Source organism: Aythya marila (assembly GCF_965140915.1).
Source record: "Aythya marila genome assembly, chromosome: 3".
Classification (NCBI taxonomy): Eukaryota; Metazoa; Chordata; class Aves; order Anseriformes; family Anatidae; genus Aythya; species Aythya marila.
The window spans coordinates 86,144,339-86,267,716 of NC_139044.1; the positions used below are offsets into that span (position 1 = coordinate 86,144,339).

Consider the following 123,378-nt stretch of genomic DNA (forward strand, 5'->3'; position numbering starts at 1 on the left):
GTGGGTAACATCCACAAATTAAATTGTCCAAGGAATCCTACTTTAGTCCACTTGTGATGACAGAAATTTGTACATGCGAGTCATGTTCTCCTCCAGATACTGCTTCTCTCAGTGGATGCCAAGTCCAGTGTTTAGGGAACTGAAAATTTCACGCTGAAGGCAACTGTGAGCTGTGTGATTCTGTTGTTCCATGAGGAGGTATGATAAGGAAAAAATAAATAAAATCTAATTGAAATAACTAAATGTTCTCTTTCAGACATGAACGCGTGACCCATTGCTATAGGAAAATTATCTGATACTCAGCAAGTTACTTGAGAGCATTTTCCAGTGGTCATCAGCTATATTCTTATTGTCAGGTGCCCAAGTTGAGATGCTTATGGTCAGAGTTGCAAGAGTATCTGCAAAAATAATGCAAGCAATTGACAGCTCATTCAAAGCACCATAGAAAGAACTCACCTGTGTAAAGATCAGACCAAATATTGGAAAGCAGAGTTAAACACTCACTTCAGCGCTGACTGCTGATAATCTCAGGTCAAGAAAACTTAAATCTAGGCAAACAGTCTTCCTCGCCACGAAATTCTCTCTCTTCAAGCAGCTAAGTAAACAGTAAACATCGTTTTAAGCTTACTTTTCAACACCCATAAGTGAGAGTAGCTGGAGTGTGAATCTCAGCAGTTCAGTGCATGGAGCTCAGCTCGGTTAAACTAAAATGCTTTTCACCTCTTTCCCTGAACTTCAGCACTCAATTTGCAAAATGGAAATAATGACGTCTAGCGACTGTGGCCAAGATAAAGGTTCATCCTTTAACTTAAGTAACAAACGTTACTCATTTATTTTGTGTGATAAAATGAATGTCAAACTAGATGTAATTTTACATTCAAGGCTTTGGGGATTAATTTATTTTAATTTATATTAATCAGCTCCTAACTGGCCTGAAAAATTGTGTCTAAATAAAATCATTTGAATGAGACAATATCTTTATAAAAAATGGCACCTCCTTGAAATCAGAGAACTAACTTGCTTGCTTTAGAGAGACAATTCAGACACAGGGCTACAAGTTGGATATTGAAATCAGACTGACTAGATTGCATCCAAATTCCTTAACTGTGTAAGAAGTATTAGAATAATTGGCAGTAGCATGAAAAGCTCACAAAATGACTGTACAATAAGGTGTAGCAAAATCTTAAAAAAATATAAAGTATTAATACATTAATTCAGGGAACATTGCCTTTACAGAACAAAAGCATGACTAAAAAATAAAAATCATAATGTATCACTTTCTGATCAATCATCATCATCACAAACCATCTATACAAATACATGCAACGCGTTAATCCAGACATTTGTGAAATATGCATTCTTGATTCTGGAGCTTGGATATTTATCTGCAGTGGAAGAAGTCGATGCAAATTTTGTTTAAAGTCTAGAAATTTCAGTTGTCTTGTAGGATAGGACAGAGCTGTACGACTTCTCACGGCCTTTTATTGCCCTTGCGTAACACTGACAGATATTATTACAATACTGTTTACGAAGCAGTTTAACCAAGTAACATTTAAATGAGAAACATACTCCATTTGTTTGCATTCCAGCACGACTTATGTTAAAACACATTGTGTTTTCAGCAGTGTTTTTCTGGGGCTAGCCTATCTAAATTTCCTGTGTTGCAGAACCCACACACTATCTGGCTTATTATTGTTGTATAGCATGAACCAAATTTCCAGGACTGAAGTGATAAAATATGAAGTTCTCTAGAGATAAATTAAGTATTCTGCTCTTTTTCAGCCTGTTGCATAAATAGCAGACATCCTAGAGCTTAAATTCCCAATTATTTCCTGAAACAATACTCCTACAATGAGTATTGTGGTTTTGGTCCGAAACTTGCTGGTGTCTCTATCCAGGCTACCACTGCACTCACTGCTTTTTGCATACATGCAAAAAAAAATGAGGGATGCACAATGTTCTTTCTCCCAAAGCATTAGTTAGGAAGAACAAACCTGATGCTAAACAGGCACTGTCACAGAGCTTAAATTAAAGCAGTTTTAATTGGAGGACAATGGGGATAGAAGTTTGTGTAACAGTCTACTAGCTACTGTTGTGAGTTGTCATCAGTACTTTTAGTGGTATTTAGTTATATTTTGTGTATGTATTTAGTTGACATCAGTATATGTGCATAAGTAAACCAAGTTTCCAAAGGCAGAAATACAGTTAAAGAGAGGTGGTATTAGTAAAATTTATCTATTTTTTATACAAGTTAAACCACTGGGGAAATCGAATGTTTTTTAATCTCTGCATGAAAGTACAGATTCTAAATGTAGAATGACTCTGAAACAGACTCTCAACACAGTTAAGCTCGAATTGGCCTAAGCAGGATGGTTTTCCCTCAGGCAGCCTCCTCACAGATTGCATGAGAACAGATACTCAGCTGCAACAAACTGGTCTGGCTCCCCTTAACCTTCAAGATTTTCAGTCAGCTTACAATAAAAGAGCATCTGTCCACAAGTTGGAATTTGCAAATATCATCTACATCTGAGCGCATATAGTATGTGGATTTGATTATTCCATTAAAATAAACCATTTACCTGGAAAAGCTGTTTCCCCCCCCCCGATACACATAAATCTTGTTACAAAAAAAAAAAAAAAAAAAAAAAAAAAGTAATCATTCTCTCTCTTCCCACTGCTGAATCATTTAACATTATATACCTATTTTGGTTTATTCTAGTATTTTTGTATATACTGGTTGTGGGTAAAGTCACACCCCAAATAACTGAGAACAGAATTTAATCACAAACCCCAGCAAAATAAGGAGGGGTGAAGAAAATGTAAGATGCAAGCAATGCAAGTCTCTTTACTTACCATGTAAACATGGTAAATCCCATGTTTACCAGAATTTGGATACTAAATCCACATAGCTTTCTGCTCATATATATTCATACGAAAGCACAGTTCATATATATTTTAAGCATCATACATCACAAAGAGCACTGTTTACTTTCCTCTGGCAACATCAATTATGAGCCCAACACAAGAGGAAAAAAAGATAAGAACAAAAAGGCCTAGCAAAGAAACAGGTCAGCTCTTTGAATCTAGGTTAGGGCTTGCAATTACTCACATAAGCAAATAAAGCATCCTGCAGGCATGGTGTACATTACCAAGTTTCCCTTTGTAGCCACAGGTCTGCATGGGTCCACATGCAAATCTGCCAAAAGCAAGTAAAACCTAGCCTGTCAGAAAACTACAGCAAACCACAACATAATTGTTTTGCAGATTTTATCCTCACTAACCAGACTGGATCCCACAGAACACCTTTCACCACATCTTTCTCCCAACAGACTTAACTTGCGTTAAGCAGAAATGGTTTAGTTATAAAATACAAAACACAGTGGCAAAAGACAAGTAATATGGCTGTTACCTCATTGGTATTGTTTCAAAGTTGTACCTTGTAACATAAGTTCCCCTTTGATTTGTAGAAGTAGATGGCAAGAGTCAAAAGATTCAGGGAGATGGAGTACACCTTTGGGAATCCCGGTACAGACTACAGAGGTTCTTTAGGAGTACTGAGTAAGTACAATTCAAGGATGTCAGTGCAAGGTTTTAACCAGTGACTGAAAATGTTTTAATCAAAAAATCTGAGAAATAAAATATAGTGGATCTTAAACTAGGGAAGCTGGCGCAGTTCTTTCACATGCTTGCTACATGGTACATACATTCATAAATTAAAAATAAATATCAACTGCATGGTTTTCTAATCATGGTAAAGTTGTGTTTTTGTTTTTGTTTTTTTTTTTCAACTTTTTGCTGAATATTTTGGAAAATAGATTCCTCCAAGACAAGAGCGCAATGCAACCTCAAAAACCAACTGAACAGTTCCTCTGCTCGAGTCTGTTCATTAAAGGGTGTGCTTCAGCAAGAAAAAAAAAGGAATGTCACAAGGGACTACTTAGATGTCTCTTCTACTTTTGCAGCTATCCTGCAAATGTGCACCAGAAGTACATGCATTTTTTATACTATGTAATCTAAAACTTTTAAAAGGACTCTGAACTGTTATTCTAGCCAACCTGAAAAACAATACAAAGAGATCCATTTAATTAGGCAGCCATCTGATACCTTACGCTGCAGAACACAGTCATGCTACTCAAAGTATTTGCAATCTTAAATCTTATAAAGGAATAAGCAACTTACAGTTTCTTCAGAGAGCATGTATCTTCATATAATTATTAAATATAAATATCTAGCCTCCACCCCACTAACTTCCATTGATTTATTACATTTTATTCAGAAAAGCCACCAGTAAAATTCGTTGTTCAGTTGCAAAGCTGTACTGTAGCTGACCACTACGGTGAGAACGAATAATTAGTAAGTACATGTAGTAGTGAACTTTTATAACCAAAGTAGTAACATTTTAAAATAACTCATTCTTAATCCTGTGTTTTTCTATTAACATCAAATTTTATTAAAAAAATAAGTTTCCTATATTTAACATGTATATTAGCTTGCTGTATATGACTGAAGATCTCAAGACCTTTAACATTAAATGATAATAAATCAAACACTTTCTTCACAGCTTTGAAAAAGGGAAGGGAAGAAGAAGGGGAGGACAGGATAGAGGAAGGAAAAGGAGAAAGCACCAGGCCATTCCTAGCAAGAGAACCAAATAGTTCTACATCATCAAATTATGAACCTGCATCACAAGCGTTAGAAAAAGGAAAACAATTATATTGATCAAATTTGGATATACTCCATATAATTAGAACATATCATTGGGAAAAATAACTAACTGAGAAGAAACACATTCTATTTGCAATGGTTTCTGTATTTCCAAGAACTTATTTTCCTTTCCTCTCTACAAGCCATCACTGATTTACTTGCATTTGTAAAAACTACTATTCCAATATGTTAGTTGCACTGAAACCAGATACAAGACGCTGCAGGAAAACAATCTGAAGCTACTTTATCACTTATTTTCTGCAACAATGGCAAGAATACTGGACTAATGCCATGGAGGAAACAACTCCTAAGCGCGTGCCTTACATATTTAATTTGTAAACCAGAAGATTGCCCCCACATACTTCAACAAAAAACCTCTCTAGGCATCGGCCCATCTGCAAGAGACGTACGGTGCTTACATACTCTCCATGAGGCACAGGGTCTGCACAAGAAAGAGATGAGGGAATGAACAAATCCCCTAAATCCCGTGGGTTACCTGTGCAGGTTAGCAGCCCATGGCTGTGTTGCTCTTTGTGCAATCACTCTGTTTTGGTCAGTGACCCTACTTTTAAACAGAGTCTCACAGCAATAGCTTTTCTGGCAGCAACGCCCTTAACAGCCATGTTTTCAGGGTTTAGTGAGAATGCAAACTCACAGAGAGCCTGAAGTACTGGGTCTTCAAGTATGCTTGATCTTCTGTATAAAAACTGATCTTGGGGGACACAAAGTTCAGCTAAGGAAGTCTCTGCTGCTTCTTCTCGAGAAGGGAATGACAAATTACAGTCCCAGTAGAAAAAAACAGGCAAGAAAATACCGTCTGCAAGGAGGGACAGAAAATCCCCTTGGTCCCCTGAGAGACTTCCTCCCAGGGAGAGACAGCTTCTGGATCCCTTCAAAGATATCCATACTAGCAGTGGACTGGATATATATATCCTTGCAAAAAACATTTCTTATTTTCCTCATTTGAATACCAAAGCCTTTCTAACAAGGATGCTTGCACTGTAAGCAACAATGGCATTTTAAACTATTTTAAAAATCAAAATATATTGGAAATACCCAAACAAATCCCAGCATTAGTCTGATGCTACCTAAAGCCAAGAACAAACAAGCAAGCAATGAACACTGATATTTTGTTGGTTTTTTTCTTTTTTTTTTTGCATGGATATTACAAAAAATAGTAATCATACACTTTTTTTAAATGTTCATTACTTAGATAAAGCACATATGAATGTAACATTCAGAATTGTAACATAGAAAATGTAATGTGGGCAATCTGCTATTCCAAGTACACTTACCAAAATACAATTTTATAATGAAGAAAGTCTCAAAATACACCTGTACAACAATTGGGATCCACAAAATATGATTTAATAGTATCACTCAAGATCACTTCATTGAAACCACTTTTATAATACTGCTTGAATAGTAATCTCTGGTCAAAGAGCATTCTCCTCCTTTCTCTAGCCCGTCCCACTAAAGCAAGTGTGGAATTTTAATTGCAATGCATATCTTTTAAAACCCCAAATCTGAAGCAGTCCTATTAACTATTACACTGCCTACACTTAGATACTGTGAGGATGGGAATCACCCTCTCTGAGGCCATGGTACACTGAGACACTTACCCATATTATTGTTTGTAGCGCAAGCAGAATAATCTTGTAAAGGGCAACTAAATAGGGTCAAAATATGAATTAAGTATCTTACTACCAAATCATTCCCTATGTGTTACTTAAGCCTGTAACATTACAGCTTTACTGAAAAAGAAAAAGTTAACCATTTTATCCTATAAATATTTTCTTTATTTGCTTTATGTTTAGAAGTTGCTATTTAAGTTCTATTAACAGAAATACATAACAAAAGCTCCCTACCAAGTGGAAAAAAAGTAATTACAAATGCTGAAAAAGTTGGCCTCATTAACATATGTACAGACTTGCTTACTTAATACACATCTTTGTGGGAATTAAATCTTTTTATGACACACATTTATACAGGCATTGAACATTTCCAAGTAACTTTGAGCAGAGAATACGCCAAATCTTTAGTCTGGGCAGACAAAATGTATATTTCAGTTTTGATTGTGGAGCTAACATGCAACAGATACAACATTCAGTCTGAGCCACTGTTGATAAGTTGTTCTGTTTTTTCCTGCAAAGATCTTTCTGCTGAAGTTGCGTCTTTTTGTCCCTTCTTGTCTTTGCTCTGCTGTTCCTGCAGCTTCAGGATTATTTTTCGTATTTCTTCTCTTTTGGTTTTCATTCTTGGACGTGGAAACCAGTCTGTTAAGTTCATTGGTAGCTCAAAACTCAGAATGGGATTCTGAAAAGAAAGTTGATTTGGACAGTAGGGAGTTATAACGTAAAAGACTGGGGAGAATTGTAGTGGAAAACGTGCATTCTTCCCTGGCTCATCCCTCAGCGTGAAACAAAATTTCTACTGTTTATATCTTTTGTACATGTAGAATTAATGTCAAATTGATCAAGCTTTGCTATGAATATCACACATCCACACCACAGTTCTGGTGGAGCGTCCAAATAATCTACTCAGACTACTGTATTGTGTAGGCAAACTATTTGAATTAATTTGTGTGATAGACATCGTACTAATTAAGAGGTAAAAGATAAATAGATACAAGATACAGGGTTTTTTGTTTTCTTTTCTTTTGGAAAAAAAGGGTGGCTAGAATCAAGACCAGATTCCTAATGAGCTCTAGTCCGGTTCTTCTAAATACCTGTGGGACCACAACAAATCAGGAAATTGAGCTTTACATTCCACTCTTAAAAGCGGGGCCTGTGAAGAGCACCTGGCTGCCTGCCGGCCCTTTCTGTGTGCTTACCTCCCGTTTTCCTGCCAGAGGTCACTTACCCGGAGAACTAGCAGGAGAGCTGCGGTGAGGCACAACCACTGCGCCCCGACCCACCAGCACAGCTTGCGGCACGGCGCTTTCTCTCAGCGAGCCCCTCCTGCCTGCCCATCACCACAGGGACAGCCAGGGGCGGCCATGGCGGCAGCCCGGCCACGGCCCCAGGCGCCCTCCGGTGGCCGAGCCGATGGGGCCCAGCAGGCACCCGCCGTGCTGTTACGCCAGATACCTCGTCAAGCGAGCCTTGGTTTTAAAAAGACCTACACGTCATGGCTTTAATGCTTATTATTAAAAGAAGACGCTTGAAATAAACCCATAAAGCAGAAGATGTGACTGTATAGCCCCTACCCATCCAACTAACCAACTCTCCAGGTCAGCTGGTACAGCTGCCAGGACAACTGAGACTTGGTAGCATCTTTCAGACACATTAGCAGCTGCAATGGATTAGCTCAATAGCTGTGAGATATTTTAGTACTGTGCCGCTAGCCCAAGTTTTACTTTCCCACTAGCGTCACCTCTGAGAATACCCTGTGATTTTCTACCAGACACATCTACGTCCCACTCCTGCTCCCTGGCAGGCAAAGCTGTGGGGCTGGCCAAGACGAGGGGATCCAGCCTGCCATAATTCTGCAGGCACTTGGCAAGAACCAAGGGGTAAGGTCCTTAGAACGTGGCTGGTTCCACAGTCCCCCACGTACAGAACAAAAAGCTCTCTAGGATGGTTCTAAGCTCTGAAAAGCAAAAGCTAATTAATTAATAAAAAGTGTTTTAAGGCACGTTGAATGTTTGGCCTTCATTTTGCATGAATACACTCTTCTAAAGCCTTGCTGCTATCACATAAGGAATGAACGAGGTGAGGGTTGAGCAATGGAGAAGGAATCACCAGCTTTCTCGGGAGATGGGTAGTCACAGGACAGCTCATCAACAGTGCTCTAAAGCACTCTAGACTGTAAACAGAGTCTACACCCCATCTCAATTTACCATTTCTCCTCCCAACCCAGACCTGAGGGTGTTCCATCCTCCCCTTCTGAAAGGAGCTTTAACTTGAAGGCCAAGACAGTTAAAGGAAATAAAAATTCAACTATTTTCTTCAATGGAATTAAGATTTGGCTTCTAGCTATAATGATTTTACTTACATGTTATAATGAAAGCTTAAGAAGCCTAAATTAGCTGTGTTGTATTAATGAATTTATTCACAGTCACATTTCTTAGGGGAAAAAGAACAAGCTTTTATAGTACCACGTCTCTGGTTTAGATTTTGAACTCAAATTTGAACTCTTACTGGGTAATTTTAAAGGCCATGCACTGTAACAACACAAAGCTTTTCTCAGTAATTTCTCAGAAAATTCCATGGCTTCTGGTATCTGGTACACATGTGTACCAGATATTAAAATATTGGCCATTAGTTTATTTTCCAGGAAGTATTCATTATTATCTATGAGAACATATAAATTTGTTTCTAATGCATCATCTAATAAATAGCTGTAAAAGCTAAAAGAGCCTTTTATAATTGCAGCACATACTTGATCGCTGCAGGAGACAAAACAAATAGTTACACAAGTAGGTATACATACCTCAAAAAAGCTCTCCACATACTGTAGTATGTACACTCCACAATCACTGAAGTTGTTCTGTTGTGGCACTTTTGGGTTGGAACCTTTCATGACTTCTTTGGAAAAGCTTCTTTTATTGCCCTTCCTGACTTCCCATTCTACTTCTAAATATCTATGATAAAAGACCATGAAAATTAAAACTTTGTTTTTTACTTGCAGAATTTTGCAAAAATTACAGTTATGAAACTTACTCCCTTAGTGTTTTCACAACATTTGACCGTGAAGGGCCTCTCAGGGAGTCCATAAGCAAAATGCAGGGCCTGTAAGAGAACACACTTTTAAAGTACAGAGTCTTTTACAACAGCTTAGAAAATACATTACAAAGCTAGCGATTTGTGGGATGACCTTGAACAAAAGTAGATCAGTACTATAACATTTTTACCAGTGCTGCTATAATCCCCTAACTGGGATAGCTAAATACAAAGTTATCTTTAAATTTAACCACACACTCAGTACAGAGAACTCCAGTACTATAGTTTCTAAGTGCATTCTCTCAGACTGAAACCATTTGTTACAGGCAAAATCTAGTTACCCTAAAAGCCCCCCAGGTGTCTAGTGCTACTTTAGATGCACAAGGTATCTGGGACACCTGCAAGAGACTGGAAAGTAAGGCACAGAACCCACAAACGTCCTCCTGGAGAAACATCTGGAGGACAGATAGGGCAGTCCACAGCACCTAAAAATACACTAGATTTTGTATGTTCAAGAAGTGGTCCCAACTGCTGAATCTGAAATCTATCATTCAATCTAGAGGCTACAGTCTTAGCAGAAACTATAAATGTAACAATTATATATAATTATATCAGCTGCCTTATAGGCAACAGCTGGATTTATCCACTGGAGCCAACTCATTCCAGGGTTCAGAATCTCAGCATTGTTAAGATATAAGGTGTACCTTAAGGGACAAATAAGATACAGACTACTTATCACAAAGCTCTACCTTTTTTCCCCTAATAATAATACACACATGCATTCACACAAGATGTTCTTTGTAACTGGAAACTAGCAAATTCAGACTAATTATATGCATGAATTTATAAATAGGTTTGGTTTGTATGTGTAAATTAACGTACATGTATGCAACTTTTGAGGTACAAGCATATTATTACTTGAACAATGATTGCTTTAATTTATACTTGTTTTTATTTTTGATTGAAAGAGAGATATTATTTAAATAAGCAATATTCTCAAAACACACAATCCAGTACTTTTTTTTTTTATTATTTGTTTTGGAAGGGAGGAGTAGAATTGAATTTCCTTTCTCATACAGAAATAATTTTAATACTTCATTGTTATCATAGTTTCAAGTGCCCTTAATGATTTTTGATACCTGTGTCAAAGATTTTATGAAGTTTCATATTCAGATTAAAATAACGACTAGAGAGAAGTATTACAAACAGATAATCTATCATCAGCATGAGAAAAATTTAAGCTATAATTACAAGTCCATAGCACTACCAAATATTTCTAAATCTCACAGTACAGATGGATTTTTACACCTTCATGACAATGCATCAAGGATACTACCTACATATTTCATATAATGTATAAATACGTAATTTTATTATCCCGCACTGTAAGAAAAACCACTTATGAAAACCATTACCTTTCTAGTAAGCATTACATTCAGAAAAAATGTGAGAATGGATAAACAAAATGTGGTAAAATATAAAGAAAACTCTGAACACAACAATATTAATGACAATATTTCTGGACTTGGAATAACACTTCTGGTCACATCAAAATGCAGGCAACTGCTGTCAGTGTTCATTAATGAATCAATTGTGTTTCCAAAATCCAAAAACATCTTAAAGATATTTCAAATGAAAAACAGGTTATGAAAAAAGTAGATGAAAGACCCTGTAATTGAACTCAATGCTGTGAAGCATTCTCATTAGAGAAAAGAAGATTAACCAAGAAACAGGGAGAGACAATAAAAACAACAACTCAAATACATTTAAATCAGGCATGGAAGCAGTTAAAAACGATCCCATTTTCCTGTAATAATTTGACTGACCACAAAGGTTTCATTTAGTATTAACTTAACTACATATTTAATTTGAAGAAATTATTCTGCCTTTTAATATAAAAGGATACATTTAAACGTGCTTCTGCAACCTTCTTTCTGTAGGAATCTAAGCACAAGATATGAACATACAGCCTTATTTGAAGAAATAATCTTCTGTCACTTGAAGAAGTACATAGGCTTAACAGAAACCAACAAGGTATTATTTTACCAGTAGTTTCATTTGCTATATTTTCTGATTACTGAAGATGATGGTACTACAGAATATAGAAGGCTCCCTCAAACACAAATACACAGGCTAAACTGTTTGAAGAAAATGTATGAGCATTTCCCACAATTACTGTCTTAAAATTTCATACACTCCCATGAAATTTTCATTTCCCAAACTGTATTAATATCAATTTCAACTGTTTCACTACTTACTGTTTGCAGATAGTAGGCTTCAGGTGCCACTGTCCCATTTCTGAATTACAGTTATCATCTAAAAGGCCACCATCATCACTACTGTCTTCCTACAAAAGCAATATGTTTACAGGTGTTTAGAAGTTCACATTTTTAAACAGATGCAAGAGGAATTATTGCTATACTTTCTGTTTTTATTCAAGACCAACAACATCAAGTTTAATAAAGAAGTGTTAACTTTTTTTTCATTTACAACCATTCACTGCTTGTATTAACAACTTTTAGTCTCACACTGTTTCTCAAATCCACGCTGGAAAGACATGGAGTGAATGGTGCTGTTATATTTAATGACCACTGAAACTAGAAAAAAAAAAAAAAAAACAAACACACAAATGAAACAAAAAAACATGATTTTTTTTTTTTTTTTTTTTTTTTTTTTTTAAGTGTTTCTGGCCTAAAAGAGGTGCATCTCCCTGCAGGTTAAAATCCAAATTGTATTGTCTCTTCCTACTGATTACTAGAAACTTATTCAGCATAGGAAACGAGACAGTATCTGCAAAATCTGCAATAAACTCAGGAGGAAAGCTTGATCCTTAGTCCAGAATCCACCAACTTGGTTCTTTGAGCAAGGGAAATCTAAAGGCAAATTGACATGATTTTACATATTGCAAAAACTGATACACCACAAACCTGGGAATATTCTTTAACCTTTTGATTTCAGTAATGATTGCTATGAAGGATATGGAAGATTCATCAATGAGAACACTACGTTCTTGTACCTAAAAGGAAACCAGTGATCCATGATTTCTCACCCGGCTATGGAGTTAGCTATTACTACCCCAGACCACTGCATTACAGGGAAAGATATGCTTTCCAAAAAGAGGAACCAAGAAATCAGCATGATTTGAGCACTTGTGTACAAATCATACAGGATCCTGTACACAGGATCCTATGACTAAAATCCTCCTGTTACACCATTAAGATTTTATCATGTCTTCTACACGATACCTAATACACCTGCTTCTGCTGCAGCCTCAACATCATTTTTGGCAGACATGAAAGTACACTCAGCCTGTCATGGTCTACCATTTCTATACTTGCTTTGTGTGTTCTAGAAGATATCAGTAACAGCTTCCTCCTGAGCCAAGTTCTAAGCTACACTGCAAGCGAGGAACTTGGCATCTTTTCCTCCCCTCAAAGAACACAGGTGACCATGAGCTTTCTTCACTGCTTTCTGCTACCAAGTACAGAAAGGCACTTCATTAGGATAGAATCAAAGACTATTTATTTGGACAAGTGACATGACAGCAGGTGGATTGAGTCTGAAAGCACAGATAGGTTTCAACAAAAAGTGACTGTTTTTACGTTGTGCACATAGACACACACACACCCTATTTGGAAGACATCACAAATAGCTGCAGATTTTGCAAAATAACTGCTTTGTCTGGACTCAAAGGTGAAGAACAGATAAATTCTGGACTGTACATTTGAAAGCCTTTGATTCTTTGTTTCAGACAACTTAGACTTATATACCCAGAACAATGAACACAGGAAGACCAATTAAGAAGAGCAACTGTTTAACTTCTAACTTGCTCACACTGAACTTCCACTGCAGAAGCAACAGGGCTATGAGATCACGCTCTTATACTCAGAAGTGACTCAATGAAGGACAACGAATGATCACAGACTTCCCACATCTCTGCAATCTAAAACTCTTGAACTTGAAGAACACCACTTGATTATAAACCCACATTGTTTAAATGTGACTAGGAAAAACAATGACTAAATGCAACAGAAGAGTTAACACCTACTTATAAATCCATCTGTTTACACCAAAAAAATGTAGCTTAAATCAGAGTAACTTGCTCTCGGGTCTACTAGGTAAATATGGGGGTTGGGGAGATTAGAGAGCGTTGCTGACTTTCAGAGTTTACAATAAAATCATTGGATAATATTGTCATAATGCACAGGACTCACACAACATGAAATGCAGGATCAGAACAGCAGTTTCTTGTTGAACAGTTTAATGAACATATGTTCTATCCTCTCCTGTTTGCTAGTTTCTAAATTTTGTAAGGTAAACAGTGCTTTGGATTTGACATTTGTAAAATTAATTAGCTTTAGATAATGCACATTTACAATGTATATAAAAGCTTTTAAACTACCCATTGAAAATGAAACACAACAGTCTGCCTTTCCCAGATAAAATTGCTAAATACTTTACCTGGTTATCTTGGTCTTCCGAAAAATCTATTAATTCATCTTCATTCAGTTTACTGCCATCAGCTGAATCTTCACTGTAGTTTAGCCTGATTTTGTGCAATCCATCTGCATCAATCACAGACAGTAATATATTTAAACACCAAATGCTACGTATCATTGAAGACCAAACTAATTTTAAGTACCTGAGATTTTCTAAGAGTTCCTCACAGTAACTTCTCTACAGCTGACAAACAGCATTTTATTCATGTACATAATAAACCCAAAGGGAAAAGTTTATTCTAAATAATACAGCAAAGATTATTCCTTATTTTGTGAAATGCTTAAAAAGTTGTAATAACCTAGACTAAAATATACCATGAAATTACCACTGGAGTTCCATAAGGCCTTTACAACAATAAGTGGCCCTGCCACCAAAAGAAGTCTCATTCTGTCCCTAGGTAGTTCTTCTTGCCTTTGACACAAAATATATCCACACACAGTGGACCAGACTGAGAAAGTCAGCCAAAAGCTTAGTATTTTTAATTTGAATCAGTTCCTTGATCAGATTTGCTGTGCAGTTTTATGACGACTTCTGCTGGTAAAACAGAACATGCTGCTAGGGAGGGCAAAATGCAGGATCAGCTCTTCTGGGAGCAACAGATTAGAAATGTTTGTGAAACTTCACTGTTTGCTACATAAAAAGGATGTATCTGAAAATTCACTCCCCACATATTTACATATGCCTTTACATATTTACTCACGTGGGAAACTATCAGAAAATATAAAGAACAATTAATGTTATTGCTAAACCTGTGAAGGATGCAGACACAAACAGCTACAGGCTCATTAGTCCTCCTATACTACCATGCAAGCCTTCAGAACAGCTTTTGAAGAGAAAAGTAATTAACTATGTGAAAATAAATGATAAACATATAACTTGTGCTAGCAGAACTTGGTAACTTCCTAAGAAAACTTTCCTTAGGAAAAGGCTGTATAGTATATCTAAACAAACACAAAAATGGAAGTGTTGGTTCTGGTGCCAGCGAAGGACCTATTAGTTACCAAAGCAACCCAGGATTTTTCTGTAAGAACAGTAAATAGGGCAAAGAACTAGCTAACAAAGTCAAAGAAGATCTGCATTTGAAGTTGAACTAACAGTCTGGAATGAGGTTACCAGGGGATTTCCATAGGGACAAACTTGGGAATTAATCTTACTTGGTGTCTTTGAAAAGACCTCAGCAAAGAAAGTAGGCCACACTCGCGTGGCTTACTGCTGACAGTCCTAAAAAATAAGAATTGGTATCAAGAATAATCACAGATCATACAAGAAGAACTGTATGACCTATGAATAAAAGTGGGGGATTAGTTAAATAATAAAAAATATGTATTTTGGATGATCTCTTCAAAGTTATTTTGCATCAACTTCTACTAATATATGAGTCCAACACCACAAATTAGTTTGAGATCAAGACATCTGTGTTTAAGCTCCCATGTATAGTAGGCACCTAGGGTCTCACAACACACAGTGGAGACCTTAATTAGAGCAGAGAGCAACTCAACTGAACAACTCACTTACAGTTCACTGACTGTACTATGAAAGGGGCAGCTGCTGCCTTTTGAGGTATCTTCAGATAGCTAGCACATAGCTTTGGCAGTCAAGAGTTAAGATCCATACCCTTCTAGAGTAACAGCTGAAGACTGGGCAGAATACTGAAGGCCCGCATCCCCATCTTCCATCTGATATAAATGGCAGTTCAGGTTTGTAGTGCATCTAAATTTCATTGCTGTACTGTCAATTTTGAATTGAATCTCTCTCTTAAACCTGGACTGGGACCATTACAAACATCTGCACTGATCACAGGCTGCATCATCTGCCATAGCTGAGCAATGAAGTCTGAGCATTTCAGATTTTGACAGAAGGACCATCGGCCAGCCACCAATACAGTGCAGCCATTTAAAAGAAAGAAATGCTATCCTAGCAAAAATGTATTTCATAAAGAATGTCCTCACTAATTACAGACAAAAAACAATAGTGGCATCCAAGACAGGTGAGACCATATATAGCAGCAATATCAGACTGCGATAATCGTGTACAGAATGAAAAAAAAAAATCAATCCAAACAACAACTCCCCACCTATCTCCCTGTAAGAACAAAACAGAGCTGCTAGTAGTGACAATGTTACCACAAAAGAAGAATAAACTAGCCAGGAATAAATTTGGACTAGAAAGTGGGAAATGGTTTACACCCAAAGATACTGCATGTAATGGCCTGCAGTATACAGATTAGACCATTTGATTAATAGTCTTTTCAGACCTTGTACCATAAACGACACAATTATTTACTATGTGTAAATTAAGTCAGTAGGAATGTTATCAGTGCCTGACACAGAAGTTTTCTCACGACCAGCTGTTTTGTACTCGATGCCTCAAAGGAAAAACTGTGAGCAGAGAAAACAATCTTTTCCCAATTCCTTCATTTGTCTTCAAAATTATGTCAGCTCCTTTGTTCACTTTTGTACAAATGCTATTCCAGATGACTAAAACTACTGGTATCAGCCTCCACAAAAGTGATGCATGGAGGAAGCCTCTCTAAATGTAACATGGAAATCACATGACTGATTTTTTTTTTTGGTTGTTTTCTTCTCAGTCTTTTTACATGCCTTCCAACAGAACATTCAAGAACTTGTTGAAGTGAAACTTCAAACTCTAGAAGACAGTGGAATTAAACTTTCTCATGATCTTAATTCAGCTGCCCCATGCATATACATTTTGAGGGTTCACGGTCAAAGGATCAGCAACTACTATTCTTTCCCTAAAAATTCCAGTCTCATCTGATGCAAATTAAGTGACATTTAGAAAATGATTGTGTGTGAGAAAGCATAATGCGACTGACAAATTTGTCGGATTTGGGTAAACTGTTTTCTCTCCAGTCTCATGTGATGAGAGATGAACGCAAAAACTTCTTACACAATGGCTGTAAATTACTTACATTGCCAGCCTTCAAATGTGAGCCACAAACTACTCAACTTTCAACGTTTACACAACTGCAAATGTAGTAACAGATGTGAAGCTTCCAAATTTACATTAAAATGTGTGTTTTTACAATTACATACCCATAGATTGGCTAGCAGTTGTGAATTCACCCTGTATACCGTTTTCATCTGGAGTCCTATGGTCAAGTTTATGGCATGCTGATTCCACAGTGTTAGGTTCTTCCACATCACTGTCTATTTGACTTAATTTTTTGAAACCACTTTTTCCCCTACAAGGACTTCTTCTACAACACGAAGACTCACTGTCCTCTGTTTCAGTGTTTGGGTCAATTAAAGCTGTATTATACTTTTTGGTCAATGTCTTCTTTGCTGTGGACATGGAAGGCGAGTTTTGGGTATCGAACTCATTTGGCAAAGGAGATGGTGTGTTGCTTTCTCCATCTGAAGAGGAAGATTTTGTCTGTGTTGCAGCACTTTCATGATAGTGAGGATTTGGTTCATATTTGGGTTTTTCTAGACCAGGAAAACAGATGACAGCCAAAAACCAGTGGGCCCTGCAAAGGAAAAAATTTATTAATAACCAGCAATTACATTAATATTCAGTGTTAAACTTGAAGTTGGTAAAAGCAAGCAAAAACTCTGTGCACATACGTGCACACAAAACTGAAACCTGTTCCCCATAATCAACAGACTGCAATAGCTGTTCACTTTCCTGTGCAGGTCTTACTTGAACATTAAGTTTTCTTTAAAGGGAGGATCATTCTATGCCAGCAGTCACCAACAAATGTATTAATATGATGCAGTTAGTTGAGAATAGGTGCTGTCTAAATATTATTTCAATTTGTTCACAGTTTATACATCCTTTTCCTTCTTTGAATTAAAGCTTAATTCATTTTAAATGTTTTCTTTATCACAGCATTATTTAGAGATTGTAGAGTTCATGTTTTATGACTGTATAAAGTTTTCTAGAAATTCACCACTGACACTAAAAGTAGTTAGGTCAATGGTACAACTGAGTTGCCCAAATCCTTCCACCTGTAAGATCTTCTAGTTTTATATGACACTTCCCATTTTAAAAACAATCCTGCTACCAGTGAAGAAAAAGGGGGAGAAAAGAATGCGTGTAATGCTATCAACCACAACCCTGTTATCTTACTCATCCTTCACAGATCTGTAAGGAAGAAAACTGCCATTCTAACCCTTTCAGGATCAAAATCAGTCATATCCCCCAACCCAAATGAAGATAGGAAGTTTTGCCCCAGCTTCCTCCACATCTTCTTGCCAGTTCAGACTTGACTTGCCACTCAATCAGAAATTGAACAGCAGGTAATTCAGGTATTGTGGCATTGCAAGTAAATATATACTGACCCTATTTAGAAAATTTCTGAAGGTCCTCTAATTTCCTACAGCACATAACAAAACAGAACCAAGCTATGTATTAGATAAAGCCACATTTCAATATGCTTTAGAAAAATGAAAAAGCAGTAGCTAAAATGCACATCTGATCTATTAAAAAATTAGATGATTATGAGTCTAAATTCCATCAAAAGTCAATGGTAATTCAAGTAAACAGCTTTTGAAAGCAACACATGAAGTATTGAGGCATTTTGTCTTGAATGATTCACCACACCTAGTAAATGAATTTTTTAAGTATTGCCAAACCTTAGAATTTGGGCATATCCTATTATAAGATATGCTTTATGTACCAGATATGTAAATAGAGTAGCAAATTAACCTGGATTTGAAAAGAAAGTAACTTGCAACTTTTAAAGGAACAAGCTATTTCCACTAGAGACTTGAACAAAAATATACTCTCCAAAATACTGATGGTCAATTCAGCCATTCTGTTCTTAAATTAGTTCTCCCCTAGAGTCATCCTGGCCACCTCCACTTACTGCAGTTCTTTGAACTTCTCAGGTGAACCCACATTCCTTAAACTAATGGTTGTGGGAGAGTCTACAAGACTTTCTAGAAGTAGATTTCTAGAAAGTTCTAGTAGATTTCTACTTTCTAGAAGTAGATTCTAGAAGTTAAGCAACTCCAAAAAAAGCATTTCTAGCATGCTGCTTTAAAACAAATGCCAGAATAAACAGCTATGTCTGTCCTAAGAGAAAGAAAACATTGTTCTAAGCAGCACAAGAGAAATGCTATCGAGAGGAACCATTAGAAGCATTCCTATGATGTGAGAGAAGCTCTCAAGTTTTCTCAAATCCTAGAATAACTTGTCTCATGGACTACTTAATTCAAGACACAAAAGAAAAAGAATCTGAGATGGGTTCTCAACCACTGATTTACCAGAGACTCAGGTTTGAGACAGTTTATGAATGGTAATGGATGCAGACCTTTCACTGGAAGCAAAGAAACTCTTCCATACCTTTGATGAGATTTTTCACCCAGAAAAAGTTCTGTTTGCAAGGACTAGTTACCAGCATTAAAACAGGTGACAAAATCCTGAAAAAATACCTGCAGTCCTTCAATGTGTTGAGTCACAAACACTAGGAAACACTAGACAACTACCCTAGCCAAAGCATACTCACAATCAAGGCTGCATGTGAGTTACATAGTCACAATCTATCAAGATAAGGAATAAACTGATGGAAGAATTATTAAACCATATTAGGTTGTACATACAGATGGCCTGGCAAAGGCATGTTGAAAAAATTTTGAAAACGTGGTTGTCCAAAAATACACGGAATGGCACATGATTTGTGTCTGCACACCACTGGCTCTCCATCTTCATTTCTGATTCTCCATGCTCCTGGTGTATTTGTTAATGCCTAGAAGCTATGAGGCAATAACCGGATTACAAAAAAAAAAAAAAAAAAAATAGGCAGCTAACCACCCAGCAGCTGGAAGTTCTATTCTACTGAACATGCAGCATCTGAACGTGTCCATTTGTGTCAACACAAAGTGTGATAGTCCTGATTTTGCAAGCGAGGAAGAGAAGCATGGGGAAATTGTGTAACACAAAAGAAGTCACACAAGGAAGCTTCTGAAAAACCTGCAGCTTAGCGAAGACATCAGGTCCCAGCCCACAGCCTTCATCTTAAGACATGCAAATCTGAAAGACTGCAGACTAAGAATGCAACTAATATACAAATCAACAACACAAGTGTATTAAAAATGTTCTTTTGCAACATTTTTGTGGTTTTACACAAAAGCAAGGTTTCTCAGTCCTATTAACAGATAAAGTCCAGGAGCAATGTATTTTATTACACATTATATACACAGCAACAGAATGCTACATGAGACTGTAACTTACACAAACAGAGTCTGTAACATTTGCTAACCAGATCAGAAATCCTTCATATTTTGCCAATTAAACTACAGAAACCTAGAAGCAGCAAAAACCAACACTGCTATTTATTGCCTCTTTTGTTACCGGTATGTTTAGTTCTAAAAACAAAATGTTCTGTATCAGAGAAGCTATGATACACCTGAAGTGGCATTTAAGTAAATAAAGATAAAGCAGGATTTACAAGTCAATTCAACATAAATAGCTATGTATCAAAGTAAGTAAGATGTTTGCAATGAAGTAACCAGTTTTAATGAAATCTTGAAATATTTTTTGACCTGAAAACTAAGCTGACTCCAGCTCTCTACTCCTGAGCAGCACTGAAGCACAAGAAGATATGGAAAAGAGCAGTCAAATATACAGTAACCTAGTAAAATATTGCTGTTCTTCTGTGTCACGGTAATATATGAAAGGAGACAAAACTTATCAAGTGAAGAGCTCTGCTATTCGGATAGATGCTTAAAAGCCTTCATACTTGCTGCTTTTTTGTTTTCCGTCCCAAACAGCTCCCTGACTATTTCTCTGTCCTGCAATACCAATTAACAATCATTCATAAAGAAAGTATTTCACTGCTGAATCATTGTTTCTTTCCTAAATCAGCTCCCTCCCCAGGAAAAGTTTGGCATCTTTTTCCTCAAAACTGAGTGCAGGGTTTTGGGGGATGGGAAAGTGACATGTTTGAGAGGAGATAAAATAGCAATGTGCATCCAAGAAAATAGTAGCTGCTAATAAGAATAAATTAAAATTGAAAAGGTAATATGGAAGATTTAAGTTTTTGTTACCAGAAGGCAGGTCAAAAACAAAAACACAAGAAAAACACCACTTTCTCATATACTGGTTTGTTTTTTTTTATGCTCTGCAACGTTCTTACAGTACTTTTGTATTAGCACTTCAGTTTGGATCAGGAAACTGCTTTTGAAATGAATGTCCTTATTGTCACCACTTAACCAAGTTTCAGTTGACAGTGCAAGACAGTTCCAAAATGTGTGAACAGGATTATTTCCAGATGCAACTAACCTTTAAGATGTACTCCAAGAGTACACCTGTGATGCTGAAATCAAGAGTCCACAAGACCAACCTACTCCAAAGTAAAATCCTTAAAACACAAATCCTCAAAAACAGCGTGTACTTCATGCCTCCAGTACAAGCTGAAAGGTCACCTGTATGAGCTGCACTACTACTGAGGTAGACATAGCTTTAGTTCCTTAACAGTAAATGAACAAGACAGTGAAAACTCCTATGTGCTAAGTTACTATCAACATAACTGATTCTCATAAAACCACAGAACTATTACTTTTCATTATCAGATGACTCCTGCAAAATCCCACTCTGGAATTCTCAGCATGAGCTGTGTCATTTCTCCAACACATAGCCAATTATTAGGAAGCACGGCCCAATGTGGATCTGTGACTGACACAAGAGGAAGATGGGAAGGATAATATATAATAAGCTCTAAGGCAACTGAAATTTACATGACAGACCCTTCAAATTTCTGGTACTTAAAGCTTCAGAAGGAGAGATGGTGAGGATTAAATTTGCAGTAGATAGGAGGAATGTCACATCTCTAGTCATTTTCATCATGTAAGGATTGTCTCTCTTCCTATCGCTGTATAGAAGTCATAGCTTCTCAAAACCCAATCTTAGTGTTTGTGAACAGCTTTTTAAGAGATTTACTTGTGATTTTATAACAAAGAAAGATCCTTGGCGAGTTGCATCAAAAATGCCTCTTTACAGCTCACCTCAAAATTCAGAAATTTTTCCTCCGAATGCACAATAGCATGGTATCTAGGTAAGTTTCATTGAAAAGCTTTTAATTAAAAATATTTTTGAATTTGCATAAGATCAGTTTGTTTTGCCTATGGAAACATCAGTTCCAATTCTATGTGTCCTTTTTAAAATGGATTTTTATTAAATATCTTTAAAATGCAGGAATTCAACTTTCCTAAATATTTTGGCTTCAAGACTGCTTGGATTCATTTCATGAAATGAAGAGGTGTGTTTGTGACTACTTGCCCTGATGTCAAGGAAAGCAAGCATCATTAACAATCCTTAACAATTATTAGAATGCAAACAGTTTGCTTCCTTACTCAAGGAAAACATCAGAACAAAGGTATATAAAGGAAAAGAATAAAAAACCCTAATACAGGGCTCTAGAAATTTTAAATTATATTTCTGTCCAATAGGTTTATTTTACCTAGAGGATGATGTTAACAATACCAAAGAGATCTAATTAGAGGAAGTAAAGACTGAAAACGAATTCAAAAGTTATTGACAACAGCTTAGAAGAATGAATGCCAAAGAAATAGAGAAAAACCTGGAAACAGTATTCAGAGAAGTTAATTTTTGCTTAGTCTTTGTATTGCCAAATATTTCTTATATTACTGCAGTGTGTCACATTAAGATTTTGGTTTTATCACTGTAAAGAGATATTTATTCTCTCCATTATGAATTTCAAGTCACACTACAACATAACTTTCTATTTTAGAACTACAAAGCTTAAGCTTTTAGCACATACATCCAGTAATATGGTATGGTTACTTACGCTTCATTAAGAGGAACAAAAATGAAATCTTTCTCAAAAATGTCAACGTGACGTGTCCATGTTTTTACTCGCCCATGTCGTTTTTGTTGTATTCTGCAAGAAGAAAGCCAAATGTGATTTGTAGGGTGATTTATTTTCATTGAAAGACTGCCTTTCCATGTATTTTCACATTAACAGTTTCTTAGGATTTTTAAGACATATTCTATATTTGATATAGGTGTGGATGTTCCCTAGAGTTCTGCTGGCATCATACTGTCAGTAAGGATTTTATCTCTGTAACACATATGTTCTTGTAATCTTCCTTGTATTCAGCTCTTGATAATATGGACTTATCAACGGACTTACGAGAGGTTTGAAGTTTCATGAATATTTCTTCTTTCTCTTTGATTAAGGCGTTTATAGAAGAATGAACTGAACACATGTATTCTATCAGCATCTTCTTTTTTTAGTTTTTCAAGTACCAAATACCTAATTAGTTTAAAACAAAATGAAAAAGTCATAGAGGTGTTAATTCAAAAGTATTTACGAGTACAAAAGTTCTGCCAACACTAGTACCACCCCCACCAAATTATTGCAGCCTCTCATGAAACCGAAATAGCTGTAACACTATCAGGGCTAACTAATCACTGGAACTCATTAATCCAATATCTGTGTCAGTATTTAAAGGTATTAAGTGATACGCTCAAGCAACAAGCTGTTCTGCTGCTGCTCTGTTTATTTTTATATTATGTTAGGTAAACAACTTTTCAGTGAGTTTCGTATATAGGAAAGACACATTTTTTAATTGAGATACTAAATCTCCAAACACTCCCAAGACTTGTGTATTAGTTTTCTTTTCATCTCTTAAGTATTTCAATATACTGAAAATTACACACACACAGCCCTTATGCATAGCATAAACACAGCAAGCATATAACAATTTAATATGCTTCTAACATCTGTGGCATCAGTGACACCAGAAGACTAATTTATCTATTATGTTAATCAAATCAAATGAGGTTCTAAGGAACACAAATACTCCGGAAAAAAAAATAATTGAACTTAAAATGGTGTCTTTTCTTCTGTAGTTCAATTTCCTTTTCAGATACAAAGAGATTTTAAGGAACCTTTTTTCCAAGTGAGAACGTCACCTTCAAAACCAGGACAGAATATGAACCTGATTTTCTTGCAAAAACACAACATAATCCTTAAAGTTAGAGTTACAGGTAGCTGGAGACCAAGTGTTATCAAATGACCTATGAAATGTTAATGTCAGAATTTTTCAAGTTTCAAGGTAAAAGAACACTAGAAACCAGTTTGAAATAAAAACTTACTTTAAATAAAAATCAATAATAACATCATTTAAAAATTCTCCTTCATTTAGGCAATGGAGGTCTTCATTGGTCACAGAAATGCCACCTTTAGCTGGTGGAGGTGGATAAACTATCAACCTGAAACAAAAAATACGTTTAATAATAAATATGAAATGCAAAATAACAATCATCATCATAATCAGAAAATTGTTACAGGGCGAAGAAAAATATCTTACTTTTCTATGGGACCAATAAATACTGTATGTGGTTCTCCAATTTCTTCTTCATCGTCAAAGTATAACTGTTTATTTCGCTGCTGCACTTTGGACTCAGAAACAACCTTATAAGAATGAAGTGAATGTTAAATTGTATACTGTGCTCACTTTTATCAAAAAAGACAGTAAAGCTTTGAAAATCCACAGATATAAAATTCATTGCTTTTGATAAGGACTTCAATTTTCTTTTCCTTTCCTAGTTCATTTATTACAGTAATGTCTGTATTCATTTCTTGCAGAACCACAAACCTCTCAAATTCTTTAAGAGGTAGTTTTGTTTAAATAAAGCATTAATTAAATTTAACTACAGCACTATAACTTCTCATTTGAAACACCAAAATTTTACCAGTAGATGAACTTGGAAACAATTATGTTGTCTAAGTATACTACAAACTTCTCATCCCTTAATCATTTTAAATGACATTATTTGTGGACCAGTGTACAAACTTATAAAAAAGTAAACATGCTAAAAAGTATCATGAATGTAGTTTTCCAGAGCCTCATACCCCTTGATGGACTTGTCTGAGAATCCTTATTATAAAGCCAGCAGAAGTTGTTAGATTTTTTTTTGTTTGTTTAGTGACTAGCACACTATCTTTAGCGTATTTCTAATCCAAATAATATAATGACTTTGTTCTAAAACAGAAAAAATTAATTACAGTTTTAATTTTGTTTTCCCTGTGAGAAGGGCTTCCTTTAGAATTCTCTTCCAAGCACTTAGTAAATGCAACAAGTCTGCCATTAGCTTCTTCAAAGGAAATTCTCACGAAGAAGTCAGAAATATTATTTCTAATGCCAATGTCGGTAATTATTTTTTCAAATATTGAATTTGCATGAGGATCAAGGCCAGTTTCAAAAATCAGAATTATATACTGTTCTTCTTGACCTAAAACAAAGCAAAGAAAAAAATATTCATTTAGTAACACAATAAAATGCCACATTTATAAACAAATTTCGAAGAACCATGAGCCAACACATGTATGCTTTCACCTGACAATACACACTTATTCAGACAGATAGACAGAGTAACTACCAATCCCTTCTACCTACATTTGCAAGAAGTGTACACTCAACTTCTGCCTTTAGGAAAACGAAGTATTATACCTTGTACATAAAGCACATACTAAATGCAAAGCCAAAACATTTAAACTAAGAACTTCTCTGCTTACTGCCAATAAGATGCTTTTAACGATACTACTTTTTCTTATTACAGTTCCTATGCTGCTGTTTCAATACATTTGCAGAAATTACACATTCAGCATAATTCCCTGCCCATACAGGGAAACCGCATGCACTGACTTTTCCTAGATCAACACTGTAAGAAGTCCAGAGGAGGTCTCTCAAAAATCAACAGATACATTCATCTATGGAAATGTATTAGGAAAAGAAGTATTTTAAGAATGTAGATGGGCTTTTGTGGCCTCAATGATTATTATAAGAATGGTTTGCAAAAAGACAGAGACTGAGCACAAAATACATGTAACTGAATAGAAATGTAGTCATTTCAGGGATATTTTTAAATATTAAATATTTATCCATCGACTCAGTCCCCTATACAGTATTTTATTTTAGAAAATGTTCTGCCTGTTTTTCTCCTGCTTTCTGATAGATATAATGCAAAAGAGGAAGGTGTGTGTGTGGGAGTGAGGGAGAGAACGAAGACAACATATACTGAATTAAAGGAGAAACAGTGTATGAGACCCCATGATTCAGGGGGATAGATTCATGGTCCTACCTGATCCAGAAGGCCATGCTCTAACACGTTATTGCTTTTGAAAATTTTACACATGGAGGTTATTACAGTATGCAGGCCCAGACATCCTCAGCCTTTTAAATAGATCATAATCATATTTACAAGGGTACCCAGCACTGACATCTACGTCAGGTCTTTCAGACAACAGATTCTCAGAAATAGTGACAGGTTGAAAGAAAAAAAAAAAATCTACTTTAACTGCGGGTAGCACGCAAGTTGGGTACAGAACTTAAATCCATTGCTTAGAAAAATAAATTGAGAAGAAAACAAAACAAAAGCTGTATTTTTGAGAGGGTCTTTCAAGACTTAGATGGAAAAATAAACATGGTGCTTTTTTCAGTAGTGGATACAGAACGGTATGCTGCACACTACTAGCACAAAGTTCTAATAAAATTACACTTTCTTATTCTAGACACATATGATTTGAGTACATAAAACGTACAAAAGCCTGGGATGGCGATTTCACGAAAGAAACACTTATTTTTCTCTGATCAGATTTTGGTTACCATAGCAACAGAAATCTCTTAAGGTTCTTTGATTCACGGGCAACCAGTTTTCCTTTTTAAGAAGTATGAATCTTAACAAGGAAAGGAATTTAAGATGTCCCTCTGATCAAAATCTTCAACCCCTGCCACAGAAGGGATCTCACCACCTACAAGAGACTAACCCTGCTTTCAGGCCCTGTAACATATATGAAACAAAACCTCTCTACCCCAGGTGAATATTATAGGAACAAAACACTATCCCACTCTCTCTCATGCTCTTTTGGTACAGTGGCTTAGCTTCAACAGGTTAGCCTTGCCTACACCTTCACTAGGAGTTAGGGAACGTGAGTTGGATTAATCAGCTGTTGTATAAATACTACCTCCTCACACCATCCAAACAATAAAAAAGGCAGTAACGCCCTAAGAAGAATGACTTAGGCACCCAGGTATAGGACTAACATTCAGGCTGCAGATTCCAGTCTCATGTAGCAGGCTAACTCAGAGCTGCAGGGACCTGTTTGGTAAGAGACGAGTTTCAGACACACACACAACCCTTTCCTGTTCTTAACTAAGCATGCTACCTGGTGTGAAAATAGTCCTTTACCAGTCTACCTCCAAATTCACTGAATACAGAATTTAGATGTCTAACTGGGTTTGGGGAACTAGGCACCTACACAATGTTGCTTACACAACTATGAATTCAATCTTAAAGTAATTACATGGCTTGGAAAGCAAATAGCAACTGTGTTATCATAAGGCATTCATAAATATCAAGGACTATAAAGCAGTTGGGTGCAAAAACTAGCTCAGAGCCACAGTCTCACAGGAAAAAAGGTTTGTGGTGGTAGAGGGAGAAAGGCTGAGAGATGTGGAAAGGGAAGGATTTCTTTCCCAGGTCCCTCAGGAAGCTTTTCCTTTGTTCACTTGCGAACACCTGTGTTTGCCTGCTGTCAAAATCCCTGCTACCAGGATTGTTTCTGGCATCCCCTTACATATGTTCTCTTACTATTTTTGTAGCTGTAAGGAGTGTTACAATTCCTACTTTTATAAAGGTGGATGAGGCTATTCTAACTATATTCTGTCTTGGGAACACACAATAGTGAGATTGTTGAAGGCATTCTTCCTCCATTTGAATGTATCATGCATGTATTAAGCTGAGTGCGAGTATAACCACAAAAGTTAACCTAAAGAAAAGGCTATTTAAGGGGAAAAGGACTGTAAGCTAATTAAAAAAGAGTGTATATTAACATGCTAGACCTTTGAGGAAAATGATGTTGAAATTAAATTAATTTAAAGATACATGAAAACAATCCACTTCTTTTCCAAGCAGATGTTTGTCTATATGAGAATATCACTACAATCATATGGGGAAAAATAATACACAAACCCACAAAAGTTTCTACTCAAACTGAGACCTGTAAGCAGAACAGAACAGATAGCAGAGGTAAGTATACCAAAAGCAGTCATAAAAATATGAAGGCCCATATAAAAAAGTTACAGCATTACAAATACATGCCCATATACAAAAGAGAAATAGTTTATTATAATTGATTTACTTACTGTCTCCTTTGCACTCGTACCAGACATTATCTTTACTCATTTTCAGCTGGTCTCTGAGGCTACTACAGGTTGATGGTACTGTTTGTAGAAAAACGACTGGCAATTTTCTTACACTACACCATTCACATTTGGTAAGTTCTGAAGTTTTCAGGTTGATCTCTCGAGTATCACTGTCCGATTCTAGAAGAAAATAATGAAAAATTTATCAAAACCTAGTCAAAATATATAGATTTCTCTTATAATTCCCCCCTGGATTTTAACAAGAATTCAGAGCATGATCATTGACTTTCAAATGAAGTTTTAATTTCTTCTCACCCGCTTTAATTTAGTCCTTATTCCACAGAATCATTTAAATTTTCAAATATTGCTACGACACCTTTTATGACAGGTTTGTAACGTTGCTTCAAAGATTTATCGTTGTCCAATTTCCTTATGAAAAATAAAATGAAAATAATAAAATACAAGCAGAGAAATAATCTGATTGCCCATGGAAATAAAGTCCTGCTCTCAACTTATCACCTAAAAAAGAGAAATGCAGCTATGCAGTAAGTTTTTAACACATCTGATGCTGCAAATGCCAATGTTGAGTATTTTGTGGGTTTTATTGAATTATAAAAATGGAAGGAAAAATATAAGAAGTCAGAATTCCTTCAACTTTTTTTCTTCACCAAAATCAAAGCCAGTATTTTTTTTCTAGATCAGAAAAATGGTTAATGGGAGTCACTTAAAGCTTTAGTTAGTGGCAGCTTCTACTGTTCCATCACATGGTTAATGGCAACCTCTACCCGAGTAACTATATCCCCTTACAGAGAGAAAAAAACCTTGACAGGATGGAAGGAAAAACAGAACCAACATCAATTCCTTCTAATAAACACCAGTGCAACAAGGTCACTCTCCTCTTCCTTCCCTAATAAAAAAGGGAAGAGACACAGCAGGGAACTCCTGAATAAACTAAGACCTTTCTTAATTTCTTGTATTTTATGACCCAACAGATGGTGAGTAAAAATTAGTTAAATGGTTACAATCTAAAAGGCTTAATTTGCATCACACTGAATAAGGTGCATAAAACCAGGTTCCTCTTTTTTATTTTGTTAAAGACATACAATTTCTTTCTACCTTACCGTTATCAACAATTCTTACTAATTATTAGTGACAGGCATCTGAACTCTTTCCCTATCCTTATTTTGGTGTTTGAGCAGCCAATGTCCAGCAGCAGCCCCCTACAACCTGTCTTCGTGCTGGCAACTGAATCCATTCTCCCATACTGGGTAGAAAGGGAGCCTGCAGCTCAGACAAAGCAGTGACCCACACCAAAGTATTCGGTGCAGACTGCAAGTGGTGGCCCCTACAGCTACTGCTGAGCAAAAGCAGCTCCCCTTTCCTTCTAAACCTTCTCCTACCCCACTAGCTGGAGAAGCAGCAGCCCAGCTCTGGGTCAGACTGCAGCAACCACATTTCATTCAAGATGACTGGGTGAGATTTATCGCTCCTAACAGTACTTTTTCATCTCATCAGGTAAAGAGCAGCAGAAATGGGTCCTACATGGATCTAATTAGTCCATTTCCTTGTACTGACTCTCCTTTAACTCCCTGGAGACTAACATATGAGACAATCAAGCTAGCAGATAAATGAAGCCTTATCACAGAATCCCCAAATAGTCAAGGTTGGAAGGGACCTCTGGAGGTCGTCTGGTCCAACTCCACTTGATCAAGCAGGGCCACCTGAAGCTGCTTACCCAGGACCATGTCCCTCCACTACCTCTCTGGGCAACCTGTGCCAGGGCTCAGTCACTCTCACAGAACAGAAATGCTTCCTGAACCTCCTGTGTTTCAATGCATGTCCACTGCCTCTTGTCCTGGCACTGGGCACCACTGAAAAGAGCCCGGCTCCATCCTCTCAGCATCCTCCCTTCAGGTATTTATTAGACATTGATAAGATCCCCCTGCACTTTCTTTTCTCCAGGCTGAACAGTCCCAGCTCTCAGCCTTTTCTCAAGGCAGAGATGTTACAGTACCTTTATCATCTTGGTGGCCCTACATTGGACTCCCTTAAGTCTGTCCATGTCTCTTTCGTTCTGAGGAGCCCAGAACTAGACACACCACTCCAGGTGGGACCTTAACAGTGCGAAGTAGAGGGGAAGGATCACCTCTCTTAACTGGCTGGCAATACTTTGCCTAATGCAGCCCAGGATGCCATTAGCTTTCTTTCCTGCTTTCATTGCTTTCTCATGGTCAACTTGGTGTCCACCAGGACACCCAGGTCCGTTTCTGCCATGCTGTTTTCCAGCTTGGTGGCCTCCAGCATGAACTGGTGCCTGAGGCCGTTGCTCCCCATTGTGCCGGTCTTTACGTTTCTCCTTGTTGAACTTGGTGAGGTTCCTATCAGCCCATTTTTCCAGCTTGCTGAGCCCCCCTGGATAAATGACTGTAAGGAATTCTCTTCTCCTTTCTCTTTTTAGAAAAAACCAAAATAACCTTCTAAGATTGGGCCTCTTCCTGTAATACCTCTTCCTCTGTAGTAATAGTTAGTTTTTCTCTTTCCTCAACACACACACTTTCCTTAATGAAGTTAATTTCACTTCCAACTTTCATAGGTAGCCCACAGTAACGACAATTCTAACATAAAACTGGATTCACCTCATTTAACCAAGGCACACTTCTAACCACGTCCAAATAGGAGGCCCTTGCCAAAACATGACCTGCTCAGTCTTTGGAGAAATTTCTGTATCCTTGCAACTGTGTTTGCATTGCAGTTAAGAACACTGAACTGGAACTCTTTCATGTAAAAGGAAGACTAACCTACTATTCAGTTAAAAATTTAAATTATATCCCTTCTTTTACCTTGATATAGGCATCTTAACATGTTTCACCATGAACAACTCAACCTGTGTACCATATTTTCCTGTAACCCCAATATATGATAGACAGCAGTACTTATCACTAAAGGCAACACAAAAAGTTTTTTTTACTCTTTAGAAATAGAAAGCTGCTTCCTTGAAACGCCAATTGGGAATTGCAGAAAACTGACAAAGGATGTAGAGAGCATTTTGAGAATTTGACGTGTTTATACACACAAAAATCAAACTCAGGGCAGGACACTACTGCTGTTCGTACAGCTGTTCAAAACATTTGCCTCTCTCTGTAAAAGCATGACCAACATAATCAACCTCAAGAAAAACAAAATATTTGGTGTCAGTTTTATTTCAAGACCCTTACTTGTATCAGAACAAATCATGGTATGATTACGTTAACAGAAACGGTGCAAGGAATACACCCATCCTCCTACAGATGAAAAACTCAAAAAAAAAAAAACAAAAAACAAAAAACAACAAACATGGAAAAGTACTAAATGTTCCAATAAACCCATCGTTTAAGGAGTCTCAGTTTTTATGCTATTAAAGGATCAAGTCACACTGAAATAACTTCACATGCAGATGCCTGATAGACATGTTCTACCAATTTTGGTAAGTTTGAGTCATGCTAACACAGTTAATGCATGAAAAAACAGTAGTAACTATGTCTGTATCTTAGATGCAACAATCACCTGACTGAGAAAAGTCTACACTTATTTTTACAGGTTGTAAAAGGCAGCTTTTAGCATGTGATAGTAATTACAAAAACTAACGGCTATCTTTTACAAGTAACAAAAAGGCAAACTGAGCTAGGACCACATTTTTAAAAAAAAGAAACAGAGAAATAATCATAAGCTCACCATTTCTTAGACAATGCCACTATTTCTTTCAGTAGCACGAAATACACAAGCTATATGCCAGAGGAAAAAAAGTTTAAAGGCAGATATACATAGAAAGGTATAAGACACCTGTGTAGTTTTTACTCCCTATCTATGCATTTGAAATAGAAGAACTTAAAGTAATAAAAACATAGCATGCTTCACAGGACATTTTTCTTGCCTGTGGTTTTATTAAGCATTTTAATGAGTATCTCTGCCAATCACCACAGCTCTTCAACTAAGTTGAGGGGGAAGAACTAATAAGCCCATTTGCATGCTCACCACAAACTGCTAATTCCCATCTGTGGATTTTCTTTCTGATAGAAGAGATAATGCAAAATTGTTTTGGCTTTTATTCACCAGGTAGCTCAGCTCAGATTTACAATCTAGATTTATTTTTTTTCTGATGACTACCAACACCAAATATAATTTATTAAACACGAAGAGAAACCAGAATTGACATTTCATTATGATTCACCTGTTAATTCCTTTTGGTAAAGTCACTTCACTCAAAAAAGGAATTCAGCATTAACAAGTACTCACCTTCTTGACTTTCTAGGCGTATTTTGATATAATCCAGGCAAAACTGTGGAAGACAATACAAAAATAAGATTTCCATTCTTCTCTGTAACTAAACTGACTCAATGTCTTTTAACAACTTAATACTTGAGTAATTAAAATTTTAAAATAAAAAAGTAAAATGTAATTAAAAAAATAGCACAACTGAAGGAAGCAAGTATATTCTTTACTCTTCCACATCTTTCAGTCATTCTGACCGTTGACATTTAAGATGTCTCTGAAATACTGTTTCCAAAAAGGTTTAAAAATGCCATAAAATATTGGCAGAATAAAATCTTCAAAAGAGAATTTTAAAGAACAGAAAATATTGTTCAACAGAAGCAAAATTATACACATACAGAAAAAGACAATCTGATTCCTCCCCCATCTATAAAAATTCTTTTTTTTTTTTTTTTTTTTTGGTAAGTATTGCATTCAATTCAAACTAATCCATATTTCACCCCATCACCCCCACACTAAAATAAACAAATGAAAAGCGAAGTGTTTTGCAAACATGATGCTTCTATTTAACACCAGAACTAAACTGAATGCAACAGTATAGTTCTCATGTCTTTGTGATTCACAGCCTCTGAAATTAGGGACAGACTTGCCATTTCACAGATAAAGGCAAACTACTTCACTGTTCACGTACAAAAATAACAATGAAAAACAAAGCTGTGTTTTCAAGTAAGAAGATTACTTACAATCACAGGTTCCACTACCATTCTTCGTAAGGTTCCTATTCGTATACTTCGACAGTTCAGAATGACACTTTCACAGGGACTTTGGTAAGTTAGAGGTACAGTCTCAGTTACAATTTCTTGAGAAATAAGCTTACGACGTTTTATTGGAGTGTTAGACACAATGTTGCCAAACTGAAAAGTAATTTTTAAGGTTTCAGAATTTTTCGCTATGATTTATTGCTAAAACAGGCTGTTAAAAAGCACAGATTAATTTTTTTGGCTACATTTTTATTAATCAACAAGAGTAAGTATTGTAATATCCACCTCAACCCTATATAAAAGGTTGAAAACTCCTAAAAGGCTTTTGGCCTGATGTTATATTGTGAGATTTAAGAAAAAAACGTTAGTTTACACCTTTAGACATTTAGTTAACATTTCAAAGTCACAAATTGCCAAAAAACAATTTAGTTACTTGTATTGAAACAGTGTACAGCCCAGCAAAATAAGCTTTTTTTTTTTTTTAATGTACTTCTTTTATTTATATAAAAACGTTAATGCTGTACAAGCATCCCAAATTAGCACAGGCTTTTGGTGACTAAAAATACTGATTTATTACTGAAGTACAGTGGAATAAAACATTAGGAGTAGACTCTTCAAGAAATATAAATAAATAAGCACAATCAAAAAATCCATAAAGGAACTCTACAGAACTGTTAAGATCTTTTTAGGACAGAATCCAGGATCAGAAGACTAACACTGTCAGTTAGGCCATGTGGAGTTTGGCTCCAGCTCAAGAAAATCTCTGGACGCTGACTGAAGCTTTAATCTCAGTTAAGCCTCCTGTCTACCAACAGAACAACCTTAAGAAAAAAATATTTAAAAGAAAGGAAATTGGCTGAGAGCCACAAGAAGAATATGTATTTATCTACTGCACTACTTAAATTGGTCTATGTTTTTGAAGGATTTTCTGTTCTAGTTTTGTTCTTGGGTATTCATTTCCTCATTTCATAAAACTGCCCAATAATAAACATGCTTTTAAATTACAAAATACAATTCAGCTCCCACAGAAAAGGATTTTAAGGGACTCAGTATTTCTATTACGATTAAATCTGGGGAATTTTTTCAGCATCCCTAGTCATTAGCCCATAATTCATAATATTCTTTTGGATACTTCACTTAAATACAGGGGAGAAAACAAGAGGGAAGAGAGGATCTAGATCCCTGAAATTAAAATATTTTCCTAGGACTCTTACTGAATATAGCTGTCCCTTTGTCTGCTGGACTACCTAAACATTATTAAAAACAAATCACAGACAAGCAGTAACACAGAAAATCTTGAAGTGGCACTACATTCAAGTAACTTGAGTATGAAGAATTAATTAATATTTACAGAGGAAAAAAAAAAACAACTATCCTAATATCCTAAAGCTTTTTTTTTTATTATTAATCAGGCTGACAAACACACTGATACAATTTTTGGTAGTTTTCTTGAATCGAGGCAAAGTTTATGTTAAGCTTCACACAAAACCTTTGTATACCCATTTCCAAAATAAAGCTCTTTTCTACATTTTTCTCAAGTATGCAGTATATTTCCAATATAGCACTTGGTTGTTTAATGAGTGAAGAGGAACACAGCATATAAAAGAAGACACCCATGCTTTCACAACATAATACTTCCCCTTAATCCAGCAAATAATGCCAGAATAAGGGAAGTTCAAAACTATTTATTGGCCAAGCTTTTAGCCCCACAACTTTATAGTAGGCTGAGAGGCTCACAGTTATACTGATGACAATCCGTACACCACATTATACGCACACCATTTCATTAATTACAGTACAGAATGTTGGCTTTTTAATCTCAACCTAGCATGAAGGTTTTGACATCCGTTAGTGTTCTAACTCAGGAAAAAAAAGAATTTAAGTCGGTGGAAATCTAATCAAATAGTCTTGTTGGACCAAATTCTCAGGAGTGGAACTGGACAAGTGACCCAAGAATCATTTTAATCAGTAGTATTATTTCAACAATTGTCACAGGGCATCTGTTCTTCCTGTTGGCTCACTGTTGAGGTAGTTAAGTTTTTAACATACCGTGAAAACTGTCCCCTTTGACAGCACTTAAGGAATCTGCTCATGGTGCACTTTTTTTTTTGTCTTTGTTTATCCAATTCTTGCAGTGGTGCTCAACTAAAAAACAAAAGCCCCACCATGAAATCCTTCAAATAAGTGCTATTAACTGGGACAGTTGTCAAAGTATTTTAATTGTAAAGGGCCACTATTGTTCCCAATGTTTCTTTTTCACCTTTAACTTCCTGTGGCCGAAGTCTCACCAAGAAACAGCTAGTACTGATGTTTTTCTGCAAACTAAGATGGCCCTTCAGTTTCACAGAGGTACCCAATACAGACTCAAAGAGCATGCATTCAACACAGAAACATCTATGTTAAAAGCGTAATTCAAATATTATGAATTCTTGAAAAAATTAACAAATTTTCTAATGTTTCCAGTATTATATAAGCAGAGATACTATTTGAGCTGATAAATAAGCAATCAAATAGAGCCTATTTACAACAATGCAAGACAAACCTTTACATTTCCCATTTATGATTTGATTTTTGTTTTCTTTAAACAAAGTATGAAATAGTACCTGATCTTTCATTCTTGCTTTTCTTGGTAGTGTGACTGCAATTTCTGTTTCTGTTGTAATACTACCTATTCTCTGTTCTATTCCACAACTGTTTTCCTTTAATGCTGCTTCCACCTTTCCTGTAGAAGGAGCTGGGGAGGAGCGGGCTGAATCTGCAGGACGAGGTGAAATGCTTTCCATTCTCCTAGTGCTGCTACTATCCTCCTCCTCATCATCATCACTAGACAAAACAACTAAACAGAAAATATTAAATTCTCAACCACTACATTTTTCTTAACAGAAATTTCTTTGCAAGCAATAGCTTAAAAGTAATTTATATAGTTGTCCTGCAGTATCAAAAACAGTCCACATTTATCATTATATTATACTTTTATTAGTATTTATTTGGAATCTGTTCACAGGTGCTCTCTCCCTCATTTTTTATTTCCCATAACTAGCTGTACAAGAAACGTGTTTCATCAGTTTCCTTCTAGACACAGAAATGAAGTCATCCATGCCCTATTTCAACAAAAAACTGACAGCGAACAATACAGCTTAAGTCTAACTTAAGCCTCTCTTTACTAAAGAGCTTATTTTTTAAAAGGCTATGTAACACAGGTAATGTAAAGAAAAGTTATAACTTCTCTGGTCAGTTTAAGTTGTTCAAATCAGTAAAATACAACATCGTCTAAACAACTAAGCCCAGAACTAGAACTGTAATTTCCAAATTCCAGTTCCTGTCTGCGTATCAATTAGTGTGAGTTCACGCAGATAAAATAATAAATATTAACATTTTGTACAGAATGAAGTTTCAGTAAATGAGAAAGCCTGGACAGTGTTCAGATCTATAGCTCAGAAGAAAAGAGAAGGAATGAGTAAAAATAGAAAAAAATGTAAAAAATATGTTAGACTGTTTTCTTCATGGGAATGGATGACAACTCTGCTAAGAATGCTTTTTAAAAAAAGTGAAAATTTTAAGTCTTAAAAAAAAAACTACAATAATTTTTGTTTTCCCCAGTGTTCACCTTTCTCAAAGAGTACCTCAGTATATGACAAAAGACATTAAAAAAAGTATGATATGTCCCCACCCCAAAAACATATCCACAAAAAAATTCCAGGCAAAGTCAGTAACATAAGCTTGTACGGAAAGTTTCTTCATTACAGGATGTTCTCTGTTTTCATTTTATGGCTATATTCATGAAATGATACTTACTTGGATCATTTAGTTCAGATGGTCTTGTACTCCTCTGTCTTAAGCTTCCTGTAATTTTAGTATTTTTTGTCCCAGTTATAAGACCAACTTTTCCATTCTGTCGTAACATAGAATGTCCTACGACTTCATTACCCAGTAGAATATCCGCTGGACCTTTCCCGACAGCAGAACTATAAAACTTCTTTGTGTTGAACCCTGTACCTGAAGATTTTTGCCCCGTTGAATTCTGGTGTATTGAAGAACGTGATAAAGGTCCCATAGATTCAACTAATGTTCCAGTTTGTCTGGAGACTCTTTGCAAATCCTTAAGAGAAGCATTTTCACAATGTCGGCATTTGGTCTGGTTTTCATTTGCCCGCCCACAATTTGGGCAATCAGTAGAATAATCAATTGGTTCCAAAAGCTAGAAAGGAAAGAGGAAGGAAGAACAAACGAACCCTGATCAGTAACTAACAACAACAAAGATATCAGTTCCAAAGTTTGCATTTAATTTCTGTTTAGAATGAAAATTGACAATAGTGTGTTAGCAATTACAGTAGACACTGAAAGCAAATATTAACATTATGTTACATTTTTTCATTTAGAAATTTGGCAGTGTGGCAATTTTTAAGAAGTTAATGTTCAGCAGTTCTTTATCTTTTTTCTTTCTGTATTAAAAGCTTGCACACTGCTCATATGCATCAGCATCATAGTTCATATGTAACACCATCAGCAAGAAGGTCCAGTTACATCATTTCTGTAAAAATAGTTACATTGGACAAAAATAAAGTAACCTGAGGATCAACAGGGCAATGCTAAGAACTAGAAGCAGTCTCCTCAATCATTAAGTTCATTTGTCCTCCCAAGACATCTTCTAACAGCCTGGCAAACCATGTAGAAAATCACTCCTCTAAAAATCTTTAAGAAAATAAAATACATTGATCTACAGTCCAGTATCACAGAAGAGAAAACTGGACTTGAGGAAAAGGTGTTTCTCAGACTTTCTAGAGGAAACAGGGGCTACAAAAAAAAAAAAAAAAAAAGGAGATTGTATCATTACTGCAAAGAGATTGGTTCTGTTTCTCTCATATCTACTAGAGCCTACTTAATTAAAAGTAATACAGAATATTACCTATTAAGAGTGCAGAACTTCGACTTCTAAGTTTAAGTGTATTTGATAGTAACATGTAAGCTACTGAATATGAACTGAGCTGAATACGGGACACCTCTAGAACTGAAATTTAGCATATACTGTTGTCTCCTGCAGCACTGAGGTCAAATGACACTTTCAAAGGTTCACTTTACTGTGAACTACGGAAGACACTAACCTTCTAGAAGCCACAACAAATTTGTGAACCTGTTTTCAGAACATATCTACCACAATTTGCATACCCCATCCCCAGCCATGAACAACAATAAAGAGGATTTCCTCAGGTATACAGTCCTCATTTTTAAAAGTAAGACAAAAAAAAAGTTACAGAAAGAGAACATATTATTTTTTACAACTTTTCTGCAATTTAACAAAGCTACACATACCACAGCAAAACAGATTCAAGAAAAAATGTATAAAGAGCCTATCAGACCTTTAAATCTGAGTAGTAGGATAACATAGCAAGTGACAGGAGTACAGTATTGATGTACTGTGTCTCAATGCTGATTTACAGAGTGTACCTTTTACAGAGATACAGCTGATCACATGGAAGAATTTCAATCGGACATGAAAATATTCAATAGCCTATCATACCTGAAAGATCTTAAGTACAGAATAACTGCAGCCCTCCACCTCAAGCACAAACCAAAAATTGAAAACAAATTCCTTTCCATGGTTTGAGAGCAGGCAATCTGATGGTGGGGTTGCTGTGTTTAATTCCCAAAGACATACTCTTTTTTTTTTATTATTTTTTAAGCTGGACTCTGAGTAACTACTTAAGTAGGTGAGTTCTACCTAATGTATCTTATCTGCTTCGTGACTTGAATAATATATCATCTGCAAAATACAAATATTCTATGACTCTGCCCTATCTCTGTAAGTTTTAGCATCCAAAGCTTTTGTTTTTCACTGAGTACGTACAAAATGCAATCCTCCCTCCTACCAAACTTCCGTAAATTTTTAACAATTAATACAACCTGTTACAGTATAGGAAGATGAATACCATTTGCACTTTGCCTGACAAGCAGCTGGTTGTCTGCAATTCCTCTGGCATGAAACCACAACTACAACTAACACATTTGAATTGTTCAAAGGTTCCATAAACATCTATATGGATCATTTACATATTGTGGCAGTGCACGCTTCACTAAAAAGCATATGGTTCACAACTAATGCATAAAACATTGTTAAAGGATTAAATTGATTTAAGGCAGAAGATTAAACTCCTAACCTGTTTAAAAAGAAACAAACAATTTCTGCCAATAAAATCAGTTGCAGCTTGATTTCTACTGGCTTTTCTTATTTATCTATGAATTTGTAATTTATAGTAATATAATTATCCCCTTAACGTGTCCATAACCATACTTTCTCCCCTGATATCAGCTATTAAGCTGATGAAAAGTTATGTTTCTACTCAAAACACAAAGCTCAGATTAACACAATAGGTCCTATACTCAGAAAGTGTATCCACAAACTGTGCAATCTTACAGAATCGTAACTATCCTAGGGGACTGGAGTAAACATTCATCCAGCCCTGTGTTGTACTTTTAATGGTGGCCCGTTGGGAGCACAGGGAACAAAGTAAGGACACATCCCCCTAACTTTATGTAATCAGCAATATAGGCACTTCTCAGAGGCTGAACTTAAATCTCTGACAAAAACTTAACTTAAAACTCTGACAAAATTTGTGAGGATGTATCATCGTTGATCTCTTTTTGCAATCTCCTAATACACTCTGATTAGTAACATATGTTTTTGTCTCATTTTTAAGCTTACTGTTTGAAAATTTCACTGCAAGCACTCATGGGAGAAAGTACCAGATGTAATTATTAAATTTTGTTTACAAGTGAAACCTGTACTGCGGTTTTGGAAATAAAATCACGATCTTGAAACAATGTAATCAAATCTGATGCTTTTTCCATCAAGGAGATAGAGAGTTTCTTGTAGCGTTGTGGTCAGCTACACATGGTCTGGCTCATGGACACCAACCTTATTTCTATATAAATTCTGAAAATTATGTATGAATTTATATTAAATAAATTCCATCAAAGTGTGAAATGTTATTCCTCTATTTCATATATGTCAAACCAATGGTGTCACTTCCTGGATTATCCCAATAAGCACAGATCAGATTCCCCAATCAATTTAAACACAGGCTCTTTTGCTTTCCAGTGCACCATCTGTTTGTTCAATTCACAAAGTAAGTATTTCAACAGTTGGCATCAGTATTAACACTTAAATATCTGCACTGCCATAAGTTTTTTTTTGGTTTAAATGTTTACATCCTGCTCCCAACTATAAGGATTTTTAGAAAATCAACTTATTTTACAACCTGAATGCTTCTTTTTTGAAATATGCATTAACTTTTAAAGTTCAACTTTTTTTTTTTTTTTTTTTTTTTTTTTTACCTTTAACTGGGTTAAGCCTTTTTTTGTAGAAGAAGATAGGGACAAGTCAGACTGATATGAATTGCAGTGACGTTTCTGTTGCACCTTTCTTTTAATTTCAGATTCTGATTCCGATTCTGACTCTTCTGTGTTTTCCATTATACTGTCTAGGAGGAAAAAAAATGCAAACGTTAACAAGAAATGTCTGCTCAGATGCAATTATGGCCAACTTTCTTCTTCATGAACACTAATCTGAACTAAACATTAACTATTTTAAAAACATGCAACAAACTATACAGTCTCATTCATGTAAAGAAGTGTCTTATGACTTCTTGTATAAATAAAAAAAATCCCTAAAATAATATTTAAAATTTTGATTATTACTATTTTTGCATCTCTTGCTTACAATTTCTAGTTTCACATCTTCAGAGGAGACTCTGGCCTTGCACAGCCTCAAGGCCAAAGTCTCTCTTTGGCTGTAGGGGAGACTTTACTACAACTAGAAGGAAGCCTTTGCTACTGGAGGATCTGCTAGATGCTGCTGCTGGTAATTTTCACAAAAAGATTTTTGGTGAATGCATTTAGAACAATTGAAAATATTTTGCATAATTCAGGATTTATTCCTTCAGCACAAGACTCAGCAGTACACTGAGCTATACTGCTGTATCTTGTTTTATATTGGGGCGTTAATTTAGGTACTAGAAGAGTACAGGAACAAAGAAGCACACAAACTATTTAAACTAACAGTGTACAGAGTGAGATCTTCTTATAAAAGGGGCTTTTCAGTATGTTGTACAACAGTGCCTTATATTTCACTTTAATGTAAAAATGCCAGTTAGGCTCACGAGTTTAATTACAGTCTCCATCCTGGAACTTTTTTTTTTTACAGGCTACAGTTTTAATATATACGAACACTTCTTCAATATATACAGATAGTCTTGCTGGTTCACAGACTACCTGTATCTGTACTGACAAATCTGAAATGAACATCATTACTTCCAGACCAAACAATTTTATTACTCTAAATTTTCCCAGTTCCACTTGTATTTAAAATAACTGATGCCTAATTTAAAGTTTATTATAGCATTACTGAACAGGTTGCAAAAATCTGTCAAAAAAAAAAGTCTTCCTTCTTGCATAAACCTGTATAGAACTAGAATGATACAAGGATAAATATACTAAAGGTTACTCAAAGTTTGGCAACATATTTGCCCATGGCAGCAATTGAAACAAACAAATAAACAAACATCTCTGCTTAAAAGAAATGAGAATTCTAAAATTTTTAGATAACTTACCCACTCCTTGAGGTCGTGGTAACCTAATGTGATCTGCTTCTACTTTCTGAAGCTGAGGGGGATATTCTTTTCTGAAAAATAAATTAGATATAGCTGTTCTTTCAACTGAGACCATTATATTTTTGCCACAATTACACATGGAAAAAGAAATCTGAACTGCATCTTAAAGTTATGAATAAATATCTCCTCTAACATGCTATGTGTACACTTAAAAAAAAAAATATCACCAGAATGCTAGCAACTGCTACAGTAAAGGTCTTAGAAGTGTTTCTGATCTAAATCCTTTTTCACAGTAATCAATAGCTTTTAAGTCTTACTTTCAGACCAAAGTCTTCAAGGACTGATGCCTGTATCTCCTCCTCCATATTCATGAAGTATAACATAGATACTTTAAAAATCCAAAAATAGAAACAACTATTACTTCAGCAATATCAGATTCCACATCTTAAACTCCACAACATAAAAAAAAAAAAAGATAAGAAAATGCAAAAGAGAGGAAAGACATCTGATGTCAAAAATTGCGTGGCCAAAAAATACAAAGAACACAAGTGAAGAAACAACTTATATCTTTGCTTAAGAAAATAACATTATGCAGACAAATTAGTTGGTAAGAAAACTTCAATTGGCATAATTTGCATAATGTATCATATATCTGTTCATATATTAGGCATTATCATTTTGAGTCTCCTAAAAGATATTTTCAATTTACACAAAAGCATGTCAAATCAAATTACCATCAAATTAAGATTGCTGATACTGCATCTCAGTTACTGTTAATGGGAGTTCTCCTTCCCTGCTCTTACCCTGATCTGCAGCTGTAGGTTGTTGTTACTGTTAGAACATGACATGACATGCACCTGAAACACAGGAAGCCTTGTCTACAACTTCAGCAGAAACTGCTTTTATTGCCAAATCAAGTCAGTGCTCTCGGTTGCAAATGGGTCACATGCATCCCACAATGCCACCTCTGAATACAAGGACAAAAATCAGCACCAAAGGGAGCAAAGTAAACAGCTGTAGGCAATAACATCTCAGACAAACACAGCTAAATCTTTAGGGCCCACCTGACAATGATTCAGCTATGGCTGAAACAGATTTCAAAACGAGGAATAAATCTTTGTTTCAGCAAGTAATACATTACTGCAGCAGAGCATCAGGACCTTTGAATATCCTGCGTTTCCAGCTAGCACTTCTCAGGGTCTCCCAACACTTGATTATTAACATCTTTGGAACAAGATTATTCTACAATGCCTTTTATGTTTTTTCTTATCAAGTCTGGCCCTCTAAATTTATTAACCCTGTACTAAACACAAACAGGTTTTGCTGTGCTGAGGAGCTGCACCATGCCAAAAAACTTGGGGAGAAAAAAGGTTCAAAAACAAGTGTGGCTGGATTGCAGCACGAAACGTTGGGAAGTTAGAGCACTTCACCCCATTAGTGTCCACAAGCATATTACAGATTAGACTGATTCAGTTGTTACCGTGTCAAATGCATTTCTGAAACAATCCTGCTCCTACACAAGTTTTGTGGTTTGTTTTTTTTTTTTTTTTTTAAACCATCTCCACACATAAACTTCACCACAATCAGAAACTCAACATGAATATTTGTTCATGAATTATTTGATTTTATTTGATTTCATTAAAAGTTCAAATCGAGAAGGGACTACTTGACAGGCAAAATTGGGAGAAACGTGAGGCAGAGCACCAACTAAGCATTATGTAACAGGAAGCTGTTACTACCAAAACCAATGACAAAAATACCATACTAAAGGGTAGGAAAAAAAAACCACACATATTATTACAGGAGATATGAAAAATACACAAGGGCTAGCATAAATTGAGTATCTTGCTTCTCGAACAGTAAAAGACTTTTATTCATGCTCACAATGAACTTGTTACATCCAACTACACGTTAGGAAAAATTCTCTTAATCATCCAAAATTAGGCACCTGAGAGCACTCCCATAACCCTATGTAACCAAGCCAGAAGTTGACCAAGACTAATGGAAAGGCAAGAGACAATTTAGCAGTTAATACTGCAACAAATAATTAATCACTTCTTACACAACACCAGCAGCATTTAAACAAATGTTAAATGCAGTATGAATATGTTAATTACATTAATCACTGGAAATCTGCAAACATATATTAAGGCTTTTATTTTTACTCTATTTTTAAATAATGCTTGTTCAGAATTTTTACTCATAAATAAAACCCAGAAGACCAGACTGTGAGGGCCAGAAAAGCCCTCATCATACTGTCAGTCTCAAGCTTTCTCTGTAACAGAGTGCTCAGTCTCAAGCAAGGTCTTGTATTATTTTTTTCAGCTTCATAAATTCCTGTAACTCAGACATTTGCTAACAAGATGTACATCTCTCAGTTAATCTTCTTAGCAAGAATCAGCTGGAATGTTAAACTGGAGTTCTTACGTCTGATGATTTAATCATCATTAGAGTCATAGGCTTGGGTTGGAAGGGCCTTTAAAGACAATCTGTTCCAATCCCCCTGCCATGGGCAGGGACACCTCCCACCAAACCAGGTTGCCCAAAGCCCCATCCAGCCTGGCCTTGAACAGCTCCAGGGATGGGGCATCCACAGCTTCTCTGGGCAGCCTGTGCCAGGGCCTCACCATCCTTCTCCAGGTGGGGTCTCACGGGGGCAGAGTAGAGGGGGGCAATCACCTCCCTTGATCTGCTGGCCACGCTTCTTTCGTTGCAGCTCAGGAAACAGCTGGCTTTCCAGGCTGCAAGTGCACACTGCCAGCTCGCATCCAATGTTTCATCCACCAGCATACCTAAGTCCTTCTCTGCAGGGCCGCTCTCCATGCGTTCTTCACCCAGCCTGTAATCATATCGGGGACTGCACCAACCCAGGAGCAGGACCTTGCACTTGGCCTTGCTGAATTTCATGAAGCTCACACAGGCCCACCTCCCAAGCCTCCCTCAATGTCCCTCTGGATGGCAGCCTCAAGCCTATCAACTACACCCCCCTGCTTGGTGTTATCACTTGCTGAGGGTGCACTCAATCCCACTATGTCACTGAAGATACTGAATAGCGTCAGTCCCAGCATGAACCCTTGAGGGATGCCACCTGTCAGTGGTTTACACTTGGACACTGTGTTGTTAACTAACTCCCTGGACATGGCTAACCAGACAACTCTTTGTCCCTCTAACAGCCCACCCTCTGGACCAACATCCCTCTAATGCAGCGGCAAGAATGTTGTGAAACAGTATCAAAGGTCTCAGAGAACATCAGCAGTTTTTCCTTTGTCTATGGAACAGTTGCTCCATTACAGAAGGTCACTAGATGAGTCAGGCATGATTTGCACATGGTTGCACATGGAGACAAGCCCTGTTGGCTGTCTCTAATCAACTCCCTTGTCTTCCGTATGTTTCAACATGACTTCCTGAAGGTCTGTTCCATCATGATCTTACTGGGCACTGAGGTGAGCCTGACTAGTCAGTAGTTCCCAGGGTCCTCCTTATTACTCAGCTGTGCTAATCTCCTACCCTCATCAGATTTCTTACACACAAAAACAGAGAGCTCTTGTGCTCTAAGAAAAACATCCTTAAGTGTCGTGCCTGCTCTGTTCTGCTCCTTTATCCTAAGGGCAGTTTCCCAGGGAGTCCCACCCACTAATTCCTTGAACAACTGGAAGTTCACTCTCCTAAAACTCAGGGTCTTGACTTTACTCTTTACCATAGCCCTCAGGATCATGAATTCCACTACAGCCTGGGCTGCCACCAGTCTTCATCTCTCTAATTAGTTCACCTGGGTTGGTGAGCAACAGGTCCAGTAGCACTTCTCTCCTTGGGCTATCACCTGGATTAAGAAATTATCCCCAATGCACTCCAAGAGCCTCCTGGACTCCTTACAGCTTGCTGGGCTGCTTTTCCAGCTGATAGCAGAGCGACTGAAGTCCCCCCGCAAGATCAGAGCCTCCACAATGTTTCTTGCAGTTGAATTAAGAATGCTTTGTCAACAAGCTCCCCTTTGTCAGGTGGCTTGTAGTCAACACCAACCATGAGGTTTCCTTTGTTGGCTTGGTCCCTTATTAGTTTATTTTATTTACCCATAAGCTCCCATCCTGTTGTTACAGCTCTGTGCAGTCGTTCTATTTTTCCACAGAGAACAACTCCCCTGCTCTGCTTTCCTTGCCTGTCCCTTCTGAACAGTCTAAAGCCAACGTCTGCAGTGCTCCAGTTGTGATTCGTCCCACCATTGGGAAAACCAAGTTTCATTAGTAGCAACTAGACCACAGATTTCTAGGTGCGCACTGCCTTCCCACTACTCCTATTTGTTAGCTAAGCTATGTGCACTAGCACAAAGAGACTTCAGCTGGTCTGCTGCTGGATCACCTCTTTAGAGGAACACACGCTAATTCTTTTGAGGCATTTCACGGGTGTTTCCCTGTTGGCTCCCAACACATCAACAACCCCATGCTCTTCTGTAATTCAAAACTCCATCCCCTTCCCCATGAAGTCCAGCTTAAAGCTCTCACTGTAAGTTTGGCCAGCTTGTTGGCAAATACTCTCTTGCCTCACTTGGTCACATGAATCCCATCAGCTGCTCCCAACAGACCTGGCTTCTCAAAGGTAGCTCCATGACCACAGAAGGCAAAAAGGCCAGTGACAACACCAACCAAATACAACTGTCTTCCTATGTTAAAGACATCATGCAATCTATCACTTCAACATAAAGTAGTTCGCGTTCTTGAATCTCAAAAGCAACTTCAGTTCTGCAGCATCTAACTTCATAGTGAGAATTAATACTCCTACTTCTCCAATGTCTTCTAACTATTCATTAGCTTTTCCATTTTACTTACAGTGAAACAATATATATACAAATACCCATAAATAATATATATGTATAAATACCCATAAATAATAATTGCAAGATACATACTTACATATATGAATATGATATATATATATATATATATATGAAAGATTTTTATATATATCTTGCAATTATTATTTATGGGTAAAGATTTGGTAAGTGACCCACCATGTCTCTTCAATGCACCCTTACACAATCAGTGCATGACACTACCAGCTCAAGTGACTTATCACAGACTAATAAAGATGTTGAAGAATCACCTAGGTTGGAGAAGACCTTCAAGATCACCATGTCCAACCACCAGCCTGACCTATTAAGTCCCATTACTAAACCCTATGATGCCTTAGTGCCCTGTTCACACATCTGAGACCACCAGCTGAAGTTAACAGCTCCAAATCAGCTGAGGCTATCCAAAACAGTTTAACTTGTTCCACAATTCAATACCAGGTTTGAAGTCACTTGTTTCCAACACAAAGCAAAGACAACTATAAACATAATTCAACTGCAGATTTAATCTAAGAAGTATGTTTTCTTGGAGATGGTAACAGTCCTCTCATAAGAGCTTAACAACTTGATGTTCCTCCTACCAGTTTCCTTGCACCGAAAAAAAAAATATACAAAAAGGCAGAGACCACCATCACAAGACTTTACATGGCAAAACACAGACTCCCTCGTCGGCATGAAATTTCTAGATGTTTGAACAGTGTCAGATCCACTGATACCTTCTACAGCACAGTTCTTAGGATACTGAACAATTTACTTGTGTAAAAACTAAAAAAAGTAAAGCACCTCAAAACTAATACTTTTTTACTGTTAAATCCTATTAATAAAACTCAAACTCAATCTTGCACTTCAAAAAGAATAAAGGAGGGATCAAACAGCAAAAAAAAAAAAATCAAGATGCAAGACTATCTACGTATTGTACTTAATAAAGCAAAAAGAAAATACGATATTGATTGCTGTTCCTGCCATCTTGCTGAATAACATATTGCATTTTTTTTTTGCCTGTTAAGTTTCCTAAAAATAGCTCTTACAAGATTTAGATTTTGCTTGAAGAGCAAGACTCCATGCTCAGAGCTTAAATTGTTTTAGGCATCTCATTTATCTCATCCATTATAAACAGTTTTGATTTTAATACCTGTTAAGTACAAGAAAGATAGACCAGTATTTGCTAAAAGCAACATCAAAAGGTAAAGCATCAAACAGCAGAACATAAGTTACAAGACCATAAGAGACCAGGTACTTCCTGCAACAGACATGACAAAAATACTGAGGCAGTCCGGACTGTAGAGAACCCCAAACTTCTGACATGTCTTAACATTTAAATGGTGTAGCTTTCCCAAGTAACATGCTTTGCCCAGTCAAAACAGTATCACTGATTCTGTATTTTCAGCACACAAGATTTGGAAACCTGTCCAATTAAAGATTATTGTCATTTTCCTTTGCTGATGGAATTGGACCTTACTATCTTCACCTTGGTGAAGGTGGCAGACCAACCCCTGTGACAACTTCCTGCTAAAACAAAATTTGGGTATTCAAATTTCTTTTCTACAAAGAAAAAATAAAAAAAAGAGAACAGCTTCTGGCTATGCCAGAAAAGAATAACCCTGCAGAAAACATCCGAATCTGGGAATTTAAGATACAAACAGTGCTGTCTTAGATCAGACTACTGATGATCCAATAGGAGACCTAACAAAAATACCATGCATTATATGGCTGTACCGAATCCTATTGTGGGTGTACAGCTCACACAAGAGCTGTGTTTAATGCACAGAGTGGCTCTTTCAGGGTACGTCTTATTCAGCCCTTCCTTACTCTCCCCACTCTGCTAATACTTAGTATACTAATACTCCCCACACTGCTAATACTTGTGTACCACAGCACACACGTTGCTGGTTTCAAAATCGTTACACAAAAACAGAGCAAGGCATGATAAAACAGTTAGCACGAAGCTGCAGAGGTATGATTTACCTTTAGCATGTCTTACAAAAAAAGTGGGGTACCAAGGACCAGGTTGGATGAGACTTTGGGCAACCTGGTCTAGTGGGAGGTGTCACTGCTCATGGCCGGGGGGTTGGAATTAGAGGGTCTTTAAGGTCCCTTCCAACCCAAACTGTCCTGTGATGCTATGAAAGACAGAAGCAGCAGCATAGGAGTTGGATTTTTAGTATGCAGGTCAGTAGACCTATCTGGCCCAGAAAGTGGGGGGTTGCAGCTATCACGATGGTAATGATTAAATCTAAATTTAGCAACTCCTGTCTACATTACTTTCCCCTGATAAGACAGCAACGATGGAAAAACAATGTATCTAACTGTACTGGATTAGGAAGTATTCAGTGTCCCCAGGGGAAAATTAAGATCACCAGTACGCAACTCAGCCCCAGTTTTCCTATGACATGAAGTACCAAATTACAAGCATTAATAACTAAATAGTTAATTAGTAACATAAATGCAACACGAAGAACAACAGGAAAATATGCATAAACTCAAAGCCAGGGCAGCAAGAGGATAATTGAATCCCTTAATGGCTCAAGCCAGCATCAGGGAGGTTCACACTAGATGTTAGGAAAAACTTCTTTACTGAGAAAGTAGCTAGACCCTGGAACAGGCTTCCTAGAGAGGTGGTTGATTCCCCATGCCTGCCCACGTTTAAGAGGTGCTTGGTTACACTCTTTATGATATGCTTTAACTTTGGGCAGTCTGACAGTTGGATCTGATGATCTCTGGAGGTCTCTTCCAACTGGAACTATTCTGCTCTATTCCTTATTAGAGGACCAAAGCTAACTGGTCTCTTAAGAAATAACAAAGGCAGTTAAACAGAAAGGTTTGGGTTTACTGCTAAATTTGAAATAAATCTACACAACCCTGAATTCATAAAGAACAACTCTATATTAGATTTCTGTGTTACATTGTTATTGACTAAACATTATATACACATCTTAAACATTTCAACCCGGTATCAAGCGTAGCATACTGCCAAAACCACATGCATAAATAGGATATTTAAAAAAAAAAACCACTTTGTCATTATCAACCAAACGTTTACACTAACCCATAAATGTAAGCTATATAAAAAGAAAAACAAAGGTTTTTTCATACTGCTAGAAAAACACTAACGTCAGTAAAACATGCAAAATGAGTGACAAACAAGCCTTATAGCATGTCTGTTCTTGCTGCGTATTTTCTGTTAACTACTTTAACAGAACGTACACAGTAATACAATAAAAACCTTTAATGCTATTCAAACCCAGCTGAGATGATACAGTAAAAGCTGTTAAGACAACCAACTAAGATATGCTTCAGAACCATTCCATTACACAAATCTCTTGCTCTAGGAAGCGTTAGCAATAAATTCTTAAATTTCAGCCAAAGTTAAAATTTATCTATTTGCACACTGGAGATATCTGTAGCTAGCCAGCTAACTATATACAGACACATAAACTGAGTAATTTCCAGTGGAAATGTACCCAAAGTTCACATTAACGTGGCATTATTTAGAGATGGATGTAGAGGTTTATTTTATGGTCCATTTATTCTCTTTTACTAAAAACACAGAACAAAACAAACAACCCCCCTCGCACACGAGCAGATACGATTGACTGGATTGATTATTCTTTAACTAGCATTGATACAGCACTCATTCACTTCATTTTCTTAATGCTCATTGCCATGCTCATTTCATCAACAGTAAGCTTACCTTTCCTTTCGGTCCAGATTGCTTAAAATATGAAAAAAGAAAAAAAAACATAAGATGCAAAGCCCCACATGTGTTGCACACATCACTAAAATCAAAAGTTATTAGATAAAAGCTGTAACTGTTTCATTGTCTCTTGCACTCACTGCACTAGCTGTCAGAAGAGCATTATTATTCACAGCATTTTTGCAACAGTAATTATAAATACACAGATGTTACTTCACAGACAGCAAAGGTTAATGGGCTAAATAAATAGTACATTGCTTTGCCTCCTTCTCAGTGTGTAAAATCTGATTAATTGTCAACAAATTCTGCAAAAGAAACAACAAAAACACAAAGCATTCAAGTTTACACAATACTCAGGATTCTGGGAAGACAGTAAAAGGAATTCAAAACTGAATTTGAACACATCAATTTAGACTTAGGGTATGGGATATTCAGTCAATATTGCAGGGAAGTGGTAAAAATTGCTTACAGCTGGATCTGGCCTTTACAAACAATAAAGGTCACATTTGGGTGGGTCACATCTGAGATCATGAATGCAGTCAAATCCAAACCACTTCGACATGGAACAATAGCCAGCATCTGTATCCCTGGTAGAGTTAATCCACAGCTTGGATTAACTGTCTACAAATATGGCAGAGTCACACGTAAAAATGATAAATTTTAATGCTAAAGAAACTTAAAGATGGCAGAAATCCAGAATGCCCAGTTATCACCCTAGATGCCTCACCTGCTTGTTTTAAAATCCTGTATTAATATAATGCATTGAAAATAATTCTCACTTTTGCATGTCAGAAGGATTTTGAGACGAGAATCCTTGATAGAGCCAGGAATTATAACAAGCAATGTCCCTCCAAATTGCTTCATGCAGCTCATGCAGTAAGATTTGTTAGACATGCTGTACGTAACACGCTATTCCAATGCCAAGTCTTAGAGAAAAGTCAGTCAATAGCATAGGATAGGACTGCGTGCTCATTAAATGAAGCAACATTGAACCACAACATTAGGCTAAGCTGTATCTGAAAATCTCTTGCATCAGAAGTGAATAAATTTCAACTTAATCCCCAGATTCCACTGGAAAAACACGGGTAGTATTTATAAAAATATTGTTTTGAAATGACCAATTTTATTGTATTGTAATAATATATTTTAAATATCAGTGCAACAGATATTCAGCCAGAATTTAAATTAACATGCATGTGCAGCAAAGTCAAAAAAAAGAGATGAGGAACACAGCACACATCACAAGCTCCAAATTCAACTTGATGGATTTTCATAATTAGGTTGCCCCATGTGTCACCACCCCCTCTCAAAGAACCCTGTATAAATAAGTCTGTGTCTCTGGCACTGATGTTGCCATCTACTCAGAAGTAATTTGTGGTTTTAATTTTATTTATGCTTTCAATAATCCACTACAGATTTAAGAACATTATGTTAGGTTTGTTAAAATTATTTTCCCCATTGTAACTGATCAACATTTCATAAATATTCTACAAATGCAAACAAAGTAACAGAACACAACTATGCACTGCCTATAAATTCATACAGGAAAACAAACAAACAAAAGAACTCAGTTTCCACATAACCACCTCTCTTTTTCTGGATATTCCTCAAATTTTATTCTTCGTTTATCACATTTTCTGCACACACTCCTTTCTTTCTGAGGACTTTTTTTCCTTAACAATTAGAGTCTCCTGATTCATAAATCTACATTTTTCACATCAAACTGCAATGAGACCCCCCCACCTCCTTAGGGAAGAAAGAAAAAAAGACAAAGAAGCGTGCCATGAGGTCACGTTCTGTTAATTTTCAATCCATTAACTCATAAACAGATTTAGAACCTTTCAAAGAGTAGTCAGATGAGTCAACTGGCAAAAGATACTGGCATTAAATATCCTTTGCACAGTTCCTCTGTAAAGCTCACCCTTAAATTCTAAAGGCCAATCAGTCAAATCAGGCTGCTTCTTTTTATGACTATTTCTCAACTCTAAAACTTCAAAAATATTCTGACCCTAAGAAGTAACTGTGTTGTTAATGTAAATGAAATAAAACAACAACCTTAAAAGAAAAATTTTTAGAAACATTCAACAGGACTACTAACCAATTACTTCATGCAATATTCAGCTTGCTTACATTATGCATTAGTTTTCTTTCTGCAAGTCACACATGCGATGTCACTGCTTTTTTTTTTTTTTCTCCACATTACATTATAGGCTTATAAAGAAGCCAAGTCTCATAAGTGATAAACGGAAAACAGGCAAGTCCAATGTTCCCTGAAGATTAAAATCAAGGCCAGATTCAGTCCTCCTAAATTTAAGCAATGAATTGAGCTGCCCAAGCCAGTAAATGGCCATGCACCATCTTTCAACAGCAATGGGAAAAAAAAAAAAGGGCACTACTCGAGTGGACTTTGTTGCATGCTGAAGATGCCTAAGGGACGTAACTAGGTAAGACTGAAACCACTTACAGACGTGGATCCAAGAACTACCTCACAACTAAGTTTAACAGAGTACACTAACATTAAGGGCAACATTCAGAGATCCAAGAAAGAGCTGTCTCAGATGGTTTGCTGCTCACTTTGAATAACCTCAATTAGCTTTTATCCCTTAGAATTATTAAGGAAGAAAGGAAAAAAAAAAAAAAAAGAAGGGAAAGGGAGAAAAAAGACAGAAAAAGAAATGAAAGGTAATGGCATGCTTTCCCAACACTTTCCTCAAGGGAATATTAAACATAGCTTTTCTAAGAAACATAGATATAAATATAGAAATAAGAAATATAGATATAGAAATTCTTTTGTATATAAGAAAAAAGAGGCTGGTTCAACCCAAACCATACTGGCTAAATAAATGTTGCCTTTTAGTTTTTATTCCTGGGAAAAGCTCTGCCAATCCTCTTCAGTCACCCTTGCCTCACAGTGATGTTAAGGAATAAAGAAAAGCAAGATCCTTGTTACTGCATCCACTATTACTAAAGAGAAGGAAATGTCCATGCTATTTTCCATTTACAAATCACAGCGGACTTTGAAATGAATGGAGGCAACAATGGTGTAGGTCAGAGACAGAACTGTAAAATCCATTTTCAGTTTGCTTCCTCAATGCCAGATTACCATAATATGTATATGGATCACATCATTCATTCATGTTAGTACATAGGCTTGGTTATTCTGAAGACAGCCATGAAGGTGATGGAAATGGGACAAAAATTAGAGTAATGCCTACATATGATCCCACCACTGCCAGAAGTGGGGCAGAAAAAAGAGGTTACAAAATGCTGACAAGTCAGTGGAAAACCATATAATGCATACAGCTCTGAATGGACAAATTAAAAAAAAAAATACATCTTAAAGCAATGGTTAGTTCATATGTTTGTGATGTTTGAGTGTGAAAAGCCTGTTTGGGGGGGGGGGGGGGGGGAAGTGCCTAGTATTTACCAAAGCCTGATATGCTTTTAAGTTTTCAAAACAAAACAGCTTAAATCAGCATAGCTGAGTAAATTTCCACAGTTCCACAGTTTCCTGTCATCCATTCCAACAAGTACTTATTAAAATCCACAATCTCACTTCTGTGAGATGTCCCACTTTAATCATTTTATGCTGTATTTAAAGACTACTCATGATTGTCCTATCTGTTGCTTAACCTTTAGATTAATTTTATACAAGTTGGAGTTTCTGTGAATGAGCATTTGATATTTGTTGCCAGTTACATGAAGTTCTACTGCATACTATGACCATTTCACTGTATTTCCTAAATATACCTCCCTTAGAGCATTTCCACGCTTTGATTATGTCATAGTGTGCTTTAAAATGAGTGATTCATAAGATTATACAAATCATAAATAATAAAGTTTATGAAACTTCAGTAATTGAGATCAAAGCTCACGATCAACTACAAACCATGTAATTATGTTTTCCTAAAACACTTCATAGTATAAGGTGAACAATTATGTACAAAAATGATTATGTACAAAACCAGAAAGGATGTTTACAACAGGGACATCTGGATAAACAAATCCGCTTAGTCTTACCTTTGGGCTGCTGTTTTTACTACTGTTGTCTGTGCATGAGCATGGTGAAAGCGTCTACCATGTACCACAGTTACAGGACAAGACATATTCTGAGCATTTTCACTGCAGAAGTACAGAAAAAAATGATTTAAGAAAAGACTCTACTGTATTTTCCACAGTGTCTTAGTTAGAAATCATGGTGTCCTTTTTTGTTTTTTACAATAACAGCTGCATAAAAACAAAAATCAAAGTATTTCTGAATTGGTAATATAACTTGTTAGGTTGTATTGGACAGGCATAGAAGCATTCAGTCCTTGAATAAAACAGACAAATAAGAATACACACTTTCCTCTCCCCCAGAAAAAAAGAAAAAAAAAGTAAATATTTTTATTGAATTTTATCACCATCTAAAACACTGTGAACCAGCTCTTCTTTGCTCAACCTCCTCACTCCAAAAAGATACTGCCTTTTTAAAATGAATTACAATCATTTATAGTTAACTTTATGCTGCCATATACACATTTTATTAATGTCATCAAGAAGATTTAAAGTGCGTAACACATGAACAGACTGAACTGTGCACTCAGGAATTTCTCTAATATTATTACTCCTTAGGGAAAATAAATGAAGCAAAGATCTGGTGGTAAGATGACTGGTAGCTGAAACAATACACAGCTAAAGAGTAGAAGAGAAGGCTTCTCAGGTGCTCAACTATCTCAGTAGGGACAGCACATTCACCAATGTCCTTCAGCATTTCTTTTAAGGCTTTAACCTCATTACTATATAAAACAATTAATTCTGGAGGGCTGGTTTCCAGTTATCATCTCTTAAAAGCATGTGCAAAGATACAATTTTCTATCCCATAAACAAGCAATACATTAACTCCCTTGAAGACCATTAGACCCTAACACACTGTTACTACTACAGGATGCACAATACTGCATTTAAAATGTTCAAAAACTATAAAGCTTTCAACAGGTAGTCCGCTGATAATGTCAACCGCTTCAAATAATGGAAATGCAACATTTACATTTTGGTTGTAAAATTGCTTGGGAATCATAACTGCATTCAATTTAAGAACATGAAAAAGCATTCTGATTGATTCAAAATTTCATGGAAATACTATTCAGCAGAATTTCCATTCCCTCCATTTGTCCTGGGATGAACAACAAGAAAGATGTGAAGTCCCAGAATCCCCAACAAAGCTGCACATCAATTCCTAATCCTTCCTTTATACATCCCCAAAAGATGAAGGTGAGAAAATCGCTATTTTGATTGTGGTGTTTTGTTTTTATTTTTTATTTTATTTTATTTTTAGCTTACCCTTTTGTGAGACTTGTATCAAATATCACAAATCAAAATTAGAAACTTTCAGAGCATTTCTGACTGATTATAGCATAACCGTGAGCATAACAGAACAACACCCATCAAAGCCAACCAAATGGTAAAACACCTTCCTTTAGAACGTGAAGCTTAGAAACATCATTTATGCTCCGACTTAACAGTTCAATTTCCCATAAACAAAGCTACCAGCCTCACATTCCAACCACCAACATCACGAAAGTAAACACAAACACTCATCCCACATGCTTCCAAGTCAAGACTACACAAATCCAGCTGGTCAGTCATCATCTAGACTAATTTATAGTCAACCTTCTGTTTAATGTGTTCCCCTGAGAAATAAAAAGCTGACAGCTACTTGTTTTAAATACTTGAGTGTCTTGCAAATCCTCTCTGGCTTCCAGTTTCTCTCCAGGCTCTCTCTTTGAAAGAGATACCAGACAAGAAAACACAAGCAGAGCGCAGGAATTTCTTCTCAAATGCTAAAGACTTACAGAGTTTTAAAACAAGCAAACAAGTCTAGAAACACACCTATTTCATGTTTCATGATTTTATTTGTTGAATCTGAGCTTTGCCAAACTATCATGATTTGGAAACTTTAAGTTGTGTGCCTCCGCAGCACAAAAAAACTGTTAAGCTGTGCTTCTGCTTTGTGCCTCACACTCAAGTGAGAAGCTCCCATAGGTGCTGGAATAGAGTATCACAGCCTGCTGGGTGATTAGATTTGAGTCAAAGCAGACTGTTCTAGATGGCACACTTAAACGTTTCATATGGCATCAGATATCCTTCCAAGTAGGACAGCTGTAGAATACAATCTGCTCTATAATCCCAGTCTTCAAATAGAACATACCCAGTGCAGGCAGAATCCCCAGAAAATTTAATCATAAAGTTGCAATATGGGCACCTCCACACTAAAACTGGCTTTGCAAGTTTCACCTTGCAAAAGAAAATTAATATAAAGCACTAAAATTTGTCAAAATTCCTCCAAATAGCAAATGCTCTAGAACTCTCAAAGAATTTAAAATATGACAATATATATCTCCCTAGCATTATCTCAGAAACCACACAATTATAGTCTAGGCTCTGAAGAAAATATGGTTACACTTTCACATTAAATTTGTTGATCCCAATAACTTCTGAACACTGCAAATTAGAAAGGCCAGGCAAAGAAGAATCCTGCATTGGGCAAAAAGAACGGATCTAGAAGCAATGAAAGCATGACATTACAGAAACACAGTTTGCATTTATAGACTAGATTATTTCTGCTATTCATTGAGAAGCTTCTTTCTCTCATTTTCTGGATTTTAGGGAATACGGCAGGGTAGTAATACTAATCTGAGTCAAGCTCAGAAAGCTTAATGAAATCCACCAATATGAAAAGCTTTCAAACCCTATTCTGCAGATGAGGTTGAAAAACTTCAACTTTGTGATACAAATCACTATGTACCTAGAAGCTCAGGAATATAAACTCTGATCTTCTCTAACTTCATCTAGCAGCTTAATTGCGTGATCAATCTTCAAAAATTTCTTTAGTCCAGCAATTCAAATATTGAAAAGATATTAGCAAGTACCTGTCATACAACATCTCAGAGCTAACACACTACCACTTCTTACTACAGACAGTGGCTGGATCACAAACCTGTATTTATTTGGGGATTTTGTTGTGATATGTGTATTAGGAAAGAGGCGATACTATCACAGTTAAGGCACTAAATCAAGATAACCACTTATAGCATAATCATGTTTCCAAACAAATTTAGTGTACAAACTCCAAAAAGGACTAAGTAAATAATCATTAGTACCTTTTTTAATGAAAAGCCAACTGTTCACAGAGGTCACAGTGGCCTCCTCCCACCCACTCTTCCCCAATGAACTCCTTCATTAACAACTGTTTATTAAGAAGGTGAACACTTCTATTTCCCATTTAAATTCAGCATGCAGCACAGTACTAGAGAGAAGGTGGATGCTTGTTTTCGAAGGAGACGTGACCTTTCACTAAGGTAAAGCACATGCAACAGATTTAATTTCGTTTTAGTTTACTTATAAATCATACTATGTCTTAGGCGTATAAGGCAGCATTTGTCAATGGAAAGCAGTTCCAATCCAAGTAACAGAATGTCTGAACTAAATGCTTCGATTGTCTCAAAAAACCTCTGCAACGATTTACCTTAAAATAAAACCCACACACCTTTCTGCAACTGAAGAAAAATACACATACACACAGTTAAGTATGACTGCTTGAATAGAAAAGGTAGAAAAATTAAATAGTATGGTTGGATTTCATTACAAATCTCATGGCCAGATAGAAGAAAATTCTAGTTTCCGGACTACAGGAATCATATTCTAAGTGATTAGGTATACTCAAACAACAAAGTACAATGTGCATGTGAAAGCTTTTTTACTATTAAGACAGAGCAAATACCACTTCATGGGGTTGTCATGACCCACATGAAGGACTGAGCACTTAGCCTTGTTGGATGTCATGCGACTGGATGTGGCCCACTGATCTAGCCTGTGCAGATCCCTCTACAGAACCTACAGATTAGCAGTCCCACTTAACTTGGTATCACCTGTGAACTCACTGAGGGTGCACTTGATCCCCTCATTCACATCACTGATAAAAATGTTAAAACTGGTCCCAATACTGAGCCCTAGGGAACACCTCTGGTGACCAGCTGCCAACTGGACTGAATTCCATTCACTATGACAGTTTGAGCCCAGCCACCCAGCCAGTTCTTCACCCTCAGATCTGTACAGCTGCCAAAGCCACGAGCAGTTTCTCCAGGAGAACAAAACAGTCAAATCCATCCACAAGCTATAGAAGAACCAAATTAAAGAGATGCGTAGCACACACAATTAGTTAAGATACTGGGAAAAGTGCCATCTAGGTTTTCAAATTTAACAAGATATATTAACATACGTGATTAAAAGACTACAGTTACAGCACGGAGACAAGAAGAGTCCTTATTTTGACCTAATCTGTTCATTCCTCTGTATCAAGCTGAAGGATCAGTTCAGACTTGTAATTCTGGATTTGTTTCCTGTCTATTAGACTCAAGGATCAGAAGAGCAGGGGAGGACACGTATCACAAAGTGATTCTAGGATTTTTTCTGCAGCAACTCTGTGATAAGACAGTCCCACAAACCAACAACAATCTACTCATACAGCTCTGTATAGGTTAGGTATCTGATGAATAGGCGAACTATAGCAAACTACCTAGAGATCTTTTCATTCCTGCAGAAGTATCCAAACAGAGTAATACTTCAGCAGTATCAAATTCTCACAGAAAGTTACATGAATATATCACTTTTTCACATATACTAAATTAAGAGATCAGTCTGTTACAAGATAGGGACAGCAGTAACAAGGAAGTGCAGCAGTGAACGTTTAAACACTGTTCCTGTCAGCTTTAAATACAAGTAATAATCTCAAACCACCATCTAGGAGTATGTTTTTTTGATGAACTCTTTAAAGGAGTAGTCAGTGACTTCTAAATCAAATGAGATCTTGCAGTAAGGAAACGAGAAAATGGATCCTAAGATAGCTTTGACAATTCACAATCATGGAAAGGTAGAAATTTTTGATGGAGTCAATAGAAATACTCTTCTATCTATTAGCACGCCACAGAAGAAACAATAGGTCATGCAGACAACACTGACAAGTACAAAAGCAAAAGCTCTCAATTTATTGTAATATTTTATTTTAATCTTCTGGTATTTTACTGATGTGGCTTAATAAGATTTTGGAAGAATTAATACCTTAATCTAGTCTTCTGTCTTTGCTCCGAAGTGCAGCACAGTGTAGCTTCCTTAAACACATAGCAAGTAATGCAACCGTGCTATCAATTGTGCTCATTTACCACTGCTTTTTATCAATCATTAAATAGGTAAGTAAATGTAAAACCGAAGGCAGTACCTCAGTTTCTTGCTATTTCCCATCATGTTGAGGCCAATTGCATTCCCTTTAAGAAGTCTCAAGCTTGGAGCTTTGCCTCGCCTCGCGTATGTTTTTATGGAATCACCACTGGTGCCGACAGCTCCAGGCCGACAACGAAGTGACTGTAACAAGAGAATTCACATGCATTACAATACTTACATCCAAGTTAAAAGGAAAAAATGAATTACAGAATATCTATATAAATACTACTTTGGCTTCATTTTCACACTGCGCTTGTACAGAATTTTATGTGAAAATCTATCCAAAAGCCAATTTCAACAGAAGTCCTCCTAAAAGCTCCTAGAAACTTTTGTAATACTCAATGTACAAACAAGATTACAAGATCACATCTGATTAACAATAGTTTGAGAGTTCTCCTGTATAATGTGATTTTTTTTTCCAGGAGATCAGAACTCTGTAGTGTATCAGAAGCCCTCCAATTTCTTCTCTCCAAGCAGACTATTTTGTAAATGTTTTTACATGTGAAACAGTTTTATGCCTCTCAGAAGAGCAACAACATTAAAAAATATACATGGCAAAGCTAACCTGCTTCATAACTAGTACGCTGACATCAAAGTCTTATCTACCTTTTAGACACAGATATGTCACCTTTTAAATGCAGAATAACAGGAATGTCATCTTTTGGGCAAAATGAAAAGGAACAAACAGAAAATATGACTTTTTTGCCATTCCAATGTGTGGGTAACACCTCACAAACACAGAAGTGTCCCATACAATCATCCTCAAATTTGGATCTGCCATACAGAAACAAGAAATGTAAAATAAAATCTGATCTAATTTCTCAAATCGTTTCTTTTCTATTAATGCAGTAAAATACACTCTTATTCAGTAGGATTCCTTGATAAGCAAAATAGTCATACTTTCAAAGCATTATGAAGCATCTCTGTAGTAGTAAACTATTTTGGTATACTTCAAAAAATAAACGCGCTTTGCCTATATATACATACACATGCACACAAAATTGGGAATGTGATAGTAAGCATCATGGAATTTAATTATTAATATTTTCAAATTAAAATAATGTAAACCCATTAATGATAATTGTCTAAACTTAGTAGATATTCATGCTGGTATTTCCAGAATACTATACAAACCAACAAGATCTCTAGGAGTAAACAGACATTAAGGGTATCCAGATAAGCAAGTTCAGTGTTATATGTAGCTAAATCAGCACAAATTTTAATTTTCAGTACTGTGCAGATGACTGTGCAACATAATTTTAAAAGCTTTAAAAAGACCCATTTTCACCATGAGATGAGTACTTACCTTCCTATCTTCATTGGGACTGAAGGGCCCATCACTGTCATCTATGCTGAGCAGATTTGCCTCACTAGATGATAGGTGTGGAAGAGAAAGGCAGACACATAATGCAACAGAGCATAAACAAAACATTTGGAACATAAATGTGTTTTTTTTTCCCCTCCCCTTTTTACATATAAATGCATGTGCCCAAATCATCAGAAACATTAAAGTGGGCAATTGCCCACTATGAAACTATTTCAGGAGAAGCACACTTAAAAGTTCATTATTAACTCAAAACAGAATATTATTGAACGTTCAATACAGTTGTGGCAATGGTACTAACATCATAAATAATTCTATATAACCCTATGCATAAATTAAATGAAGTATTTAACTATAAAATATACTAGCACTTTGTTCATGAATTGAAGTATATGGTTTAAAACTGCAAAATTCACAATGCTTTGGGAGGAGAATTTGTGTAACAAAGTATTATCACATAGCCATTACTGCCAAAACATGTCTTCCTAAAAATAGCACATTTAGTTTGACTCAAGTGTTCACTAAAATGTGTTTCTTTAGTACTCCTGTATCTGTAATCTTCAACTGCTGTAACAGAGAACATAAAAACAAACAGAACTAACAACCCACAGTACCATGAAAATGTACTCTTTTCAATAAATCTTAAGGATTTAAATTAACAACACAAGCATACATTTCATTCTGATAGTAGCTAGAATAGGCTAACATTCTTGCTACAAGTTGAAGCAACCTGTTCAACAACATCCCTGGTAAGGTTACTTCTCTCTTGGCTGTGACAAAACAATACAAACTTTAGCCAACTTGCTATTTCATGGTCTGGGTGGTTCTTAGTTAAGATCATTCAGGCAGAAATTATGTATGAATAGCTTCAGTCATACCACAGGGTCCCAGGAACAGCTGTAGCTTGTCACAGCAGTGAGAAACAGTGATGGAGGGGAAGGGAGAAACATTTTTAGCTGCACGTACAATGTTCTGACTACAATGTACATAATGACTCTTTCTATAAAAGGTAACCACTCAGTGCTTTCCTACCCCCTTATTTCCTGAAAACTTCTTCCATAAGCAGGATTCCCTTCATGTTAAAATGTATTTCCTCCAACCTACGAAATACAGGTATCCTTATATCAAATAAAGAAAAAAAATCTTGACTCACAGGGTGCTAACTGAAGACCCTGAAACTTCAGGAGGATAGAATGTGCACACAGCTTGTTTTGATAAAGGAAGAATGATGTGAAAGCCAACAGCTAGTGAAATGTATTTTCCTTTCATTTACAGACTGCAACAATTCTAGGTACATAATAGTAATAAGAATGGTGTAGTAGATCATTAGCCTCATTAATTTTCAATTACAGTATGTCAAAAGCATAGGAGAGATGTACTTTTGTATCGATATCCATGAACATGACAATTTTAAAATAATGTGATGCTGTTTTAACTATCTTTCAGGATAGATTATTCTTTCAAGGGAGGTTCACTGAGCTTTCTCAACCCTTCATCAGAAGACAATGGGTTTAGCAATTTCAGAAGTTCTCAGGCTCCTGAATAGATACAGTACTGCAGCTCCTGCTACTTACCTTCTGTGTAAACCTAACCAACACACTTTGCCCTGTGTATTATTTCCTTTTTAGCTCCAGACTGTATAAAAACCATACATGCTGGTTCAATGGCTTTAGGATGCCACAATACTGCAACCATTACAGCAGTGAGTGTGGGTGTGGAGAATAGAAGGTAACAGACTGAAAAAATCCCTAAATCAGACCGAACAAGAATAACTCTTATGATGCAACTAAGATGACATGACTAGAAAAATATTTGGAATTGGATGTTTTCAAAGAACCAGTATTTTTAGATTTTAAGGAATGCAAAGTACATGCATCAGTACCAGAAAGGCTGTTTTTTCAGTGAGCAGAATACATAGCAACTGAGTAATGTCTATTTGCTCATGCATCACATGCTTACACTTGCCTGCTTAAAAGATGCAAATTATAAAGACATAGGAAAAAAAAATACTACACTCTCACAGTAACATTTTAATGCTACTGAAATGAAAGCTCAGTGTTCTGCTGTGAGGAGACTATATGCCTTCACACTTTATCTCTTTTTGAACAGGGAACCACAGACCTGTATTTTTACATTAGAACAATCATTTCTAAGTTATCTATACTCCTATTAAAGTTTTATGATAAACAAAATTCATGCCTTAATTCTATTTTTTCTTAAGTTTAGTAAAGTAATTTAGGTAAACAGAGTGAATTCCAAAGGGGACTCCAAAACCAATCTGGGTGGCCTGTGCCAGTACTCTGTCACCACCCTTACAGTGAAGAAGTGCTTCCAGATGTTCAGAGTGAACCTCCCGTGTTTCAATGTGTGTCCACTGTCCTGGCACTGGGGACCACTGAAATGAGCTTGGTTCCATCCTCTTTGCATCCCCTCCTCAGTGATTTATATACATTGTTGAGATCCTCCCTGAGCCTCTTCTCCAGGCTGACCAGTGCCAGCTCTCTCAGCCTCTCTTCACCAAAGAGATGCTTGAGACCCTTCCTCATCTTCATGACCTTTCACTGGACTCTCTCCAGTACGTCCATGTCTCTTTTGTACAGGGGTATCCAGCACCAGACACAGCACCCTACATGTGGTCTCACCAGTGCTGAGCATAGGGAAAAGCCCACCTCCCTTGACCTGCTGGCAAAACACTGCCTAATGAAGCCCAGGACACCACCAGACTTCTTTGCAGCAAGGGCACATAGCTGGCTCATGTTCAAGTTGGCGTCCACCAGGATGCCCAGGTCCTGTTCTGCCACGCTGCTTTCCAGCTGGGTGGCCTGCAGCACGTCCTAGTGCCTGCGGTTGTTCCTCTTTGCACTTCTGCTTGTCGAACCCAATGAGCTTCTTGTGAACCCCACTCCTCCAGCCTAGACAGCAGCAGGACCTTCTGCTAGAATAGCCACTGCCCGCAATTTTGTTTGCACAGATACAACTGATCAAGTCACGTTGCAAACAGAACTGGAATCTCTTTCTGAAAACTCTTATGTATGAAAACAAAAGGCTGGCATATTTTCCCTTATAGCACACTGTATACATCCCACAGTTTAAAATCACGTTGGTGGTAGGCAACACATTTAAGAAGTCCTGATTATCGGAGGCACAAGAGAAACAGTATTATCTAACTCATGCAGGATGCCACGCCATTAAAAGTAACATTAGCTAAACCCACTAAACTTAATGGGAGCTCTGACCAGGAAGCTCCTCATCACTTCAAGGGATTAGATGCCTTACTAACAGGGTTAAAAAAGGCACACAAAAATATCTATATATTTTTTGAGAAAATGAATTAAAAGGAAAAAAGTATTGGAAACAGAAAAACAGGAATAAAAAGAATTATCATTGCTTTTTCAGTCAGGAATACAAGGGAAGTAGTAGCTCATTCTCCTAAATAAATTTGAAAAAAAAAATATTTGTTTTAAATTAAAGAAAACATTAGCTCAGAAAGGATACCATAGTGCAAAACAAATCCTTCCATGCGTCCTACTATGTTAAGATACACATCACTTCTATCATTTGTTCTTTGATGGTCTACACAGACTTCACTGTGTTAGACTGACAGCCTGGTCTCCCCCCCACACTCCCCAGCTATTCTACATAAAGGTTCCTCTCCTTCTGTGTAATTTCCAAGTGCAAAGCAAGAGAAGTCTCAAGTCACCTGCCATCATCTTGACTGATACTCTAACTAGATCAAATCTAGTAAGTCATCAGAAGTGGTACTTTATTCTTTCAGGTGGACTGAAAATTAACTGCAAGCATTTACTTCACAATAAGATACTTGCCAATTTCCACCTTGAATTTCTGTAACAATAGTTTCATACCAAATATCATCTCTAGCAGCATTTTGAAATGTATATATTATGCTGGGATGATTGTGCTATTTTTCCAAATCTTCTTCAATTTATAAAATTTCTTTATAATGAGTCCTTTACTTGACACCTTACCATGATGACACACTCCAAATAAGCTAAATGGCACAGTCTTAAAATATTCTACCTGTTTCAAAAAGTGCTTTGGTAGAAAGCCATTAGCCACGTATTTTGCATTCATCTGACTGATGAAAGACAGTCAAAGCAGGCATCCAGTATTAACCAACAGCATTGGCACAGATCTCACATATGTAATTTAAGAATACAGCCAATCCTTTAAGTGCTGGAATGTTGTTCTTGGGCCGGTCCAAAACCAGCTTTTTGTGTGTCTGTCATTAACAGTGCAAAAAACTCTGATAAGGTCAGACACTAAAATGCCAGTGCCTCAACAACAAGCAGGAGATGCATCCAGCTTCTTCTTGCTTCAGATTTACAGCTTTTTCCACATAGATATGCAGTAAGTTAAAAGCACTGCTAGTAAATATCAGCATAGCACAATAAAAGCGGCATTAAAAGAATCCCAAGAACACATACTCATTGCATAGTATGCTCAAAGTCGTGGTGGAAAGAGAATAAATTTCTATACTGGGACAACTGTATGAACTGAAGTTGCTAGTCTTTGAAATGGCTCTGCTAAGGGTGGAAGGTATTCAGAACTGTATCAATCAGAAAAGCAAAATTTAAAAATGTTCAACGTGAAGCTTATAATGCCAAAAAAACAGAACACAAACAAGTGTTACCAAAAGTATACACTTGAGCAGCTTAAAATTTATAGTCATGGGGGGTGGAGGGAGTAGAGTTGCTTGAAGTTTGCTTATCAGAGTATGGATAAGCAAAAATATGCAAGATCTTTAGTTAAAATCAATTTTCAGCTACTCTTTTATCTATACTTCCAGATAAGGTTTTGCATAATTCACAGATATAAAAAAGAACTACTGATGTGATTAATAGAATTTTGATGCTGGATATGGGAAAACTGTTTTATCACATAGAATATTTTAAAGGAATGAAAAATCATTCAGAAATACCATCTTAAAATCAGTTACCATTATATACAACGTATGTTCCATAATCAGTTTTTCAGAAGGCTTTTTTTTAAATAAAAAAACATCATTCTCTGTATGTATCTCATTCTGTGCTCTTAAGTCAGTATCAGCTGTAGACAGATGGAAAACAGCAGTAAATGATTAAAGAACTGGTACACTTACAAATGTGAGTTACTTATTTCTGAAGACAGGTAAAATGCAAATGTTGTTGTATGTACTACCATCACACTTAAAACATATTACTGTGCACTAGAAACGGATGTAAAATTGCTAAGGAAAAAAAATCATGTCTGATTTTATAAAACTAAAGTGCTCCTAGTGTGAGAGCCATTTAAAAATTGGCCTTAATTTTTGATGCAGTTCTGGTTTGACAAAAGTTCTTAATGTTTTAATTCACACTTCACTGAACTACTGAACTCACTTCTTATTTATTTATTTATTTTAAGACTACAGTACAGCCTGCTGCTGCAGCCCAAGTATCCACTGTCTTATCTCCCTTCTGCACACAGTACTTTGCAGGGTATTACCTACTACAGTGCTACTCCATGGTGGTCTCTTGAGACTATTCAAGGTCAAGCTAGAGACCCACGTAAGAATTATTTTTGTACTTAACCACGGGATTCAGTTCCTCCTTATGATGAAACTCTAGCTTTTTACACTTAGTTTGAAACTTCAAATGTTGAAGAACAACAAATAAACCTAACATGCATTCTTCACACAAGAAACTTGTTCTGTTAACAATTCATTAAATACTTTAAGAACGAGAAAGCATACAAGTAACAATAAAATGTTACAAGGACAGAGGATTTATTCTAACTACACACATTATACTTTTTTTATTATTATTATTTTTTAGGAAAAATCCAGACATATTAAGTAAAAATAAATAAATGATCAGGGAACACAAACAGCCTTAACTCTACCATTTGAGATAAACACAAAGGAGAAAAACCCTACAATTTTTTAACTTTTTGTTGGCCTACAATTTTGTAAATACCTTAATGATAACAGTGATGTACTGAAAAACAGCACCACTATAGGAAGCTGAAACTCTGCTTTCCATTTCCTTAGGTTACATGTAATGCATTTCTTGTCTGTGTTCCTTAGACTTCTACAGGAGCTCTAAAGACAGTCGCAACACTTCTGAAGTGTACTGTGCTCTATGTTGTGAACCCCACATTGACAATGAAATTTACATTATAATACACTTTCTATATTGTAAAACTAGTTAAAATAATCACTATTTCCAAATAATTCTCTTAATCACTAACATTTTAAAGATATTATAATGTTTCTTATTAATAAATTACAAAAGAATATTTATTTGTAAATAGACACTTATACTTTCAATAGCCTAGATAAAAGCATCCTTACTCTTTCTCTGCATCTCCTTCACTTTCTTCTGCATGATCAAAGCTCCAATTATTTTTAAAACCTCCATCTTTCTTGGATTGTGATCTATCCAAAGCTGAAATGAGAACAAGTTAAGATAAGTCTTGATTTCAGGCTGGGTTATTAATCAACACAAACTAGAGGAGTAAACCAGATGTACATATTTTCCCCAAATATTTATTTTGTTGATGTAAACATTTAACTACCATTTGAGAAAATAAGTTCAGCAACACAGTGGCGAGTCATTTTCCTAGATAAATACAAGTAATTATCTGTCAATATCTTGATTAGTAATGCAGTAAGTTAGCACACTATTAAAATTATCAAGTGAGGTACTCAGCTGTTTTACTGATAACTGTAAATTTAAGGGTTCGTTTTCTGGTATGAACTATATGTGACATGCACAAAGACTCCTTATGTTTATTGTTTGAATGTCTAATTTTCAAACATACTTAATTTTTACATATAAAAGCAACAGTTTTCAACTACCCCAAATACAGTTTCAAAATAATATGCTTTTTTTAATCCAACATCTGACACCAACATGACTTAGATGCTAACTGAAATTTGAGGGTTAGAATCAATTAAGTGAGAACCTGAACTTCCTGAGAACAGTCACATTGTATCTGATCTCCAATGTATCTACTGCAATATCCAACAGTGTGGAGATTTTCTTATAGTATGACATTAAGGTATTTTTAAGTGAAGGAGAACTAGGATATTATAGAATAGAGAACTAGGATAGTTAGCAGTACTCATTAAGGTTAAGTCACCTTAGCCAGTGAGACTGCTTTATCCTCTCTCCAGTGAGGCTGGATTTGCTATTTTCACTACTATGGAGATCTGCGTTGATGTTATGTACTAGATACTTCCATCTTTCGCTCATGATAGGTAAGAACCAGTTCAGAGCTAATCATGGTGTACAACAATTTAGACAAATCATTATTTTGCCCATTTCTCACTCACCTGCAGTGCTTGGTATGCATCAATACTGAATTTCATATATGACTTTCAACCCACAAAATGCAAATCCTGAGCATTTGCAATTTGCTCGAAGTCACAAGCACTTATACTAACCCAAGTAAAGCTAGCAACATCTACGAACTTTTGCAACCTCACCATCAACCCCTTTTTCTTTTACTTGTGCATTCATTACACAGATCCTTGTGGAATTCAACTGGTTACCCCTTCTATTAAGAATCTGAAACGTTTTTGCCCTCTATCCCTCTGTTGTCAGTTGTTCACATGTAAGACTTCCATTTTATCCAGAGGAAACATACCTTCCCTAAAAGCCTTTGGCACAGGAAACAACAGAAGGAATGACCAAATTAATTCTGGTCTTCATTAACTTTGTATAAATTTGGGTCATAGGGTCAAAACTCACGAATGAAAAGTTCCTCAAATACCCCCGCTACCTTTTCAAAAAGGTGGTATCACACTAGCTACCTTCTCATCTAGTAGCAGAAAGACGATGCTAACCAACAAGTAACGTGCTGTGGTCATCTCCTGCTTTATCCTCAAGTTCCTCTTGTAACACTTGGATAAATGCCATTTCATCATGCTGCCTTGCCCATTGTTTGCCTGACATACTACATTTTCTTCTGCTGATGTTTCGTTTTGAGACATAACTCTACCATATTCCTTCTTAAAAAAATTCTGGCACAAAGACCTCTGTAAGCGTTGCTGAATTGGGTTTAAACAATTCTGGTTTTTGGCTGACCTCATCTTCTCCAAAGCCTCCTTTTGTAACTTCAGTGCCTACGCACCCTACAAGTACTCCAGAAATTCTTCTGCCGAGCCTGAAGAAAGACTCACCATTAGTTTATACTAATTGAGAGTTGTTTTTTTTGACTGCCACATTGTATTTTTAAGTTTAATTCACCTGTATTATTATTAATCTCTGTTTTCCTCATTCACGCAAAAAATTAAGAAGAACAATGTTTTATTTCAGACACCTACCCATATCCTGCTGTGTAACCATGCCAACATTTTGGGGGCCTTTTGAAGTCTATTTAAATAAGCAGCATGCATTTGCTGTAAGCTTTCAATATGGTGTCTTTAAATAACTCCCAAGCTGCCTGCAAATATTTTACCCTCTGGCTGCATCTTTTACTTCCTTTTCAAGAAGTTTAAGGGTTTCTTTAGTCTTCTCTTGCATTAAGCATTTCTATATCAGATGATTTTCCTCCAAGTTTAGAAATTCAACATCTTTACAGGATATTATGCACTTCAATATATGAACATACTGCAAAGTTTCCAACACCACCACTCACAACATTCTGCAGAACAAGTACATCCTAGAGTCACAATTTCACATGAGAGAATCAATGAAGCATACTGTCACTTCCTTTTGTGCACAAGGGTTTCCTCTAGAAGGAGAGCCAAAAGGCAGTGTTTCATCGAGACTTCTGCTATCAGTGTCCGCTATCTACCCAGCTTATAAATTTCTAACAGGTTACAGTTGGCATCACCCTGGTTAAGTAATCAGTAGTTCCTGTGCTATATTTTCCTTCATAGACATTGAATCATTATGGTTGGAAAAGACCTCCAAGATCATCTGGTCCAACCATCCCCCTGCCACCAATGTCACCTACTAAACCATGTCCCTAAGCACCACGTCCAACCTTTCCTTGAACACCCCCAGGGTTGGTGACACCACTTCCCTGGGTAATCCACTCCAGTGCCTGACTGCTCTTTCTGAGCAGAAATGTCTCCTCATACCCAACCTGAACCTCCCCTGGTACAACTTGAGGCCATTCCCTCCAGTCCTATCACTAGTTATCTGCAAGAAGAGGCTGACCCCCAGCTCCCCACACCTTCCTTTCAGGTAGCTGTAGAGAGCAATTAGGTCTCCCCTGAGCCTCCTCTTCTCCAGACTAAACAACCCCAGTTCCTGCAGCTACTCCTCATAGGACTTGTGTCCCAGGCTCTTCACCAGCTTCTCTGGACATGCTCCAGGGCCTCGATGTCCTTCTTGTAGTGAGGAGCCCAAAACTGAACACAGGATTCAAGGTGCAGCCTCACCAAAGCTGAGTCCTTGAATTCATCTGTATCCCATTTAATTTTTTGAGCCATTTAAGTCTGATCTGACTTGAACATTGTCTGGAATATAGAGTACTTGTTTAGCCAACACTATCTGTTTTCCATTAGTCCCCTTTAGCTCCCTTTTGTCACAATGTTTAATTATTTTCCTTCTAATTTCAAGTAAGTTCATTCTGCCAGCTTCTAGTTCTCCCATTTTACCTGAAATATTTCTCTATGTTCCTTTATACAAATAAGGCAAACACTTATAAGATTTTTTTATGCTTCTTATATTTAGATCAGACTATTGCACTTAGTCTTTTATACCTGCATTCTTATTTGAGTTTTACCAGCCACAGTAGGGGACGTAATTTTTGGTACTGAATGTACATTACATCAAACCATGTGCTGCTACACTTCTATCAGCCTCCCCTCACTCTTTAGGTGCCAACAGACTGGCTCTATTTTCATTTTCAGAAAATCCATCTCACCGAAGAGAACTCCCTCTCCTAAGAAGAAACACATACGTTAATCCATCTTCCCCACAACTTTTTTTCTGACATTGGCTGTTTTTGTGGTCCTGCACTTGCTACAGAAGGTGCTAAGTTTTCTATCACAGGGATTGATACTACCAACTCTTCTGTTGCATTCGCTACAAATCTTCAGCTATCTTACGAAGTTTACCATCTCCGTACCCAAAAGACAAATTGTCACAGATTCCGTCTACTGTCATAAACCCAGAAACCTGTTTGTGCACTATTCCAGTCCATCGCTGTAGACCAGCTAACTTGTCTGTGGAAGAACACCCTTGGAGCCCTCGCTCTGCTCACTCAACTCTGGATCAATTTTAACATCCTCTAGTATTCCTGGCTTTACCAAAAATATGAATCTATAAGTATATCATCATCTCAACCAGACTGCTCACCCAAGTTACTTGATCTAAATGGTCACTTGGGACCTGATTCTATATAGGATATATTTTTTTTAAAGAGTTGTAAGACGTCATGTGTCAGAAATGCTGTTTCAAACTATTTTTTAAGACTTGAATTTGCAACCTGTATTTACTTGCAACCTGTTTTAGTCTTCACTAGTATACTGGCTCTGGCAGTATGCATATGAATACCACCATCTGCCAGCAAGACAGATTCATACCCAGAAGGTGAAAATATTCAAATAAGCAGACCTGGCCATAAGAGACTTAGCCAACAGAAGTCAATTACTCTCCCTTTGCCCAAGAAAGCCAGCATGTTGGAACAGATTTCACTACCAAGCACAAATTGTTATTCCTCTCACTACAAGCTCCCTTTTGAGCTGGGAGATTAGGAATCCTGAGCCCCCAGAAACTAGATGGAATTTAAGTGGACATCTTATACAGGTGTATCGCATGTATTTCACTGTTTGTTAAAATAATTATCATTTACATGCCATTTTTTAAATGCCAATTAAACAAAATTTGCTGGAATAGTGTACTTCAGTTTTTATTAAATCTTTTGTTTTTAACCACATCCTGAAGCCATCCTTTTAAAAATCTACATATTGCCTTTTTGGGTAAAACTTAAGCAATTAACTGATTTTGGGTTACAAAGTACACCTGCAGGAAGAACAGCAGAAAGCAGATTAACCTCTCTAAGTTACTCAGTGTTGACACGGTTTTGTAAACTCCTTTAGCAGGAGTTTCCATCATTCAACAATATTGTTGAGTATAGCTAAGCTAGAGGGGAAAAATATCCACAATGGATCTCTATGAAATAAGAGCAAAGTTGCACATTTGCAAAAAAAAAATAAAAAATCTGTCCATCAACAGTGACGTGAGGGGTGGCATATCCAGTACTTAGTAAAGCTCTAGTGTCCAACAGAAGATGGCATTTTGGAAGATTTGCTTGTATGTCTTGTACTCTGTGGTGTCAGGCCAGTCATTCCATGTGAATCTGTATTACAGTTGACCAGAAGAGCATACCTCTAGTATTGTTCTAGATGTGATACCACACACACTTATTGGTTACACGAAGAACACTCTTAACTCCTTTAGGAAAGCAATTTTTTCCTATCATTAGATTGCCAGAGACCTTAATGTTTCTATTACAACACCCAGAAGCATTTACAAGTCTTTAGTCTGCTGAGATACCATGCATTTCTATGCACCACCCTGCACATAAAAGCTAAACTAAAGGTTTGCTTTGGGACTAAGGAGTTTTTCCAGAGGACCTGAAATGTACATACTTTTTCTCCAGTTACACCGGTCTAAAAACAAAAATAATACAAGCTTTATGTTATAAATGTTTTGACCATCACAACTGCAGACAACTTAGCAGATGCCATAGCATTCACACACAAAAAAAGCAAATTAATTTAAATGCACTCAGACTCATTCCCTTCATCCACAATCATATTTAGGTAATGTATAAAGAATGCTTCTGAGCTAATCTGTTGTTCATTGGAAGTCGTCACATGTATTGATAAAAGAATACGATTATTCATAAAAATGTGACTAATTTGGAATAATTTATAGTTGTTTTTACTTTCCCTGTTGTTTCCTTACTCTTTCAGATAGGCTTCTGTGTAAACTAGCTTTTTATCTTCGAGGTTTGATATGATCAGCTCTAATAGGTCAACTGTCTGACCACAGTGAGACCGCACTGTCATTATTTTGTAGCAGCACTGCACGAACTGGTTTACACATCCACTCACTTCCTGAAAGCTGGGGCTCCTTGCTCCTGCCCTGCACCCTGCATAGGCAGCCCAGGTGTTTCTTTACCAAGAGCAGGCCAAAAGAAAGGACCAATTTGGGCAAAAAAAAATACGCACACGCATGTGTCTGTGCCTGTGTGTGTGGTGGAATTATTTTTCAGACATATCAGCTCCCACCTGTTCAACCACACTACCATTGCACAGTAGAGGTAAGGGGTTTACAGGACCAGCCTGTTTTAGGCACTGATGCCAAAAAAATCTCCATGGAACAATACCTTAGCCTGCATTTATAGCTAAACATTCAGAGATCTATTGCTTAAAAGATACTTTACCTTTCTTCTTCCTAAATTACCCAGAGATGTAAAACCAATGCAAATTCATGTCCAGTAGTGGGCAGCAATTATAAATTGATAGTGAGATATTCCACCAAGTACACAGTTGAGTGGTAAAGCTCTGATGCTATATAAAGGATACGAAGTATGGATACAACATTGTTATGTTACATACGAAGGCAACTTCTTTTCTCAGATACTTAAGGAAAATAGTAATAAGAACTTTTTAGGAATGCTATTGGAACAGAAAATCAATGATAAACACAAAGAATCCACTACCAGACCGAAAAGAAAAATTACAAAGAAAAAGCATTTGTAAGAGGTACGTAGTTCAAAGATGGAAAAGCACCTGCGTGTCCTGACCAAAGACCTTTTTTCCCTCCAGAACTTCCATGTGCACTGTGCTCCTTACAGCGCAGAGTATCGTGCAGAATGATCGGAACCAACACCACAGAACTGCTTAAGCACGATCACTCACTGAACTTTTACAATTTTCTGAGAACTGATAACAACAACTAACAAAGGAGGACAGCTTTGAAGTACGTATTTTCTTTACAACCTCTTTGATGGTTTTTCCAGTAAGACAGCAGTGGTAACCATACGACGGGCAGCCAGTGTTTCCTTGAGCCCTTCTACTGACTGTCCCAACAGAGAAGCAGAAGAGGCTGCCATTGGGATCGAAGCAGAAAACAATACAGAAGTACTTTTAAAGGGCCTCTTCAGTTACATCAGCAGCCAAAGGACTGCCAAGGAAAACGTGCACATATCACTCAGTGACACTGGCAGCCTAGTGACAACAGTCACAGAAAAGGCCAAGGAACTCAATCCTCCTCCCCCTGCTCCCATTTCTCTGCTAAGTTCTGCCCTCCAGCCTCCCAGTACCCAGCTCCAGGAGCAGAATCTGTGGGAACACAGCACGATACGCTGTCAGGGAAGATAAAATTGATAAACACTTAAGCCAGTGTTTGACTTCTGTGAGGACTTTGACGTGGTCTCCCACAGGGACCTTTTATCTAGATTGGAGAGAGAGATGAACTTTGTAGTGAATGATAAGGCGAGTGGAAAACTAGCTGGACCAAATGGAAACCAGCACCATCAAAGAATGATGACAAATCCAGCTGGCTGCATCCCTAGACAATCAGTACCAGGGCCAATACTGCTCGAAGTCTTCTCTCTCTCAGTAAGCCTGTCACCTACTCAATCTTTCCACAGAACTTAAATAACTTAAATAACATCAAAAGGCAAAAGGATCCAGCGATATAAGACCTCTGATGCTAGATGGAAAACAAACTAAAAATTTAGAAAGGAAGGAGAAAGCTTCAGTATTTTTATAGTCAGATATTTTCTCTGTATCTACTTTCCCATTTTTTAAGAAAACTTGGAGAATAAAAGGTTAGGATAGAGCAGGGACAATTTCTAAACTGCCAATGTACTCTAAAAATGTGGAAATGTATAAAGCTAACAAGCCATTTCAAAGAGGATGACACTTGAGTAAGAATTCTAGAATGTGATTCCTGTGGCAAATCACTATGTGACATTAATCATACATGATCTCAAGTTTTGAATACTGGAAGAGTTTTAGAAGATGAGCAAAACGTGGCAGGAAACAGTGCATTATGCATCTGATTTGCACACTTCTGATTTCAGACTTCGTTATGCACTGTGGGATCTATCTTCATAAAAAAGCTAAGCTTGTGCAACAGAGTATGTAGCAGCACTAAACAAACAGCCATCTATTTTTAGAAAGTGCTGAGAGGCAGTTACAGATACAGTCAGATTAACCATCTAGCCTAACTACCTGGAAATAAGGCAACCAACACTTTAAGAAGGTTTCCTGGTTTGATGCAGTAATTGGAACTTCGGCTTGAAATGAAGCACTTTATCAATATAACTAAAAAGAAAGGGAAAAAATCAAGAATTTCTATTATTTACATTTCTAGAATTATCCTGAAAACTTTGCAAGAGTATTTTGGGCAGACATTGTCCCGCCTGTAAAACTATAGTCCAGAAAGGTTCCATGACAAGAATATAACTTGCAAAGATATAACAGAAGAAACCCTACAATGTAATTTAAGGAGAAAAAAGCCAGACACTTCTTTGATGCTGTCAATTGTTCAAAATCCTCCTGAAATGGACAGCAAAAAAAGCACACAGAAAAGAAAACAACAAAGAAAACCTCAATAACTTGGTCAAATGAAAAGGGCACATCTCAGAAAAATCTGAGTAAGGAAAGGATGAAAGGAGGATGAAAGAGTTATTTAAACTCTAGGCTATGAGAACAGTTTGCATTTACCTTTCTGTGGAGGCCAAAGACCTGTTTTTTTTTTTTTTTTTTTTTTCCCCTATTCCCTGTAACACTGGCAAGCCTTCACACACATACAAGAGGGCGGTCAGCTGGATTAGATTGCTAATATGGCTGAAAATGAGTGCAGGCTAGCTCCACCAACACATTTTCTTCCTCTAAAATGAGTTTTCTGCCAATTTAGCTCCTCCAGCCAACTTGCTGCAAAGCCAGAGAAGCATCAGCGTTGACACAAGCAAAGCTGCACCAGCCCAGGCCCTGGGAGGGGCAGCAGGACAAGCTGACAGCAGCATGGAGCTGGCAGGCCTGGCCCGGCTGCAAATCGCTGCTGCGGTGACTTGTAGGGTCACACAGTATGGCCCCACACCTGGGGGCTTCTACCGGTTACAAAATGACCCTGCACACATACACACAGCTAAAAATCCAGTAGAATATCTTTTTAAAAAGAAATATGAAAACATAATCAGAGAAGTGCAACACAAGAATGGACAACAACCTCCTGCACGCACTAGATGCACTCTATGGACTTCAAGAGGACTTCAAGTCCATTTGCAGTCAGATGTTGTTAGGTCAATGGATGGAGTCAATGATCTTAAGGGTCTTTTCCAACCCATTTGACCATTCCATGGTCGAAGCTATAAGGCAAGGGAACCAGAGACCAGTTCAGCAGACATCGAGCAGCTGGTCACCCAGCAGCTCTGCAGGCTTCGCTGGCTTTGTAATGTAAGCTTAGATATTACATTTAAGTATCTTTATTGAATCCCATTACACAAAGTTCAAGTAAATTTGAAGAAAATATTGTAGCGTAAGTGCGCATACACACAAAGGCAACATCAACACAGTAACATGTTTGCAAATTTCTCTACTGCGTCACCACGGAAAGGCATTCTAGCTTCTTCACACTATTTCTTTCCTTTGAGACAATATAGATTAGCAGCCGCAAAGGGGGTGGTTTAAAATGGCAGAGCATTGCAACTACAATATTACATTTACAACACAAATTTCTGTAATGGCAGTATTAAAGTTAACCAGACCTCACAACGAGTTTCAGGAACAGGGACAACTGTTAGCTAAATCATAGGATGCTAAAACTCTCTCTAAAAAGGAAGAAATAAAATAATAAAAAAAAAAAAAAAAAACAACACACAACTGTAACATCCCTGAAAAACTGAGTATTTTCTCAATCATTACTTTTAATGGCAGTGAAAACAAGGAAGTACTACTGATCAAGTAATTTTTAATATAACAGAATAACACACGTCAGCTTGCTAACTGCACCCAATTCTGAACTTGTTTTAAGAGCTATCACTCAAAAGACAACTGAAGCAAAACACTGGGCTTTTAAGAGACTATCCTGCAGCTGGAGATGGGCTTCTGCCATCTTCATCCGAACACGCAACCCACATTTATCTTCATCAAAAAACTATCAAGATCTAAGGAAGTGTATTCTGGGTTTCTATCGGTCCTTTCTATTCCAAGTCACTCTTCCAAAGAAGTGCAGCGCCTTCTCCATCTAGTAAGCACTGCACTAGACGACAAACAGCTTTTTGACTACACGCATGATGGAGACTTTTTTTTTTCTGGTATCCGTCAGGTAAAGATTCAGTTACTACCAACTTGCCTTATGGCAGCATCTAGTAATCTCACCTAAAGGTTTACCATCTGACTGTGCTAAGCAAATGCAGTCATAATAATGTGGACCAGAACAGCCCAGAAGTCCACTTTTTGAAAATTTATTTTTAATTTTAAAGGACCCTTAGGGTGCCTCTTGAGCAGTAAGCCTTGGTAGAAATAAAATTACAATGGACTGCAGTGTTTCCAAAAGAAGTGAGCCTCAGAAATTACAAAGGCAATTGCAAATATGAAACCTACCATCCACTGCATAGTTCAAATTCTCATCTAATGGGCTCTTGAATAATCTTTCTGTTAGACTGCCGTATTAAATTCTGTCATCAGCAGGATATTCATATTTTGTTAAATGAGCCATAAAAATCGGACATGCCAAACAAACACAACATTATATCCTACAACTTTAATAAAAATACATCAACAGAATGAATTTTAGTACAAGAGAAAACAACTTTACTGCAGCAGACAAAAACATTCTCATGAAAATAACAAATATTTTCACAGCTGTTTCTTAGAAAAATAAATTTCTAAGATTAAATAATATTAATCATGTCACACAGCACGGTGTTTTACCAGGCCAGACAAATGCTATCCTTATTTATCATTCCCCAAAAACTCTGTGGCAAGTTTTATTTAAAAAAAAAAAAATAAAAAATAACAATACCGGGGAGACTTTGCTTCAGCTCCAGCTTACGCGGTCTGAAAACAAAAATGGGAAAGCTTTGCACAGGGCTTCTGAATCATCACTTCAAGACTCGATCAGAGGGAGATATCCTGAATTTGACTCCTTTCACTCCTAATTACTCTTTCACAGGAGTCACTGGACAAGCATTGAGAACTGTTTTCTTGCCTCCTGCAGCGCTTGCCCGTTACCAAAACCTGCTGAAAGGCCTGCTGACCAACCTGGGAAGAATAACCACAGCCTGCTAATTTATTTCCTCCAGTCCCCAGCCTCCACCATCAGCGAGTTCTGTGCGGATCTCAACCTGTTATTTAAAATAACTGAACTTCCCTGGGCAGAGTAAAGCTGATGTTGCACAAGAGGATTTATTCTTAAGTTTAAGTTCCAGACTGCACCTTAAGCTGACTTTACAGCTCGCCAGAGACTGAAGGGGGAACGTCCTACTCCTGACACGCAGAGGCCGGCCGCCCTCCCCAAAGCAATCCATTGTCCTGCCTCTCAGGCTTACCCTTCAGCGAGCAAATTCAACAGAGGTTTGGCAGAGCGCCGATCCAGCAGGACAGTACACAGCAAATTCAACCTCTCTGGCAATAAACCGCTCCGTCCCTGGGGCGATGGGCAGTGTGAGACACACCGCCAGGCTGGATGCTGGGGGAGGCCGGAGGGGATAGAGCAGCAGACCTCCCCCACCTGCGGCAGGGGGCCCTCAGAGCAGCACAGCTGCACCACGTAATGCTTTAATCAGTTTAAAACGTTCTGTTAGTCCCTATGCCTAAACCAGTTAATAATTTTAAGCCTTGCAAAGAGAACCAATAAATAGTTGGCGTGCAGCTTTACATTCAAAATGGAGCTGCAGCATGATAAGATAAAAGCAGCAACGTCACAGTTCACTGCGTTAGGAAATCCACGCACACGATTTATCGTTACCTCATTCCAGACAACGGCATCACACCACAATCATTTTACTGTTCTTTGGACAGTTTATTTTGAAGGAATTCTTTTCACATTCAGTATCTGCGAGCTGCAGACTGCTTGTGTGCATTAGCTACGAGACGCCGGCATTCTTGCTTTCACTACAATCATTTTAATAAGCAACTATCCCCATACATTATTAGAACATAATTCTTTCCATGAATTACTTAGAAAAAGTTATTCAAACAAGAGCATTGCCAAAATGTTATTTCTTTAACTCGTAGCAGACATTACACCATAAACAAAACCAAAAAGACTTCAAGTTATTTGCTCTTAATTATTCCTGTTAGTTACAGTACCCAAATAACCATTAGCCATTCCGGATTCTGATTTATACTACACTGTAATTCAGAGACTGAATCCCATTTGGCACAATCCCCAGTTCTGTGCAGGGAGACACCACCATACAAGAAAATTAAGTAAGTTTGCAACACTTTTGCTACATTCTATTTAAAGTACTCAAAGACATCTCACAGCTATGTGTATGTACTAAGGAACTAAGCTCTAGTTATAGTGTTAGTAGTTTTCCAAAAAAAGCTTCCATCCTAAACATTTGTATCACTGAATTAGGCAATGATTTAATGAATAAAACCACACCATTTGTTTTTAACTCACCATATAACACCTGATTATCTTTGCCACTTTTCCTGAAGGCCAAGAAACTTCTTGGCATCAGCAGCAGAATCAAAAACATCTTTTATTTCGGATTTGTGAAGGGACAGGGCAATAGGGATTAGCAGGTAATTCTTTTTGGACCATGACATCCACCAACACAGGCTGCAGAGCACCCACCCATTCAGAAAAGTACTATTTACTCCTGAGAACGTGACATTAACAAGCAACTGACTTGGCCAACCCAATGACTCCACCACAGCTTAGGATCAGCTTCACCTGAAAATATTACACATTCACTGCTGTTGAATACTGTAAGAGAAAGCTTAAGACATGCTTTTAAAAATTAAGGAAGATAAAATTACCACTGTGTTTATTTCTATGTAATGAATAATAACATATATATATAGATATATTTAACTTTAAGCAAGAACTAATCGAGAGCATCAGACAAATTTCAACCTACAAAAAGTAACTGCCCTACAAAAACTCCAACTTCAAACTAAACAGGCACTAACCGTGGGGCCCAGAGAAAGAAGCATTCCAACTTTGTTTTTTCCTCCAATGGAAGTGTCTTCCAGAACTACTAAGTTAAGAGTTACATTTCTGCTTCTTCCCCCAGAAGAATTTGTCCCCTCTATTTCTACAGCCTCCCCAGCTGCAGGAGCTCCATTTTTATCTTGTTTTCTCAGCCTCCTATCTTCAGCTATCCTGTACTCTTCAACTCCTCTCTGCAACACACACACATCCATGCAAGGCATACACTGACCTGTGCACGGAGTCCCCCCGGCCCCTGACTTCTCAGCCAGTGTGGGTACAAACATCACTTCACAGCAAGCTGAGCCATGCTGAGGAAACACTGAAGCCTTTGCTCAAGGGACTCTAATTATTGATTCTTCTGAATTAGTAAAGTGGGCAAATTTCACAAAGTCTCTATCTATTTACTTGTGAGGTATCTATTCGTCAAACAAAAGGGTTCAAAAGTGTTAGTAGGAACAGAAGAAACAAATTGATGATGGCTAAAAAAACCACCCAAGCACCACATATTCTTATAAAGCATTCCTTAAAAGTGACAAGTTGAGTTTGGCTATTAGTCTCACTTTACAGGACCTGCTACAACACAAAGCACCTTGACATCCCTCAGTTATCTCAATTATAGACACAGTTAAAACCCTACAGAAGAGGTGAAGGCTGATACTGCGCTGAAATGTATGTGCAGTCTTTCAGAAACAATAGCAATAAAAGCCAAAGTAGTTGTTTAGATCATTTCAGTAAATAATCCATTATGTGTTTTTATCTCTGTACATAAAACAAGCAGCAAAATACTAAAATATCCAAATAGGCTCATTATAGAAGTATTTGTGCAAGCAAGACATTTGCAAAATGCTGACTTATCTTTGCTAGCAAGCCATATATTGATGCTATTATTTATGTTATTACTATTATTTTTATCCTTACACTTACATCAAGAAGAGTGTAAGGATCTATTTTAGGAAGATAGCCAAGTTCCTGATTTGGGTTTGGTGTTTTTTTGCCACTAAAAGACAGTAGAATTTCCTTCCAAATCCAAGTGCCATAAAGTAACGGATGAGGCCTGCTGCACAACACAATTACTTACACCCAAAACTTCTATGTCCCACTTAGTGCAAAACTATTATAGCAGCAGCTACCAAATGATAGATGTGCTTTTAACTAAAACCCAGAAAATTGCACACAGATGCCTTCCAATTTAGAAAGCCAAGGACAAGCCTGGGCTCCTAAAATCCTATCTCATAATTAAGATGAAGCAAGAAGGAGATGATGTGGAAGCAGACTTGGGCACGGGCTATGTGCTACCGAATACATTACAACGTGTTTACAGAGCATTCAAAAACTAAGGTTTTTACTATCTTCCCACATGCTTTAAGAAACAGTTTCTCTTTTTATTAACATTTCATGCCATTTATTGCTTATGTTAGATTGACAAAAAACAGGGTAATATGAAGATAATTTCAATTCAATTTTTCTGAGAAACAGTTCTCAACAAGTGGGCTTAAGATCTCCCCACTCAATACCAGAAGTTAATGCCACTGTAGTGAATGAGGTGTCCTGTTCTTAAAAACGTTGGAAAGGACACTGAAACAATGGGCTGAGAAGAAAGAGATGCAATGCTGTAAAAAAAAAAAATCCAAATGGGGCTCAAGACAGGGAGACATGAGAGAGCCATTAGAGTCACGAATTTCTCACTTTCAGGTAGAAAACTACTCTGAAGAAAAACAGAAGAAAGGAACAGGACATATCTGGACACTGATGGGGCTGAGGGAGACCAGGGGAGTCTGGTCAACAGCATAAAGAAGTTTAGCTTCTGCTAAAGACACAGAAGAAGGTGAATGATGTTCCTTCAGTTCCAAGCAAATACTTATCTCCTCTAGGTCATCAATAAATGTGTCAGAAACAGCTTCAGAGACCATTAAAACAATTAATAATTTCACTGTTAAGAGTAAAATAAATAGAAGAAGGATAGCAGGTGGAAATTTTTCAAGTATTCTATCTAAATATATACTCCACTTTGCCCTCCTAATTTGTGTTCTGCTCATCAGATTTCACAGCAAGATAAAAGCAATGAAAAAGCAGGAAAGGCTGACCACCACTTCAAATTGCAACTCGGCATCTACACAGGATCACAAGCAGGGCCTGTGTTTCTGCGCTGCCCCAGAATCTCTGCCTCCTTTAAGAAGATACACAAGTCCACAGCTCTTCATTTTGTGAAGACAATCCTTTATATGTGAGCTGAATGAAAAACTACACAGTCTTCTAGAGTCCTCAGACAACTGCGAAGTTTCTTCTGCTGCTGCTAATGGGTAATCCAAATAGCTTTCTCATTTGTTATTAGGAAACCTGTAGCCAAGAAAATGGAATGAAAATTGAGCAAATTCCTGTCATGACTGCACTCAAATCTCTCAGCAGCTCTGAAGGTAGGGACTGGCAACATTCCTTAGAGAGGAGGTCCTCAAACAGAAACTTCAAAATTAGTTCCCAGTATCACTACTGTAACCACCACATTTTTAAGGGGAAAAAAAAAAAAAAAAAAAAAAAAAAAAAAAACATGAAGGTATAAAAGGTTTCTCCTTTCTTCTGGAAAATACAGGATTTAGAATACTTTATACAGTTCATCATTTCTCTTCTCCAGTCCTAAATTAAAAGCCTCTCTATATCCATGCAATAGATAACAGGCAATATCTCCTTGCAGCTCAATAACATCTAAAGGGGCAGAATATAACAAGAGTTCCCACAATTTTTCCACGGGAGTAACAATCAATAGTATTCTCCATTCCTATAGTAAGCAATGAACATCCCCTCCTCCTAAATCTAAATGGATTTATCTGCTTTACATTTTAGGTCTGACTATCAAGTAAAAAATACAAGAATTCATGCAGACAAATCTCTGTTCGCTAAATTTCTCGTCCTCCAAATCAGGAAAAAAATCCCATGCAACAGGGCTACTCTATTCACACAAATTTCTGCACATTCTTCCTATGGCTTTGAAACTTTACTGAGGAGGAAAGTAAATTCAGAAAACAAGGAAAAGGTTTTATGAATTCCACTTGCAAACTAGCTAAAATAACAAAAATGCAGTACTTTCCATTCTTCCAACGTTAACAGTCCCCACATCTCAAGGGAATTAAACGTGCAAGTCATGTATATTAATAGATATGATGTCTATTAACATACTAAAAACTATTACCACCCCTCCAGAAGGATAATGAATGCAGCTTTAAAGTGTCAAATATTATAGTTCTAGGAATCTTTTCCACATTTTCCATAAGACAATCTATACAACACAGCATAAAAAATGATGACACATTAGATATGTTAAACTGGCCAAAAATCTGAATGCTAGTATGAATCACACTACTGAAGAACAACATTAGCAGAAAGGCAATAGATAAATCACTCCAGGAACACCCTTCCAGAAAGACCCCTTTGTTTTTATTGGAGAATAATGAAAATATTAAAAGAAAACACTTGAACAATAGAATAATAGCCTATTTCTTTATGTTAATGTTTAATGCACTGAACGAGAAAAAAGCAGCACCTTACTGGACATTTGTAATCAAAACCAAAATTGCTATCTTATTTTGCAAGCAATTAATTTCATTCGAGTGCATTGTTTATCTCAAGTCTGACTGATAGTCAATGTAAGCGTGAAGCACCAGAATTTTCCATGCGCATATATACACAGAGAGGTACATATTTAAACAGAGCAGTTTCTGTTAGATTGAGCTCAATTACAGTGACAGACATAACATGCATTTGGTACCTAATTCATTTGTTTTGAGCATTAATGGCAGGGATGAACAGAAGAATTCTCAGTTCTCCCTCTTCACTCTATCAACCTTTACTCTAACACTTCTGAAAACACCAAGCAAACAACTGTTACTTGCTGCTTACATAGACTCCAATGGAGTCTGTGAAATATATAGACTCAGATTAGGCAGAGATTTAATTCTAGGCTCAGATTCTAATCATCACCTTGCAGTTGAGTTGCTAAATTCCCTACTCCATGCCCATTTTTTTCTGGTTTTGTCCATGTTGTACTTGTTTCACAAAACCTCCAACTCTTATGCTTGTCTGAAGTCCAACCTTTGAATGAATAATGTTTGTTCAAACATGCTGTCATACATTTCCAGATTTAAAACTGCTAGATAATCCACAGAGATACCTTGTATGCCTTTTTCCTATGAAGTCAACACACCCTAATAAGAGGAAACCTCTCAGGTAGCATTTGAAGCACTTCTTTTTCCTTTGCTTCAAGTCAGTACAAAGTTTACCTGCTCTTACTAGACCTGTTACAGTATTATCATCCCATTTGGACTTGGTCCACCCTCGTAAATCTTCATCACCACTGTCCATGTTAGGTTTTCTTCACAGAAGATTCCTAACGCATACATGCGAGCATGCTTGCACACTCTTAGGGTTTGCATCCCATCCCATCATTAGTCCTAAAATTAGCATGTCCCTGAATAAAGAGGAAACACAAACCCGATTGATTACTCTGCCCATCAGCCATGGAATATTGAAACTTCCAAGGGGGATGCTATCCAGTGTCATGTTGATACTGCTGTTGAAATGGGATCTCAAAAATAAAAAATGGGGGTGCTGCACATGAAACTTATCTATTGTTAGCCACCTGTCTAACCAGCATGCAGCCAAGGTGCACAGAGAAGACAGTGACTAAACACCACCCTGGCACTCTGAGCAGTACAAGCAAACCTCACTGTATTCTGTAGAGAAAGTTCAGGAAAAAAAATGGGTGTCCACAATGGAGAGTCCTCCTTTCACCACCAAACACCTTAAAGGTAGAAGGGAGGTAACGTGACAGCAATTATTAACCAGAAGGCGTTTCTGAACATCAGTACTTCAGATTAGTTATTCAAAGCAGCAAATAGTATTTTGTTCACTATTATGCACTATTTCTGCTCCAGAACCTCTAGTAACAAGAAACAAAACCCAACATCCCGCAGGAAGATCTGCAAGAGGTAGTACCTATAATATACAGATCATACTATATCACCATTGCTAAGCTTACACCTGACTTGAAAAACTCCACTCACAAAGAACAAATTAACGTATTTTTTTCCTATCATTGTGATAAGAATTTAGCACCTATGGGCCCATGTTAACATGGTATGTGCTTATAGCAATTTTGCAAGACTACAATAGCAGATGATTTTTTCACGGGTTAAACTGCAAAGAATCAACAGTTAAATACATTCGAAATTCAGTGTACTTTCTGCATTATAATTAAGAGGTTTACGGAGAAAAAAAAAATGCACTGCAAAAAAAAATACTCAAGGCTTTATAAACGCTAAAGGTTCCTTTTAATTACAGCTGATAGATTCATCATCTAATTCTACAAATTACAGCCAAATGTAAGCACCAAACGCGCCCCCCTCCCCAAATGAACCTCAGTGCCAAGCCTTCAAAGTAGCATTTTAGAAGCAGCCCGGCCTCATTTCACGGTGAGGGGTGAAAGGTAGGGCCTAGGCCGGGGCCTGGGCGCCGAGCAGGGGCAGGACGAGCCCCGCTTCCCCCTCGCCCTGCGGCTGCCAGCCCAGCGCCCCTGGGCGCGGAGCCCCCCCCCGCGCTGCGCCAAGCCCCGGCAGCTCTGGGCGCTCTGCCCCTGCGAACAAAACACGGCGCTGCCCCGGCCTCGGGAAATGAAAGAAAGGGAGAAAAAGCACAAGGGATCGGCTCGCCCTCGCTAAGCCCTCCCTCCGAAGCAGGTCTCTTTTCACCAAATGGAGCCAGCCCTGGCGGCACCCTCCCTTCCCCCACGCCACCGGGGCACCTCTCATTGTCGTCGGCCCCCAACGGGGACCCGATGCACGCACAGCCACACACGCACCCGCCTGCCCCCGGCCCCCAGCCCGCTCCGCGCCCCTCGCCGCTCGCCAGAAGCGCAACGCGGGCCGCGTTTGCCCCCGGGGGAGCCGTGCACGCACCTTCCAGAAACAAGCTGTCTCTGCAGCCGCCGCCGCCGCCGCCACCGGCCATCTTCCCGCTGCCGAGCCTCGCTGCCTCACTCCATCGCCCAGCGAGGCGGCGGGGCCTGGCCCTTCCCCCGGCCTGCGCGCTCCGCCGCCCACCCCCACTGCGGAAGGCTGCCCGACCCGCAGCGCCGGCAGCAGCAGCAGCAGCAGCGCCGAGGCCCGGCCCTCTCCGCTCCCTCTCCCGCTCCCCGTCGGCCCGGGCCCCGCTGCCTTCCGGCCCCCGCGCAGCGGCAGCAGCGGCAGCAGCCGGCGGCGGCAGCGCGCCCGCCCCGCTCCGCCCGCCCCCTGGCCGCCCGCCGCAGCCCCCCGCGCGGTCGCCGGCCGGGCCTGGCCCTGGCCCTGCGGCCGCCGCCGGAGCCCGCTGGGGGAGACGGGCCCGGCCGGGGCTCCGCCGGAGCCGCCTCCGAGCCGAGGGGGAGGCAGAGGGAAGGCTGCGCTCGCTGCCGCCCCTCTCTCTCCCCCATGAACGGGGCCTCGGCGGCGCTGCCCTGCCGGGCCCCCCCCCGGCTCCCCCGGGCCGGGCTCGGGCCCCCAGACGCTAAAACGGCCGCAGCGGCGCTGCGCCCTGCACGGCCGGGGCTCGGCCGCTCCCCCCTCGCTCGGGGCTGGAGGTGAGGAGGCGGCCGGGGCCGCGCACAATGAATGAACTCGGCGGCGGGGCCGGACGGGGGCCCGCGGCTCTGCCCCTCGCGGGAGGCCGCCGAGGGCCGAGCAAGGCTGGCGAGTCCTCGCGTTGCGTGCGGCCCGAGAGAGGTGTCTGGAAGCGCACGACGCGGATCCCGCAAAAAAAAACCACGGCGCTGCCAAGGCGACTGCACAGAAATTGCAAGTCATGGCCTCCACTGTGTGTCATTTTTAAAAGGAAAAAAAAAAAAAACAAACAAAAAAAAGAAACAACTCCTTCGGCTAGCACGTAGGGTTTTGTATTTTAAATGGCCTGCCCGTGAAGCCAAAGCACCAAAACATCTTTTAAAAACCGGAGGGTAAATTCTGACAGTCAGGAATTGGCAAAAGCTAGAGATGGCTTTCTTGGCCAGATGCCTTCATCTGACACTAGTAATGCTACTTTAATCGCAGAAACGAGGAATTCATGTCTGATTTAAAGTACCTAGTTTTAAAATGACTTCTCTCTGAAAAGCGAGCTCCCAAAACTAAGAAAACTCAAGACTTCACACACTTAAGTCCTAAAATAGGTTAACTTCAAGTATATGATGCGTATGAAGACTAAAAGCTAGATACAGGAAAACTCTGCAAATTTCCTAAATTAGTTAATTTAATTCCCAGATTTACTGACACCAACCACATTCAAAAGCCAATATGTTTACAAACACTTAAAGAGAGAGAGTGCTGTTTGCACACCAGCAAGAGGTGCAGAAAAGGAAGACACAAAAGATGTCAGTGCTCCCCCAGCGCTATATAGCATCACCAGAGCTAATGAGCAATTAGAAAAAAACTCCAAAAGCTGGATCAGTGCTGCCTAACTTACACTTCTCTGTAGAAAAAGAAAGACTTTCTGAAGGAGGAATCACAAAATATTCTCCTTTCATTAGTAATAAAATTAAACAGGAATCAATTAGGAAAATTCAGTGCAAGCTAATTATGCAGAAACCAGAAGACCATATGTGCTTAATAGAAACCTAACATTAAAAGACCAAAAAGAAAAAAAAGGGAGAAACAACAGAAGAAAGGAAATTTAGAATCTAATTTTATAAAAATACCCTATCATGTCTCAAAAGGGTATCGTCTGGACAGAGGGTTGGTTTATGGTGAAGTCACAACATTAAGTCTGCAAAAACAATTCCTATTTTCAGCTGAGACAGAAAGGTTCAGGTCTACCTAATTCTTCACAGATTTTTAAAAGCTAGGGATTCTGATTTATTGGAATAAATGTATAATGAAGTTTTGTGCTTTTGTTGGTCAAATTATGGTACCAAACTGCAGCTTCACAGTTTCGTATTCAGTGAGCTCAAGCACAGTATAGATAAAACACCTTAAAAAGTATAAATAGCAATGGAAGTTGTGCAGCCTTCATTTTAGACTTTTTTGATTGGTAACATCTACTTAATTATTATTTTTTTTTAATGGAGAAGAGCTGCCTCCAAATTATATCTCACCACTATGTTTTTTTTTTTTTTCCCATTATTTTAAAACTGTTGAAGGATGCAAGTGGCTAGTACGTAGTGAAATCTTTTTTCATAAAGCTTTTATTCATAGTCCACTCTCAGCCTTTTTTTTTTGTTTTGTTTGTATTTGTTTGTTTGTTTGTTTGCTAAGTATTTGTGAAGGAGTCCAATACTGCTGATTCAAGTCTCTTCAGCATCCTCCTAGCTTTGCTTAAAACCAGAGGATTTTGTCCATGTATAATACATAACTGTATCATTAATGAGAAAATTAGCATTCCTATCCCTGCTGGACAAAATCATATAGAATTTACTGCATTTTCTTTCTCTTCTAAGTCCAAATGCTAATTGTCTTCACTCAGTAAGAACCCAGGAATAAAATTTTTTTACAGTTTGTTACTTCCTGGCCTTTAGCAGCCACTAGAAGTTGACCACTTCCATTACGGGTAGGTGTGGTTTGATGACAATCCCAGGACCCAATCAAGATCCTAAATTTACAAACATGTATTGCTCTATTGTCACAGCACTGCATAGAGTGAAAAGCTTACTTACTTCATTAGGTGATTATCAGTTTTTACTTCACCTTAACAAATTCCACTTTTCCTTCTCTTCCCACAATGAAAAGCTTGTTATTAATAAATATTTAGATGAATTAGATGATTTAGTACTGAAGTGACAAATATGTCTTTTTTCTTTGTATTTCTGATTCTTTCCAATTATTTCTTTTCTTTCTGTGTTTTTACGGTTAGCCAACAAAATGGGTGGCTACTGCATAGAAACTGTTTCCTTACTTAAGGAATAAAATAGAATTGGGATTACAATTTCACACCTTCTGTAGTTGTGGCATTATACATTATTTATTTATTTATTTATTTATTACTGCTACATAAATCACAGGGAATTTATTGGTACCCTGAATCAAACCTTTTGTAATTTACAACCCATGAACCCATTCTACAGACTATAATTTGACTTTTTTTTTTACAGTAACATCTTTTAGAAAGTAATTATTATGGACTGAATTATTTGTCATTGTTTTCCACTGCTGTTCTTAGAACTATTCCTTGAATGTATTACAAATGCACAATCTATGCTATTTTAAAAATAAAAGCTTTTCTTTTGTCCTTTTGACCTGATGCCTGTTTCTCCTCTGCATTTTTAAAGCAAAATCAAATATATTTCTTGTGCTTACTTTGTCTTGTTCTTGCTATTAAATTTACTGTTTCACGTTTAGTTTTTGTTGTTGGATTTTTTTGGTCTTGCCTTTTTTTTTTTTTTTAAACCAGGTATTATTTCAGGACAGCTTGCATACCATAGTAAACTCTTCAAGAATATTCCCAAATGGAAGAATACCATTTGTCTATGTGCTAGGATTTTCAATAATGCATCCAGATTTAATTTTTTTTTGTTAAATTTTGGTGTCAAAAGATAGCTTGCTGAGTAAATAGTAAACAAGTATAGGCTGCTAAACATCATCAGGACTTAGACTAAAACATTCTTTTAATTCTTTCCTTGAAGGAGCCAAAGGAAAGTTTTTAAATCTGACTTGCCTACCTCAAAACACGACATCGTGTTGGAGAATAACCATAATGAACAAGAATCTATTAAACTTTCTGTTACTGTCATAAACATTTTGAAAATAAAAATCCTGTTATTCATTGCTGTGGTTGCTGCTTAAATATCTGCTGCACTGTTTTAGTCATTACTACATTACCAAAGAGAAACAGTTTTGCCTTAAATCTGTAAGTTCTCTTGTTGGACAACGAGATCAAGCGACTGTATTGAACTAAAAAGCTATGACTCATTAAGCATCAAAGTGAGAGCTGTAGACCTAAAAGACTGATGGAGAGAAATGTACAACATCATTAGCCACAACACAGCATCAGAGAGTACTTTAGGAAGTAGTATTTCTTTCTGTAGGGTCTGGACTCTGAAAGGCCCTTTTTTTCTGGAAAAAAAGAAGAAAATAGAATTTGGTGCACAGCCCAGAACCACTGTAACAGAGACCGGGAAACATTACCTCTCCTATGTATAAGAATTATAATAGTAATCATGAAAAGAAATTTATAAAAGAGAATGATGTAAAACTCATACGTGTAGTCATACAAAAGAAGAAATGATCATTTATAACTCAAATGTAAAACATCCCATCTGAAAATGTGGAATAATTTTCTATATTTTAATTTATTCCTTAATAATTACATAGTGTAATTATTTTATTGCACATTTTCAGGCAAGGATTGATCGTTGACCAAGTAAAAGAAGCTTTAGAAGATCGTTAAGAAACAAGACTATTGGTAGTAGTTTTGTAAATGTTAAAAAAGGAACACAAAAGGCTGAAGAAAATTTAACAGCTCTGAGACATTTAGAATATATTTTCTTATATATTCAAAATGTCTGTATAAAAGATACCTCAGTATATTTTGACTCACTTTATCATATTTGCTAAGTTTCCTTAAGTAACTCCACTGTTAACCTGAAATAATATTTCCCCCTTCTCCAGCATTTTTATTGTGATATTCTAATGGCAATGTTTTTGCATACAAACTGATCAAATATATTTATTGGTAGCAATCCAAACTTTATCAGTAGGCAACATTATAAGTTTGTTCTTGTCTGTCTTTGAGCAGAACTCTTTCATGATTTTACTACAAGAACAGAAGTTCTAACTGATTTAAAGGAAGCAAAATATAAAACATTGCATTTGTCAACATAAGTAGTATGGCATAACCACAATAGCCTTTCATCTGAGAACAAAAAGAAGATAATGAATGCATCCACAGCATGAAATATTAAAATCAAAGACTATGTAATCAGGGAAACAAAATTATAGAAAAAATTTACCATAATAAAAATAAAAGCTCAGTAAGACTCAAACTGTTACTGAAGACACTTCAGGCATGCAAAAACATCCCACATACAAAACATATTATGCATATATGCACAGTGTCAGATCCCGTCTCCTGCTTTTCAAATCAATGCATAATATGCCTATGTCAACTTTGAATGTCTTTTTAAACATATTTAATAAATATTTAAACTCGGTTCATATTAAGTTACACAGAAGTCACTCTCACAATCACACATGGAAAGAAGAGTTCTTAATTGCCAGATAGAAAACAGAGCTTCTAGATGCTCTATTTTTGTAATGGTCTCACACCCATCAGGAAAGGAAACCGATTTGTAGCTGAAATCCTTGGAGATGCTTTGTAAATAATCATTAGCCTTCATTAGATCTTCATGCCAGTAGAACTATCCAATTTACACCAATGTGTATAATAAACAGAAAACATCTAATCAAACTTGTTTGAGCAAGGTCACGCATTTTGGAGTAGGATCACCTTTCCTCTGCCTATCTGTTTCATAAGATACCTACTTGTATAAAGCTTAAAGGAAAATTACTTTTCAGAGCAATTAAGGCAATCTTTCAGTACAGGTTTTATGTAGGTAATTTCTGGATGTACCTGAATTACATTTCTAAAAATAAACTACATCCAGGAAACATAGACCATCAAATATTAACCTGTATACATACAAGCAGAAAGACATACTGAAGTATGTGTTTGAGTATGTCGGTATGAGTTTGTTTCTTACAGATTTCCCTCTAATCAGAAGAACCTCTAAAATCTGCTTCTCAGGTAAAAAAAGAGAGAAGAGACTGGACTATGTTGATGAATGTGCTTTTGTCTGCCTACTTCACTGGTTAAGTATAGTAGTGACCTCATTCTCATCTGTGAAGTAGAATCAGTAAAAGCACATGTAAGAATAACCATACTGCAAAGAATAGAATCCACACAATAAGGATTTGAAAGATGTAAAGGGATCATTTAGTTTGTCCTCCTACATAGAGTCAAGTTGTAAAGACTTACAATGTCACCAGTATGTGCCCTTACAAATCAGTTTAAAATGGATCTTCAGTCTCCACAGATGGCACATCAGAACATTTTTCCTAATATTAACCTAAATTATCTTTTCTACAGATAAGTTTCTTCTTCTACCTCAATTAGAGGTCACTGTGCTCTTCTGAACAACTTTTATATACCGGGAGACTGCTGTTATGTTTTTCAGTCTTTTCTACAATTCCTTCAGCCTTCCTTCACTTATTATTTTAATCTTCTCCCTGGAGTCCCTTTAACTTGCCTGCATTTTAAAGTGGGGCATTCAAAACAGGATGCAGCACTAATGTAGGTCTCTCTAAAGTCAAGTAAAGCAGAATGATTGTCTTCTGCTTCTGACATACAACAATTCGTTTTAATACATCCTAAAATACTTTGCAACAAAATTACAGTTAAATCGTGGTCAATTTGTAATTCAATATAACTCCCCAGCCCTTTTCTGTACTGTTGTTCCCTGGCTAGTTTGGATTAGTTCATCTGCTTTCTCCTTCTGAAATCTATGATTTTGTACTTGCCATCACTACGTATTATCTTGCTGGTTTTAGATAATTTTCTTCATCTATCCATATCACCTTAAACTCAATCCTGTTATGGCAGGGGCTTGCAATACCTGCAGTCTGGCAGTGAAAATACGAGCAGAATTATGACTAGGACAAGCCTGCTCAGAATCAAATGCCACTCTCAGACCCACTGAAACACTAACAATGCCTTTTTTCAACCTGTTTCCTGTCAATTTTAAGACGTCACACAGGACAATGACTGAAGTCTTACTACAATCAGTATCACCTGCATTCTCTCCCTAATAATCCCATATGCCAACTACCCCACTGAAGATGGATAGAACTGTAGTTTGACATCAGAGCTTTCCAGCTATTCCTAGGAACAGGAGATTGGAATATGCAGAGATATGTAAGAAGACCTTGGTATCAGTGTACTTTAAACTCTTGCTCTTCTTAGTGTTTTTCATCTTAGCCACACAAGGAGGAATGTCATTCTGGGACATTGTTTCCTGTGACAGAAGGTTGTGGATATCCATTGCTTGAAGATGTCGTGTACATTCTTTATTGTAAGTACATCCTAGTAACATAGGCTCCCACAACTCAATCTGTCACACATACAGCAGTTGTCACATGATAGGATGTGTGTTTGGAAGGCTCAGGGCAAGACGAAATTTTCTCCAGAGTTGTGTGGAACTAGGCCCGGTATAATCACTGTGAAATCAGAGGTAAGATATCTCCATGGAGTAGAGTCTTCGCTCTGGTGAAAAGTGTAGACAACTTTAATTGCAGTAAGCAACATGGGCACTGAGACAGGGGAGCTTAAACAAACTGCAGTTGTCTCATGTGTTCACAGTTGTATTATACAAAGACATCTCAGTGAGATGGGATGTGCTAACTCAGTGAGTTTTGCAGTGTTTGTTAGCAAGCAGTCGGTTTATTAAGTAGCACATCACATGCTTTTTTTTTTTTTAGTCTTTGAAGAGTCTCCCAGTCTTTACGCTCTTTGATAAGTGACAGTGTCTGTCATTACGTATCCATCCTTGATTGATTCATTCCAGGCATCTGTCATCCTTATTGCATTAGCTGCATGTATAAAGATGAATGAATCCAGTTGTCACTCGTGTATTGTTCATAATGGGCACCAACAGGTTACATTATTCAAGCAGTTACAAGAGGCTGCTAAAAGCAGGAGGCTAAGAGGTTAGGACACACTGGGGGCATGGAAAGGCTGCTTCCATTCTGAGTCCATCAATGGAGCCCCCTTGATATGACACACCCACATGACATAAACATGTCACTAGTATCGCTGTTGATTTTTGTCAAAAGCTACAGAGATGTTAACTGTGATGGGCATAAGTGGTGTGTGGTTTGCCTCTTGACTGGGTGAGGAGGGAAATTAAACTGGTTTTAGTGTTCCACTAATTTTTCCTGTTAAAACTTCATGAGAATTATTTTGGTAGTTACTCATCTTCTCTGGGAGCATGAGGCCCACAGAAGTAGATAAGTCGACTGTGAACATGTAAGCATATTACTCAGTCAATTTAGCATTCAGAATAAAGATGCTGTTCTTGGAATATTGTGAAGATATTTCTTTTCTGAGAGAACTCTACAATGTGTTATTAAGATTACTTAATATATGGAATTGTGTAAGATTCTGTAAAAGGCACCAAGATCACCAGCACTGTTCTCTTTATTTTTAAAGAAAATACAGATGCAGACTACAGTTTTTCAGCAGTTTGAAAATGTATGTACTTTGACTGAGGATTTACGGTTGCTAAAACAACATGAAATTTTAGCCATCTGTTTAAATTACAGTTACCATATGAGGCCATTTAAAGTGGAGCATACCTACTATTAACATCTGTCCTATTTGCTGCCTTGTAGTATAGATGCCGAATGTATTGTTTTTCAGCACTGAAAAGTTTTAAAGTGCTGTATCAGTTTTCATCATAAAAATTCCATTCTCTGCACCACCCATAAGGATGAATGAAGACTGAAATCATTCTGTGGAAAATTCAGCAAATGAAACATAAGCTTCTTAAGAATAACTAATATAATTTAAAGAAAATTAAATCATATTCATTACCCCTAAGTAGCTTTCCAAGAGGAAAATCATCAAATGACACTTTTAGAAAAGTATTGGGAAGAAATTCAATGCTATAGAATGTTTCCTTTCTTACTGTGTGAAACTTCATTGGTTTCGTACAGTTAAAGATTTGAAGAGGTCTTCGGAGAATACATATGCTATATAAACATATATTAAGATGACTTTATGGTTAATAACTTGTGCGATCTGATTAATATATTTATAATTTGGGGATATTTGTTTTGAATTCTATTAGTGTCCTCACCATGTAATTGCAACCCACCTGCTTCAACCCACCCCAAACAGACTCACCTTGTTTTCAGACTCTCTTTATCCATTCCTGTCTCACTTCTCCCTGTGGTTCCTGCACTAAAAACAATCCTTCAACTTCTGTCATTGCTCAAGTTCTTCTCTTCCCTCGGTCTTCCCTAAATGTCTTTTTATTCAGTTTCTGTTTTCAGCTTCTTTCCTCCTACCAAAATCAGTACCAAAATCCCTCCCATGCTTCCAACAGAGAATTCTCCAACCCTCTCCCTCCACAATTGCTACCCCATTCCTGCCTTTTGTTATGACTCCCTCCCACTGCTGGTTCCTCTATATTAGCTTGTATTGAATAAGGCTCATGGATACTAACCGAGGATAGCAATAGCTGAATTTTAGCTAGATGAATAAAAAGAAAATCTAGTTGCTATTTGTTGAGCATATTTTCTTCAGTACTGTAATTCAGTTTGGTAATAAAACAATCTCCCCTTTTTCTATTAGCTAACACAAGTCATTTTGTTTTTAAAAGTGTTGCACGCAGACATGTAAGACTGGAACAGCAATCCAACAAATTTCATATTCAGTGCAAAGAACCTCAACAAAAACATAATTAATGCAACACAATGTTTGAGATTTTAAGCCAACAAAAGCCAGACCATTTAGAGCTAAGGTTCCCATAGCAACCTTACTCTATCTCCTCCTGTGTCTGTGTGATAGGGTCTTTTTTTACATGACCACATATTGCTAGAGAATGTGCTGTATTATGCCATAAATAGAACATCAGTTTAATAGGTAAGTGAACTACACAAGGACTTAGAAAATTGTCTACATATCTTCAAAGGAAATTAAATCAGTGTGGCTTGCAGAGGTACTGTACGTATATAAACACTAGCAGAAATTTTCATGTAAGCTTCAACACAATGTTTCAACATCATTAATATAAATGATGCCTGCAAGTGGCATAACTATAAACATGCCAAAAATTCAATTATCTACTTCCCTGTATATAGATAAAATAAAGTCAAAGAATTTTTTGGTATTCCTTAAAAGATACCTTTCTATACATGGAGACCCTTCAATTTTAAGGGATTATTTTTTAGAGTAGGCAACTGCCTAAAAGTATATAGGAACTCAAACGAAGCAGTCAAACTTCAGGGCCATGTTAACATCAAATCTGTACTTCACATTCTCCAGCTGTGACATTTTGATGCAAAGTTGTCTGAGAGAACCTAAGAATATCTTGTTACAGGCAAAGTATAAGGCACCCAAATAAGTTTTGATCTACATGTATACCTCTGGATGCTGCTTTAGGCACCGCAGATCAAAACAAATGGAACACCAAGTTTCTACCAGATCCAGAGCAAGGCAAGGAAGTTGAGATCCCTTATAAATTACCAGTAATCTTGAAGTATGTTTTTGGAATTGGAAATGTTTTGTATGACACAGATACAAAACTCCGCAAAACAGACAGCAATCCCATGGTTTGGAAAGGATTTCAAAACAATAATAATGCAATTAAGATAAACAAGAAATATAATTGAAATACTCCTGACACAAATGAAAGAAACATCATTTATTTCCTCAGTTGGGCTCTAACACAGATTTTTCCGTATTTAGTTTCTTTGTAAACAAGCTGAAAGACCTGTTTAATGCTTTGACTGTTGTTAGCATCCAGGCAGGTGGATACTCTCAGCATTCAACCACCATTAGCTCTGAAGAAATCTGACACTCAGCAATGAGATGACCAGCAAATCCCTGAAGTATCTCCTTTCTCATAATAATATATGAACAATAACGGACAATGTGTCCAAATAGAAGTGGGTAGCAGCCTGAAATATTGAATAGTTCCCCAGAGAAATAATAACGAGGAACTATTCAACTAATATCCTTTCTCTGGCTCAAAAGGACATTACAAAGCAGTAATCATATTGTGCTAGGCTGGATTTAACTTTGTTGGAACTAGAACATTTAATTGTAAGCCTCCACTTTAGATAGTAAAAGGTTGTTTTCACCCAAATGAAAAAGCAAATGCCTGAGATCTTAAGGTCTTCACAAAGAGCTTTCATCTAGATAGATATTTCAGTAGGCACAACAGTAAAGTAGCTCTGTCTGAACACACAGAAACAACAACAACAAAAAAAGAAAAACATACTGAAGAAAAAAAAAAAGCTTTAAAGTTTAAAGAATATAAGTGTGTGACCCCTGAAGTCGAGTACAAGGCAGAGTGCAGGCTGAAGTGGTTTTTCATACTATGAACAGGGGAACTAAGTTATCTAAATCTTCTTGTACCCAAGTAAGTAGAGCCTTGCAAAATCTTTTAACAGAGCAGCAATAAGGGTATTTGACCTCCTTACCCATTTGTCCTCTTGGCTGAAAGAGTCCACAACATTCCCTATAACAGATCAATACACCTTTAACCTGTACACTACAAAGTTCACAGCTAACAGCACATAATTTTCACACCTGAGACAGGAGTAACCGCAGCTCCTCGCTCCCAGGAGAGCACAGCCTGGGTGTGAGGCACACCACATGCTCCAGCTAACTGCAGCCTGAGACAGACCCTCCACAGCTCTCTGGTGAGGGCTAATTTCACCTACAGGTAAAAGTGTCATTCCCTTGCTCTTTATTAGCCTGTGAGCGTTTAAGTTTTCTTCACACACAACTACTTACGGGCTAGCGGCAGCTGCCTGGAGAACGCAGGCTCCAAAAGGGGCCAGGAGAACATCTTCCCTGCACTCCTGACAGGAAGGAAAAGCCTCGACGGGTGCGAAGAGATGAAAGCAACACCTCTGCTCCAAAAACTGCTCCAGCTCTCGCTCAGCAGAGGAACCTTCTAGCAACTTTCGGGCCTCGGCAACAGCACGGGCAGGGCAGGGCAGGGCACCGCAGGGATTCGGGCGTTTCCCCGGACCCGCCCAACGGCCGCCAACGGTCAGCGGCGGCGGCCGTTGGGCGGCGCCGGGACCCGGCCACCTGCGCGCCTCAGCGCTCCCCGCGCCGCCCGCCCCGTCACGGGGCGACCTCGCTTCGTGTGGCGAGCAGAGGGGGCTTTTGTACGGCCCCCGAGCCGGCTGCCTGCTGCCATGTGCCAGTCACCCCTTCCCTACCCTCACCCACCCTCCAAAAAAAGTGTGCGTGTAAGAAAACCCAGGGTTACAGCTAGAGTTAAACCCAGCTGTGTGCTGCTCTAAGAAAGCCCTTTGCAAATCGTGTGTGCACAACCATTATTTTCAGCTAGAAAGCTCACAAACATTATATATATATATATAATATATATATATATATATAAATATAATATATATATATATATATATTTTTTTTTTTTTCCCTAGGCAATGGGTCAAGGCATTGTTACTTTACTTGAGCTGCTTGGTATGGGCTTCATAAATATCTACATTTCCACTGTTACTCATCAAATAAGATATTTGAAAGTATCATGGTCAGCATATATATATATAAACATGTTACTAGTTTTGAAACACTTAGGCTAATATATAAAAGTATATTAGGATTGCAAACAACAAATTAAATATTTCAATTTATATAAAACAGTAATAAACAAAAACTGCACCAGAGGATATCTTCACTTGCCTATAATGTGTGTTAACACGTAATAATAACACCACGGTAAGTGCAAGGGGATAATGTTACCGTTATCATCAACATTTGCCTTTCTTGGCTCACAAAGATTTTCTTGATGCTTTTATGCTTCACGTGTACTGTCTGCAGGATATGTGCAAGCCATAATGCCTTGGGAAGTGTGAGCGTACAAGATACCACAGAAACATTTTGGAACACTGCAAAGGCATTCCAATACAGAACTCTCCATTTTAAGAAATAACCACAATTTCTGACTAGGATAAATGAACTTGGAAATTTGCAATATACGTTTCAGACATAAAAATAGTGTGGATGCTAGAGATCCTCAACCTAGAGAAGGCTGCGGGGATACCTTGTAGTGGCCTTCCAGTATCTAAAGAGGGCCTACAGGAAAGCTGGGGAGGGACTTTACCAGGGAATGTAGGGATAGGACAAGAAGTAATGGCTTTCAACTAAAATTGGGTGTTTAGATTTGATATAGGAAGATTAGATTAGATATAAGGAAGAAATTCTTCACTCAGATGGTAGTGAGGCACTGGAACCCGATGCTGAGAGAAGCAGTGGATGTCCCATCCCTGAAGGTGTTGAAGGCTAAGTTGGATTGGTCTTTGAGCAACCTGATCTAGTGGGAGATCTCCCTGCCCCTGGCAGGGGGTTGGAATAAGACAATCTTTAAGGTTCCTTCCATCCCAAACCATTCTGTGATTCTATGATCTAGCATCTGTGATTGTCTGAAGCATGGCTACTGGGAAAAGATATATTTAAATCTTTATTGGAGCTTCTGGTGCAATAATTACTGTTTACAATAATACAACTTTTAAATCTTTTTTTTTTTTTTAATCATATGACCAAAAAAGTAATAAGCAATTACTTGTATTATTAATGACCTATCAGTGCTGCAGGATACAATTACGTGGCATCATGTGATAAATTAACACTTAGATTACTATATTTTGCTTTAATGAACCACCCAGAAATTTAAGAACCAGCAGTCACATGTAAGAGAGAAAAAACATTTTAGTCTTTTGCTTAATTTCAAATTAAACATTAATACAAGATGTTGAAAGTTGATAAAGGTAATTTAGGCAGGTCTCAGACAGGAGTTGTCGAATACAGAATCTCTTTCAGTTATGAAAGCAAGAAACCTGAAGTGCTAGAAAGAGTAGATAGAGCTCAAGCTGAGAAGAGAAAAATACTCTGGATGAGAATATGTAAGAGAAGTGAAGATCCAAATCAAGCTTCTAAATCCATCAGCAGGACCAGTTGGTGAATGATTTGGAAGATTGGTCAATTTACTTGGTCAATTTAACGTGAAACTAGAAAATCAGCACTTGGCCTTACTTTGTATTTTAGGCAATAATACTGATAATACAGACTACCATTTGTAAAACACGTGAAGTGAGGTGCTATTAATAACAAAGTATCCTATATACATATTATCTCAAATTACCTATCCTGAGAGATAAGAATTATTTAAATAAATGATATTATAAACATAAAATGCTGTTATAGCTATCTGGCCCATGAAAATTCAGTCTTTGAGGTATTCACAGCCTCTAGTGCCTTAAAGTTCTTCTAACAAAGTCAGAAATATGATTATCCTCACTTAAAGGAACATAGGCACAGACAGTGGTATTCATCATTCTTGTCTTTAGATGACTACAGAACTAGTGTACATGTGAGCCTTTCTTTTGTGCCAAATGGAGAGAAATGGGTACTTTGAAAGTGTGATTTATTTCTGATATTTTTGGATGTCTACTTGGGATGAATTGTTTCATCAAATCTGTTTCTTTCCATTCACTTTAAAGGGAATCTAGATGCCTAGCTCAGATGTAGATTTCTACAGCATAAGAGTCTCTGATTAGGTGAATCATATAAGCTGGCTATCTGAGTTCCAGAGCAGCACTTGAATCACACAAACATCCCCAGTCTTGAGGAGGAGAGTAATGGATAAGTTTATATTTCTGTGCCACATCCAGTATCTCAAATATTAATGGAATTTTTTTGCTCCTTTCCTCACTGATGTTTCTGTGCAGGTTCTTTTCTCCAATGCTTTTGGACCCTGATTTATGTTCAGAATATGCCTACGTGTCATGCTGTGAGTAGGCACAGTCTTTCTGTGCCTGTGCTAATACAACTTCACACTGCCAGTGCTCTGAGCCAGCCATGAGTGTGCTCGCTCTGTGCACAGCCCAGGCTAATTAACTGTGCCAGACAGCAACCTTGTTAGCTCTGGCATGGTGAGACATTTACTGCACTCACACATCTCTTGGTCAGCACAGGGTGATCAGGGGCCTGTCTAAAGTACAACATGTAAACAGAGCTGCAGAAATTGTAGAACCCTTCCATCTGCTTTTATTATTATTGTTATAATTTTTGCAGCTACACAGTCTGCTTGTTGTTTGACTACAATTATCATTATGTATTACAGTAGGTAATAGGGTTAGTAAAATAGAAAAGAGCTAGTGATGTCTTGGAATTGGTGAATATACAGCTTCTTCTTTCTTCTGAGTGATATAGCTGAGTTAACAACTCTAACAAAAACAGTGTCCAGTCTTATAGATAGCCGAAACTTGATATTCACTAATGTGAGTAATGAGTAACTCAACAAGAGCACTTTTAAACTCGTAATTATAGTGTTTAAGATTAGAGGATGTCCTATACTGGGCAAAGGATATGATACACCTTCATTAGGGTGTAGTAAGGCTGAGATGCTGCAGTGGGATGCCCTTTATGAGAACTTTGCATTAATCTCCCCAGGAAATTCAAGAGACAGCTTCACCTCATGCATCATATAGCAACATGTATCTATAAGCATTTTATCCATGTTATTCTTCACCTTTTTTCTTAACTTAATCACTTACTGTGTAAACAGCTATATGACATTTTTCCTTAACTGTTGTGTTGACTGCTGGGAACAGGGAACTTGTAGCCAGGAAGTAACTTCCTTATCCTGTCTCACACAGGCATCATTTTGCTTGTGGAAGCAGCATCTTTAATCAGTTTTAGTTAGGATTTATCTCTTCTGCCATCTCTGGACTGAAAATTTCTTCCTCACTTTTTCATCTTGTGAAATTATATGGTTGTGCCCATGTTTTATAGTGCTGTCCTGTGCGTTTGATGAAGGTAATTACAAAATTTTAAGCAAGGATAAGGATTTGTAGACAGTTTATTCATGCATGAGAGTGAGGTGGAGCACTGTCCTTCCAAAAAAACTTTTAGAAAGTAAGTCAAAGGATTATAGTTTTTGATTTTTATTCCCTTACAAAGTTGAAACCGCAGAATGTCTCTCTTCAGGTTTTTGAGGGAGTGTTCTAATTAGTCAGCTGAAGAACAGTTCCTACTATAAATGTTAATGGGCAATCTTGGTTTTCTAAACTAGGTATGTGCAGTAACAAAAGAGCAAGTACCCTTGTAAATGACTTTGTTACCTTTTCAAATCATTCTTTCAGAACTATACTTTTGTGAGAAACACTCCATAGCCAATAACTTAGGCTCAGGCGAGGATCTCAGTGAAGTAGTAATTTATTCGCGATTGCAATGGCGGGCGCCCCACAAGCAGGAGAGAGCGCATCTACTAGTTCCAAAACACAGTTTATATACCTTTTGATGGCAGGACCCTCCCCTGTTTCCCCACTGAGTGGGTAATCCAGGTTCACAATCTATCTGATGCTTCACAAACAATGCATGGCCTTCAGTCGCCGGCCTGTTAACTTTCAAATTTCTTTTGACATTTTTACTGCTTGAAGTGGTAATGTTTCTTCACTTATCTGACTTGACACCGTGATTTTCACCTAATTGTCCTAAGGAGTCTGATTGTCTGCATTTTACAAGGTCGCCTGCTAAACTTTCTTATCACTGTAAGCATATCTCAGTACCACATTCCCTCCTTCTAAACAATGTAACTCTGCAAAAACAACATTTCTATTCCCACAATTCCCCCCTTTTCTTTTTTTTTTTATAAACTGTTGATTTTTGCAAAAACTCTTTTTATTTTTATTTATTTATTTATTTTAAGTGTAATTTGGTAAATATCTTCCTCTTCTTCACTTTCTTTGCTCTCCATTTCCTCTAATATCATTTTATCTGAGTAGGGTGGTGGATCTATGGTCATTTGTTTCAATAATGTGGTTTCAATTAACCGCTGGACAAGTCCCCTTACACAGGGGATAACGCAACAGCCAATAGCTGTCAAAACTCCTGCTACTATAATCAAGGATGTAAATATGGACATTACCATCCCTTTCCATTTACCAAACCAAGATTTCAACCATCCTGTGATGGAAGTGTCTGCTCCCGAATTTTCTGCTAATTCATTGGCAAGGGTGGTAAGCCCTTGCAATGCTCTTGTTACTGTGCCATCCGGGACAGTATTGTTACGGATAAAAGTACAATGGTTGCCCAGCATCACGCATACACCACCCTTCTCCACAAGCATCATATCTAATGCTATCCTGTTTTCCCAAGCCATTTTGCTGATGGCATCTAGTTGTTCAGCGATTCCTCTCATCGCATCCTTGGTATAATTGATGAATCTCTGCTGATTATAATAGAAATAATTAATCCAATCCACATTTTTATTGATTGTTACCCACCAGAACAGTAACTCAAACCCTGCAGCAATTTAAATTCTGGCTTTATATTCATCCCGAACTCCTCTAGGTACCCCAACAGAATCTATGTATACTCTATCATCAAATGATATTCCTAAGCCTCCTTTACTTCTTCTGGGTATTTGTGATGTTTCTCTTTCAAATGCCAGGGTGAAGGGTATAGCTGATTGAACAAGTGCACAAGTGCCTTCCCAATTAGATGGTAGGGTGGACCGTAAGATCTTCCCTCCACTGTACCACCAGAGATCTGCCCTGGGGATCTCTAGTCTTGAGCAGTTTCCCATCAAGTCTTTGGTAGCACAAGGCAAATTCTCCCAGATGCCAGGTAGCACTCACACCCTGCTGTGAGAGGCAAGCTGTATGGTTACCTATAGCTGTAGAGAATGCAGGGGGAACTGTGATATTGTTATCATGCAAGAAACAGCAAAGAGAGACTTACAGGCCTCATTTCCCCAGGCAGTCTTTTCTTGGTACAATGCAATCATACATCGCATCCCTTGGGAGTCTTTGGTCCACCCCCATGGGAAGGGCACTATCTGGGCAATTGGTCATCCCGAGGCACAAGCATAGCAGTAGCTACGATTGAGACTCTGGACAGTATATTTGACCCATTCTATCCAGGCATTCACATCCCCATACCCTGTTTGAATCTCAAATGTTTGAACTGCCACATTTCAGAGGGCCTCCTGTTTACTCTCCTGTTTTCTCCTTGAGTTTCTCCCTTTCTCTGATGGCAATAGAGGATTGTTTCCATACAGCTATTCTCAATCTGGCTGTTGTGTCTCTCCCAGTTATTTGTTCTTTCTGCTCAATTGTCATTGGGCATTTAAATCTCCACAAGCTAACACCTCACAAGCATCAAACTTGACGGCTTGTGGTACATAACCCTCTGTCACAGTCACCCATATTTTGATGGGGTATCCCGTTTTTGCTATTATCTGGTCATGCCTTTTCCAAGTTACCAATTGACCAAGGCCTTCTCTGAGGCCTAGAATCACTAAAAACAAAATTAGTAATCAATTTTTCCCTGTCATTATTTTTAAACCTTAGGTTTCCAAATAATTATCGATACAAAAATAAGATGTACACTACTACTATAACAACCCCCCCCTTGGGAGCACTGCAGTTCACTATAGGTCTGTCCTTTCTCTCAATCACAAGTCACACTCATTAGTTACCTGTGAAAATAAAAGGTTAGTTTACAATTGTAAGCTCTTATCCTGCTCAGAGTCCACTACGAAATTTTTCTCTTCAATTTCAACTTCCAACAAGTCTTTTGTAGGAACAGCTTCCCAGGTACTAGCGTCGACAGATGCCTTCACTCGAGTATAGTGAGTCCAACCTTTTTCCGCAGTTCTTACGGCTGTTTCAGTGGTCAGTAATTGTCCTTCCCATTCAGGCCAGAGTTGACTCTTTCCAGGTCCGAATCAGGACCCAGTTTCCTGGATGATGGTGGTGAATGGGGAATTCCAAAGGTGGGGTTTGAGCCAACAACCCACAGGTCCTGAGAGATGACAAAGAAGAAGACAACCCCAGAATACAGCTCTTAAGGAAACTCTCTTATTTTGAATTGTGGTATCTCATCCCTTCTGCCCAGATAGGGCAATCTGAACAGCATCTCATATGGTGAAATTCCTATATCCTTTCTTGGTGCTGTTTAAACCTGTAGGAGTAAGCATTTTACCGAAGGAAGTTGGGTTTCTAACACTAGTTTAGTTAATTGCTTCTTTAATGTCTGATTCATTCGCTCCACCTTCCCAGAAGAGGAGGGGTGCCAGGGGCTGTGAAAATCCCACTCAATCTCTAAGGCCTGCTTTAACCCTTGCAGTAAAGCTTACACCCATCTAGTCACGTGGTCAATTAGGACAAACAAGTAACTCAGTAAAGTTTACCTGTATACTTTGGAAAGGTCAAGCCCCTGGCTCCCGTCCCCCTCTAGATGGGTTACAGAACACCTTTTTATTTACCTTTTGACATATGGTACACCCGCTACATATGTGCTTCCCTAAAGTGTATATTCCTACACAGACATACTTTCTTAGCACAACATCACGCATTGCTTGCACCTCCTAATGACTCTTCTGATGTAAAACAGTTAAATATTTGCCTCATTATCACTTTATTCAGCATTTCTCTCCCATCAGGGAGTATCGATTTTCCTTCAGACTTCATGGCTCCTGATTCCTTAAAAAAATCTTTCTTTTAAAACTTTTTAGTTCTTTCTTAATTTTCAACAATTCCCTGAATCCTCTCTGCATTTATTCTGTTTTCCTTCAGACATTAGATGCCTTAAATACCTGACTTCTCTTTCTCCATATTGTAATTTATTTATTTATTTATTTATTAATACTCCCAAGCCCTGCTTTCCCAGAAAGTTGAATAGCTTGTTAGTAGCTTTCTTCACAACTCTTTTCTCCTGTCCTGACAATAGAAAACGATCCACATATTTGTTAACATTAATACCTCCTTGGGAGGTTGTAATTGCTCCAAAATCTTTTGTTATTTAAACTGACCCAAATAGATAGGTGGCCCTGTAAACCCCTGAGGTAAAATTGTCCACCTATATTGTTGCTTCCGCCCCCATTTAAGGGTCTTTCCAGTCAGAGGTGAATATACATGTATGTTTGCTCTCAGGGCCAGAGAGCACTCCATTAATAACACTGTTATTCCAGTCTAACAATTTACTATTTGAATGCCCAATTTAATCATCAAATCCCTTCCCAACAAATTAGTCCTTGCCTTGGGTACATACAATAATTACCCAGTGATCATTTTATCCCCTAGTCTCAGCTTGGTATCCCCCCCAAAGTGGCACTGTTATCCCAGCCCCACTTTTTAGGGTTTCATTAGTTAATTTAATCCCTGATACTTTACAGGTCAGTAATGACCTAGCTGTTCCCCAGTGTATTGGGTTTGATGGCAAGGTTCGGGGGCTGCGAGTAGGGGGGTGGGAAACTGCAGTGGCAGCCCCCGTGAGAAAAAAAAAACCCGGAAGCCTCCCCGTGGCAGATAAGGGACAATTTCATCTGGCCCCCACTGCTGCCCAGAGCCAAGCCATGAGCAATACAGTCAGTGCCTCTGTGAGAGCACATCCACGAAAACAAACAAACAAAGAAACAAACAAAACTCCTGCTTCTCAACAGCAGTTGAGAGAGCGAGAAACCCCCCCGCAGACACCAAAGTCACTGCAGAAGGAGGGGGAGGAGGCGCTCCAGGCGCTGGAGCCGAAACCCCCCTGCGGCCGCTGGAGAGGCCCCTGGTGGAGCAGGCTGTTCCCCCCTCCCTGATGCTTGGGAAACTGACCAAACACCACAGCAAATATGCAAATATACCATAACTTCTAGACTGTTACTTAGATAATGCCTACATCCTCTTTCCCTGCTCATTCAACTTCAAACAGCTCTGTTAAATATTACATGCCACACCTTTAACACCTTCAGCAACTCTTTTAACACTTCCTTTATCTTTTTCCAGCCTGTACTTTTCTAATACCAGCACCAAAGGCTCAGTCAGGGTCCAACTTAATTCCATACCTTTTCCCTCCAAGATACTGAAACAACATATCAATATAGCATATTTCATCCCATTTTCCTTCTTTCCTCCTTCTTCCACTCCAGATATTCCCATTCGAAGTGGCCAGCCTGGCCACACTTAAAACATCTTATCAAAGCCTGTCTCTGCTAGGACTCGGGCCACAACACAGGCAGCCTTCTTTGCCTGCCATTCCTTCATCTCTCTTCCTCTCCTTTCCATCCTGGCCCTGACTCCCCCTGAAGATTTTCTTCATCTTTCTCCAACCCTCTGCCTCACTACCCGCTGCACTGTCAATACCATTAGTTTCGATCTTTTTTTTTTTTTTTTTTTTTTTTTTTTTTTTCCCTTCTTATCTCCCCTCCAGACACACCCCTCCAGGGCCTCCCGCAGGAGGGTCCCCCAGTGACTGTTCACTACATTCCCCCACCTTCTGAAGCATTTTCTGCGTATTTTGCAAGGCTTTAATCACACAATGAACTTTCAAGAGCCCTTGGGATACTGGGTCCTCAGGTCTCATCCCCAAGTACTTTCTCATTCTAACCCGAAGTCTCTCATATGATTTCTGTGTTGCACACTATTATTATTCCAGCCAGGATTGGCAAGTGGGTATTTCTGCCCTGCCGGTATTACCCCTGGTCCTGGAGGATGAGCTCTTTCCCATTCTTGTATAGCAGCTCTCCTCCTGATCATTCACATTTCTTTCCCTGTAAACAACATACTTATAGACATAATTCCCTCCCCCAAGAGTATAAATCAGGTCGTAGGAACTGGTCTAATTGTTCAGCTAGGCTGTTGGGGTCCTTGAATAAAGACTTCCTCTCCTTCTTAAAAAGTCCTAACCTCTCTGCTGGTAAGGAGGAGGGGGTAGTTCACCTAAGAGGATACACAGTTAGTGTTAGTACTGTTAGTATCAGGGAAGGCAAAATTCTCAACATATCTTCTACCTTGTTCTAATTCTTGCCAGAGCCTAGAGTACAATCCTTCTTTAGGGACAGTGTTAATTACAGTCCCTGTCTCCCTTCCCGGAGTGACTGCTGCTGCCACCAGTTCAATATTAAGATTATAGGGAGCATAACTTGGCTCCTTCTCTGAAAAAGGAATCTTATTGTTTACACATAAATTTAAAGCCTGAATTTTCATCAGACCCGTATTTTGGCCAAAATACTGCTGTTTCCTTAATTGATTGTTTTGTCCAGACTGATACACAATGTTTAACCTTTTTTTTTTTTTTTTTTTTTTTTAATTACTTTTCTTTTACAATCCCTCTAATTTTGGGATTATGTTTCCAATTTCTTATCATTTTTCAGGAAGAACTATTAGTAGGCACTCCCCCAGGGATATCTCCCTGTCCCCTGGAACTCATATTTTCCCATTTTTCCTAACCCTCGCCAGTATGTGCTACAGAAATTTCCCTTCTGCAGTGTACCACACACCAACGTACTGAAAAATGGGGGTGTACCGCCAAGCACTTCCCCGTGCCAGCGTTACCGCACACCTATGAGTTTACCAGATTCCCTGGAACTCGTACTTCCCATCTTTCCTAACCCTCGCCAGTATGTGCTACAGAATTTTCCCTTCTGCAGTGTACCACACACCAACGTACTGAAAGATGGGGGTGTACCGCCAAGCACTTCCCCGTGCCAGCGTTACCGCACACCTGAGTTTACCAGATTCCCTGGTGTACTTCCAAGCACTTCCCCGTGCAAGGATTACCGTACACCAGATTCCCCTGGTGTAGTGCCAGCACTTCCCCGTGCAAGGGCTTACCATACACCAGATCACCCGACCCCCAAGGCAATACTTAATATTTCTTACCTTGGTCTGTGCACAGAGTTACCGGATCGATTCTTAAAAACCCGGAGTGCCTACCTTCTTCCTTTCCCCACTACTTCACGGATCCTGCCTCTTTAACCAGTCTCGGGCCCTCTGTCAGCTTTCCGCAGAACCGCCACCGTCGATGCACAGGACCGCTGAAATCAGCGGGGCATGCCTTCCTGCTGCTGCGGCGGTGGGGCTCCCCAGCAGGTGACTGGCTCCCGGACGAGCCCCCAAATTGTGAGAAACACTCCATAGCCAATAACTTAGGCTCAGGCGAGGATCTCAGTGAAGTAGTAATTTATTCGCGATTGCAATGGCGGGCGCCCCACAAGCAGGAGAGAGCGCATCTACTAGTTCCAAAACACAGTTTATATACCTTTTGATGGCAGGACCCTCCCCTGTTTCCCCACTGAGTGGGTAATCCAGGTTCACAATCTATCTGATGCTTCACAAACAATGCATGGCCTTCAGTCGCCGGCCTGTTAACTTTCAAATTTCTTTTGACATTTTTACTGCTTGAAGTGGTAATGTTTCTTCACTTATCTGACTTGACACCGTGATTTTCACCTAATTGTCCTAAGGAGTCTGATTGTCTGCATTTTACAAGGTCGCCTGCTAAACTTTCTTATCACTGTAAGCATATCTCAGTACCACATTCCCTCCTTCTAAACAATGTAACTCTGCAAAAACAACATTTCTATTCCCACACTTTCATTTTTATGAAGCTTATCTTGGCCAGATTGTGCTATTAACATACTTTTGTGTAGAAAACAAGAAAAACCACCTGTTTTGTCAGTCTTAATCTTTAAAATAGGATAAATGAACTATAGAAAGTATGTATCAATATTTCACTCTTCAGAAAAAATTACAAATCTTACAAAAGTACCCTGTCATGTCCTTGAACTCTGTAATACAAGGATCCACAGTACTAGGACAGAAGTAGCCCAAGTCAGGATAAGGTATCAGGACGTACAGCACTATTTGATGACAGAACTTTTCTATGACTGACATTTAGTGGATGTTTTAGTGGACTGCATTTAGTGATGCTGAATTCTCACAATAGCATTCAGAAGCTTTAATATAGCCTAGCCCACCTTTGATTTGTTTCACATGAAATTGTCAATTTTTCATGTAAAGACTGAAGGATTCTACAGATCCCAACAGCTTTTCTTAGTTTGTCACAAGGGGGCAGATCAGTACTATTCAAGTTTATCTTTTTTTTCCCCTAACAATCAGCAGTAGCAATCAACAAAAGGTGTATGTTTGGACTGATCATTTGAGAAATCTTGAAGTACGTTGTTGCAGACAGTTTAATTTTAACATGAATACTGAATTATTAGGGTTTTACTGAAATAGTTTGATTACAGAATGAGTGCTTGATTTGGAAGATTGTATTTGTAACCTTTAAATTCAAGAAATCAAATTAAACAATATAGTATAATGGATTTTCCACTCTACTTATTTCACTGTTCACATAGTATTCTATCGAACACTGCAAATGGTTAGCTACTGCCACTTTTGTATCATATAATTTATAAATGCAAATGAGAAACATTTGATTCTTTAAAGCTTGCTTCCAAAACTTCTGTCTCTTTCACAATTTCTGGTACTTCTGTGATAATAGTGTGTAGTACCTTTAAAAAATCAATTTGATTAGTGAAGGAAAATTAAAAAGGTAGAAATTTAGTTCCAGAAATGCACCTCTTTCTTAAACAAAAACAAAGAAACAAACAAACAAACAAAAAAAAAAAACCACAAAAAAAACAAGCAAACAAAAACAAACCAAAAAACCACACCTCTCTTTTACCCTTCACTTTTTGCAAACAGTGTATTCTTACCTCAAACTGCATCCCTCTGTTTATTTGCTACTAAGATAACTCAATAGCCCACTCAGTTGAAGGATGTAAACCAATTTAACTTGATTATTCATTATTTCCTGTGTGTCTTTTTTCTCTCTTTTATGGATTCTACTTATTCCTTGCTTTTCATTCTCTGCTGAAAAGTAACATTCTAGGTTTCCTTTTTTGATATTCACTGAATTCAAAGCAGCAGCATTCAATCTTACTTGTTATGGTTGGGCCTCACTATGTTTACATATACATATGTATACTGAAAGAGGAAGAGAGCTGTGGCTTACAGATCTTTCAAGATAAGGCTGATCTTTCAAGATAAGGCTGTGCTCAAGACCTTAAACACATAGTATAAGCTAGTACCTCGCTTGAAAGGATCCCCTGCATTTTGATATAGGAAGAGAAAAGTGTTTTTTCTGTGAGAAGAAAAACAGAAATAAATCTACTGAATAAACTGTATGTTGTAAAGGAAAGCCAAATTTGCATTTCTGTTAAAATTTTCCCTGAATTCTGTGGTAGCGTGAGAATATTTCCTATGTTGAGAGGTTGTAGACTGGACATGCACTGTAGCACTTTGAGCAAGTATTTTTAGAATATACGTACTAAACAACATCTCATTTTTAATAACAATGATTGTAACAAAATAAATATATAAACAATATATCAATATATTTAGAAGTTTCTACCAGAAAAAAGATAAAAATATATCCAGTTCTGACCACATTTAACAGAAATGTGACCACTGTCACGTGGCAAAAGGAAATTAGAAGAAAAACAGACGATATGAAAAGAAGCCTACCTAAATTTCAGGGATGGATTTAACCAAAATCCTGTTTTCTACAGCATGGAATACTGTACAGACAGAAATTTCCATCTGTCAAACTCTTAACAAGCAATAAAATTTTAAGCACTTGCCTCTTAAGCATTTGCAAAATAAGACAATTCAGAAGGTTTCAATCTGATGACAAATAGTGGTTTTAAAGCATAAATACAACCTGTCTCTAGAAGTATCAGACCTCTTACGTAAGACAAGACAAAACAAGGAAAAAATGAACCTTAATTTTAGAAGAGTTGCAACCAGTCTTTACTAGAAAATGGCAAGAATTTTTCAATGAAATAAAATTTCTCAAACCAAATAAAAACAATCAGTCTGACACTGAAATCACATGTAGAAAATTCCAGCTTAGATATTTAAGGTATGAGAATGCTATAGGAAACTGAAGACAGAATTTAGTTGGTAGTACCACTTTTTTTCCCTTCTTTCTCTCTTTATTAATAAATATACATGTATTGTTATAACAGTTCTTTCAAAGGAATTGGCATTTGACTAAAATATTTGGCACATTAAATTCTGATCCCATATTCAAAACCAAATTATTTAAATAGGATTACAATTTTCATAAATATATATTCATGTATCTTCAGATGTCAGGTTTTGTTACAAATAAGCAAATAATTTAAATATCTGTTCATAGTTTGCAGGTCAAAGATACATGGGATGAAGTACAGAGTGGTAATTGTTCTGAGATCAAAAGAAAGGCATTAAAAAACTTTATTGAAATTTGTGCTCTGTTTTTAAAAGAACAAGATTTCAAGTGGTCTTTGTCTTTTTTTACATCAAAACAGTGTTATCTAAACATATATAATTATTATGTACAATTCTCTTGTTTTAAAGTGTCCCCTTGGTAATAGTTAATGAGAGCAACAGAAATGTATTAATTATGCCAAATATTTATTCCATGCTGCCATTACTCCTACTGGTAAATCTAGTGTGTACTGACCTTATTCATTGTATCCAGGACATTATGTAAGGGAAAAGTATGCATAATGTTGTTGTGGACAGTACATCCCACACTTACACAGAATCAAAGTACTCTTTAAGACATTTTGTAGAATCTAACCAGTGATACAGACCAGATGGCAAACTTTCAGCATACAGTGTTTGCAGATTTCAGCTGAGCCCTCTAAGAAATCTTTCTGGATGTGAATGGACTTTCTACTCTCTATACATTTTAAAACACCATTGAGGATTTCTGTCAGATCTTCTCTTTAATTTTGAATTTGGCAACAAAGTGTAATGCCCAGAAACCTTTGGAAAACAGTGACAAAGGCTATGGTAAGTGCTTTTTTGTTGTTGTTTGTTTCAAGATTCAGATTTATATTATGGTACTAGGAAAAAAAAAAAAACTTTAGAAAAATAATTTTGAAGCTTAATTCAGTGGACACATTTATTCTGTTGTTTTCACTGATTTTCTACCTTCTCAGCACTTTATGAATGAAGACCCAAGGTCATGTATTCTGTTGTTAATGGTTATGCTGTTTGACTTGGATTTTCTAGAGATATATACTGATACATACATTTGTAGTATATAAATATATGTGTGCTGCATGACATTTTGTAAGTTTATTGCATTTAGAAAAAAAAAGTAATTTATCTTCTATCTTATTTTTTAGGAAGTTATTTTTATTACTTTTATTGATCTCATGTATATATTTCTATAAGAAGAAAGAGGGCATACGACTGAATGTAAATTTTAGAGTTTAGAAAAAGTCATTAAAAAAATGAAAAGGATACCATGCATTTTACATCTTATCCAGTTTTACAGTGAAAATGTCTAGAAACCATCTTTAAATGAAAGCTTAATCTGTAAAGGATGTTCAGGAAACACTGTGTCACAGAGCATCAGATCTGTTCCCTCTATGATCTCTGTGGAGAACACATGGTGTAAGTGGAAAATAGAAAAGCTTCTGAATTATTTTTATGAGAAATAGGTATGGTTTGTTTTACCCACCTATTTTATATGGGGATCTAAGCCCCAAAGTGTTGATAACTCCTTAACAAAGGGCAATGAGAGATGGTTATTACTCATGTCTTCAGGACTGCATGAGAGAATGTCCGCTTCTAAGTAGTGGAAAGGAAAGAGGAAATGAACATGAAATGATCCACATGCCTAAATTTAGTGGAGTTACTAAAATGGGAGCTTTGCTGTGTAGTGGCACTGTGTTTGTGCTGTAAGTCTGAGAAAGTCAACATAATGCTGGTGGAATATTCTTAAACTATTTATTTCCATCCAAATCTTAATATGCAAAAATGTTGCTTATTGTTCCAACTGATGACTATTTCTGAAAAGACGGCCCCATCTCAGAATATCTGAGGGTTGGCTTCTGGCTGGCTGGGAAGCTCTCTAGTAGAGACTGAGCTTTATGGAAGTAGCTGAAAGAACAGCTGTGAAAAAATGAAGGGTACTTCTTTACTGGTAAATTAAGCTGGTCCAAAATAATGGCCTCAGCACTGCCACATACAGTTAAATTGTTGGAGCAAGACCTGGTGACCCTGTAAGTGGTTTGTACCCACTAATACTTCCCTAGATAGTGCCTGGGAAAGGTTCAGGTTAGCACATGCCAGGGATGACTCCCACTAGGCAGAGTATTATCTACAGATTTAGCCAGGTGACGCCATAAGCCCAGACTCGGCGTAATGAAGCTGGTAAAATGGAGACATGTAAAGACTGGTATGAAAGGGTGTATTGCCAGAGGAGTCATATAAAACATCCAGTAGAATGAGAGCCCGTGTGGTTTATCTTGCTTTACACAGTACAGAACTATGCTCTGGCCATGTGCCCCTCTCCAGGCCATGTGCCCCATGGTCTGTTCTGCACTGGCTTTGAGGTGTGATCTCCACGGGTGGAGCATATATGTAAAATGTAAAGAGTTATAAATATATGATCAGATTATTTCTAGTGTTTGTCATGCGCCTTATGTTTTCTTTTGCTAAAAGTCAAAATGTATTTACGTCAGAATGGGTGCTCTATATTTGCCCTGAGACTCTAAATAGTTAGCTATTTCTTGCTATAAATGCATAATAATAAGCTTTGAAATCTAAATGAATAAGCTTTTTCTTTTTTATTTTTTTTTTAGAAAATAAGTTTATTTTAAACACTAACATCAGAACTGTGATAGTTTTGGTCACCAATTGCACAATTAGACCTCCTAAGTAACGAACTTCAGCAGTTTTCAGAAGAAATGAAGCCCTATGCCTCTAGGTGGTGTTATGTAGTCATTTAATAACTATGGAAAGGCATAGAAGGCTGACAATCTACACAGGTAATGTGAAAACCAGTATTACTGCACCACAATAAATCTTTCCTTTCCTTTCCTTTCCTTTCCTTTCCTTTCCTTTCCTTTCCTTTCCTTTCCTTTCCTTTCCTTTCCTTTCCTTTCCTTTCCTTTCCTTTCCTTTCCTTTCCTTTCCTTTCCTTTCCTTTCCTTTCCTTTCCTTTCCTTTCCTTTCCTTTCCTTTCCTTTCCTTTCCTTTCCTTTCCTTTCCTTTCCTTTCCTTTCCTTTCCTTTCCTTTCCTTTCCTTTCCTTTCTTTTCTTTTTTCAAGTAGTAATAACGTTTTGTAATGGTATCACTGCAAGAGCAAGACATAAGATACAAAATTTCAATATTGTTTTTCTAACAGAATGCTAGTAATTGTTAGTTTATTAACTCAGATTAATATGCATTTAAAAGGATTTCTATGGAAAACGTAGTAATATTAAAAAAGTGGACAAATAACAAAGGCATTGTGAGTACAATGCACTCACACAGTGTAAGGCTTTTTCTGCAGTTCCTCCATTTGAATCCAGCCTTGACTTAGAGATGCAGATGGGTCTTGGTTAAAACCCTGGAGAGGAATAACTCCAAACCCTGATGATGTTCAACACTCATTTCCAGTTACAAATTTTGCAAATGTTCCCCATATTTAGAATGAGACCAGCTCCTGGAACCAATTACTCATGATCTTTAGTGTGCTTGGAATCCAGTCTCAGATCCAAAATTTGCAGCCTTAGTACGCTCTCTACCAAGAGTACTGTGGCCCTTGGGACTTTTTTTAACAAAGTCTATTCAGTCTACCAGTTGCTATGATGGCTTCATAATGAGAGAAAATATCCATGAGAAACTAGTTTTGTAATGCCTGAGATCTGCAGATAATGCATGTAAACCAGAGGATTGTCTTATTAGTAATGGCCCCAATTCTGACCAGACCTATAGCTGTTGTTGATTTACCTTTATAGATTAGGGCACATTTGGTTTTTAAATTTCTTGAGAAGTTTTATAAAAATCTGAGTTTTACCTATCTGTAAGTTTTGTTTATAGGTGCTTTAAGTTTCTTAAAAATTTCAAATTTCTGAAGTGTATTATTGAACAGATGAAACAACATTTACCTTGAGCAAACTGTGTAGTCCTTTTCCCCTTTACTAGATTAACGAGAGTTATGGTGAGGAAAAGGTAAGCTTTGCTTCAGTTCTTTGCTGTACCAGTAGGTCAGCGTCTGGAAGCTACATTTCCAGATTTTAGGAGAGCCTACCTGTCAAGTCCATAACGTGCACAGCCTGTCATAAGGTAAGAGGGCTTCAAGTATAAAGTTTTAGCTTGGAACCATGCCTAACAGTGTGGCTTCTTGAAGCCCAGGACTGTGCTAAGTGATATTGCTGAATGTCCCCATCAGTCTGTAACAATGTACGAAAGTACAGCTGGGACAGCCAGCTGCACATGGTGTGCTCAGTGCTGGGGCAGGAGAGTGGCAGTGACAGGACTATTGGTCCTTGAGATGCAGGTGCAGCAGTGGGAGAACCTGAAACTCCCGTCAAATGAAGATCATGCTGCATGTAAGGTACTTGACAGGTCTGCCAAAATAAAAGAGGTGTTCTCCAGTAGCACCTACAAAATAAGAAAGGAAGCTCTTGCTTTTAACATTTCCCACAGTTTTTGCTGCATGACATGTTTTTCTGAATGAAGGAGTCTTAATAACAGATAGAGCTTGGTGATGCATAGCTCATATGATGTGTTCGTAACGGTACTGGGATGAAGTGGAGAGATACATCAGTCTTCAATTCATGGTGGAAATCCTCCATTTGTGGTACTGGTGTCTTTCAGATCCAGAAGGCTGCCAAAATCGGCAGGCAGCTGTCTTAGAACCTGAGTAGGCAAATTCTTCACTTGATTACTAGAAGAAGAAGGTTTCCATCCCATACGCTTTTAGTATTTGTCATTAGCATATGTGAGTAGAAGGTATAAAAGTATACATTATTGTGATTTTTTTTTATCTTTTTAGATTTAACCTAACAAAGTGTCATTCAAATGCAGGCATTAGAAATGTAACCTGTTCTTTCACCTGTTGCACTCATTCGCTCTATGCATGATAATAGTGTAACATCTGTTCTATAGTGTACTGGGACATCTGCATACAAATATAGCTAATATAGCATCATAAGTCTGTCTGCTACTGACAGAACTATCTCTGAGGTAGTTTATTTTTCTTTGGGGGGGTTGTCTTTTTTTTTTTTTCCCCTTGGTACCCACTGAATATGATTTACGTTCTTTATAAAGATCTGATGTAAATAAGGCTTGGATTTGATTAATAAAACTTCTCTGAGATAACCAGGATGCTTTCAAGAGGTTTTAGTGTTTTGTTCTAGGCCCTTCCTTGTTTATACTGGCTTCGGCTGTTGTAAGCATGACCACAGAGATAGTTTACTTCACGTTCAAGTAGAAATGTTGGGTTAAAATTTGGAGAAAAGCATTACTAACTTGGCTAAATGCATTTGTTCCAGAGGTATGTCTCTCTATTCACCCTTAGTCAAGAGTCTCAGCAGTCTTCATTATCTGTGGCATACTGTTCTGGTGAAACAGAAGAACTGAAGAAAAAATGAAAAACACAGGGCCACTAAATGTAATGAAAATGGAGAAAGCCCATGAACAGAAAATTAGCTGTTTGAAATAGCTGCTGAAATGAAAACTTCAAGTTTGTGACAGAAATAAAATTGTGGTTTTTTTTTTTTTTTTGGAGAAGGCAGATACCTGGGATCTAGAAGCAATAGCTAAGACAGCAAGGGTGAACATTGTATTGTCGAATTTCAGACATCAGAGAGATTTGATTTAGTCTCACCATTTTACCAGTGGAGAGAAATAAATAATTCTAGGGAGTGATTTCACTGGCTGTGTTAGTAAGAGAAGAACCACACTTTAGAAATGCTTGTTTCTCTCGACACCATGGGGAGTCTGGATAGCTGGCTCAAAAGCATTCATGAGCACTATAGATTTCTATATTAGTACAGCTGAATCCCATGCTGAACATAATGTGTATGATCCATAGTGTGGATATCACAATGATGGGCAAGTTCGCTAACAGCTGAAGTGAGAGTGTGAGTTAAAGAGGCTCCTGCCCCTGCTTGCCTCTCCTTTCTTTAGAAAATCCTCTGGTTTCAGATGCAAAACTCTCTTAAACCAATAGGTGTTTGGTACCAAATGAATAAACTTGGGAAAGTTTTTATATACTATTTGCTAACATCTTTCTTCTTGCAGTATAATGCATAGTTATCTCAAGCTCCTTATGGATGTGTTTTCCTTCCATTTATGTGAAGTTCATTGTCTGAAGCCCACAATTACAAAAAGTCCTCCTAACACTGGACTATCTAGTCTGAAGTGTCCTGTCTTCGATTATCAGCTTTCTCAGAGTCATACTCCTTCTATGAAGAACAATTGTTGGACTACTTCTGACCAGTAAAAGTGTTGCATTTTTATGTAGCCACTACCAGTATCTTGAATTAGTCCCAGAGCAGTGGGGCAGAGTTGGAGCAATATTTTCATATTATAATATATTGAAAGGTTGCAATATATCGTTTGTTACACTGATGGAGTTAGACAAATAACAGAAGCTAATTGTGGAAGCGCCATGCTGTTGTGTTTGTTTGTTTGTTTGTTTGTTTGTTAACAAACAGTGCATTACTGAGGTGTTCCATAGAAAGAATGAGAAGACTGGGAAGGTGTGGGCAGTCCAGGAGAATGGGTATCACCATAATTCCATTTTTTTCTGAAGGTCAGGTGAAGGCTGACTTAATTTGATGGCAGCTGAACAGAAAACAAACCTGCTTACATTCCAGAGGAGTTAATTCAATGATTGTGGTGAAGTCAAAGAAGAGGAACTTGGGAGGGTTTGTTCGTTAGGGATTTCTTGGAACAACATTCCTTTTATATGCTTTAACTCATTTATTTTTATCCTAATCAAACAATATAGGAAAAAAAGGTCTTTTGTTTTTGAAGTTGTTATTTATTGTTTATTTATTGTTATTTATTGTTTGCTATATAAATATTGTGCTTACTTGGTTGTAACAAGCAGATAATTTCATAATATTTGTAGATTTATAATTTGCAAAAATAATGATGTTGGAGTATTTAATGAAACTATGAATAATTTATTCTGCTGCTTTCTCTTGTACTTATTCATTAAAGAAACCTGAGGCAAGATCTGGGATGTCAGAAATATTTACATAAAGAACAGGGAGATGTTCATATTCACTTCCATAAATGCATTTAAAGTTTATTTGACCCATATATGTTTGGGCTGAATTTATTTATTTATTTATTTATTTATTTGTCTTTTGTGGAATCTCTCAGAAGTACAGGTCTTATTTTTGGAGTAGCCTGTTTTTCTATTTATTCTTGTAATGTATCCAGGAAACAAATCTGGGATAGAATAAAAGGACATGCACTAGCTAGGATTAAAGGGAAAAACAAACAAACAAACAAAAAAACAGGTATGATCAATTGTAACAAAAATGTGACTAACAAGTCAGAAGATATTCACTAAATTCACTATTCTATCCATGACTTAATGACAGTAATGGAAGGACCTCTTCCCACTGTGCCTCTGTAAAGGTTTTACTGAATTTGTTGGAGAAGATCTCAAAGTAAGAAAATACGGCTCCTCACTGGGATGTGAGTCCCTTTCTCTTTAGGATGCAGTGTCTTCCTGCCTGTGACTAGTCCTGCCTGTGTCCTTTCCATCAGGGTGGAGGCTCTCTTGCTTTGTGCCATCAAATGGTGATTGTAATTTCAGACCTTGGCCATCTTTTGTAGTCGACATGAGTTGATTACACTTGACTACTGGTAAATTCCTTACAGTCAAGAGGATAAATGTGCAGCAGGCATCTGGTCAGGAGCTGTGACTTTTCCTACCATCCTAACAAAACTTCTCGTATGCAGCTCTGGCTCTATACCCACCTCATTTTCACCTCTTGCATCCTGATAACTTGAGATGTTAACCCAGTAGCCCAGGAGTATCACATCAAAAGGTTGCCAGCTGCTCCCAAATACAGTATTTGTCCAGGTTCACTTTGTCATCAGTTCTAGGTCTTTGTGGGACAAGCAAGGCCTGTGATAAGCTGCTGTACCAGGCAGGTCCTCTTTTCAGCTCCTCTGACTCTGTGCTTCTGCCTGGTGTACTCTGGTATTCCAAGGGCCTGCTCCAAACATGCTGACCAGCAAATGCAAAACAGTTATTTTCTTTGTTTTTCTCTGTATTTTTCCCTGTACTCCCTGAAGGATGGCAAAGAGTATTTCTTCCACAGTTTAACACAGTGATTGGGGTGAGCAAGTGAATGACAAAATGCTCATATGTGCAGGAACAGAAGGAAAGAATATAAATTGCCTACCCAACACCTTTACTACACATAGGGATACAATGTCCCTGCCTCTCTTGTTCCCTTCCAAAAGAAAATGCTCCGAAGACACAAAATTCATGCAATATTTTGTACTTTTAGAAATGAATGTTGCCCCCAGACAGGTCTCAATATCTGAGTTAAAGGCTTAAGTGAAGCTGGAGTGATTATAGAAAGCTGCTTTCTACTTCAGTGTAGTAACTGGCTTCAATTTCAATCAGCACAGAAAACCATTTAAAATCCAATTCTATTTTATTATTTCTTACCATATTTCTGTTCTGGTATTACAGCAGACCATGAATATTTCTTGTTTTAATTGCTTTGAAAGTCCATTTACATATTTGGAGGCAAACAGTTTTTTTTTTTTTTTTTTTTTTTTTTTTTTTTTTTTTAATATACATCTTTCTATATAAATGTATCAAAATAATTGAATCACATGTTTGTAGGCAAAGGCCTGCCTTGCTGGCTGTCTCTTGCCTTATGTTAAAGTCCCTGGCTTTGTTACGAATGCCAGAAATGAACCTCAGTGCAGGTGAAGGCTTGGAACTCATATACATACTGAAGAGTGTTTATTTTTCTTGGACTTGGAGAGATGTATATTTAACAATGTCCGTCAGCTGGCACTATAAACCAAACAGAATAGTCATATATATGTCTTGTTAGGTTCTTAGACTGCCCTCATTACTGAAATTTCCTTATTTATGCTACAATACATTGAGCAATATCTATCCCAGCTCTTCAATTGTTTGTTTTTTTTTTTTTTTTTGTCAGCATTAGGACATTTTTCTCTTTTCTTCCCTGTCCTGGTTGGTTGGTTTGCTTGTTTCCCTTCTGGGCTTTTGCTTTTTGCTCAACAGAGAAGGTACAATTCCTACTGGTATTTAAGGTGAAGGATGCAGAGCTCTCTTTATCAGATTTTTTCTCCTTTTTTGACAACCAAGCTATTTGTTTGGTTTCTCTGCTTTATAGTGCACTAAAACTCTGTGTGACAAACCAGCCGTATCCTTCAGCTACAGCAGAATTAATCTTGTCTTTAGGTTTTCAGGTTCTGCTTCAGCACTTTGTTACCCTCTGTTGAGAATGATTTATTTCACTTGTTTTGCAATGTTTTTCTGATTTGTCTTGTTTTTAACTTAGAATGGTCATGTAGTTCTATTCTGCTTGAGTTAATTCTCAGATATGTCACCATGGTCTGGTGAGTATTAGCTTTTTTATCTATTGATTGTTTTCTTGAAGACTAAACTGTCCCTAGAAGAGTCTTAGTGATGGTCTCTTGGAGATCTGTTACCTGCTGGAAATATTTTATGTTGCAATCCATCACACGTGTAACACTAAAAAACAAACAATGCAGAAGCCCTTAGTGGATGATGTGGCGGGCATCCTTTTGACAGAAATACAAAAGAATAATTTGAGATTCATGAGTGTCTTCTTGACGTTCTAGAAAGATTTGCTTAGGCCTGAGGGAGAAAGAAAACCAGCTTCATATGGAAGAGTTGTGGGAAAAACATGACAATATAAAGTAAATGTAAATTTGTAAAGGTATATATGTGGGAGGGAAGTTCAAAACACAGATCTTGGCTTCCTGCCTCCTGTAAAAGGAGAAATGTGAGGGCAATATTTGCCAAAAATAAATAAATAAATAAAATAAATCTGTTTCTTGTTAAGGAAATCTTAGGCTTAAAATAGATTCTAGGGATAATACAACATACTCCGTGTATCAGCTCTGAATATATAATTGAATCATGAAACTCCTCAGTATCATTTAATTATGCAGTTCAAGAGATTCTTTGGACTTTTCTTAGAAAAACACTGACTTTCAAAGACTGTGCTCTTCAGCATTGGAAGACCTGTGTCACTTAAATCACCAGGAGAGTGCTATCAGTTTGTGCAATCAGCAGTGCAGCTTGCTGCTTGACCCTCTTTTATTTGGCAATGTACTAACCATAAAGACTTAGATCTTGACATACAAGAAGTCTTGAAAACATAAAAATGACCGTAACTGTAGGAATTGCTGGGAAAAAAAAATTATCTGCTTTATTTGCTTTCTAGTAAAAAACAAACAAACAAAAAAAACACCTTTGATTTTTGAAAATACTACATTCACATAAAATAAGCACATGAAAAATACTATTAGATATATTCAAGACATTAATATAAATTATTACTCTATAAAAATGATAAATATAAAATGAAATATAAAATGTGGAATTGTGCTAGAAATCAGATTCTTCTGACATTACTTAATCACAAATGAGTGTTTAATCTTATCTGGAAGATGAAACAATTCACTGTGCATCAACTCTGATTGTACACCTAACTTCATGACTGATTTAGGTGAGACAAAATCTGCTCTGATGTGCTACTGTTCATTTTGTGTGCTGACTCCATCCTTGGAGGTACTCAAAGCCATCTGGACATGGTGCTGGGCAGTCTGCTTAGGGCCAATTTGCTTCAGCAGGAGGATTGGAAGATGACCTCCAGAGGTTCCTCAGAGTCTCGACCGTTCTGTGATTCTCTGCCATTTTACATAAATAAATTAATAAATATTGCAAATAAAAAGTAGCAATATTTGTAAAGAGAAATGTGGCCTAATAAAGCAAATAATATAATTTGTGTATAATTTTCTTGAGCCAGTAGTAGCTCTGGCCTCTGGATTCTCTGCTCAACCTTCTCTGTTCTGGTATGCTTTTGAGTACTGAAAGATGGGATACTCAGGAGTTAGCTGGATGTAGAGCTACCTAAATAATCCTGATAATAAAAAGGAAGAAAACCTACATGGCTAGCAATGGTAATTGAGGTTGACCTGGTGTTTACCTCCTTCTGTTGAGGTTGCTTATATCCTGAAAGCCAATAGTTTACAGGATACAGAATGTTTAAAGTATTCCCTCAGATTGTCTCCATTTCAGTTTCCAGGCAGAGATGCCTTGCTAGGCTTTCTGCAAGTGCTCATGCTACCACTGGCTCAGGTTCCACTCTGTATCCCAACTTTTGACTTCTGCACCATGCAGTTACTTATTTCCCTATTGCACAGGGATTCCCCATATCATCTCCCATCATACTATTTTGGTTTCTCTGAAAAAATTTTTATTTACAAGGGCTGTGAGGAAACTCTAGTCACTTCTTCTAACTTGCAGGGTTTTTCTTCTTGGTAATTTGCATAAGTAGGCAGGTATTGGACAGCAGTCCAGTGAGATTATCAGAGGTGCGTTCTAGGTTTTAGCAATTGTATTGTCAATTGTTCTAGGTTTTTCTAAGCAATTGTATTGTCAATATATATGGAAGAAAAGGGACATATTTAATAGTTTGCTATTTAGCACTATGAACATATCACCGAATCTCTGAATGGCTGAGGTTGGCAGGGCCCTCTGGAGACCACCTGCCCCAAACCCTGCTCAAACAGGGCCATCCAGAGCAGACTGCCCAGGCCCAAGCCCAGGCCCAAGTGGCTCTTGAAGATCACCAAGGAGGAATCTCTGGACAGCCTGTGCCAGGGCTCAGTCAGTGAAGTGCTTCCTGATATTCAGAGGAAACCTCCTGTGTTCAAGCTTGTGCCCATTGCCTCTTGTCCTGGCACTGGGCACCACTGAAAAGAGCCTGGCTCCATCCTCTCTGCACCCTCCCTTCAGTTGGTGACATCCTCCCTGAGTCTCCTCTTATCCAGGCTGAACAGTGCGGGCTCTCTCAGCCTCTCCTCAAAGAGTTTCATCATCTTGGTGGCTTTTTTTTTTTTTTTTAATAAAATTCCTATTGTGATCTTCC

The 123,378-nt window shown here is 37.7% G+C and overlaps 1 protein-coding gene across 5 annotated transcripts; it reads right to left on the reverse strand.

Moving 5' to 3' along the window:
* Positions 1-4,434: 4,434 nt before the first annotated feature.
* On the reverse strand, positions 4,435-86,059 carry SENP6 (SUMO specific peptidase 6). 5 transcript variants are annotated; one of them, XM_082756666.1, is made up of 24 exons: positions 85,810-86,059; positions 67,069-67,162; positions 60,720-60,783; positions 59,412-59,554; positions 54,176-54,277; positions 50,153-50,173; positions 41,619-41,689; positions 40,345-40,490; positions 36,808-37,210; positions 35,616-35,848; positions 32,995-33,165; positions 32,276-32,318; positions 28,004-28,183; positions 24,865-25,091; positions 24,167-24,270; positions 23,952-24,068; positions 22,984-23,106; positions 22,639-22,731; positions 16,922-17,355; positions 13,830-13,933; positions 11,627-11,715; positions 9,369-9,437; positions 9,139-9,289; positions 4,435-7,020 (listed from the first exon to the last, which is right to left on the reverse strand). In XM_082756666.1, exons 1-24 carry the CDS (start codon positions 85,859-85,861, stop codon positions 6,811-6,813), a joined length of 3,444 nt encoding a protein of 1,147 aa, XP_082612792.1. In that variant the 5' UTR covers positions 85,862-86,059; the 3' UTR covers positions 4,435-6,810. The 5 variants fall into 5 exon arrangements, with proteins under 5 accessions (XP_082612792.1, XP_082612793.1, XP_082612794.1 ...); XM_082756667.1 differs by lacking the exon at positions 50,153-50,173 and having other exon boundaries at positions 85,810-86,058; XM_082756668.1 differs by lacking the exons at positions 50,153-50,173; positions 54,176-54,277 and having other exon boundaries at positions 85,810-86,058.
* Positions 86,060-123,378: the final 37,319 nt, after the last annotated feature.

Coding starts and splice junctions, on each gene's coding strand:
- SENP6 (XM_082756666.1), bottom strand. CDS start 85,861: ATGGCCGGTGGCGGCGGCGGCGGCGGCTGCAGAGACAGCTTGTTTCTG. Junction 54,278..59,411: donor GGAAATAGCAAGAAACTGAG/GTACTGCCTTCG, acceptor GTACTTCTGCAG/TGAAAATGCTCAGAATATGT. Junction 40,491..41,618: donor ACCACGACCTCAAGGAGTGG/GTAAGTTATCTA, acceptor TTTTCCTCCTAG/ACAGTATAATGGAAAACACA.